Consider the following 123089-nt stretch of genomic DNA (forward strand, 5'->3'; position numbering starts at 1 on the left):
TTTTTGTAAGCCACTTTTATTGCTCTGTATAGCAGGGGGTGGGGACTGACTGGGTGTAGATTCTTCCAATTATTGGAAATTGGGAAGAAGGCATTGTTAGAGTATATTAGTTCTCATTGCATACGGCTGTGGCCGGATAGGCTGTGGCCATAGTTTAGCTGTGGCCCTGTATTGAAGTGGGCCGTTTTAAAGTGGGAAAACAGAGTCATAACTACAAGCGTTATACCTGCGTTGATTCATCTGACCCCTCCTCTATCCTTGTCTCCAACAGGTAAATTCAACTTTGTCACAGGCATACGTGCAGACTATCTCTCTCTGCTGTAACATCCACATGCTTTTGAACTCTATTGGGTACATTTGCAAGCAAGTGTCTTCACTGCAGAACATTGCATCCCTTGTGTGTGGGATTGTCTTATAGGTAAATTCAACCAAATATCTGATCTGTGTAAATAACAACAGTACCTTGCCTGTGTGTAGTGAGGCATGTATTTTTTATTCTAAAAGAGATATAGTATCCTGGAATGCCAGAACTGTTTTTGTAAGCCACTTTTATTGCTCTGTATAGCAGGGGGTGGGGACTGACTGGGTGTAGATTCTTCCAATTATTGGAAATTGGGAAGAAGGCATTGTTAGAGTATATTAGTTCTCATTGCATACGGCTGTGGCCGGATAGGCTGTGGCCATAGTTTAGCTGTGGCCCTGTATTGAAGTGGGCCGTTTTAAAGTGGGAAAACAGAGTCATAACTACAAGCGTTATACCTGCGTTGATTCATCTGACCCCTCCTCTATCCTTGTCTCCAACAGGTAAATTCAACTTTGTCACAGGCATACGTGCAGACTATCTCTCTCTGCTGTAACATCCACATGCTTTTGAACTCTATTGGGTACATTTGCAAGCAAGTGTCTTCACTGCAGAACATTGCATCCCTTGTGTGTGGGATTGTCTTATAGGTAAATTCAACCAAATATCTGATCTGTGTAAATAACAACAGTACCTTGCCTGTGTGTAGTGAGGCATGTATTTTTTATTCTAAAAGAGATATAGTATCCTGGAATGCCAGAACTGTTTTTGTAAGCCACTTTTATTGCTCTGTATAGCAGGGGGTGGGGACTGACTGGGTGTAGATTCTTCCAATTATTGGAAATTGGGAAGAAGGCATTGTTAGAGTATATTAGTTCTCATTGCATACGGCTGTGGCCGGATAGGCTGTGGCCATAGTTTAGCTGTGGCCCTGTATTGAAGTGGGCCGTTTTAAAGTGGGAAAACAGAGTCATAACTACAAGCGTTATACCTGCGTTGATTCATCTGACCCCTCCTCTATCCTTGTCTCCAACAGGTAAATTCAACTTTGTCACAGGCATACGTGCAGACTATCTCTCTCTGCTGTAACATCCACATGCTTTTGGACTCTATTGGGTACATTTGCAAGCAAGTGTCTTCACTGCAGAACATTGCATCCCTTGTGTGTGGGATTGTCTTATAGGTAAATTCAACCAAATATCTGATCTGTGTAAATAACAACAGTACCTTGCCTGTGTGTAGTGAGGCATGTATTTTTTATTCTAAAAGAGATATAGTATCCTGGAATGCCAGAACTGTTTTTGTAAGCCACTTTTATTGCTCTGTATAGCAGGGGGTGGGGACTGACTGGGTGTAGATTCTTCCAATTATTGGAAATTGGGAAGAAGGCATTGTTAGAGTATATTAGTTCTCATTGCATACGGCTGTGGCCATAGTTTAGCTGTGGCCCTGTATTGAAGTGGGCCGTTTTAAAGTGGGAAAACAGAGTCATAACTACAAGCGTTATACCTGCGTTGATTCATCTGACCCCTCCTCTATCCTTGTCTCCAACAGGTAAATTCAACTTTGTCACAGGCATACGTGCAGACTATCTCTCTCTGCTGTAACATCCACATGCTTTTGAACTCTATTGGGTACATTTGCAAGCAAGTGTCTTCACTGCAGAACATTGCATCCCTTGTGTGTGGGATTGTCTTATAGGTAAATTCAACCAAATATCTGATCTGTGTAAATAACAACAGTACCTTGCCTGTGTGTAGTGAGGCATGTATTTTTTATTCTAAAAGAGATATAGTATCCTGGAATGCCAGAACTGTTTTTGTAAGCCACTTTTATTGCTCTGTATAGCAGGGGGTGGGGACTGACTGGGTGTAGATTCTTCCAATTATTGGAAATTGGGAAGAAGGCATTGTTAGAGTATATTAGTTCTCATTGCATACGGCTGTGGCCGGATAGGCTGTGGCCATAGTTTAGCTGTGGCCCTGTATTGAAGTGGGCCGTTTTAAAGTGGGAAAACAGAGTCATAACTACAAGCGTTATACCTGCGTTGATTCATCTGACCCCTCCTCTATCCTTGTCTCCAACAGGTAAATTCAACTTTGTCACAGGCATACGTGCAGACTATCTCTCTCTGCTGTAACATCCACATGCTTTTGAACTCTTTTGGGTACATTTGCAAGCAAGTGTCTTCACTGCAGAACATTGCATCCCTTGTGTGTGGGATTGTCTTATAGGTAAATTCAACCAAATATCTGATCTGTGTAAATAACAACAGTACCTTGCCTGTGTGTAGTGAGGCATGTATTTTTTATTCTAAAAGAGATATAGTATCCTGGAATGCCAGAACTGTTTTTGTAAGCCACTTTTATTGCTCTGTATAGCAGGGGGTGGGGACTGACTGGGTGTAGATTCTTCCAATTATTGGAAATTGGGAAGAAGGCATTGTTAGAGTATATTAGTTCTCATTGCATACGGCTGTGGCCGGATAGGCTGTGGCCATAGTTTAGCTGTGGCCCTGTATTGAAGTGGGCCGTTTTAAAGTGGGAAAACAGAGTCATAACTACAAGCGTTATACCTGCGTTGATTCATCTGACCCCTCCTCTATCCTTGTCTCCAACAGGTAAATTCAACTTTGTCACAGGCATACGTGCAGACTATCTCTCTCTGCTGTAACATCCACATGCTTTTGAACTCTATTGGGTACATTTGCAAGCAAGTGTCTTCACTGCAGAACATTGCATCCCTTGTGTGTGGGATTGTCTTATAGGTAAATTCAACCAAATATCTGATCTGTGTAAATAACAACAGTACCTTGCCTGTGTGTAGTGAGGCATGTATTTTTTATTCTAAAAGAGATATAGTATCCTGGAATGCCAGAACTGTTTTTGTAAGCCACTTTTATTGCTCTGTATAGCAGGGGGTGGGGACTGACTGGATGTAGATTCTTCCAATTATTGGAAATTGGGAAGAAGGCATTGTTAGAGTATATTAGTTCTCATTGCATACGGCTGTGGCCGGATAGGCTGTGGCCATAGTTTAGCTGTGGCCCTGTATTGAAGTGGGCCGTTTTAAAGTGGGAAAACAGGGTCATAACTACAAGCGTTATACCTGCGTTGCACCGAAGGAAAACTGAAGGCAAACTACTACAAATCAACAAAAACACACATGGACTGCATTGATACCTCAAGAGTATGTAATTCATCTCCAATATGCTCTCTTTATTTCTGTGTTATGCAAACTCTTGTATGATTTGAAAAGTTCTGATTTAATGAATTGTTTGAAATTGTTATTACTTGTTTGGTGAAGTTGTTCAGTGAAGCATAGTTTAGTGTTGCATTCTGCCTGATGTCTACTCAAACACAGTGCAAATTATCTCCTTTGACCATTTGGCCATTAGTGTTCAGGTGTAGCCTGACCTGAACAGACTCACTATATTCTTAGAATTAGTGACCTGCAGCTTTTCTGAACAGTAAAAAAATAAAAACAGACATTGAACAACATCATCAAACAGGTAATTTCAACTTTAGATTTCGATTTTGTACTGTATGAACATGGCTAGGAATAACAGATGCACAGGCAAAATGTTTAAAACTATGTGTGCAAATGCTAGAAGCCTAGGAGACAAAATTCCTGATCTAATAGCAATAATGACAAGGGATGACCTAGACATTGTGGCTATCACAGAGACATGGTGGAATGAGAACCATGGCTGGGACGTAGCTATACCAGGATACAATTTATTTAGGAAGGACAGAATGGGAAGAATCGGAGGAGGGGTAGCAATGTATGTAAAGAAAAACATAAATGCTACTTTAATACAAAATATTGAAGAAAAAACTGAGGCCCTTTGGGTGACCATAGAAATGGGGGAGAAGGACATTATTCGTACTGGGGTCATCTATAGGCCACCAGGCCAGGGGCAGGATTTGGACAGGAGCCTATTGCTTGATGTCACTAAAATGGCTTTAAAGGGAGAAGTCATAATCATGGGAGACTTTAATCTACCTGATGTGAATTGGGAGGAGTCTTTTGCAAGATCATCTACAAGTGGCAAATTTCTAAATTCCCTACAGGGAGCCTCTCTCAAGCAATTGGTGAGGGAGCCTACTCGCAAAGACTCAATATTAGATTTAATACTCACAAATGGTGACAGGATATCAGACATATACAGTATGTGGGTGAGAACCTGGGATCTAGTGATCATCAAGCAGTATGGTTTAGTATCAAGTCAGGGTCCAACTCCAGTCACACAAAAACTAAGGTGTTGGATTTTAGGAAGGCTGACTTTGCAAAAATGGGGAGATGTTTAAGCGACTCATTAGCGGATTGGACGAACTTGAAAGGAGTGCAGGAGAGGTGGAGAAAATTGAAAAGTGCAATACTAAAGGCAACGGACCTTTGTATCAAAAGGGTTAAGAAAAGTACCAGGAAAAGGAAGCCAGTGTGGTTTACAAAAGAGGTATCAACTAGTGTAAAAGCAAAAAAGATGGCCTTTAGGACATACAAGCAGACTCAAAATAATAATGACAAAGAAGTGTATCTTGCCAGACGCAAAGAGGCTAAGAAAGTGATCAGGCGTGCCAAGGCACAAGCTGAGGAGAAAATGGCTCAGTCGGTAGATAAAGGAAACAAAACTTTTTTTAAGTATATAAATGAAAGGAGAAAATCAAATGGAGGAATAATAAGACTGCGGACAGACACTGAGAATTTGGTGGAGGGAGACAAGGCAATTGCAGATCAGCTAAATAATTACTTTTGCTCTGTATTCACTATAGAAGGAGAAGGGAAGGGACCACAGTTAAGTTGCAAGGACATTTATAAAAACAAGGTAGATGGAGGTACATTTACTAGGGAGAAAGTCCTAACAGAACTTTCAAGACTGAAAGTGGATAAATCAATGGGGCCAGACGGAGTGCATCCAAGGATACTAAAAGATGTGTTGGTAGCGCCATTAACAGATTTATTCAACCAGTCACTAGATACAGGTGCAGTTCCAGAGGACTGGAGAAAAGCAAATGTAGTTCCACTGCACAAAAGCGGAAGCAAAGAAGAAGCAAGTAACTACAGACCAGTGAGCCTTACATCAGTAGTAGGGAAAATAATGGAAACACTATTAAAAGAAAGAATAGTGGAATATCTTAAATTAAACAACTTACAGGATCCAAAACAGCATGGTTTTACTGCAGGGAGATCATGCCAAACAAGTCTCATTGACTTTTTTGACTCCGTGACCAAAATACTAGATGAAGGGGGGGCTGTAGATGTGGCATATCTAGACTTTAGTAAGGCATTTGACACTGTCCCACATCGCAGGCTGCTAAATAAACTTGAAAGTGTGGGATTGGATTATAAAACAATTAAATGGATAAGAACCTGGTTGCAGGATAGGAAACAGACAGTTGTCGTAAATGGAGTGCATTCTATGGAGGGACATGTTACCAGTGGAGTACCCCAGGGATCTGTACTTGGACCAGTGCTCTTTAATATCTTTGTCAGTGACATTGCAAATGGTATTGAAGGGAAAGTATGCCTTTTTGCAGATGATACAAAGATATGCAACAGAGTAGACACACCAGGAGGGGTAAATCAAATGACTGATGATCTAAGTAAACTTGAGAATTGGTCAAGAGAATGGCAACTACAGTTTAATGCTAAAAAATGCAAAATTATGCACTTGGGACTCAAAAACCCAAAGGCTCAATATAGTATCAAGGGTACTATAATGGAAACTACTGAGGAGGAAAGAGATCTAGGAGTCACTATTTCAAGTGACTTAAAGGCAGGGAGGCAATGTAACAAAGCAATGAGGAAGGCTAGTCAGATGCTTGGTTGCATAGGGAGAGGAATCAGTAGCAGAAAAAAAGACGTAATAATGCCACTTTATAGGTCATTGGTACGACCTCATCTGGAATACTGTGTCCAGTTCTGGAGGCCATATCTTCAGAAGGATATAAATACATTGGAGAGTGTACAAAGAAGGGCAACTAAAATGGTTCATGGCCTACATCACAAAACTTACCTGGATAGACTAAAAGATCTTAACATGTATAGTTTGGAGCAGAGAAGGGAAAGGGGGGACATGATAGAAATCTTCAAATATATCAAGGGTTTTAACATAGTACAGGTGGGAAATTTTCTTCAAAGGAAAACAAGTAATAAAACACGAGGACATGCACTGAAACTGGAGGGAGGTAGGTTCAGGGGAAATGTTAGAAAGAATTACTTCACAGAAAGGGTAGTGGATAAGTGGAATAGCCTCCCATCAGAGGTGGTAGAGGCTAAGACAGTAGAACAATTTAAACATGCTTGGGATAGGCATATGAATATCCTTACAAAGAAATAAGGATTAAAAAGGGTTGAGTTTACCTGAAGGGTAAAAAAGGGGCAGACTAGATGGGCCAAATGGTTCTTATCTGCCGTCAAATTCTATGTTTCTATGTTTATGTTTCTATGTCCCCTGTCGCCATGTTTATTTTCACTGGCTATCGAATCTCTGGTTTGTGCAATAAGAGCACATCCAGAAATGATTGGGTTTGGAGTTGGGCAGATCAACGATACGGTCGGCTGATATTTTTATCGGACTATATAAAATCTGCTCCCTGTGTACATCTGATTAAAACACATGGTACTGTAGCTATTCCAGTTTTGAAGTGAATGTAAACAAATCCAGTATTCTAGCTTTGAAGAGACAGGAGGAATCCACTCCTCGAGAGACATTACTAGTTAAATGGACCGAGTCAATTAAATATCTCGGTATATGGATTTCAAGAGATCCATTTGAATTTGTCCAGTTCAATGTACAGCCGTTGTTGGACGATCTCCTTGTAAAATTCAAAGCTTGGAGCAGATTATTACTTACAGTTACAGGGAGGGTCAATTTGATAAAAAAAGATTGTATTGCCCAAATTTCTGTATGTCTTACAGCAGTCACGGTTGTACTTGCCAGCATCCCTCTTTAACAAAATGTTAATCTCTTCATTTATTTGGAACAATAAAAGGGTTACAATCCAGAAAAATACACTAATGAGGAAAAACGGACAGGGTGGGATTGCCCTTCCTAATTTTAGATTGTATTATATAGCGGGTCAGTTAATGCACTTAAGAGACTGGGTAGCAGATGATACTGATAACAACCTCGTTAGGATGCTAGTAGATCAAGGGGATTTCAATTGTACATTAACTCAGTAGTTGTTGAAGGGTAGGCTATCCAAAGGTCACCAACCATTGGTAGGACATGCTGGGAAAATATGGCGAGAGGCCAGTAATATAATGAAATTCTCTGATATAGAAATTGATCACCCTATGGCAGACTATAAGTGTTTTAAAGAACTGAAAGAACTTCAGCTGAAAAAGTTATGGGGCAATATGGTATTAAATCCATAAATCAGTTATATGGTCCTGGGGGGCTGAAGTCTTTCGTGCAGTTGGCCGACAAATTTATACTCCCTAGATCATGTTTTTTCAGATTTTTGCAGCTGAGGTGTGCTCTTATGGCCCAATTTAAAAACGCAGCACCTAGCTTTTCGATATCCCCTATAAAAAAAGTCCTACAGGGAGAGGGGAAAAGAAAGGGGTTTCAAGGCTATATAATCTGTTGCTGGATGCAAAGAGTGAGGATGGGTTGAGTGAGCTTAGCTCAAAATGGTCTGAAGACATGGGCCATATGACAGCTGATGAATGGGGTATGGCCATGGCCTCAATACAGATGGCAACCAATTCAATAAAAGTACAACAGGTGCAACTGTATATTCTGCATAGGTCCTACCTCTCTACAATGAGGTTGGTGAAAATGGGGGTTAGAACATCACTGTGTCCCAAATGTAAAAGTAAGCAGCTAATGTGGGAATGGCACCTAATGTGGGATGTGTAACCCTGATAGCATTTTTGGACAAGGTAAAACAAGTTCTGATTAGTACAGAAATACCTAGTGGTCTGTTAAATTCTAAATGCTGTGTTTTAAATATCTGTCCAGGGGAGACAATAGACAAATATGATAAAATATAAATATCTAGTCTTTGTGCACTGGCTAAGTTGCAGCCTGGATACCTTTGGTTAACTTCACGGTTTTACACGAGAAATATATTAAATTGTGTAGGAAAAAATGAGAGGTACATTAAGATTTGGCACAGATGGCACAACTCCAGTTATATTCCAGCAGGTTTTTTCATTAATTAGATACAATAGGGCAGTAAGTAAAAATGATTGGCATAAGTCGTAAAACACAGTAAATTTTGGAAATAATAAAATTAAGGGTAAGGTAATAAAATAAATGTTTTTTTTGTATTAATGCTCCCACTCATTTTCCTCCCACTCATTTTCCATTGGACCACCGGACCAGACATCAAACTCTGCATTTTGGAGCTTGTAGCGTCCGGTCCGGGGGGTGTCCTGTCCGGGGGGGGGGGGGGGGGGCTGCCTGTGACACCTGTCACCAGGTAGAGGAGGAGGGGTAGAATAAAGACTCCCTGTATGGTCTGGGCATGTAGCAAAAACCAGACGGTCCGGACCACACGGGGAGGCTGTAATGTCCCCTCTCCCATGTCCCTGGTGATAGCTATCACAGGGATCACCCCCCCGGACATGACACCCCCCGAACAGGACACCAACCCGGACGGACCCTACAAGCTCCGGACGGCAGATTTTGATGTCCTGTCCGGCGGTCCGGAGTTTAGTCCGGGTCCGGTTTGCCTGGGTTATTAACACAAGAGATTGATTAATAAAATGGAGAACATAGGATTGGGTAAAAATATATGCAGATGGGTAGGGAATTGGCTATGTAATAGAGAACAAAGAGTGGTTGTGAATGGTGCCGTATCAGATATGATACCGGTACTAAGTGGAGTGCCCCAGGGTTCGGTTTTGGGGCCCATTTTGTTTAACATTTTTATTAACGATATTGGGATAGGGTTACTCAGCAATGTATCCATCTTTGCGGACGATACAAAACTTAGCAAAGTCATCAAATCACCAGAAGATGTCACCATGCTTCAAAATGATCTTGCAATTCTAGATGAGTGGGCAAAAAAATGGAAGATGAGGTTCAATGTAGATAAATGTAAGGTTATGCACCTTGGGAGACACAACCAGTGAGCAAGTTACAACCTTAGCGGAGAGGAACTGGGTAATTCCATACTTGAAAAGGATCTAGGAGTCCAAATAGACAGCAATCTAGGATGTAGTGCCCATTGTAATGTAGCTACAAAAAAGGCCAACAAAATTCTGGCATGTATTAAGAGGGGAATGGAAACTAGGGACTCAAGGGTAATTATGCCACTATATAAAGCATTGGTGAGACCTCACCTAGAGTACGGAGTACAGTTCTGGGCCCCACACTATAAAAAGGACATCATAGAATTAGAAAAAGTCCAAATTTAAGCTACGGGGAGAGATTAAGCAATTTGAGACTATTTACATTAGAAAAGAGACGTTTAAGGGGGGACATGCTCAACATGTACAAGTATATCAAGGGCCAATATAAGGAACTGTCACACACCCTATTTTCTACTAGAAAGGAATCTAGGACGCGAGGGCATGAGTATAGATTAGAAGAAAAAAGATTTCATTCAGCTAGTAGAAAGAATTTCTTTACGGTCAGAACAGTCAAACTCTGCAACTCCATTTCCAGAGAGGTGGTAACGGCTGGCTCATTAAATGCGTTCAAGGCAAAGTTGGACAAACATTTACTGGAGAAAAACATCCATGGGTACAAATAAGAAATATAATTTGTCTGTAAAATACCAGAACCTACCAAATCAGCAATGGATATCTATACCAGGTTGAACTAGATGGACGCAAGTCTTTTTTCAGCCTTACCTACTATGTAACTATGTAACCTGGGTTTGCCTGGGTTACTAACCTGGGTTTGCCCGCTGTGCCTGGGTTACTAACTTCATGCATTTAACTATTCCCTTATATGATGGGGATATCATTCATGGAGTGCAGGGCAGAAAAATATTAATTTCATTGCCAGAATCCAGTGCAGCAGGACCCAACGCAGCAACAGAAAACAAAATGTATGTAGTTAGTAACCCAGGCACAGCAGGAGGATGTTCCACAAATGTCCCAGCGCTACAATGAATTCCAGCTCCAGAACTGGTAGTCAGAAACCACGAGGATCCCACACTGGATTAGGTCCTTGAGAGAGGCAAGGCACGCTAAACGCGTTTCTGATACAACTATCCTTCGTCAGTAGCTGCTATCTCCAAGGACCTAATCCAGTATGGGATCCTCGTGGTTTCTGACTACCAGTTCCAGAGCTGGAATTCATTATACCGCTGGGACATTTGTGGAACATCCTCCCGCTGTGCCTGGGTTACTAACTACATGCTTTTTAACTACAAACTTTTGTAAGTGTAAACCTTTATTAAAGTGTCATATTTTTAATGGTATGCACTATTGGTTGTTTTTTATTCTCTCCACATATCAATCAATGGAGGAGAAATATCCTTGACCACTTGACTTGAGAACCGATTACTTATCTGGACTTGGTTTTGGTGACATTTTATATTTTTTGTATTTTTATAATTTCATTTTGGGAACCCTGGAAGCGCTGGACATTGTGTGTATCTATTTGCTATATTAATATCCCTGCAACTAATCTGTGGCCTCTTCTCCTTTCTTTCATTAGAAAAAAAATGTGATGATATGAGTTTTAGGAGTTTAGAGGAAGAGGATTCTGTGGGGTTATCAACTGAACTCACCTAAGATAATGGAGGGAATGTTTAAAAAGAGAAAGTGAGTGAGCCAGGGAGGAAAAAGATCAATATATTTGGTGGGAATGCCAGGGGGTGCTAAATTACAGCTTATTGAAGATGAACAGATTGGAACAGGCATATGGCATGGACCTCAAATGTGGAGATTGAAAGGGATGGTTCTGGGGGTTTGGGTTGATAGGAGTAACCAAAGGACAGAAGGATGTCAACACCTCCACCTTGTCCAGTCCCAGGCCACGGGGTGTGTGTGAATGTGAGGCCCTCAGCAGAGAGAGCAGTGGAAGAACTGGTTCTAGAAGGGTAAATACTGTATAGGTTTCTGAAATGGGACTGAGATTTAGGGTGAGATGTACTAAGCTTGAAAAGTGATAAAATGGAGAGTGATAAGCTACCAATAATATCCTATCATTTTTCAAACATAGCCTCTGACATGGCAGATAGGAGCGGATTGGCTGGTGATTTATCATTCTCAATTTTATCACTTTTCAAGCTTAGTACATCTGGCACTTAGGGAGTTGGAGATGAAGAGGTCCTGAGTGGGGACCAATTTGTTACAGACAGATCTGGCATCACAGAGGCATCGACGAGAAGGAGATCATTTTTGGGACATATGTGAATGATGTTATCAGGGTTGCTGTAGTGTTGAGGTGAGATTGACTTGGAGGGCAAGGATGATGAGAGGTTGAGAGAGTAGTTATGTGTGGGTGGTTGAGCTAGGAAGGGAAACTGCAGGAGATGGGCAAGGAAAGAGTTCAGTGAGAGGTGGATAGTTGTGAGGTGGAATGACAAGGAGTACAGGGAGTGAGCAGGGCTTGGTGGTGGGGTAGTAGGACCATTGTTGGGCAGAGTGGAGGAGGTATAGGAGACTAAAAAATATGCACTTCAAAATAATATGCAATAATATTCACAGCTAGACTTTGGTCACAGCCTTTGTAATGATATTTAAATGCAGATACAAAAATGCAGATACAATGCATGTACTTAATTTAAGTCTACCTAACCAATTCCCACATCCTACAATGGACAGTAACAAAAGTGGCTTACAAAAACAACCATGGCTTCCCAAGAAACCATGTATCATTAACAATTAAAAGCAGTTCCTCTCTTAATTTAGGCAAGAGTAGATTTGCTAGATAACTTGAAAGGCGCTGTTTGTCAATAGCAGATTTCTAATCTAAAGCAGAATGTAGAATTACCTACTCTATGCAATTAAAATAAATCAATCCAGCATACGAGGTGGAATAATCTAAAGTTTAGTTTAGTATGCAATTAAACTAAGTCAATCTGAATGTGTGGGGCATATTATGAGAACCCCTTTTGGCTAAGATCAAGTGTAGTATCTGTTCTTATCAGTGGGTAAGGACTGGCCTCTGGCAGAGAATAGAGAAAGGCTGGACTGAGTAGCTGCTCTGATGGGCGGAGGGTGTGGGACCCCTCTTTTTTGCCTGGGAGTGGTGAAAAGTCTGGCTGAGTACCTTCACCTCTGCCTTTGGTAGGAGGTGTTGTTTCTGTAAATCCACTGGTAAGAGGGGGGGGAGAAACACTGGGCCTAGTAGTTTGGCTCTCTTGACGGGGTTCGTAGCCCCCGAAGGATGAGACAGCGAAAAGCTAAGTCTAGTATCCATTTCCAAGGAGCGGAGAAAGGCTGGGACTGAGTAGATGGCTCCTGTTCCAGAGGTTCGTAGCCTCTGATGGGGAGACCGCGAAAGGCCCATCTTAGTACCTTAACCTTGGGATCGGAGAAACACTGAGACTGAGTAGATTGCTCTTCCGAGGGGGTCGCAGCCCCTAAGGGAGTCAGTCGAAAAGCCCAGTGAAGTACCCATTCCCATGCCAGGGGCTGGAAAGTGCCCTACGATGGGAGCAGAGAAACACTTGGTCGGCCGCTGATCGGTCGGTTGCCTAGGGCCCGAGGCTGCACTGTGCCCCCGGGGAAACTCGGGGGTGCTGAACCTGCACGGGTGGGGGTAGGACAATTTTTCACACCCCCACCCCGGCCTTCTGGCTGGGGTCCTCTTTATTATTTATTTCTTTTCCTCTCTTCACGTTCGTGCACTTTTACACGTTTTCTGTTTTCTGTAGTGTGTCACTTTTTTTGGGTTGTGTGGTTGACCCTTTCGGGCCTTCCATTTCCCCAACGTGCCGAAGCTCTCGCCTTTTGGGGAGAGCTTTGGTCCCCCGAGGCGCAAGGCGGAGGGAAGTCGACTGTGGGTCTCTCCAAACCTTTGGGTGTGGAGGACCCACCGTCCTAACCCTTCCGGGAGTTGAGGAATGAGGGTCTCTCTAAGCTTCGGCGAAGAGGACCCACCGTTCCCTATTTTCCCCTCTTCGGCCTTATGGTTGAGAGGGGTTAGGGGAAAAACGGGGCCTGTCTCCTTCGGGAGATGGCCCAATTCGATCACACGGCCCCCTTTGCACTTGTTTAGGCACAGCACTGGTGGTAGGGAGCACACCTCGGGCTCCTGAGTTTTTTCAAACTCATATTATGAGAACCCCATTTTTATGGACAACATGAGTTGATAAAAAAAAAAAAAACCTGGGAGGTGGCATTTACCAATAGTTACACTCTTACATATTGGAGATATACATTTGTTCAAGTAAGTTCTTTTACTAAATTAGGTACTTGTGTATTATCACGGCGCCCCCGATTTCCATCGCAGGGCATTGTACAACCACAAAATCACGTCCCATCGCATCGCATGCCATATGATTGCATGCGATGCGATGAGACGCGATTATACCCGATTTTTAATTGTACAGGCACCCAGACCCGATTTTACATTGTACACCCACCCTGATGGGTAATGACAATGTTAAATGCCCCCTCCATTGTTAACGCCACCCCACTATCAACGCCAACTTGAAGCGTGGCGAGCGCTGCGAGCCCTCGAGGGGCGGCGGTAGCGTCCTCCGACCTTTTCATACCCCCACTATTCACGTCGGCGTGGAGTTGATTTTATAAAGTGTGGCGAGCGCAGCGAGCCACCGAGCCCGAAGCATGGCGAGCGCAGCGATCCCCGCGAGGGGACGGGTAATACTTGTAAAGTAATGCGCGTCCCCTCGCGGGGCACGCTGCGCTCCCCACGCTTCAGGCTCGGTGGCTCGCTGCGCTCGCCACACTATATAAAACTGACTCCACGCCGACGTGGATAGTGGGGGTATGAAAAGGTCGGAGGACGGGTACAGCCGCCCCTCGCGGGCTCGCTGCGCACGCCACGCTTCGGGTTGGCGTTGAAAGTGGGGTGTCGTTAACAATGGGGGGGGGGGGCATTTAACATAATCATTACCCATAGGGTGGGGATACAATTAAAAACCCGGTCTGGGTGGGCATTTAACATTGAAATCGACGCAATATTAAAATTGTACACTCATCCCGGGAAAAGCCTCAAATCGGGTCCATCGCATACCTTAATTAGTGGTATGCGATGCGACGCGACGGGCGCCGTGATAATACACTAGTACCCTAAATTACTACCGTATAATTACTAATTAATAAGATGCCTTTCTTCTTTTCTGCCACTAGAGGGAGTAATTTCCCCATCAGTAGAAGCTATCAAGCACTATTGAAGACTGAGAGACAGTGCTAGTGTCTGCAATGGGATATGCTGTGCCATGATTGGCTTCCTTTTCTTAAAAACTTGTATATAAACTGTGGACCTGTCTACCAACAGTGATATTTTCCCATCCTTCTTATTATAGACCCTGGTACACTTACTGCTGCTTTCTGCTAAGTATGTACACTGCTATCTGGGTTATAACCTGATTTGCTTTGTTTATATCCATGATTATCTCTCTCATTGCTGTACCCATGTTTTGAATTTATTACTATTGTTTTTTATTAACTAGCTGAAGTACCTGGTATTGCCAAAGTTTAAATCTTCTAGTTATTTTATATTGACAAGGTGTATGCTAGTGGAATCAAATTAAAGAGTTTACTTCTACTTGATAAACCAATAACATACAATCCTGTAATGCAAACAGAAAGAAAAGAAAAATATAAAGTAAATAGGGGCTATAGACTAAGGTATTCCTCTGTGGTCTATTGGAGGTAAGTCACCTGTCGAGCAAAAAACCTATGTGGTAACTGGCTGATAAATGTTATATTCAGTGATTAAAGTGGTCCCGGTGTGGTGGTGGAACCCAGTTCTCCCGCCTAGCTCACTGAGGCAGGGGGGCGGGCTTATCACCAGAAACAGAGCCACAGGAGGGGCTACTTCAGCGAACTCTTACCATTGGAAGATTTAGAGACATATAACATGGACTAGACATAACACAGACTCAGCACATAAGGATAACATGTGAGGGGAGGGTAAATTGTATAGTCTGTAGATTGATCACCTGGATCATTCTTCTCCACTTCTTCAGACCCTGGTCGAGCAGCTAGTATTCCGACTCGGAACATATTTAGTAATTTTATTATATGAGAGGCATGTGTCATCTCCAGAGACAGTTACCACTAGTGTCACTCAGTGTAACAAGGGTGTGTGTCAATAGAGTTATCTTTATCTAATCAATGGCTAGGGTATATACTATTGGTTGCAGTGTTGTGTACAGTATGTTGACATAATGTGATGCTAGAGGGACACTGTGGTTTTTTGTTGTGAGTCTAAAGAATTATTAAAGGGTTCCCATTTTCATAGATATTTTTGGGGAGTAAGGTGAGAGTTGTGTTGTACTAATCTTTTGTCAAATAATACTAATTGAATCAGTACTTTGAATGTACTTCTTGTAGATATGGGGAATGCAAAATTTACATAGTCTTTGTGTATCCCTGAAAAAGATCGGTACTTATGTAATATCTGGGCTCCCGTTTTTCTTATGAGACCGTGTCCCCTCGCGAGGCTCGCTGCGCTCGCCACGCTTCGGGCACGGTGGCTCGCTGCGCTCGCCACACTATATAAAATCAACTCCATGCGTAGTTGGATAATAGGGGTATGAAAAAATGGGGTGCATTTACCATGGGAGCCCAGATAATACATAAGTACCAAAAGATCTTTGTGAGTGTATGTCCCCGGGATACCTTTTATCCGAGAATCACCTAGTTGGGAGGGCTTGGAGAAGGGTGAAATAGGTATCAGAAGTTTTGCATTCTTATGTATGTACTGTGTCAAAGTAGAAGAGTAGAGGATATGGTTGTTTTGCGGTGAGTATAGCTGAAATCAATGGGTTGGTATAGTGTCTGGTTTGTAGAAACATGAAAAAATGAGTTCTGGGTATGTCATATCTAGTTTGTAGACTGGTGAAGGTAAAAATAGTGCTGCCCGGGTCGAACAATTTTGTGGCTAAATCGAGTCCTTTACGTTTCCAATCTGCCTAAGCAGGATTTGATAATGATGGTGGAAAGCTAGGGTTTCCCCAGATAGGTAGGAAGGGGAATATGTTAGGAGTCCTATTCAGTTTCTTATTAACTTGCATCCATGCATCATACGTGGGGTGGAATAGGATATGGTTTAGTAGGGGTGCAGGGATTCCTTTGAGTTGTGTGTGTAAGAGTGCACTGGGAGAGAATTGATGAAATATAGATTTGTCCAGAGTAGAATCGGTGTACAAAGAGTGATCACCTAGCCAATCTGCAATATATCTGAAGTGTATCTACCAAGCGTAAGCCTGAAATTAAGGGATTCCCAGGCCACCCTTGTAGCTAGGGTGCTGTAATTTGGATAGGGCCATTCTAGGTCTGTTCCCATTCCATAAGAATCGGGACATGAGCCTGTTTAAAAACAAAAGGTCTTATTTCAATATATTGCAGGGCAATAGGTAATTTGGTCCAGCAGTCGAGTTGGGTTTTTATTTTTGTTAACCCCTTCCCGACATTTGACGTACATTTACGTCATGGTCGGGATGTACTTCCCGACACATGGCATAAATGTACGTCATGCCATTTAACTGTCACCGCGTCTATAGACGCGGTGACAGAGGGACGATGTCTGCTGTCCCTGACAGCAGACATCTTCCCTCATTGCCCAGGGGGGGCAGCGATGCCCCCGCCCATCGGCGATCGCTGTGATTGGCTGTTCAATGTAAACAGCCAATTACATCGTTTTCTGTGTACCGGCGAATAACGTTCGCCGGTGACACAGGGATCGGTGGTGATTGGTGCTGTTAAGTACAGCACCAATCACCACCGGGTGTAATGGTGTCACTGGTGGTCATCCCACCTCACCCCACCTGCCCCCAAAGGCTGTGATTGGTCCGTCGGACCGACGGACCAATCACAGCCATTACACCTCAAATAAGATAACGCAGACAGCCCTGCAGCCGCCATTCCGGTCAAGAACAGCGTGCAGAGCGGTCTCCGTGCCCATCTGTGCCCTATACTGACCTGATCAGCGTTGGTGGCATCCGTGCTGCCAGCTACTGGTTGCTTCCTGGTTGCTCTTGCTTCCTGTCTGCTTGTGCTGCTGCTGCAGCGTCATTGTGTCAGAGATATAGATATTGTGTGATATAATTTTGTATCTGCTGCCCCCTGCTGCCCCCCTTTTGTGCTGATCAGTATAAACTAACTGATCAGCACCTTTTTTGGGGTGCAGGTTTTTTTTTTTTTTATATATACCCTGTCAGGTTGCACCCACAGTTGTGTGCCTGCTGCCCCTCACTGCTAATCAGTGTTGCATCACTGATCAGCAGTTTTTTTTTTTGGAGAGTGCTGTGGGGTGTTTTTTTTATTGTTTTTACACCCACGGTGCTTTTGTGGGTGTCCTGTGGCCGCTGAACGCTGATCAGTGACGTACATCACTGATCAGCATTTTTGGCACAGGGTTGATCTATTTTTTTTTTTTTTATAAAATTTCTGTTGCCTTTGACTCATCAGCAGTTATTTTTAATTTTTTTTTTTTTTGGAGAGTGCTGTGGGTTTTTTTTTTTTAATTGTTTTTACACCCACGGTGCTTTTGTGGGTGTCCTGTGGCCGCTGAGCGCTGATCAGTGACGTACATCACTGATCAGCATTTTTGGCACAGGGTTGATCTAATTTTTTTTTTTTTTATCAAATTTCTGTTGCCTTTGACTCATCAGCAGTTATTTTTAATTTTTTTTTTTTGGAGAGTGCTGTGGGTTTTTTTTTTTAATTGTTTTTACACCCACGGTGCTTTTGTGGGTGTCCTGTGGCCGCTGAGCGCTGATCAGTGACGTACATCACTGATCAGCATTTTTGGCACAGGGTTGATCTAATTTTTTTTTTTTTTATCAAATTTCTGTTGCCTTTGACTCATCAGCAGTTATTTTTAATTTTTTTTTTTTGGAGAGTGCTGTGGGTTTTTTTTTTTAATTGTTTTTACACCCACGGTGCTTTTGTGGGTGTCCTGGGCCCGCTGAGCGCTGATCAGTGACGGACGTTACTGACCAACATCTGTGCTCAATTTTTGGCGCAGGAGCTTTTTTTTTTTCTTTTAACTTACACGTGTTAAAGCACTACATACACACTACATACCCCCCGTGTTGAAATAAAGTTTGTACCCCCCCCTACACTATACACGTGTTGAAACACTACACTTAAAAATAATAAAAATGTCCCAATCATCGCAAAGACTGTTTTCAGCGGAGGAGGCATATGCCCTTCTTGCCTCTGACACTGACACAGACAGTGAAGTAAGCGATGAATTGGCATTTGTCTTAAGCTCCTCTTCCTCCTCTAGTGATGAGGGACCCCCTCAAAGACACCCCCGTAGAGCAGCTGAGACCCCCCCCCCAATGATTGATCTCGTATGGACCCCACCAACAGACAATTTTGAGCCCCAGGTTCCTGAGTTTTTGGCCAACCCAGGAATCCAATTTGATAGTACAGGCCTCAAAGAAATTGACTTTTTCAAAGTCTTATTCTCTGATGATTTTATAAATTTAATGGTGGACCAAAGTAATTTATATGCCCAGCAGTTTATTGCCCAAAACCCCACGTCATCATTTGCTAGGTGGACCCCTGTAGATGCAGTAGAGATGATGACGTTTTGGGGTCTGGTGTTACATATGGGCATAGTTAAAAAGCCAGAAATTAGGCAATATTGGAGTACAGATGTTCTCAACAGCACCCCACTTCATCGTATGGCCATGACCCGGACTCGTTTTGAGACGATCCTTAAATTTTTGCATTACAACGATAATGCACAGTGCCCACCCAGAGATGATCCCACCTTTGACCGGCTATTCAAAGTCAGGCCGGTCATTGATCATTTCAGCGCCAAATTTGCTGAGATGTACATCCCCCAAAAATTCATTTGTGTAGACGAGTCACTTATACATTTTAAAGGAAGGGTTAAATTCCGCCAGTACCTTCCCAATAAGAGGGCAAGGTATGGCATAAAAATGTATAAGCTGTGCGAAAGTACCTCAGGGTACACCCACAGGTTTAGGGTATATGAAGGGAAGGACACAAGAATTGAACCGCCAGAATGCACCCCCTCCCTCGTAGGTGTTAGTGGAAAGATTGTCTGGGATTTAGTGCACCCCTTCCTGGATAAGGGTTATCACCTCTATGTGGATAACTTTTACACCAGCATCCCCCTGTTTAAGGCCCTTGGTTCAAGAGGTACAGCAGCTTGCGGTACTGTGCGTAAGAACCAAAGAGGCCTCCCAAAAACGCACATTGCCCAAGTAATGAGAAGGGGTGAAAGCAGGGGAATATGCACCGAAAATATGTTGTTGGTCAAATATAAGGACAAGAGGGATGTCCTTATACTGACAACAATTCATGGAGACAGTACCACCTCCATCCCTGTACGAGGTACCAGTACCCACACCTCAAAACCTATTTGTATCCTTGATTACAATAAGTACATGGGCGGAGTGGATCTTTCAGATCAGGTACTGAAGCCGTACAGTGCCCTGCGGAAAACAAAAATATGGTATAAGAAGCTGTATATCATCCAGATGGCACTGTATAACGCTTACGTACTATTCCGTTCTACCAGCCAGACGGGGACATTTATGCACTTTCAAGAGGAAGTCATAAAGGGCCTAATATTTGGGAACCAGCAGGCAGAGGGACTCAGTACTTCTAGTACTGGCCCCAGTACTTCTAGTACTGGCCCCCGTATTGTATCAGGGCAGCATTTTTCTAACGAAATCCCCTCCACTGGAAAAAAGGGCAGGACACAAAAAAGGTGCAAAGTTTGCTATAAAAAGGGAATACGAAAGCAAACTATTTTCCACTGTGAAACTTGCCCCGACAAACCCGGCCTATGTATGAAGGAGTGCTTTAAAATATACCACACATCTATGGATTATTAGGTTCATCATTTCACCGTGCTTCGGGGGTCTTGCTAATGCGACATAGCACCCACCATTCATTCCACCAGAATGTGTGCTGCAAAATCCAAATATCACTCCTTCCCTTCTGAGTCCTGCCATGCACCCAAATGGTATTTTTTGGTCACATATGAGGCATTGCCGTACTCGGGAAAAATTGGGGCACAGATTTTGGGGTACTTTGTCTCCTTCATTCCTTGTGAAAATGAAAAATTTTGAGTCAGAACTGCATTTTTGTGTAAAAAATTTATTTTTTCATTTTCACAGCCCAATTGTACCAAAATTGGTGAAACCCCTGGGGGTTTGAAATGTACACTATACCCCTAGATGAATTCCCTGAGGGGTGTAGTTTGCAAAATGGGGTCACTTGTGGGGGGGGTTCCACTGTATTGGTGCTTCGGGGGTCTTGCTAATGCGACATAGCACCCACCATTCATTCCACCAGAATCTGTGCTGCAAAATCCAAATATCACTCCTTCCCTTCTGAGTCCTGCCATTTTTTGGTCACATTTGAGGCATTGCCGTACTCGGGAGAAATTGGGGCACAGATTTTGGGGTGCTTTGTCTCCTTCATTCCTTGTGAAAATGAAAAATTTTGAGCCAGAACTGCATTTTTGTGTAAAAAAATGTAATTTTTCATTTTCACAGCCCAGTTGTACCAAAATTGGTGAAACCCCTGGGGGTTTGAAATGTACACTATACCCCTAGATGAATTCCCTGAGGGGTGTAGTTTGCAAAATGGGGTCACTTGTGGGGGGGTTCCACTGTATTGGTGCTTCGGGGGTCTTGCTAATGCGATATAGCACCCACCATTCATTCCACCAGAATCTGTGCTGCAAAATCCAAATATCACTCCTTCCCTTCTGAGTCCTGCCATGCACCCAAATGGTATTTTTTGGTCACATATGAGGCATTGCCGTACTCGGGAGAAATTGGGGCACAGATTTTGGGGTGCTTTGTCTCCTTCATTCCTTGTGAAAATGAAAAATTTTGAGCCAGAACTCCATTTTTGTGTAAAAAAATGTAATTTTTCATTTTCACAGCCCAGTTGTACCAAAATTGGTGAAACCCCTGGGGGTTTGAAATGTACACTATACCCCTAGATGAATTCCCTGAGGGGTGTAGTTTGCAAAATGGGGTCACTTGTGGGGGGGTTCCACTGTATTGGTGCTTCGGGGGTCTTGCTAATGCGACATAGCACCCACCATTCATTCCACCAGAATCTGTGCAGCAAAATCCAAATATCACTCCTTCCCTTCTGAGTCCTGCCATGCACCCAAATGGTATTTTTTGGTCACATATGAGGCATTGCCGTACTCGGGAGAAATTGGGGCACAGATTTTGGGGTGCTTTGTCTCCTTCATTCCTTGTGAAAATGAAAAATTTTGAGCCAGAACTGCATTTTTGTGTAAAAAAATGTAATTTTTCATTTTCACAGCCCAGTTGTACCAAAATTGGTGAAACCCCTGGGGGTTTGAAATGTACACTATACCCCTAGATGAATTCCCTGAGGGGTGTAGTTTGCAAAATGGGGTCACTTGTGGGGGGGTTCCACTGTATTGGTGCTTCGGGGGTCTTGCTAATGCGACATAGCACCCACCATTCATTCCACCAGAATCTGTGCTGCAAAATCCAAATATCACTCCTTCCCTTCTGAGTCCTGCCATGCACCCAAATGGTATTTTTTGGTCACATATGAGGCATTGCCGTACTCGGGAGAAATTGGGGCACAGATTTTGGGGTGCTTTGTCTCCTTCATTCCTTGTGAAAATGAAAAATTTTGAGCCAGAACTGCATTTTTGTGTAAAAAAATGTAATTTTTCATTTTCACAGCCCAGTTGTACCAAAATTGGTGAAACCCCTGGGGGTTTGAAATGAACACTATACCCCTAGATGAATTCCCTGAGGGGTGTAGTTTGCAAAATGGGGTCACTTGTGGGGGGTTCCACTGTATTGGTGCTTCGGGGGTCTTGCTAATGCGACATAGCACCCACCATTCATTCCACCAGAATCTGTGCTGCAAAATCCAAATATCACTCCTTCCCTTCTGAGTCCTGCCATGCACCCAAATGGTATTTGTTGGTCACATATGAGGCATTGCCGTACTCGGGAGAAATTGGGGCACAGATTTTGGGGTGCTTTGTCTCCTTCATTCCTTGTGAAAATGAAAAATTTTGAGCCAGAACTGCATTTTTGTGTAAAAAAATGTAATTTTTCATTTTCACAGCCCAGTTGTACCAAAATTGGTGAAACCCCTGGGGGTTTGAAATGTACACTATACCCCTAGATGAATTCCCTGAGGGGTGTAGTTTGCAAAATGGGGTCACTTGTGGGGGGGTTCCACTGTATTGGTGCTTCGGTGGTCTTGCTAATGCGACATAGCACCCACCATTCATTCCACCAGAATCTGTGCTGCAAAATCCAAATATCACTCCTTCCCTTCTGAGTCCTGCCATGCACCCAAATGGTATTTTTTGGTCACATATGAGGCATTGCCGTACTCGGGAGAAATTGGGGCACGGATTTTGGGGTGCTTTGTCTCCTTCATTCCTTGTGAAAATGAAAAATTTTGAGCCAGAACTGCATTTTTGTGTAAAAAATGTAATTTTTCATTTTCACAGCCCAGTTGTACCAAAATTGGTGAAACCCCTGGGGGTTTGAAATGTACACTATACCCCTAGATGAATTCCCTGAGGGGTGTAGTTTGCAAAATGGGGTCACTTGTGGGGTGGTTCCTAACTTTTAGCATCTTATGGTGCCTAGAAACCTACATGGTGCCTAAAAAATAATCTCATAAAAAGGAGGCTCCAAAATCAAGTAGGTGCTCCTTCTATTATGAAGCCTGTGGTTTGGTCAACGTGCACACTAGGGCCACATATAGGATATTTATGAAAACAAAAGAATTGGGGGAATCAATTTTTAGTCACATTTCTCTAGTAAAATCTACTGTGTTCCTTAGAAAAATGTATTAAAATTGAAAATCTGCAAAAAAAAATTGAAATTTTGAAATTTCACCTACACTTTGTTTTAATTCCTGTGAAACACCTAAAGGGTTAACAAACTTCCAAAATGCTGATTTGAATACTGTGAGGGGTGCAGTTTTTGAAATGGCATCATTTATGGGGGTGTCTCACATACAAGTCCCTCAAAGTCACATCAGAACTGAACTGGTCCCTAAAAAAATCAGTGTTTGAAATTTTCTTGAAAATTTGAGAATTTGCTATTCATATTTTAAGCCTCCTAGTGTCCAAAAAAATTTAAATAAGGTTGAAATAATGATGGAAACATAAAGTATACATATGGTCTATGTTAGTTATTAACTATTTTGAGTGGTATGATTATTTGTCTCACAAGCAGAAAATTTAACATTTTGCAAATTGCTAAATTTTCAATTTTTTTACGACATTTTGGTATTTTTCACAAAAAAACACAGACTGTATCGACCAAAATTTACCACTAACTTGAAGTACAATGTGTCACGAGAAAACAATCTCAAAATCACTGGGATAAGTAAAAGCAAAAAAAAGTTATCCCCACTTAAGTGATACATGTCAGATTTGAAAAAAAGGGCTCTGTCAGGAAGGCAAAAACAGGCTGCGTCGGTAAGGGGTTAAAAGCGGGGTAAAGTTTGTTTTATTGATGAGTCGGGGGTTAGACGTTATGAGGACTCCTAGGTATTTGATGTGAGTGTCTTGTATGTGAAATTAGTTAATTGTGGGGTGAGAGGTTAGGGATGACAGGATAGGGGTAATGGGTAGAATTAATGACATTAATTAATGATTACTGACATTTATTTTATAGCCTGAAAATGAACTGAGGGATTGGATAACTTCCATTATAACAGGTATAGACATCAGGGGGTTTGTGACAAATAGTATCATGTCATCAGCAAAAAGGGCGAGTTTTAGTTCAGTAGTGTTGATTGAAATACCTGATTCTGGGTTTGTCCTGAGGGCTATTGGGAGAGGTTCAAGGGCTATAGCAAATAGAAGGGGGGATAAGGGACATCCCTGTCTAGTGCCTCTCTGAATGGGGAAGGAGGGTAGACAGGAATCCATTACATGCTATTTGGGAGGTAGGCGTCGTGTAAATGGATTGTATACAATTTATAAATGTTTGTGGTATGCCAAATCTACTCATTGTTTGAAATAAATGGGGCCTTTTCTGTGTCGATTGCTAGCAGTAGAGCCTGTGTATCTGAAATTTTATCTAGAGGGAAGGATTGGGTTGCTGCTAGGATTTTTCTGGCATTATGGACCGAATGTCTACCTGAAATAAAGCCTGTCTGGTCATGATGTATGATGGATGGTAAAATGGGGATGAGTCTGTCAGCTCATATTTTTTGGTCAGGATTTTATAGCCATTATTGAGGAGGGATGTGGCTCTATAGGATCCAAGATTGGTCAAGTCCCTACCTGGTTTGGGTAGAACTTTAATTATTACATTATTAAAGTAAGGTGGGAGAGAACCGTTTACTAATATAGAGTTAAAAACAGACCCTAGGATCGGACCTATTCTATCAGGGAACATACGATAAAAATTGCTCACAAACCCATCTGGGTCAGGATCCTTAGCATATTTTAGGGTTTTTATCACCCGAGTACCTCTTCCAATGTTATGGGGGATATAAGGAAGTGCACTAGGTCTTCAGGGACAGTGGGATATGGGAGGGAATCCGATTGTCTATCGGACAGGTCAGGGGTGGCCAACCGGTCAGATGTAAAGAGCCGAAAAATATCTGTAGTCAAGCTAAAGAGCTAACAACATGCGCACACCGTGGCATGGTCGATTTGGAAGTAGGCCAAGCCCCATTTTTGTGTCTATGACCAGCCAAACCTTTCGTTTTTGTATCCTGACGAAAGGTGCTCCAATAAATGCACCTGAAACGATGATAATTCATATGCTGCTGTGACAGTGTGCTTATTATAAAAAAACGCAGGGGAGTGCCACCCATTCTGCCAGGAGCCGCATTAACTCCTTGGATGGTATGCCCGGGAATTTTCAGGGCTCAGCTGTGCTGCCGCAGCGGGCTGTCCCGGAAAATTTCTGGGCATACCACTAATCTAGAATAGGTGCGCGCCAGAGGTGTCCAGGTGTGCACCACTAGCGCAGCACCTGTAGAGCCCCCCTACTTCGCACACCCCCGGTCTCCCCCCATCACCTTTGCTCCGGCGTACGCCAGAGCACCCCTGACTCGGCCAGCATGCTGCCAGCTTCCACTCATTTTACAGCAGCAGTGACGTCGGCGGCAGGCTCAGGTATATTTGGTGCGGCTCGGGGGGACTATAAAGCGCTTAGGCACCCAAGTCCTCCTGAGCCGCACCAAACATCCCCCAAGATGCTGCCGATGTCACTGCTGAATGTGACAGGCGGATAAGGCAGAGGGGCCAGCGGTGGCAGGAAAGCTCCAGCGTACAAATGCCGGAGCGGAGATGAGTGTGTGGGGGGGACAGGGGGGCTTCCAACGTCCCACTCAAGGGGTTAATGTATGAGAGGGGAGTGGCTCTATAGCTTTAGGTTGGCCACCCCTGGGATAGGTGTATGTAGGAGTATTGTTAGTGCTGTGGGGGGGGGGGGGGTCGTATTAATGTCTAAACTAGGGGCAGCATAAATGGAAGTATAAAAGTCTGTCATGACTTGTGTGATTGGTGAATTAGAGGTAGTAAGGGAACCGTCAGCTTTGGTTAGGGGGTGAATGAGCATAAAGGACCTGTCAGAGCGAAGAATAGTAGAAAGGAGTTTTCCTGTTTTATATGGAAGATATGGAAACGGTAGTTAGAAATTAATTGTAGCTTGCCTGTCGAAGCCTGAAGAGAGTCGTCAAATAAGATTTTCGCATGTTGTATGCAGTTTTATTCGTCACCGTAGGGTTTTTGGTGTATTTGGTGAAAACATCAGTGAGGGAAGACTGTAAAGAGATGTAATCTTGAGATATGCATCTTTTGAGACATTTTCCATAAGTCATGATTGAACCCCTCAGGAATGCTTTGGCCGACATCCAATAGTTCGATGGATTAGTGGCAAGATGTTCTGAGTTATGTGTGTGAAATTCTTCCCAGGCTGTAGTAAGGTTGGGAAGGGAATCTCCATGATTTATAATTTGATCTCTCTTTGGATGTTACAAACGTGCAATGTATAAGAGCATGATCTGAGATGAATATAGGTGGTATCTGGGAGTCTTGCATTTCTGGGAAAATGGAGGAAGAGACCAATATGTAGTCGATACATGACTGGGTATGGTGGGCTGCAGATAAACAGGTATACTCGCGATGTGTCGGGTGTGTTGCTCTCCATGGCCCTTATTCTGGTCGGTGCGGACATATCCGCGTGCGTTCGGCCCGCCGATGTTTTGTGTCTGCGCATGTGCAGAGGCGTCTCTGCGCATGTGCGAGCGGGGCGTACGGCCAAATCCCGCATGATATGTGAACACTCCGAACAGGGGGTGGAGAGGGGTGTGAAGGGCTATTCGGGCTCATTACCATATGCATACGCCCCACGTTTCATGGGCGTTCCCATGCAAACGCTGGGCGTACGTATGGTAATGCGGCCGTGACGCACGTGTAGGGGCGGACATATGACATCGCCGGATGTCAGCTGCCCGCCCAGATCCCTGCTTTTGCACGGAAAAATGTCCGTGTGGTCTGAGGTTGCGGGAGCTGGTGGAGCACTCGGTCCTGCATTCGATGGTCTGCGACCATCGAATGATGGGGGAGGTTCCCTTAGATGGAGGAGGCGTATTCCGTGTAAAACACACGTGCGGTCCGTTCGGCCAGCTTCTTACCGCGTACGGACGGAGTTGGCGTTCCGTATGGAAGGCGGGGTTTCGCACGCACGGTCCTGGCCGCATAATCGGATCCGGCCGCACCGATCAGAATAAGGGCCCATGTATCTATTAGGTTAAGGGATTTTGTTAAATACGGTATACCAATTCTAGGAGGCTGTCTAGGGGTTGCTGGCGAGGATGACCTATCAAGAATCGGAAGTGATGTTAAATTAAAATCACCGCACAGTATTATGTTTGTATCTATCTTTGGTGGGAGGATTTTGATCCATTTATGGTATGCATTAGGAGCATAAACCGAGCATATGGCATATATGTTGTTAGCGATAATGGCTGTAATTACTAGGTATCTACCCTCTGGATCTGCTAATGAATGTGTTACGGTTATTGGGAGTGATTTCTAGCAGAGAATAATTACCCCTCTTGATTTACTATTATAGGGGGCGGAGGCCAAAACCGTCCACTTTTACGTTACATTTGTAATTTAACTATTTCGGGGGGGGGGGGGTAGATGAGATTCCTGTATGCACACAATGTCGAGGGACTGCCTCTGGAGATATAACAGTACCTTACGGCGTTTTGTCGGTGAATGAAATCTGATAGAATGTTTGTTAGATACCTTTATCTTGCCTAGGCATCTTCCATGAGGCAGATTTAATTAGAGCGCTGAGTTAGGGGTAAAGTGGTGAGTGCTGTTGAAAATTAAGATGATGTCGTCCAAAGATATTCAAGCTCAACTTATAAACAGAAGGTTGAGTTGGTGGTATGGGGTACTGTATGAGATAGGTTTACACTTGATTCTCAGGTGGGTCGGAGATATCTGTGTTAGTGGCGGAATGTCTTTCTCGTAAGAAGGCTGAGGCATCTTCAGGCAGGAGAAATTGAAATGTGTGTCAGCCAGAAATATGCGGAGACATGCAGGATACATGAGGGCGAATATTTGGCCCTCTGCCACTAGTCGGGAGCAAACAGAGGAAAAGGATCTCTGCTGTTTTGAGAGTTCAAATGAAAGTCCTGAAAGATCCTTATCCTTTTTCCCTCCCATTGAAGCTCATGCTGTTTGCGAGAGTCCTTACAGATGGCAATTTTATGTAAATAATTCATGCATAGAAATCAAACTGCTCTGGGTCTGACATCCAGGGCCGGTGCAAGGCTTCTCAGCACCCTAGGCAAAACTTCAACCTACTCCCCCCCCCCCGGGAAGGTGGCCAATTGCCCTGCTTTTCCTGGAGGCCCTCTGCACCCACAACAGAGTACAAGGAGGAGGGGGCAGCAATGTAGGAAGTATGACTCAAGGGAAAGTATAGGGGTGAGGTCTTAGAAGTTCCACAGTTGCCACCTGCATTAAATACTAGAAGGATCCTTATAGACATAATATAGTATGCTTTTTCATGGGTTTACTCTTGCTGGCTCATTGGTTTAAAGAGGTAGAAGCTCTCCAAAGCATATGGTATGGAAAAATGGGGTGCAACAGAGAATCTGACCACAACATGTAATATAAACAATAAGATTCACAGAACTCAACCATCTGCAGTTCCTGAGGTATGTGACTTGAATAAATGAAAAGTGTGCCTGCTCTGCACTCATCTAATTATGTCTGTACCAGATCCCAGATCCCTGCCTGCCCAGATCCCTGCTTTTGCACGGAAAAATGTCCGTGTGGTCTGAGGTTGCGGGAGCTGGTGGAGCACTCGGTCCTGCATTCGATGGTCTGCGACCATCGAATGATGGGGGAGGTTCCCTTAGATGGAGGAGGCGTATTCCGTGTAAAACACACGTGCGGTCCGTTCGGCCAGCTTCTTACCGCGTACGGACGGAGTTGGCGTTCCGTATGGAAGGCGGGGTTTCGCACGCACGGTCCTGGCCGCATAATCGGATCCGGCCGCACCGATCAGAATAAGGGCCCATGTATCTATTAGGTTAAGGGATTTTGTTAAATACGGTATACCAATTTTAGGAGGCTGTCTAGGGGTTGCTGGCGAGGATGACCTATCAAGAATCGGAAGTGATGTTAAATTAAAATCACCGCACAGTATTATGTTTGTATTTATCTTTGGTGGGAGGATTTTGATCCATTTATGGTATGCATTAGGAGCATAAACCGAGCATATGGCATATATGTTGTTAGCGATAATGGCTGTAATTACTAGGTATCTACCCTCTGGATCTGCTAATGAATGTGTTACGGTTATTGGGAGTGATTTCTAGCAGAGAATAATTACCCCTCTTGATTTACTATTATAGGGGGCGGAGGCCAAAACCGTCCACTTTTACGTTACATTTGTAATTTAACTATTTCGGGGGGGGGGGGGGGGTAGATGAGATTCCTGTATGCACACAATGTCGAGGGACTGCCTCTGGAGATATAACAGTACCTTACGGCGTTTTGTCGGTGAATGAAATCTGATAGAATGTTTGTTAGATACCTTTATCTTGCCTAGGCATCTTCCATGAGGCAGATTTAATTAGAGCGCTGAGTTAGGGGTAAAGTGGTGAGTGCTGTTGAAAATTAAGATGATGTCGTCCAAAGATATTCAAGCTCAACTTATAAACAGAAGGTTGAGTTGGTGGTATGGGGTACTGTATGAGATAGGTTTACACTTGATTCTCAGGTGGGTCGGAGATATCTGTGTTAGTGGCGGAATGTCTTTCTCGTAAGAAGGCTGAGGCATCTTCAGGCAGGAGAAATTGAAATGTGTGTCAGCCAGAAATATGCGGAGACATGCAGGATACATGAGGGCGAATATTTGGCCCTCTGCCACTAGTCGGGAGCAAACAGAGGAAAAGGATCTCTGCTGTTTTGAGAGTTCAAATGAAAGTCCTGAAAGATCCTTATCCTTTTTCCCTCCCATTGAAGCTCATGCTGTTTGCGAGAGTCCTTACAGATGGCAATTTTATGTAAATAATTCATGCATAGAAATCAAACTGCTCTGGGTCTGACATCCAGGGCCGGTGCAAGGCTTCTCAGCACCCTAGGCAAAACTTCAACCTACTCCCCTCCCCCCCCCCCCCCGGGAAGGTGGCCAATTGCCCTGCTTTTCCTGGAGGCCCTCTGCACCCACAACAGAGTACAAGGAGGAGGGGGCAGCAATGTAGGAAGTATGACTCAAGGGAAAGTATAGGGGTGAGGTCTTAGAAGTTCCACAGTTGCCACCTGCATTAAATACTAGAAGGATCCTTATAGACATAATATAGTATGCTTTTTCATGGGTTTACTCTTGCTGGCTCATTGGTTTAAAGAGGTAGAAGCTCTCCAAAGCATATGGTATGGAAAAATGGGGTGCAACAGAGAATCTGACCACAACATGTAATATAAACAATAAGATTCACAGAACTCAACCATCTGCAGTTCCTGAGGTATGTGACTTGAATAAATGAAAAGTGTGCCTGCTCTGCACTCATCTAATTATGTCTGTATTAGTAACATATACCCCTTTCACATTGGGGCAATAACACTGGCTATTGCCTTGTTGTTGTTGGGTGTACCTGGTCAAGGTGCAGTGTGAAGGCAACAAACCTTATTATCCGGGTTGACCAAGCCAGCAATTCGACTCACATTATAAGATGGGTTTAACTTGGGTAGCCCTGTGTATAGAGAGTGACTCAGCCATACGATATGAAAGCGGTAATAGAAACACACAAAAAAAGAAATTGGCAGATAAGAAACACTTGGCCCCTTTTTGTCCTTTTTTTTTATCATTTAGGCAATATCAACCCTTTTTGAACCATGATTAGGTTACTGTACTAAAGAACTGCAGCTATGAATTGTGTTCTGATCTCTAATACTTATAGAATGCTTTTAAACCCCAATGTTGTGTAAACTATTAAAACAGAAAGTCACAAATGTCAAGATTGCATAATGTTTAATTGGTTATCCATTATAGATTATTATTCATAGGAAGAAATAGAAGATGAAGAAATGTAATTTTATATTAGTAGAATCAGAATCACTTTGTCGGTTTCCATTCAGCTGGTTCATCTAACATCCTTTTGAATATGATGTGAGATCTTTTTGGTCACAATTCTTTTCCCATTCAGGCCTTTGGAAAGGGAAAGAAAACATAAATGACATCAGACAATAACCCAAACAGATTAGCCCAGGTTACACCTCGGGTACTACATTTCTCTCCTCAGCTTCCACAGGGCTCAGAAAGTGTTGTCTTACACCTTGTGGAAAACTTTTTAATATTAAGGATTAACGTGCAGTAGAGCCACTAGTAGGAAATAAATGATGAGTTTGTATTCCCATATTCTTTTTTACATAAATAAAATATAATTTGGAGCCAGCATAGCTCAGTCAGTCAGGTCTAGATTTTGGTGAAAACAGACAGGGTTTTGGTGCCACTGAAGTAGTGTGACAGATTTTCCCTTACAACGCTGATGTATCCAGGGGATGCGGTCATTTGGTCTACAGCATGATGGTAGACAGTCATTAGGTCGACACCATTAGGTCCACATGGCAGGGCGGAAACTAGGGTTTCCGGCGCCCGGGCCAAGGCAGTCATTTGGTGCCCCCCCTTCCCCTGACCGGGGGGGACCAAATGCCCGCCTTGGTCCTGGCACCGGAGACCCCCCCCCCTCCACGCTGACAAGTTACATAACTCCTGTGTGCAGCCAGCGGGGATCGGGGGACAGGCAGCGGGGTTCCAGGGACTGGTGTAGCCGCTGTAGCAGCAGCTTGACTCCGTCTGTCTCTACTCTCTCCTACTAGCGGGGCGGCGGGAAGCGCTGGTGATGACTTTGAAAAGACTTGCCGGACGCTGATTGGCTGAATTCAGCCAATCAGCGTCCGGCAAGTCTTTTCAAAGTCATCATCAGCGCTTCCCGCCGCCCCGCTAGTAGGAGAGAGTGAAGACAGACGGAGTCAAGCTGCCGCTACAGCGGCTACCCGGAACCCCGCTGCCGGTGACCGGACCTCCGCTGGCTGTCCTCGGACCTGACAGCGCCCCCCTCCAGCGCCCAGTGCACGTGACCCCCCAGCCCCCCCCCCCCCCTAGTTAAGGCCCTGCACATGGGAAAAGGTCAACATGGGTCTAGGTCAGTTAGGCTACAATAGTAGGTTTGAGTTATGATGTAGTGGGGAGCTTATGGTTAGGCACTCTGAGGAGTGTTTGGAGTAGGGACATCGGAATGCTGAAGGATCCTAGCTATAACCCGGAAGTCACAGTCACATGACCAGTCACATGACCAATGAGACCAGGAAACTGCATTGGAGCTGCTGCAGCTCTCAAGACCAGATACCATTTGACCACCGGGGATGATATGTTGGCATTCTAATATGTTAACATTTCATTGCTGTTTACATTAGGAATGTGGACATGGTCATAACCAACATTATTTCCATGTCAGCTTTCTTATGTCGACATGATAAATGTCAACATTATGGTATATCATACCACACCCCATGGGGGGAGAGCTACTGAGTGTTGTTTTTGACACTTTGTAATACATATAGTACACGTACCAAGCCTTTAGTCCTTGGAGTTTGTAGATTTTCATAGCACATTGTATATCATCGTTTAGGTTTAAGTCTTGTAAGTCTAGAGGAAAGAGACAAATATAATACTGTATATTTCCTCTATATGTTCATACTTAGCATAACTTAACTGCTACAACTGAAAATGTGATTATTGAGAAATCATTCTTAATAGGATATCATAGTTTAGATGCTTTTATTAAAATAACATAAAACATTAACTTATAGAAGGTAATTTATATATAATGTCCCTGGTTTTTAATCTAGCAAATAAATATCCAAAAGATTCAAATAAAGAAAGAATGTCAATAACATGTATGCAATATTATACTTGTATGTATATTACATGTGTGCTATGATATAGTAAGAACTGTGTGGGTTATTCTGATTCACTTGGAAAGGCACAATCACTCTCTAATGGACAAAACCATATGCACTGCAGGTGGGGCTGATGTAACATGTGCAGAGAGAGTTAGATTTGGGTGTGGGGGGGGGGGGGTGTGCTTCAAACTGATATCATTATTGCAGTGTAAGAATAAAGCAGCCAGTATTTACCCTGCACAGAAACAATAAAACACCCAAATTTAACTCTCTCTGCACATGTTACATCAGCCCCACCTGCAGTGCATATGGTTTTGTCCATTAGAGAGTGATTGTGCCTTTCCGAGTGAATCAGTATAACCCCCTGTAGGAGGGATGTGGCACAAATGAACACCTTGAGGCATAGATAATAGCCTGTGCAGTGGCAGAACTTGTGAGTTGGCCCAGGTGCAAAAATATAATTTGGGCCCCCCTCCTCCACCCCAACCCAAGTTCACAGTTCACAATATGCCACACAGCAGTAGGAGACAGTAGTGGGCCCCTTAGTTCAATGCACCAGCTGCACCAATGGTAGTCCTGCCTCTGAGCCTGTGAGTTGTAGACTGTGCTGGAATTCCTCACAAGCATGCCCTTATTTTTAAAGCAGAAATCATTTAAATGGTAATACCAAGTTTTTCATTTTAAAGGTTTGCCTCTTTAAAAATACAGACAGACTTCCTAGAATTCCCACACAGGATATTACATATGTGTTTGATAGTCCTTAAACTATATTTTCCAACTATATAACTTACTTAAATATGCCCTTATTTTTTAAATTGAGTGCATGTTTTTTTATCAACTTATGGACTGATGTAGTGTTGGATACAACTTGCAATTAAAAGGTATGATTACAATTCCAATTTCCTGTACTGCACATTAGGCCTGCTGCTGAGTCCCGTGCTGCTTCCTATGTGGCACCATTAGGTTTGAGAATATTTTAGTAATAGAATGGCAATGCACTCACATGGCTCTGAGTAGGCCACAACTTTGACATCACAAAGAACTATCATGACCACTACTTCAAGACTGTTCTCTTTTGTGCATCAACTACATTGCCATCCAGTTGACACCTAGAAACACCTATTTCACAATTAGACCTTGATTTACTAAAGCATTTGAAGAAAACAAAAAGTGGTGGAGTTGCCCATAGCAACCAATCAGAGTTTAACTGTCATTTATTATTGCATACTATTAAATGATAGGGAAAATTTGATTTGTTGATATGGGCAACACTTGTTATTTTTAGAAGCTTTAGTAAAACTTCTATAATGTACCCCTTTTAGAGCCACAGCTGAGGTCAGAATTACCAGGGGGTACTTACTTTGAGGTGTTTATGACCACCAGAGTGATTGCCACAGTGCCTGCACAGTTTGCTAAGGTTCTCTAAATGTTGCTACAAAAGGAACTTTGTGGCCGATTCTGGACCACTCATAGTGATCAGAATTCGGCCCCTGCCCCTATGGTCAGCCACCTGCCCCATCTTTGTCCCGAAACTCACAAATAAAAGTCAGTTCCCACTGACTTTTATTTTCAAAGCCAAGAAATCATTCGATGGTTGCCGACCATTGTATAATTTCTCCTACAGCAGAGGCATGCAAGGGGATGTGTCTTAATGAGGGGAATCAGCGGTGGCGGTGGGGGGAGGGGTTCGGACAGCATCTCAGATCTTTGCAGCTTACCGGGCAAACCTGAATCAGGCCCTTTATGCATCAGGCCATTTATATTCAGGATGGAGCCAAAATAAGACAATAGTACATGCAAATGAATTACTTTGGGAAATGTGTCTTGTCCGTGATAGTAGCTAATGCTAAAGTTACAGTTGCACAAATACAAGAGAGAGCATTATCTTTGTAAAGTGGCCTATTAAAAATATAACTTTTACTACTGATATAATAATTTTTTTTAGAATTTTTTTAATAATGTATATTATAGATGAACACAAATTACTTGTGTGTAATAAAGAAAGAAATGTGAAAACTGGTGTCCTGCTGGGTATTTCTTAATGCTTCATCCTGGAATTGGAAAATATATGTAATTATCACCACTACACCAATACGTAAATGGCGTAAATCTCACAATCCAATGGACTTCCTCACATATACTGTAAGACTATCTATCAGTCCTATAGTATTGCCTTGGATACTGCCAAACAAACATATTTCTAAACTCTCATCTCATCTCTGCTCAAGCGTCTAACCCAGTGGTTCCCAAACTGTGCGCCGTGGCTCCCTGGGGTGCCTTGGGACACATGCAGGGGTGCCCTGGGTTGGTAGTCCAGGACCAACTCAAATTATTAATGGTTAATTATTTATAAGCAAAACCAGTGCTGGTGGCTGCCAATCATAAAATGTGTACAAACAGAAGCAATTCCTGCCCTTTTCCACATAACTGACCCTAAGAATCGCATATAAATCCAATCTAATTAAAATAAATTTGGCCTAGGGGTGCCGCGAAAAAAATTCTTATACTCTAGGGTTCCGTGATTAAAAAAAGATTGGGAACCCCTGGTCTAACCCCAAACATCTCTTTAATACATTTAAATTACATCTCCAACTTCCCTCGCCCATGCCACCAGCAGGGCTCAGTCTTAGGTCCTCTGTTTATATCAATCTATACAACATTTCTTGGTAAACTAATCAGCTCTTTTGTATTTCAATATCATCTGTACGCAGATGATACTCAAATCTACAAATCCTCCCTAGACATGTCTCCATCTGTATTGATCCATGTCACTGAATCCTTTCTTCGGTTTCATCTTGAATGTCATCTTGCTACTTCAAACAGAATATTTCAAAAACAGATTTAATTATTTTTCCACTGACTAGTAGTAGTTACCAACCTGATTTCTCTATCACTGTTGACAATATGACAATCACTCCTGCACCACAAGCTCACTGCCTAGGTGTCGGCTCTGAACTTTCTTTTGTTTCCCACATTCAATCTGTCTCAAAATCATGCTACATGCATGCAAAATGCCCTTATCTTACACAAGACACTGCTAAACCTATTATACATGCACTTATCATCTCCCACATTGATTATTGTAACAGTCTCCTTTCTAGTCTTCCCCAATACAGAGTCTTCATTGCAATCCATCATGAATGTAAATGCAATGCCTGACAGAAGTTTGTCAAAGCTACTTTGTCAGTCCCTTCATTGGTTAATACTTTTACTTACACACAGAGCCATAAACCAAACTACATTAACGTACTTCTCTTCTCTTATATCAAAATATCTACCAATTCGACCTCTTTGCTCTGCACAAGATCTACTTCTCTCATTCAAAATCATCATCTTCTCCCATTCATGATTGCAGGACTTTCTTTGGGCCGCACCCACACTGTGCAATATCCTCCCACATACAATACGGCTCCTCCAGTTTCCAATCCTTAAAGCGTTCCCTGAAAACTCACCTTTTTAGGCAAGCTTATCAAATTTCAAAAGCAGCCACATAACCTTCATAAACCTCTCTTATCCAATCACATCCGCACTCTACAGTCTACACATATCCTCTTTCACTTTTCTTTTCCCACTTATCATTCTCCAGATCCCTGGCCAAGATTGCTGGGTCACCATATCATACAACCCACCAAGAGTCTTTGCATTCTGGTGGACTTTATGCAATAGAGAACACATATCCTTGTGTATCAATGTCTATTTCCCTATAGATTGTAAGCTTGAGAGCAGGGCCTTCTCAATAAATATTTTGGACTGACATAGCATCACGCCAATCATTTGCAGAGATAATGTTTACACTCGCTTTCGAGCGGCACTAAACTACTTTAGACACCATGCACACTTTTAGCTATGTATCATTGTTTCAATTAAGCATTTACAACACTACATACATATACAGAAAGTGTTAGCTGACATGTCATTTCATGTGTATAGCAGCTTTTTATTATGGATTTAACCAATTATTTGTACTTTCTGACAAGTTTTTAAAAATTTTCAGTGCATGACAAAATGGTTGATTGTTATTTGCTCTTCCCCATTACCAGCTTTTTATTCCTACCAGCAAATGATCTGCCAGATTACTGTACAGTGTATGCCCAGCTTTACAATATTATTAATCATGATTGACTGTTTTGTTGTTCATCCTGATTATAGTGTTGCAGAAAATGTTGGTATTTTAGAAATATTATGGATCTACTGCTACTACTGCTACTGCTACTGCTACTACTATATAATAATACTAATAATAATAATAACATCCCCAGTTACTTATGACACACTTCCAGTTTTGCTAAGCTAATATTGCATGCTAAAATGTAAGCTTCAATGGGTGCCCTGGTGGTAGTGGACCTGTGATCCGGAATTGGAACTGAGGATACTGAGAGATATATATACGTACGTGTGCATGGTAGATCACAAAGGTTCTTGCTTCCACATTTTCCTCCTTGACACCATTCCCCATCACTGATCTGGAAGATGCCATGATGCCCAGGAGTGTTCTGCTGAAAAATGTTGAACCCACTGGTATGATCAGCTATGCACATAACTGCAGGGAGAATAGAAAACATATCCACATATTGTTACAGTAAATTAGCTTTTTGATAATACATGTGAGCAAACAGGAGATGTTACATAGTAATATATACAGATGGCAGGCAGTGGGGATGTTGTCGACCAGAATACCGATGCTGGCATCCTCAAGGAGGAAATCCCTACAGGGGTCCAGAAAGTAGTTTTACCTCCCCCTTATCCTGCAAACACTAACCCTTCCCCTCCAACTGCCTAACCCTAACTCTCCTTGCTCTTTTCTAGGGTGTGGTATGATTCACCGACAGTCGGGATCCCGACAGTCATTATCCCGGCGTCGGGATCCCGACTGCCTGGTCTCAGACAGCGTGGCCAGCGCAACAAAGCCCCTTGCGGGCTCGCTGCGCTCGCCAAGCTGCGGGCACGGTGGCGAGCTACGCTCGCCACCTATTCTATTCTCACTCTATGGGGGTCGTGGACCCCCACGAGGGAAAATAGCCGACGGCCGTCGGGAACCCGGCCGTCTGTGTTTTAACAGTCGGGATCCCGACGTCGGGTTAATGACTGTCGGGATCCTGACTGTCGGGACCCCGTCCGGCAGCATTTTTCTAACCCTAACCTTCATACCGTGTATGGGCATTGTATGGGAATATTGTACCATGTATGGGCAGTGTCTATCCTTAAACTCCTTGCAGCCTAACCTAATCAAAGCCCCCAGCCCCCCACACCAAACACTAATCCGCCTTGCATCTTACAATCAGATGCAAGCTGTCAAGATTCCTGCTTTGGCTTACTTATCGGTGTTGGGATCCCGGCAGCAGCCTTCTGACTGTAAGTTGGGGTGCTAGTGTCGGTATACTGACTACCGGCATCCCATATGCTGGAATATGGAGATATCAGGGTGGTAACTGTTGTTGTGGATGCGGGACCATTTGTCTACATCAAGAAGATAGACAGCCATTAGGTTGACACCATTAGTTCGACAACTCAATAGGTCGACATGCTATTAGGTCGACATGCCATAAGGTCGACATGTCATTAGGTCGACATGCCATTAGGTCGACAGTGTCTAAGTTGACAGTCAAAAGGTCGACATGGTTTTTGCACTGTTTTTTTTGCCCAAATGTCGACACATCAACATGGACACAGTTTGAAGTGAACCGCAGCCCCTCGCATCACTCGCTTCGCTCGCGATGCTTCGGGCACGGTGCCTCGCTGCGCTCGGCACACTATTATAATCTAACTCCACGCCCTAGTGGATGGTAGGGCATGAAATACTGCCTGTCTGCACATGTCGGCTCAAAAAAACTGTGAAAAAAACCATGTCGACCTTTTGACTGTCGACCTAGACACTGTCGACCTAATGGCAGTGTCGACTTAATGGCATGTTGACCTAATGACATGTCGACCTAATGGTATGTCGACCTAATGGTATGTTGACCTAAAAGCATGTCGACCTATTGAGTTGTCGAACTAATGGTGTGGACCTAATGGCTGTCTATCTTCTTGTTGTCGACAAATAGTCCGGATACTGTTCTTGGATGGTGGGAATATAAGCAATTCCGTTTTGGAAATATTGAGTTTGAGGTGGCGAGAAGACATTCAGGATGAGATGGCAGAGAGACATTCAGAGACTCAGCCCATAATCAATGGTGACAACTCTGGGGTGATAGATAGATTTGAGTATCATCCGCATACAAGTTATACTGAAATCCGAAAGAGCTGATTAGTTTGCCAAGAGATGAGGTATAGATTTAGAAAATCAGAGGACCTAACACTCAGCCTTTTTGAAAAAAAAAAAAAAAATGGAAGATGAGGTTCAATGTAGATAAATGTAAGGTTATGCACCTTGGGAGACACAACCAGTGTGCAAGTTACAACCTTAGCGGAGAGGAACTGGGTAATTCCATACTTGAAAAGGATCTAGGAGTCCAAATAGACAGCAAACTAGGATGTAGTGCCCATTGTAATGTAGCTACAAAAAAGGCCAACAAAATTCTGGCATGTATTAAGAGGGGAATGGAAACTAGGGACTCAAGGGTAATTATGCCACTATATAAAGCATTGGTGAGACCTCACCTAGAGTACGGAGTACAGTTCTGGGCCCCACACTATAAAAAGGACATCATAGAATTAGAAAAAGTCCAAAGGCGAGCAACAAAGCTTATTAGGGGAATGGAGAATTTAAGCTATGGGGAGAGATTAAGCAATTTGGGACTATTTACATTAGAAAAGAGACGTTTAAGGGGGGACATGCTCAACATGTACAAATATATCAAGGGCCAATATAAGGAACTGTCACACACCCTCTTTTCTACTAGAAAGGAATCTAGGACGCGAGGGCATGAGTATAGATTAGAAGAAAAAAGATTTAATTCAGCTAGTAGAAAGAATTTATTTACGGTCAGAACAGTCAAACTCTGGAACTCTCTTCCCAGAGAGGTGGTAACGGCTGGCTCATTAAATGCGTTCAAGGCAAAGTTGGACAAACATTTACTGGAGAAAAACATCCATGGGTACAAATAAGAAATATAATTTGTCTGTAAAATACCAGAACCTACCAAATCAGCAATGGATATCTATACCAGGTTGAACTAGATGGACGCAAATCTTTTTTCAGCCTTACCTACTATGTAACTATGTAACTATGTAACTCTGACTGACAGAGGTAGTGAAGAGGAGGTAGAGGCAGACAAGCAAACACTGAAATAATTATCAGATAGGTAAGCTAAGAACCAGCAAAGGGCTGTATCATTAAGACCTAGGGAGTGTGGTATTTGTTTGAGAAGAGTGTGATCAATAGTGTCAAATGCAGTAGAAAAATCTAGAATAATGAGTAGTGAGTAATGGCCTTTAGACCAGATCATTCACCACTTTCGTCAGTGCTGTCTCAGTGGAGTGTTGGGAACGAAAGCCTGACTGAAGTGTCTCTAAAATGTTGTGGCTTGGAGATGCATGGTAGCTGATAGATAGGACAGTAGTTAGAGAGAAAGTTAGGGTCAGAATTGTGCTTTTTTCAGAATGGGAGAAATCACTGCCTGTTTGAACAGAGAAGGAAAGTACCAGTAGCAAGAGAGAGAGATTACAGATTTTAGTTAAGGTTGGGATAAGCACAGGAGATAGATGTTTAGGGACAGATTTATTAAGCTTGGAGAAGAAATAAACTGGAGATAAAGCGGAGAAAAGGTAAAAGGAGATAAAGCACCAGTCAATCAACTCCCAACTGTCTTTTTCAAACACAGCTGATTGGCTGGTGCTTTATCTCCTTTTACCTTTTATCCGCAGTGGGTTCGCGGTCAACGTTTCGGTCTATGTCTAGACCTTTGTCAAGACCCCCTCTCCTGCCCTCTCCAGTATATATATATATATATATATATATATATATATATATATATATTACAATTACAACACTCACAGGATGCAGGGAGATATATTGCTGTGTGCCCTCCAAAGGTGCACCCGCAGGACCCAGGACACCAATGTCCTAAAATACTTGCGCGGTGAAGCGGCACTCCAATCATAAAAAAAAATACTAAAAGCCAAAACTTGGTAGACAACATTTCAGCACCTTTTATGTGGTCACCTAAGTTTACCGCACCATATACCCCTTATACAAATCATGCAACACAATAGTAACCCCCTTATAATGTACTTGCCTCTTACATATTATGCCACATGGAATGAGCCAAAACTCACACCGACTGAGCCAAAATTAACACTATGGCACATGGATTGAGTCAAAAATTCACATTATGTCACACAGATTATGGAAATATTCACATTTTGCCCCATGGATTGAGCCAATATACACACTATACAAAACGGATTGAGCAAAAATTCACAATATGCTTCATAAACAGGGGTATTGCACGCCAAAGGTGCGCATTAAAAATTGACACCATTACATGTTAAGCCACACACCTTAATGTCCATTATATATTATGCCAAACACCATAATGCCTATTAAAAATTATGCTACATAAGTGCTGCTTACCTACATGTTCATTGCCAGGGGTTCCATGCTAATTGCCAGGGGTTCCATGCTCGTTGCCATGTGGGATTACATGCTCATTGCCAAGGGGGAATAGATGCTCGCGGCAACTGGGGGTGGCCGCCGCCGGGCAGAGGTGACAGCCATTGACAGCTGGGTAGATAGCAGGGAGCTGCCCGGCTGTATTCAGAGCACTGTAGGTCCTGGCTACTTGAAATAATACCCCTTTTACACCAGAAAATGCAGGGACTTACCCAGGAATATGGTCCCAGGATCATGCAGGGACATTAAATGGGCTGGTCCCTTTTACACCAGCCTAGTTCCTGCATTTTCTGGTGTGAGGGGGAGAGAAAACCACCCCTCACTCCCTTTAACCAGCCAGCTATACCTTCGGAACCAACTGACCCATTTACATGAGACCAGTATGATATTGAAGAACTTTTGAGTGGGCTTCAAATGATTTTGCTCCCGTGAAACTGGGCCATTTGGTTCCAGAGAAAACTGCCCTCAAACAACATGAACAGCCATGAAATTACATTTCAGAAATGGAAAAAAAAGGTTGACCCGCAATATTTCTGGAAGCAAATAACCCATATAGACCAGCCTGGTATCAGATTGAGGGCCCAGCAATTTAGGTTTGACTGACATCAACGTCGAGCTCCTGTGATGCCGGAGGGGGAACTGGCAGCCATTAGAACTGGGTGGGGGTCAGAATTAGCGGGTCCCATGTTATCCTATGGGAAAAATGTTCCAGTTTTGCCTGGCAGTATCTCCGGTTCCCGGGGGGCTAGCAACACGGGGCTGGGCTCATTGGAAAGCTCCAGCCCTCAGCTACAAAATGGGTCTATTTGGAAAGTGAGCCTGGAGCTGTAGCTCCATCAGGCCCATTTTTAATCCGGCCCTGGCTGTTGTTGCAGAGAGGTAGAGAGTTGTGGAAAATTAATAGCATCAGTATTTCTGCGGGTTATAGTAGGCTTGCATGATTTCAATGTCAGTCAGCTTGGGGTAATGAAAGAGAGTGAGAGGGTAATGAGATTGTGATCAGAGAGAGGGAAGCGAGTGTTAGTAAAATCAGAGATTGAGCACAGCCTGGTAAAAACAAGGTCAAGGCAGTTGCCTTCCTCATGAGTAGACCACTGGAAGAGGCCGAGAGAGGAGGTTAAAGAGAGGAGTTTGAAAGCATGTGGAGATTGTGAACTGTCAATAATGATATTGAAGTCACCCAGAATTATGAAATGGGGAGTTAGGCAAATAAATCTGCCAGATATTGAGGTTTGGGAAGCCCAGGTGGGCAATAGATATCAGCAACATGCAGAGAGAAAGGAAAAACAATCATAAAAGAGTGAACTTCAAATAATGTGAATGTGAGTGAAGGAACTGGTGGTAGAACTGTGTCTGTGAAGGATTGGGACAGTAATATACCTACCCCACCTCCTTTACAGTTACCAGGCCTGGAGGTGTGAGTGAAGTGAGCCAGGTTGAAGTTGTGAGAGATGAAGAGGTCATGGATGTATGTTAATTTGTTGCAAACAGAACGTGCATTCAATAGGGCACATTTAAGTTGCTTGGTGGGTGGTGGGAGGCATGTGATATTTATGAGGTTAGCTGAATTTCTATAAGGCTTGGAACCAGTTAAATCTGAGTGGGACAGGTGGTTAGGGCCTGGGTTTGGAGATATGTCACCAGCTTATAAGATTATAATAATGGGACATTGTAGAAAGAACACAATATTAAAGATGCATAAAAATGTGCGCATAATAAAAATAAGTTATTGAAAGACAATTAGATAAAAAATGCAGGTAGATGATGTACTTACATTTTGGCAGAAGGTCATTGTCGATCTTATTGTTTTTGAGGGATGTGTACAGAACACAACGATCTATTGTGCACTGACCCGCTGCCCAGCTGCTAGCAGCCACGGATGCGAGTATAAGCAGAATAATGATCTTCATCTTGAGGTGTTGTGAGGGTAACGTTTGCACTGCTCATATTTATAGCCCAAAGATGTGTCATCATGGAACACTCACTGTGCCAACACCTAACATAACAATAGATGTAAACCCCTCAGGCAAATATTAGCACTGTATTGTTACATTGTTTTGTTTAAAAAAAAAACTGTCATTCCTCTGCTCCATGAAACATAAGGTCATCTTTCCTATTTCCCTCCCTCTTTTGCAGACAGTGGAGGAAACTTTAACCAAACCAGCACAAAGAGCCAGTCAACATGGAGCTCATCAGGATCTACAATGTGATTGACTTATGGGTTTCCTAGTGACGAGCCCCATCCTTCACATAATGGAGGTCAATGTGATCAAATAAACACTTCCACATATCCAATGATTCCATTTTTTGGGGGGAGGGTGGGGGGGGGGGGGTTAACACTTGGGTTGTCTACATGAAATGAAGAGGATGCAATTTACCCTGTAATAGGTAATTGTTTTTTATTTTGACAGGTGAAGACATGAAGGACATGGGGGTTGTAGATAATAATAATGTGTGAGTGTATGTATGTGAGTGTCATTGTACATGTATGCTTTATTACATGTGTGCTTACTACAACATACCTGCTAACTTTGATCCCTCCGGAGGAGGAGGAGGGACACACATATGCAAATCTTTGGGGGGCATGGTGTGGCCTATACTCGTGAGCTGCTGGGCATGCCCCCAGCCCCTACGGCTGCAGGAATAGTGTCTATTCAGGGTGACAGAGGGGGACTCCCAACTGCCCCCCCCCCCCCGCCGCGGGACACTGCCGGCCGTGGGAGGGACGTGGGAACGTCCCAAAATACCAGGAGGTTCCCGCGGTAAGCGGGACAGTTGGGAGGTATGCTACAATGTGTGCAAACTGTGTTTATTGTAATATTTATTTTACAGGGGGGCTACAGGAACCAACGGGCCCTTTAATGTCCCCACATGCTGGTACTTGTGGATCTCTAAGTACCAGCATATGTGTAATGCTTGCTGGGACCTGTAATTTCACCTGAAAAAGACAATATTAGTTCTATTTTGTTACACTTAGAAGCTATGAACTCGGCACCCACTGGCCATGTGTGCTGGGCATAACCCCAGGCTTCAGCTCTGGCCTTAGGTGAAACCCCAGGAATCCCGAGACAGGGATGACTAGTTAGAAGGGTAATAATAAACCCACCATGACCAATATAAACTTATACCCTGGCTGTGGCATTACTTCCCTGGCTAGTGGCGTCCAGTGATGGTTTAAAAAACACCGGAGATCCTTACATTTCTATTTCTCTTGTATTTTTGGAACAAGGACCAGACCGAGAGCCCAGTGCTGGATGTTTAAAGTCCTCATGCACCTCCCCCCCCCCCCCGGTATTTTTAGAACCAGGACTGGTTATGCCTATGGGAGGGGGTTTCCTAATATTAACTATTTCAAAATGTTTACACTAGGGATGCCAATCCCGGGCCACTTCTTCAATCCCGAGATTCTGGATTGAAAAACTGTCAATCCCAGGATTCCCAGAATTCTGGGATTGTCCTCCTGATATGCCCAATGATGAATAAATTACCTCTAGCCATAGGTGGAGGAGGTGAGGTGATTCGGCAGGCCGGAGAGGAGGCAGGTAACTCGGTGTCCGGAGAGACGCAGTGGCGTGGTGGAGGAGGTAAGGTAACTCGGTGTCCGGACAGACGCAGTGGCGTGGTGGAGGAGGAGGGTAACTCGTGTCTGGGCAGATGTGGTGGAGGAGGTGAGGTGACTCGGTGGGCTTGGGAGGAGGCGGATAACTCGGTTCCCGGGTAGACGCGGTGGTGTGGTGGGGGAGGTGAGGTAACTCAGCGGGCTCGGGAGGAGACGGGTACCTCGGCATCTGGGCAGACGCAGTGGCATGGGAAACAGTGTGTGGCTGCGCAGTGTGATGTGATCTTTAACATCATGCTGCGCAGCCACATAACAGAGTGATGTTAGAGGTCACACTGCCGCGTCTGCCAGGACTCCAAGTTACCAGCCTCCTCTCCGGCCCGCTCAGTGCTACATGGTAGAAGGGGATCAAATGCGCATGCGCATTTCGATCTCGTAATCCCAGGATTGGAGCCTCCAATCCCGGGTTTCAAATCCCGGCCAAAAATGCCCTAAATCCCGGGATCCCGCCGATCCCGGTATTGGCATCCCTAGTTTACACAGAGAAGCACTGCACAGACCTCACTGATTTGTGCATGTTTCTTAAAACACAATGCTGATAGGGACGTTAATTTGCAAAGTGCGTATTGACCGATTTTGCTCAAATCAATGATGTGTTTGCAGAAACAATTCTAGATAGATTCATGTGGTACACTGATGTCTATGGAAAATCAGCCTGACTTTGGCCAATGGTGTATTTGGTCATAATCCCTTGTCGAGCCATGTTTTGTACGTCTATTTGATCTACACGCCCGTGTTTGGTGAGTAGTAAATTTCTGAAATTGCAAATACCAACTCAGGCAAACATGGGGATTTGTAAATTTACACCACAGTGTACAATTTATTACATTTCTATGCTGCATATAGATAGGTAATGCAGGCGTTAATTGTGCAATAAAAAATAGTGCAGGGGTTAATTGTATGATAAATAGATTTGGACTATCATGAATTTATTGTGTCAGTAATAATATAATTACACTGCTCAAAAAAATAAAGGGAACAACACAATGTAACTCCAAGTCAATCACACTTCTGTGAAATCAAACTGTCCACTAAGGACAGTTTGACAATCAATTTCACATGCTGTTGTGCAAATGGAATAGACATGTGCTCGCCAGCGCTAGCCTGACTGCCATTAGGTACTGAGATGAGATCCTCAGACCCCTTGTGGGACCATATACTGGTACAATTGGCCCTGGGTTCCTCCTAATGCAAGACAATGCTAGACCTCATGTGGCTGGAGTGTGTCAGCAGTTCCTGCAAGAGGAAAGCATATATACTATGGACTGGCCCGCCCGTTCCCCAGACCTGAATCCAACTGAGCACATCTGGGACATCATGTCTCGCTCTATCCACCAATGCCACATTGCACCACAGACTGTCCAGGAGTTGGCGGATGCTTTAGTTCAGGTCTGGGAGGAGATTCCTCAGGAGACCATCTGCCACCTCATCAGGAGCATGCCCAGGCAATGTAGGGAGGTCATACAGGCACATGGAGGCCACACACACTACTGAGCCTCATTTTGACTTGTTTTAAGGACATTACATCAAAGCTGGATCAGCCTGTAGTGTGTTTTTCCACTTTAATTTTGAGTGTGACTCCAAATCCAGACCTCCATGGGTTGATAAATTTGATTTCCATTGATAATTGTTGTTTGATTTTGTTGTCAGCACATTCAACTATGTAAAGAACAAAGTATTTAATAAGAATATTTCATTCAGATCTAGGATGTGTTATGTTAGTGTTCCCTTTATTTGAGCAGTGTATTTTTAGAAAATCCCTTTTTAGATTCTGCTTCTTAGTACGTATAATTTCAGAATGCCAGTCCTGTCTCCTAAGGCACGTGCAGTGGAAGCTCCTACTGCAAAATAAATGGGACAGACCCTTTCTTACTGCTGGGGAGAAGAAGGACACGTTGCATGAATGAGGTAATTATTGGAGTGAGAAGTGAGCTTGTACATAATGCATGGGTGTGTGTGGGAGGGGGGGGGGGGGGGCATGACTACGTGGAGAGCAGTATAGGGGGCTAATACCTCCTTTACTTTGAGAGAAAAATCCTGGTTATTGCCAGAGTAAATTGTTCTGATCTCTGTGTGAAAGGGTTTGCCCGGGTCCAAGTTGTCAACCCTCAACCTTGGTCATTTCCAGGGTTACTCTCTGTTGAAATCAGGTTGCCTGCAGTGTGAAAGCTGCAATTAAGGATTTTTTTGACCCAGGTTGGAGCTCGCCTCAAGGGAGTGACTAGAGTGACATGCATGGCAGACATGGGTTCATTGTGAAAGAGGTTAACCTAGGAATAACCTGCGACCTAGTAGTTGTGTGAGTGGGGTATAGGACCTAAGACCCAGGTCCAACCTGTGTTCAGGAACCTGTGAAAAAGCAAGGTTGATGCCCTGTATACAGCTGTATTGTCTCATACCTGAAATCATGTACACCTACAGATTAGCGCACATTTTTATCTAATGTACTTATTTCTATCTCATAGGGGGCCAGATTCTCTAAGCTTCAAAAGTGATAAAATGGAGAGTGATAAACAACCAGCCAATCAGTTCTTACCTGCCATGTCACAGACTGTGTTTGAAAAATGTCAGACAGGAGCTGATTGGCTGGCTGTTTATCACTCTCCATTTTATCACTTTTGAAACTTAGAGAATCTGGGCCAGGATGACATAAGTGTAGGGAGCTGCATGGCAAAAATGGCCAATGTACATTTTGCTAGAAGCTATACTGTATATAGGCTTTTAACATGATCACAGTTGGTGCGGCTATTTAAAAACGGAGTGATCCACTCAATCTAGGGGTGATGTATCAAGCAGTGAAACGTATGGAAAACTTGCCCATAGCAACAAATCAACATCCACCTATCATTTTGTAAAGTGTATATGATATCTGCTGCAACAAACCTAAATGGTTGCTATGGGCAACGTCTCCATTATTTACAAAACTTGATACATCAGTTCTTTTATTTTTTAGGATTTTATTCTCGCTATAATGATATTTAGGATATTATACTCACTTATTCATTAATTCATCAATTAATTAATTAATGAATGAATGTATCTGAAAGAATTGGTTCTAGCAACAACCCTGCCGGAACGGCAACGGCACAATTTTTCAGAATTCCGCACATGCACGGTAGAGTCTGAATGGTCAGACTCTACTGTGCTGAGCACCAGAGCGGTGCATTGGCGGCTGGGAGAGAGGAGGGGGCCTGAATGGAGGAGGCTGCAAGTGGGTCTCCTCCTCTCCTAAAGTGCCTATGTATTATTATATATATTTGCTACATATTAGCAGATTCATATTTGCATATTTTAAATTGTCTATATGTGGTTACTGCAATTAGTCTAAGTTCTCCATGGTCTCCTATTTGTCTAGTACAGTTGTATTAGTTATTGCCTACCCATACAAAAAGTAACAGCTGTTTCTCTGCTTATGAAACATTTCTTCAATAGTATATGGACACATTTCATTTGCACAGATTAAAGCTGAAAAATCAATTGTTAATTGTTTATTGTTTCTATTCAATAAAAAGATGACCAGTTCACCTTTCCCAATGTTCTTACCTTAGGCTATAGTACTACCTTCAAAGGTTTGTACAGTATATACAGAACAAGTCATTCTTTTGGGAACAGATAATTCCAACTCAGAGGAGCACACCACAATCACTCCAAACAATTGGACAGAGCGATAAAGGATACAAAGAAATAATTCAAAAACATATATTGTTCTATAGATATATCTAGATTAGAGAATAAAAAAATATTTAATTAGGCTTAATTTACCACTGATTTTCTTATAACCCTTTGAGTCCCAACATCTCTGTGAGAGATGTTTCAAAATATCCGCTAAAAATGCCAGCGTTGCTCACATTTGTTATGTAAATACAAATAAAAATGTTTTGTAAAAAAGATTTTATTTCCTATATAAGGTAAACATTAAAGGTTATTATGATGAATAGAAATGTTTGCTTGGCAACTTTCACATCTAATTTGACAAATTCACTTGGCACTCGAAGGGTTAAATAATTTATAAGGCAGCTAAAGCACATTACAGAATTCTGTATGTGCCTTATCGATTTACCTGTTAGAAAGCTTAAGACTTGTATAAGTAAATTAAAACACTGGTTAACCTTTATTTTTTTTTTTTTTACTTCAATAATTTTTATTGAAAAATTTTAACATTATGAAAAACGGGGAGTTACAGAAAGGAAAAAGGAGGTGGTGGTAAGGTCAGTCAAAAAAAGTCTTAACATAGAATGACATGACATAAGAGGGATAGGGATAGGACTTTATTAATAAGGTCGGTACTTGAGTATTATCACGGGGCCTAGTTTCCTTACGTACGGTACCGTATTGAAATCGCATCGAATGTCACATTATAGTGGAATGCGATGCGTGCGATGCGATTTCAGTACTGCTCCTGTTCCCGCTCCCTGTCATTCCTGCCCCCTGACAGATCCTCTCAGAATCATTCTGAAGTGATTTTCTGACAGGAATGGAAGCATCCCCCAGAGCTGCTGGTGAAGTATCATAAGTAATGCAAATGGCTGTATCTATGAGCATGTTCAGCTTACCTCAGATGGAGGAGGAGGTTATCCACTTCTTCCAGCAGCATGATCTCCTTCCGCTGACGCAGAATTGCGCTAATGGGCACATTATGCGGCTGTCAGTGAAGTAGTGTATGTGGCGGTGCCATCTGAAAGCATGCCGTCTCAAAGTGAGCCTCAGAGCGGCCACTTGGTTTCAAGGGTGCCGCTTATCCTTTGTCATCTTGGTGTGCTTCATATATTCCTGGGCCCAGGAGCCCACATTCATCGACTACTGTGAGCGGCAGCTGGAGATATCAAAGAAGATAGTGGTCCTGTATAACAGATGGATGCGGGAGGCTTGCACCATGGACCTCATGGCGCAGCCACAGCGGCGTATTAGCGGTCCAGGGCACATCGTGGAGGTCGATGAGAGCTTTTTTGTCAAGCGTAAGAGCAATGTCGGCCGTACGTTACCACAGCAGTGGATTTTGGGGGGAATTTGTCGTCAAACTGGACAGTCTTTCCTCACCATGGTGCCTAGACGTGATGCCACCACTTTGATGGCGGCTATAAATGAAAATATTGAGCCCGGCACTACTATTTTTTCAGACTGCTGGTGGGTGTTGCAAGTGGCTGGTTATCAGCATGCCCAAGTAAACCACAGATTTATTTTTATTGACCCAGACACAGGGGTTCATACTCAGAATGTGAAGCGTCTTTGGGGTGCATGCAAATGGTGCAATAAGCGCCAAAGAGGCACAGCACGCCACCATCTCCAGTCATATTTACAAGAGTTTATGTGGCAAAAAACTTTGGGTGGTGATAACCCTTTTGAACGCATCCTTAGAGCATTTACGCTCCTTCCTAAAGCTGATTGACTGCTGTTTGACATATTTTCTTTCATTATTTTTCTTCATTAATGTTGTGATTCTTTGTTATTGTTATCATTATTATTGTAATTAATGTGATTAATTCATTATGCTTTTTCATTCAAATTTATTAAGTAAATTACAGTTATTTGTTAACACATGTCATCATTACTGTGTTAGATGTATGATATTGCAGGTGTGAATGTGTTCCTAAAACACCACCACTATCCACGCCACCTCGAAGCGTGGCGAGCGGCGGTAGAACGCATCCTCCGACCATGCCACCCCGAAGCGTAGCGAGCGGCGGCGGAATGCGTCCTCCGACCTTTTCATACCCCCACTATCCACGTCGGCGGGGAGTTGACTTTATTTTCAAGCCCGAAACGTGGCGAGCGCAGCGAGCCCCACGAGGGGACGCATTTTACTTTACATGTATTACGCGTCACCTCGTGGGGCTCGCTGCGCTCGCCACACTTTATAAAATCAACTATACGCCAACGTGGATAGTGGGGGTATGAAAAGGTCAGAGGACGCATTCCGACGTCCCTCGCGGGGCTCTCTGCGCTTGCCACGCTTTGGGGGTGGCGTGCATAGTGTTGGTGATGCAAAACAATGGCATAGCTGATTAAAATAGTAAGCACCCATCACATGTCATAGCATCAGTGCTTCTACAATTAAATATCGGATCGCATCCACTGTATGGTGCCATGTGATCCCATGCGATATTTAATTGTATAAGTACTCTTGTGCACTAAATATGCACATCGGATCATATCTCATAGCATGGGTGCTTATACAATGAAATATTGCATTGCATCGGATAGCACCCTGTCTATGGTGCCATCCTATCCCATGCGATATTTCATTGTATAAGCACTTCTGTGCACTTAATATGGACATTGCATCGCATTGCATCGCACGGCACCATACATACTGTGCGATCCGATGCAATGCGGTTTTAGTACGAAGAATAGCCCTGTACGATGTAAGTACCATAAGGTCAAAAATTCCTTTCCAAAATTATGTTATATTTGGGCAGGACCAAAAGACGTGAAACTGATGGCCGACCTCCCCTGCTTACAGAATTTCAAACAGGAAGGCCAGATCATATCGCCAAATAGGTTGTTGGTACTGCGGAGGTGATGGAGAGGCTATTCCACCAGTGGCTAAGTTGATAATATTGTAGTCTATCTGTGTTGGGTAGGGAAAAGCGCTTCTGTAAATCTGAGAATGAGCTAAAGACATGGCCATTCAACAAGTCGCCCAGCAAATTAATCCCTCTTTTGATCCATTCATTTGGATTTCAATTGGGAATAATACAAGCTACAGTATGTAGGGATATTAGAGGTAAGTTATTCAAATTGTTAGTGAGGGTGTGGATCAGTCTGTCTCAAATAGCCAGTGAAGCATGAGTAGATGGGTGTAGGTTTAAGGTTTTGTGGCGTAGGTTAGGGGGTAGCCAGAATAAGTCCCTCAAGGGAAACCTAGGGAAAGCCATCTCCTCTAGACACGTCCACTTCCTAACTACAGTTTGGGTGAAGAGATGTTTAAGTTGAGCCAGGAGAGAAACTTCTTGGTATAGTTGGTTATCCTTTATAACATTAAAAATAAGTCAACACAATTTTCTGGCAGCCACAGAAGAGGCCAGAAGATGCCGGAATCAAAACAGAAGATGCCATCACCCAGTGCCGGATTTAGGGCTTAGGCACAACATTTTTTGGCATCCCCCCCATTTGCCATAAATACATACAACAGGTGCACACACACATATCCATACGCACAATACATACAGCAAACATACACAACAAATACCCCCGCCACGCACAGACAGACATAGTATACATACACTAAAGTACACATGGTCTGACCACATTATTGACGCAAAGTACTGCACCACTTACTTGTAAATTAACTATTTAGACTATAGTTCTAATTTAATTTGGACGATAGCCTTTATACAGTACTAATGTAAAAAAAAAAGGTTTTCTTGTGCTTTCTTTTTTCATGGCTGATTGTTCTCCTCTTCCTCGTGTGTCTATTAGGTCCCCCCCCATAACTTGTGTCGATTACTGTGTGTCCCTCTCATATGTTTTGCTCTCTTCACCCATGTTTTTCTCTTCCCTATCCCGCTGCCTCTGCTCCTCATTCATTCCCCTCTCCACGGGTCTTCTTTCTACAATCAGTGCAGCCTGAGCAGACCTAGCACTGAAATAGTCAGGAGGAAAGACACAGAGGCGCCAGGCTCTTCCAGAACTGTGTCAATGGCATCTCTTCTCTTCTGGAGCGGAATCCATTTTAAGCCCCAAGAAGCACATACTAAGCCCCCGCCAGCATGGTTCCTTAGCTGCAGATGGCCCCCACCTCAGACATGCATATCCCTGGAGCCTCCCTCATCTGCTGCAGGTACACACACTGCCGGAGAGAACGGTATGCAGACTGGGCTGAGCACAGGGATGGGGGGTTCCTGGCTCTACTCACCCTAAGACGGGCAGGATAGAAGTTGCTGTGCTTGTCCTGCAGCAGCTGCTGTCATAGCCTGGACGGGGGGCAGGCAGCTTGCTGGGGAGTGGCTGCGTGTGATGTGCAGGGGGTTACAGAGGCTGGTGATCTGCTGTGCTGGTGAAGGGGGGTAGAGACAGCTGTGCACCCCCTCTCTCAACTGCTGCAAGCATGCAATCGGGAAGCACGGTATGTGGAGGGTGAGACTCATTTCCCAGGGGATGGGGGGGTAGGGGGAGAAGCCATTGGTGTGCGGAGCAGGGGAGAGGGGGTGCTGTTGGGACCCATAGACCATGATAATATAGGGTAGGGATTGGCTGTCCGGTTGGCCTGCTCTGATTGGCTGGAGGCCGGCAACACATTTTAAATACAGCTTGCACGCTCTGTCTCCATGGCTGCCTGGCACCTTCCTAAATGTGGCACCTTAACTCAGCAGCATACCCAGTGTAATGGTCAGACCGCCTGCCGCCGGTGCCGTTCTTAGGCCCGTGACAAATTCGACCCTGCCGTCACCTCCTGGACGAAGAAAAGAATAGGTGCCGCCACTGGCCAGGATGGGCCAGTGGCCATAGAAGGCTCTGAGATAGCTGCAGTGGAGGAAATCAAAATAGCTAATAAAGCACCACACTGCAGGTTCTCCTACTCTCTTCCTAGACCACCAGGGAATGGGCAATAGGCCACATAGTCAAGCCCTTTTTTGCCTTTGGGTATGTACTTGGGCTCTGTCAGCCCATGCGGTATTAGTCAAGTACTCCATTCCCGTGGATGTTAGTTTGTCCTTCTAGGCCCATGGCCCATTTCAGCCAAGCATTATGCTTGTGGGCCCAGTGTAGCCAGGCATTAGGCCCATGGGCATCAGAACCGGGCCCTCCAGGTCTGTGGACGTTATAGTCTGGCCCATCAGGCTCAAGGCCCCATTGGCCAGGCATTAGACCCGTGGCCACTTCAAGGCATTAGGCTTGGGCTGATTCGGAGATCACAGGAAAAGGAATGATCTGGGCGCTATGCCCAGGGCACTCATTGGGTCCAGATAGGCAGGCCCACAGACCTGATCACTAATTAGTAATCAGGAGCACTAGGCTCAGGTATGAAAAAGTTTCCCTTGGGTGGTTGGGGTTAAGAGGTGAACAGGCAGTGCAGCTGTCATCTCTCTCATCCCGAGTAGGATTAGTGGGAACATCCAAGGGGATTTATGAGCTGGCCAGCTCTAGCCAGGTAGTTAGGGATCTAAAGAGACAGCACAATTCCTATTATTGTACTGTGGTGTTATTGTAAATGTTGTTTTCCATGCAGGGCAGAGTGTGTTTTAATATGTTAATTTATTGTCTCTATGGGCCAGATGTACTAAGCTTCAAAAGTGATAAAATGGCGAGTGTTAAACAGCCAGCCAATCAGCTCCTACCTGCCATGTCACACACTGTGTTTAAAAAATGTCAGGCAGGAGATGATTGGTTGGTTGTTTACCACTCTCCATTTTATCACTTTTGAAGCTTAGTGCATCTGGCCCTATGCCTTTTAACTGAAATTTAACAACTCCTTGATTAGTAGTGGCTTACACCACCTGTGTGGTGAACGGTTCAATTCCAAACTGGGTCACAGTTCTAAGCGGTGTACCTCAGGGTTCGGTGTTGGGAACAAGAATCTTTAACATATTTAGTAATAATCCTGTGGATGGTTTAGCATTAATGGGGCAGATGTATTATAGCGGCGCTTATCGCGCAGCTATAATACTTCCTGCTTCGTCTTAGCGAGGCGAAGCAGGAAGGGACATCGACAAGATGTATTAACATCTTGTCTGCCGAAGCGGGGGAGCGCTAAATCCCCCCTCCGGCGATGTCCCCTCCTGGAGATAGCGCATCAGTTTACACTGATGTGCTGTCTCCTGTCCCCCGGCCGGCTCGACTGGGCATGCCAAAACCGGCATCGTGCGGAATGGTCAGTGACAGCGACAGCGCCCCTGTCCTTTACTGCATCCCAGCTACTTCATACATGGGGGAGAAGCGGTATCAGTGCACATAACGTGTGCTGATACCCCTTATCCCCATAACGAATGTTCATACATCTGCCCCAATGTTTCAGATTTTGCAAATGACACCACACTGTGTAAGGTTATACAATCCGACCAGGATGTCACCACTTTACAGAGGGACTTATACAAACTGGGACTTATACAAAAAAATTATTTTTTTAATTAGTCTTATTGTGGTCACATTCTCTCATGCACCCTGTTTTAACCTATAGTGCATAGCTTATGTTAACCCGTTCCCTAGATGATTAGTGACAGGTATGTTGGTAACTGCTCACCTATAAAAGCACAGTCTGCTGTGAGCTTTAGACCAGGTAGCATGCCTGGAATCAAGCATTGATGTGATGGCTATGTGTGTTGTGGCCATTTTGAGTGATAGTGTTGGGACCTGCGGAGGGGTGGGGTCCCGTGAAGGGGGCTGCAGGCTTGGATGCATTGATCAATTCATGAACCAAATCTCCACTATTTATTTTCAGTTAACTTAGTATATGTATATATATATATATATATATATATATATATATATATATATATATATATATTAGCGATGTGCACCGGCCACTTTTCGTGTTTTGGGGTCTGATTACCTTCAGGTTTTGGGTTCTAATGGGTTTTGCCAAAACACCCCCTAAACGTTTTGTGTTTGAATTTTTGGGTTTTGGGTTCTGATTTTTTTTATCACTTTTTGAAGCTTGATACATCTGGCCCGCTGTATGAATTGTGTGCTGGTCTGCAATGTGTATGCCATTCTTTTATATACCCAGTGTTGTGTAAACTCTTAAATAACAGCAAGTCACAAATATTATTGGTGTGCAAAGTTTAATAGGTCATATCATCCACAGAAGGACATTGAATATGAAGATGACAGCAGGTTTGGTTATATATAGACAAGAAATACAATTTTATATAGGTAGAATCTGAATCTTTTTGTCAGTTTTCACTCAGTGGGTTCAGCTAACATCCTTGTAAATATGGTTTGAGATCTTTGTCCGCACAGTTGTTTACCCAATCAGGCCTTTGGGGAAGAGAAAGAAAAAAAAAATAGATAAGACAATTATCTATACAAATTAGCTCAATGGTGACATTTAGGTTACGCCTCAGCTACTGTAGTGTATACTATACATTTTAGGGATTACTGTGCAGTAGAGACACTGTTAGGAGAAATTTTGAAGCAAAAAGATAGCATAAGGACCACAGGCACTCTCGCTGCTCATATATTGCAAGTATAGTCAGAAAACTGAGGGAGAGACAAGTACATTTACAGAGGAGAAAGTCCTCACAGAACTCTCAAAACTGAAAGTGGATAAATCAATGGGGCCAGATGGGATACATCCAAGGATACTAAAAGAGCTTAAAGGGGAGCTGGTAAAACCAATAACAGAATTATTCAACCAGTCACTAGCTACTGGAGTAATCCCAGAGGACTGGAAAACAGCGAATGTAGTCCCACTGCACAAAAGTGGAAGCAAGGAAGAGGTAAGCAACTATCGACCAGTGAGCCTTACATCAGTAGTAGGGAAATTGATGGAAACACTCTTAAAACAAAGAGTTGTAGAATATCTCAAAACCAGCAATTTACAGGATCCAAAATAGCATGGGTTTACTGGGGGAAGATCATGTCAAACAAATCTTATTGACTTTTTTGACTGGGTGACTAAAGTAATAGATCAAGGTGGGTCTGTAGATGTAGCTTATCTAGACTTTAGTAAAGCTTTTGACACTGTCCCACATCGCAGACTGTTAAATAAACTTGAAAGCTTGGGATTGGATTCTAAGATAGTTGAATGGATAAGAGCGTGGTTGCAGGACAGAAAACAGAGAGTTGTAGTAAACGGAGTACAGTCAAAGGAGGGAAAGGTTACAAGTGGAGTACCCCAGGGATCTGTACTTGGACCGGTGCTTTTTAATATCTTTATTGGTGATATTGCAAATGGAATTGAGGGTAAAATGTGCCTTTTTGCAGATGACACAAAGGTATGCAACAGGGTAGACACACCCGGTGGGGTAAAACAAATGATTGAGGATCTAGGCAGATTAGAGAAATGGTCAAGAGAATGGCAACTACAGTTTAATGCCAAAAAATGCAAAATCATGCACTTAGGTCTCAGAAATCCAAAGACTCAATATAGTATAAATGGCACTATAATGGAAACTACTGAGGAAGAGAGGGATCTATGTGTCACTATTTCAGGGGACTTAAAAGCAGGTAGGCAATGTAACAAAGCAATGAAGAAGGCAAGTCAGATGCTTGGTTGCATAGGGAGAGGTATCAGCAGTAGAAAGAAAGAAGTAATAATGCCACTGTATAGGTCATTGGTACGACCTCACCTAGAGTATTGTGTTCAGTTCTGGAGGCCATATCTCCAGAAGGATATAAATACATTAGAGACTGTACAAAGAAGAGCAACTAAAATGGTGCATGGCCTACATCACAAAACGTACCAGGAAAGACTAAAAGATCTTAATATGTATACTTTAGAGCAGAGAAGGGAAAGGGGGGACATGATAGAAACTTTCATATATATAAAGGGCTTTAACAAGGTACAGGTGGGAGACATTCTTCACAGGAAGAGGAGCAACAGAACACGAGGGAGGACATGCACTGAAACTAGAGGGAGGAAGATTCAGGGGAAATGTGAGGAAGAATTTTTTCACAGAAAGAGTAGTAGATAAGTGGAATAGCCTCCCAACAGAGGTGGTAGACGCAAATACAGTAGTACAATTTCAACATGCTTGGGATAAGCATATTGATATCCTTACAAAAAAATAAGGATCAAATATGGTTTGAGGTAACATGTTTAAAAAAAGGGGCAGACTAGATGGGCCAAGTGGTTCTTATCTGCCGTCAAATTCTATATTACATTTATTTATAATAACATCAAACAAGACACAAAAGGACAACATGTAAAATATCCAAAGTACTGTTACTAGAGTCAGTAATAATTGAGGGATTCAGGGATGTCTCTAACTCAGGCCTGATGATGGAGCCACAGGTCATCAGGCCTGGGTTAGGGACATCCCTTATTACTGACTCTAGTAACAGTACTTTGGATATTTTACATGTTGTCCTTTTTTGTCTTGTTTAATGTTTATTTTTTATAAATAAATTGTTTTTAATATATGTGAGCAGCGAGAGCGCCTGTTGTCCTTACACTATCTTTTTACTTCAAAATTTCTCTTTGGCATAAGGGACAGCAAGTAAGGTACTGGGGCGGCTCAGCCAAATGGAGGAAAGGTGTCTGAAAACACATTATTATTATGTTTTGACTAATTTACTTTCATTGCTGTTGAATAGCAGGTCTCCAGAGCAGCCCTGATACTGACATACTGTATGTCCTCTAATATCTATACTTGTTAATCTTTTGATTTAATTAGAAGAGAACAAATCAGTGTACCTATAATGCCGACTTGTTATGTCTAGTATAATCAATTAATTTTGTTTATTTCAAATTGTGATTGAATATAAGTAATGAGAAAAGAGTTCACACCTTTAGCAACATGGTACAACTGTATTACTGTAATTGACAATGTGTTGCTGCAAATAATTATTACAATTCCCAAAAGGGCCCATGAGCTCTGATAATGCACTGAAGTTCTCATTTCTACCATATTCTTGATCTTGGATATACTAATATTATTTAGGAATATAATTTGTATACTTCTCTCTTAATAAACAGTAAATGCTAAATGCTTCAAAAAGATGACAAATTCACGGCCGTTCTCGGCAAAACGGGCCAAACAGATTTTAAAGTAGGGCCCATTCTGTCGATCTGCCTCTTCAAAGCTGTCGGGAAAGACCACATTGAATAGGCGCCTGCCGTTATTTCCCCTGTTGAAAATAGCGGGGATTGAATACCCCCTGGTTGTTTACCCTGTCATAAAAGCCATCAGAAATTAAGACCAAACAAAAAACAAATGACAAACAAAAAGTTAATTTACCCCTAAGACCAATAAATGCATACAAGCCAAATATCATTTTAATTACTGTTTAAAACTATCAATTGTATATTTTCGTGCCATATCTGGCTTAGCAAGTTCTGCAATCTCAAACTCTTTTATGAAATGCAGGATGAAATACAGGGCTGAGGGACTGAAGGGGTCTGAGAACCCATTTTAATATACATTTCAAAGCCAGATTCTGCAAAATTATGTGGCCTACACATGAGGTGACTGTTCTGAGTGATCTGAGTGATACTAGAATGCTCAGATCGCTCATCAAGGTCACTTAGCACACACTACTGCACAGCGATGTGTCAGCGATGTGTCAGCGATGTGTGCTGAGTAATCTATCTGGGACAGTGTTCTCCAGTGAGAACACTAGACCTGACTGGTGATCTGAATAGGTTTATCCTACATGCAGGATCTTAATCGCCTGGAAAAACACACCATAGCCCCTACACACAGAGATCTAGGGTCATTTTCTAAGCGATCTAGTCACATCACTTAGAAAATGGGCTGAAATTGCCCTGGGTGTAGGCCCCATTATGCATCATGCACATTCATCTATCTGGTAAACTCTAGAGTTACCATACTGACCATCCCACTGTAATGGTTATTGTAAGATGGAAAGAATAATACATTAGAGGAGAGTCTATCTCTACTAGACAAATTCTTGTTTAACCCTTTCAGGTCTAATGTCTAGTCAGGCTCAACAGCCCTAGCACTAATAGCAGATGGTGAGCCACTTTAAAATAAGAATATTAACATAGTTCAACATTGAATATAGACCAATTTTGAATTAAAAAAAATTACAATTAATTGAAACACTTAAACCAGACTGTTTGAATTGCAAAAAAAAATTAGCACTGTAAAGGGTTAAACACTATGTAAAACAATATACATATATAACACATACCAAGCCTTGAATCCTCTATCTTGGTAAATTTTCATAGCACATTGTATATCATCTTTTAGATTTAAATCCTGTAGGTCTAGAGAAAATAGAAAGAAATCTGATAAATTTCCTCCTCCAAAAAAAATGGTTCTCTTCCATGCATACAGTTAAGACATATAAAGAAACACCCATTTCACATTTGGCTAGAAACAGTCAAAATAAACACCATAAACATACAGGAAGATATATATATATATATATGTTCACTATAGCGCATGTACAGTCTGCAAAGTCACTAGATGCTGCAACTTAGAATAAGGCCCTTTTTTATGCAGCTTTTAGAGCCAGATACATCTCAAGATGTATCCAGCTCTGCAAAGATAGCATATCCACTAGTTTTATGCCAGAAGGAAACATTACCATATACTTCAAGTTGAAGCCAAGAGATAGCATTAGTATATGCAATTGGATTTCCCCAGGAGATGTGGCTTGTCAGTGGTAATAATACATTTAAAGGGGTTGAGTATGGGAGAAAGGCACTTAGAATGCAGGCAGTCACAATAGGCCAAATCTAGTAGCCTCCAGGATGGCCATGCATGATGCCGATTGAACTCAAAAGTTTTTTTTTAAAAGGGGCAGTCATTTACAAGTCTGAGAGGCTATTACATTTGGAAGCTGACATTTAACTGCACCCCAACACCAAGAATATCAGCACTTGGTGCCAGATACACCATACCTCCCAACTTTCTGAACATTAGAATAGGGTCACTCGCGCGGCTTCACCGCACGAGCGTCCGAAAAGGTGGCAAATTAGGGCGCGGTTTATGCAAATTAGGCTGCGCCCCCATTTTTGACCGCGACCGTTTTTGACCGCATGCGCACAGCGTCTATTCTGTGAGATTAGGGGGGACTCCCAACTGCCCCCCGCAGCGGGACACTGCCGGCCGTGGGATGGACGCGGGAACGTCCCCAAAAATCGGGACGTTCCCACGTTCAGCGGGACAGTTAGGAGGTATGGATACACTAAGCTGCAAAAGTGATAAAATGGATAGTGATAAACAGCAAGCCAATCAGCTCCTACCTGCCATGTCACAGACTGTGTTTGAAAAATGTCAGGCAGGAGCTGATTGGTTGGTTGTTTATCACTCTCCATTATATCACTTTTTGAAGCTTAGTGCATCTGGCCCTTGGTGAGTAAGTCAACAAACCCTTTCCCAACCCTAACCGTATACGTCCCTTCATGCAGCATAAAACGAAACAATCCCTACTTCACTCTTAACCCTAACCCTACCAGCCCACTTACACACCCCCGGCAGCCTAACTGTAAAACTTCCTAGTATATGTATGTTTAAGGTGATGACTGTCTGGATTCTGTCCATCCATCAGGATGACCCCTACATCCCATCTAAAGTTACAGTACCCAATGTGTATAAAATATAGTACTTTAATGAAGTACAGTACTGTACACATTACAGAGCCTGTACCAAGACAATGTTAATAATAAATTATACAGTATGTTTGTATTTACACAATAAATGCAGATGCAAATACAAAATAAAAATGTGAATTAAGTTCAATTAATAACAGGAATGCACTGCATTCCACTTTATAAACTGAAATCTGCTTTCATTCTGATCCCCAATTGCATATATCAATAAAGAATGCAAGACGTTTACAGCAGTCACAACCGGTGGGACCAAAGCCTATGTAGCCAATCAGAAGTGGCTGCCTTTTGTAAAGTCATCATTGAATATTGTGTACCAGGGATCAAGAACTCCCAAATTATACCTCATGACAAGAACATATGCATCTTCATTGTTCTCTACATGAGCCACTCTTGTACCCTTATTTTACTGGGCCACAGCTGGCACGCCCTCTCCATCTCTCATTCCAACTCCTTTCTTACTACAGTGGTTGTCCAATATTGGATCATCATCTTTAATATGTCAATCCCTTGTGGTAAATACAGTAGAGGCAGGTCACATTTTTCTAATATTAATGTTCTCGACAGTAACTCTACAGCTGACAGCAGGATATTACATTGAATGCAATCCTCTGTACAGGGCTGCATGGACCTCTATCGGATAGGACAGAATAAATGAAGTTCTCCAGTGTGGTGGTGGTGGTTACTATATTTTCTTTCCAGGGATAGTATAGAAATAATCATTTTCGAAGGGTGAAGGTGGCAAGCCCAGTTTTTATTGTTATCACACATAAGTTAAAACCAATGTGTGTGATTATGAAATATATATGATTTCTCCATCTGCTTTTCCTTACCACGTCCTCTCTCATTTTGTTTTTTATTTCCTACTATATTATAAATCAAGGTTGCCCATTTGTTTTCTCTGATTTTACAAATAATAATAATGACAATAATAATACCGTAATTCTTATTGTGCCAGATACTTATGACACACTCCAGTTTCTAATAAGCGAACGGGGCATACTTCAATAGATACATTTAAATAGCTGCCCTCTCTTCAATGGACCTGTCCCCTGGTTTTGAAACTGAGAATACTGAGATATATGCTTACGTGAACATGGTAGTTTGCAAAGGTTCTTGCTTTCACATTTATCGCTTTGACAATATTCCCCCTCGCTGATCTGGAAGATGCCGTGAAGCCCAACACTTTTTTGCTGAAGAATGTTAAACCCACTGGCATGATCAGCTAGGCACATAACTGCAGAGAGAGAGAGAGAGAGAGAGAGAGAGAGAGAACATCCACATATTGTTACATTGTGCAGCTGTTAGATTATACATGTGAGCAAAAGGAGATGTCACCTACTGTTGAATATTCACAATACAGAAATGACAAAATATTAAAGTTGCAGCCAAAACATTAAAAAAATGTTTGATAAACAATAAGATAAAGAAGCAAATTGGATATATACTTACAGTTTGCCACAAGGTCATCTGGCATATTACTATTCTTGAGTAATCTGAAGGCAACGCATCTATCTACTGAGCACTGACCCGCTGCCCAGCTGCTAGCAGCCACGGATGCTATTATAAGCAGAATAATGATTTTCATCTTGAGGTGTTGTAAGGGTAACACTTGCACTGCTCATATTTATAGCTCAAAGATGTGTCATCATGGAACACTCACTGTGCCAACACCTAACATAACAATGGATGTAAATCCCTCAGGCAAAATTAGCATTGTATTGTTACATTGTTTTGCTAAAATCAAAGAAAAGTTATAAAATGTATTTTTTTTGTCATTGTGAATTAAAATATAAAGGGTTAAAATATCAGTTTAGTCAAAGCCCCTACAAAAGGTATATTTATGCCAGGTTACGGACATTATGGGGGGGTCTTGAATTGGCCATTCAGTATTGAGACTTAGGTACAGTATTTTCACCCGTTTCTGAGTGCATTTTCGCCCATGCCCTCTTACCTTTTTTGGGGGGAGGGAAATCAGCATGGGCAAGAATGGCCCCAAAAGTGGACAAAAATACAAGGATAAGTGTCAAAATCGCAGATGCATGTGATTTTCCACCATGCTGGATTTTTGGATCAGTCAAAAAAATTGGCACAGGCATTGAATAGAAGCCAAACTTCCCGATCGCAGAGACCTGTGGTCAATATAAAGGTTGGGCGGGGGCAAACACAGCCTCCGCTGCTGTCTGCTGTACTGTGCAGACAGCAGCAAAGCCAGGAAGGAGGTGAATGGATGCCTCTGTGTGGCATCCATTCACCTCGGCGGCTAGGGGGTGCACAGAGGATGAGGGCAGCCCAGCAGCTTACCTTGGTGATGGGCTTGCCCCCAGCGCGGTGGTCCCAACTTGGCAATATGGCGGTCCTGGTGCATGGAGATTATGTAATCTCCAAGTGCTGCACCTTGCAACCGTGTGCAGTGTAAACGGTGCCGGCTCGGGAATATTCCAGGTTGGCACTGAGGTGTAAATGGGGAAAATCCCAATTCTGACCCAGATTGGAACCAAATACCGGGTGGGATCGAGGATTTTGGTGTAAAAGCGGTATCATTCAGGTTCCCCTTTCCTTGTTCAAGATTTCCTACCTGTTTGCCCACCATGATACTGAGGACACCTCCAATTGTCTGGGTGAGTGTCCACTTTCAGTGTTTGGGATTCTGGTAAATTGTGATCTTAATTTTTATTTTGATGCTCCTGTCACATTTAAATCTGAATCTCCTTTCTTATTGCAGAGAACATTGTGTGAATTTATTAATTTGCTTTTAAATTGCAGTCTTTCTGTAATGCTGTACTTCCAATACAATAATGATAGTCATAAGCAGTGTATTCATTTGTTTGTATTGCTACACCATACATGATATATTGCTGCCACCATTTAGTGTGACCCTAACCCTTCCTTCATGCAACATAACCTTAAACCCCACTTTTAAGTGCCTGGTCCTAACCGTCCCTCCTCACAGCCTAACCCCTCCCTCCCCCATCCCCACAGCTTGTACCTAGGACTGCAAGTCCCAAGAGGATCCTCCAATAAAATTCCAATTCATGGAGATTAGGATCCCCCTCTACCCAGAGGAGGCTCCACTCCAGAAACTCATTGCTCCCAATAAACCTACAGCAAGTGAGAATCTACACTATTGAGTGTTTGAGATTTGCTATTGGGGATTGGCAATACTTCTACAGGTCACTCTAGGTGCGGGACTTTGCACCCACCAATCCAACACCATTGTTAGAGACTGCTACAATTTCACGGTACCATTTATGCTGACCACATGTGTCATCAAATTTTATGTCATATTATGATGTTTTTATATTTATTAATATTATTATTTTAAATAATTAAATAAATAGCATTTATTTTACTATCCCATGGTATTTAATCTCTCCTCATAACAGTGCTGTATACCTCTGTTGTTTTTTCACCTACCATTTAGTGGGATTCCCCCACACCACAAAGCAGCTTGATTGACACACAACAGCGACTGTGTTCCCCTAGGGGAAATTTGCTATATCTAAATTCGCTGCTAATTCCCAAACCATACACCCCCCAACCCCCAGGCTAACACTAGCCCACCCTGCATACTTTAGATCTGGTTGGCAGTAGTCAGGATTCTGGCATCTGTATCCTAAGCAGTGTCAGGATTTTGTCATTGGGCTCCTGGCTGCTAGTTGGGATGTATTTGTCAGAATTCTCAAGGTTACAATTGAGCACTTTATATGAGGAGTCACCCAATAGCAGCTGCTTTAATTGTGGTAGCAGTCAATCCTCCCAAGAGCAACAATTATACTATGCAGATGTGGAGTACACATGAGCATAAAAAGCAGTTTTAATAAATATACACAATTTTAATAAAGCATTAAAATATATAAAAACATTTTTTTAAATGCCCTAAGCCTATAGAGAGTTAATTAGAAAAAATCTGCTGTTTATAGGGATTTTGACTGAGTATTTTGATTTTATGCCTTTTACCAAAACTCACTACCCTGAGAACTTATGTTATGAGGCCTAGCTTACTAAGCAATAGAAATGCATACTAAAGTAAAAGGTAAAATAAAGAAAAATTAGAAAAGGGAAACATTAGCAGCCAGATGTATCAAGCAAGTGATAAAGTTGAGAATCACAAACAACCAGCCAATCAGCTCCTAACTGCCATGCTACAGGCTGCATTTGAAAAATGTCAGGTAGGAGCTGATTGGCTTGTGGTTATCACCCTTTTTTTTACTTTTTGAAGCTTGATGCAGCTTCTAAATCACTTGCTGGCAGGGTTTCTTTGTTCTAACAGAGATTATGGGGAAGGGGGGTATTCAATCTCCGCTGCTATTTACAATGGGGGAAATAGCGGCAGCTGTCTATTCAATGCTGTCTTGCCTGACAGCATTGAAGAGGCAGATCGACAGAATGGTCCCGACTTTAACTGTTAAAGTAGGGCCCATTTTGTCAACGGACAAATCTCGACAATCCATCGCCGTTTACGCGGCCACCACATTGAATCCCGCCTGGCGATATGCGGTCGAGCAAAACAAAAACGGGCCAGGGTCACGGCTGTTGGGACAAATAGACAATTGTGACCCGGGATTGAATACCCCCAATAGGTACAGTATCAGTTTCTTTAATTTTTTAATGGCTATTATTCATTACTATATCAAATGCTATTTCACTGTCTGTGGCTTCAACTTATTTTAGATATTTTCTAGAAAATGCATATTTGTTATTTATATATACAGTATCAGCTATTTTGTTATCATTTTATGGTACTTGTGTATTTTGGCGGCGCCCATCACATCGCATACCATAACGCATGCGATGGTATGCGATGCGACGCGATATCGTGCCATAGTGTGCGATGGCATACAATTTTCAAATTGTATGCCATTGTACATGGCATACAATGCCATACGATGCGATGCGATTAAACATTGTATAAGCACCCTAATGGGTGCTTACAATGTTAAATGCACCCCCACGCCAACCCCCACTATAAACGTGAACCCGAAGCGTGGCGAGCGCAGCGAGCCCGCGAGGGGCGGCGGTACGCGTCCTACGACCTTTTCATACCCCCACTATCCACGTCGGCGTGGAGTTGAGAATAGAAAGTGTGGCGAGCGCAGCGAGCCACCGAGCCTGAAGCGTGGCGAGCGCAGCGAGCCCCGCGAGGGGACGCGGATACCTTCACAGGTATCCGCGTCCCCTGGCGGGCTTCACAGGTGTCCGCGTGGCGAGCCACGCGAGGGGACGCGTATACCTGTGAAGCCCGCCAGGGGACGCGTATACCTGTGAAGGTATCCGCGTCCCCTCGCGGGGCTTGCTGCGCTCGCCACACTTCGGGCTCGGTGGCTCGCTGCGCTCGCCACACTTTCTATACTCAACTCCATGCCGACGTGGATAGTGGGGGTATGAAAAGGTCGTAGGACGCGTACCGCCGCCCTTTGCGGGCTCGCTGCGCTCGCCACGCTTCGGGTTCACGTTTATAGTGGGGGGGTGGCGTGGGGGTGCATTTAACATTGTAAGCACCCATTAGGGTGCTCAAAAGCACCCTTTAGGGTGCTTATACGATTTTTCATCGCATAGGGGGTCAAAATCGAATCGCATCGCATGCCATCGGGTACATGGCATGCGATGCGTTCATCGAACGATGCTGAAATCGGGCGCCGCCAAAATACACAAGTACCCATTTTTTTAGCTGTCAAAATATCATGCCTTTTTCATCCAGTTATTATCTTTTGTGATGTCTATTAGTTGATTTGCATTTATGGCAATAATATAGTTTTACAAACTGTACTATTATAACTAGATTATTCTCATATTGTTCACATATGCTTTATGTATTCCTGCTTATATTGACTTCGTTCATTCAACACTGACTGAAGAAACAGAAAGGTGCTGTGAAATGCATCACAGTTGTGAGAATACAATTGTTCTTTTATGCTTTATTTTATACTTGATTTATAGTTAGTGATATGGTTTCATGCTATTATTAAATTGTAATTTTAATTCTTCCTGCCGTTGTGTAAAATAATGAAAATAATTTTGCTATTTTTAAACTTTATTATCCATGCCATTAATCTGGAAAATAAAACAATGTGGTTATTTGTTATCAATTTTTGTTGGGTCTTCCTTTATTTGTCAGTTGCTGGATAGCCATATGGTACACACCAGAAGTATTTGAGCCAGCTAATTTAGCTGATATTGTGCAACTTTATCAGACACGGGCCTATATATATAATGGACATTACACACATTTTCCAGGTTCCTTCCCCTATATTTTTGTTATGATACAAGGAATTGGAGTAAAAACTGGATATAGAAAAAAAAGGTCTTAACATTGTTTTAGGTCTTAACGGTCTAATTATTATTACCTCTCACCTATATATAACACTTTCAATGCATACTGTAGCTGATTCTTCTTACTAATGTAATATTTTTTAACTCTAACTCAGCTATTATTTTAGTGGTAGATGATTCCTCTAAATCACTGCTCACCACCAAACATTAACCCCTTCCTGACACAGCCAGTTTTTGCCTTCCTGACAGAGCCCTTTTTTTCAAATCTGACATGTATCACTTAAGTGGGGATAACTTTTTTTTGCTTTTACTTATCCCAGTGATTTTGAGATTGTTTTCTCGTGACACATTGTACTTCAAATTAGTGGTAAATTTGGGTCGATACAGTCTGTGTTTTTTTGTGAAAAATACCAAAATGTCGTAAAAAAATGGAAAATTTAGCAATTTGCAAAATGTTAAATTTTCTGCTTGTGAGACAAATAATCATACCACTCAAAATAGTTAATAACTAACATAGACCATATGTCTACTTTATGTTTCCATCATTATTTCAACTTCCTTTTAATTTTTTTGGACACTAGGAGGCTTACAATATGAATAGCAAATTCTCAAATTTTCAAGGAAATTTCAAACACTGATTTTTTTAGGGACCAGTTCAGTTCTGATGTGACTTTGAGGGACTTGTATGTGAGACACCCCCATAAATGATGCCATTTCAAAAACGGCACCCCTCACAGTATTCAAAACAGCATTTTGGAAGTTTGTTAACCCTTTAGGTGTTTCACAGGAATTAAAACAAAGTGTAGGTGAAATTTCAAAATTTCATTTTTTTTGCAGATTTGCAATTTTAATACATTTTTCTAAGGAACACAGTAGATTTTACTAGAGAAATGTGACTAAAAATTGATTCCCCCAATTCTTTTGTTTTCATAAATATCCTATATGTGGCCCTAGTGTGCACGTTGACCAAACCACAGGCTTCATAATAGAAGGAGCACCTACTTGATTTTGGAGCCTCCTTTTTATGAGATTATTTTTTAGGCACCATGTAGGTTTCTAGGCACCATAAGATGCTAAAATTTAGGAACCCCCCCACAAGTGACCCCATTTTGCAAACTACACCCCTCAGGGAATTCATCTAGGGGTATAGTGTACATTTCAAACCCCCAGGGGTTTCACCAATTGTGGTACAACTGGGCAGTGAAAATGAAAAATTACATTTTTTACACAAAAATGCACTTCTGGCTCAAAATTTTTCATTTTCACAAGGAATGAAGGAGAAAAAGCACCCCAAAATCTGTGCCCCAATTTCTCCCGAGTACGGCAATGTCTCACATGTGCCCAAAAAATACCATTTGGGTGCATGGCAGGACTCAGAAGGGAAGGAGTGATTTTTGGATTTTGCAGCACAGATTCTGGTGGAATGTTGGTGGGTGCTATGTCGCATTAGCAAGACCCCCAAAGTACCAATACAGTGGAAGCCCCCCACAAGTGACCCCATTTTGCAAAATACACCCCTCATGGAATTCATCTAGGGGTATAGTGTACATTTCAAACCCCCAGGGGTTTCACCAATTTTGATACAACTGGGCTGTGCAAATGAAAAATTACATTTTTTACACAAAAATGCAGTTCTGGCTCAAAATTTTTCATTTTCACAAGAAATGAAGGAGAAAAAGCACCCCAAAATCTGTGCCCCAATTTCTCCCGAGTACGGCAATGTCTCACATGTGACCAAAAAATACCATTTGGGTGCATGGCAGGACTCAGAAGGGAAGGAGTGATTTTTGGATTTTGCAGCACAGATTCTGGTGGAATGTTGGTGGGTGCTATGTCGCATTAGCAAGACCCCCCAAGCACCAATACAGTGGAACCCCCCCACAAGTGACCCCATTTTGCAAACTACACCCCTCAGGGAATTCATCTAGGGGTATAGTGTACATTTCAAACCCCCAGGGGTTTCACCAATTTTGATACACCTGGGCTGTGCAAATGAAAAATTACATTTTTTACACAAAAATGCAGTTCTGGCTCAAAATTTTTCATTTTCACAAGGAATGAAGGAGAAAAAGCACCCCAAAATCTGTGCCCAAATTTCTCCCGAGTACGGCAATGTCTCACATGTGACCAAAAAATACCATTTGGGTGCATGGCAGGACTCAGAAGGGAAGGAGTGATTTTTGGATTTTGCAGCTCAGATTCTGGTGGAATGTTGGTGGGTGCTATGTCACATTAGCAAGACCCCCGAAGCACCAATACAGTGGAACACCCCCACAAGTGACCCCATTTTGCAAACTACACCCCTCAGGGAATTCATCTAGGGGTATAGTGTACATTTCAAACCCCCAGGGGTTTCACCAATTTTGATACAACTGGGCAGTGAAAATGAAAAATTACATTTTTTTACACAAAAATGCAGTTCTGGCTCAAAAATTTTCATTTTCAGAAGGTATGAAGGGGAAAAAGCACCCCAAAATCTGTGCCCCAATTTCTCCCGAGTACGGCAATGCCTCATGTGTGACCAAAAAGTGGCAGGACTCAGAAGGGAAGGAGTGATATTTGGATTTTGCAGCACAGATTCTGGTGGAATGTTGGTGGGTGCTATGTCGCATTAGCAAGACCCCCAAAGCACCAATATAGTGGAACCCCCCCACAAGTGACCCCATTTTGCAAACTACACCCCTCAGGGAATTCATCTAGGGGTATAGTGTACATTTCAAACCCCCAGGGGTTTCACCAATTTTGATACAACTGGGCAGTGAAAATGAAAAATTACATTTTTTTACACAAAAGTGCAGTTATGGCTCAAAATTTTTCATTTTCAGAAGGTATGAAGGAGAAAAAGCACCCCAAAATCTGTGCCCCAATTTCTCCCGAGTATGGCAATGCCTCATATGTGACCAAAAAATACCAGTTGGGTGCATGGCAGGACTCAGAAGGGAAGGAGTGATTTTTGGATTTTGCAGCTCAGATTCTGGTGGAATGAATGGTGGGTGCTATGTGGCATTAGCAAGACCCCCGAAGCACGGTGAATGATGAACCTAATAATCCATAGATGTGTGGTATATTTTAAAACACTCCTTTATACATAGGCCGGGTTTGTCGGGGCAAGTTTCACAGTGGAAAATAGTTTCCTTTCTTATTCCCTTTTTATAGCAAACTTTGCACCTTTTTTGTGTCCTGCCCTTTCTTGCAGTGGAGGGGATTTCGTTCGGAAAATGCTGCCCTGGTACAATACGGGGGCCAGTACTAGAAGTACTGGGGCCCTCTGCCTGCTGGTTCCCAAATATTAGGCCCTTTATGACTTCCTCTTGAAAGTGCATAAATGTCCCCCTCTGGCTGGTAGAACGGAATAGCACGTAAGCGTTATACAGTGCCATCTGGATGATATACACGGCCAGCTTCTTGTACCAGATTTTTGTTTTCCGCAGGGCACTGTACGGCTTCAGTACCTGATCTGAAAGATCCACTCCGCCCATGTACCTATTGTAATCTAGGATACAATTAGGTTTTGAGGTGTGGGTACTGGTACCTCGTACAGGGATGGAGGTGGTACTGTCTCCATGAATTGTTGTCAGTATAAGGACATCCCTCTTGTCCTTATATTTGACCAACAACATATTTTCGGTGCATATTCCCCTGCTTTCACCCCTTCTCAGTAATTGGGCAATGTGCGTTTTTGGGAGGCCTCTTTGGTTCTTACGCACAGTACCGCAAGCTGCTGTACCTCTTGAACCAAGGGCCTTAAACAGGGGGATGCTAGTGTAAAAGTTATCCACATAGAGGTGATAACCTTTATCCAGGAAGGGGTGCACTAAATCCCAGACAATTTTTCCACTAACACCTACGAGGGAGGGGGGGCATTCTGGCGGTTCAATTCTTGAATCCTTCCCTTCATACACCCTAAACCTGTGGGTGTACCCTGAGGTGCTTTTACACAGCTTATACATTTTTATGCCATACCTTGCCCTCTTACTGGGAAGGTACTGGCGGAATTTAACCCTTCCTTTAAAATGTATAAGGGACTCGTCAATACAAATACATTTTTCAGGGATGTACATCTCTGCAAATTTGGCACTGAAATGATCAATGACCGGCCTGACTTTGAATAGCCGGTCAAAGGTGGGATCATCTCTGGGTGGGCACAGTGTATTATCGGTGTAATGTAAAAATTTAAGGATTATCTCAAAACGAGCCCGAGTCATGGCCATACGGTAAAATGGGGTGCTGTACAGAACATCTGTACTCCAATATTGCCTAATTTCTGGCTTTTTTACTATGCCCATATGTAACACCAGACCCCAAAACGTCATCATCTCTACTGCATCTACAGGGGTCCACCTAGCAAATGATGACGTGGGGTTTTGAGCAATAAACTGCTGGGCATATAAATTAGTTTGGTCCACCATTAAATTTATAAAATCATCAGAGAAAAATAATTTGAAAAAGTCAATTTCTCTGAGACCTGCTGAATCAAATTGGATTCCTGGGATGGCCAAAAACTCAGGAACCTGGGGCTCAAAATTGTCTGGTGGTGGGGTCCATACGGGATCAATCATTTGGGGGGGGGGTCTCAGCTGCTCTACGGGGGCGTCTTTGAGGGGGTCCCTCATCAGCAGAGGAGGAAGAGGAGCTTAAGGCGAATCCTTCAAATTCCCCACTTGCATCACTGGCTGTGTCAGAGTCAGAGGCAAGCATGGCATATGCCTCCTCCGCTGAATACATTCTTCTGGATGACTGGGATGACATTTGGGATGACATTTGGGATGCCATTTTTATTTTTGTGTTTCTGTAAGTGTAATGTTTCAACACGTGTATAGTGTAGGGGGGGTACAAACTTTATTTCAACACGGGGGGTATGTAGTGTGTAGTGTGTATGTAGTGCAGAAAAAAAAATACTTTATACAGGAATTTGATCCCAATATAAAAAAAAAAATATTGAAGGGGTTAAAAAAAAAAAAAAGGTCCTGCGCCAAAAATTGAGCACAGATGTTGGTCAGTAACGTCCGTCACTGAACAGCGCTCAAAGGCAACAGGACACCCACAAAAACAACGTGGGTGTAAAAACAAAAAAAAAACAATTTAAAAAAAACTGCAGAAAAAAAATGATATCAACCTGTGCCAAAAATGCTGTTCAGTGATTGTACGTCACTGATCAGCGGCCACAGGACACCCACAAAAGCAACGTGGGTGTAAAAACAATTTAAAAAAAATTTCCACAGCACTCTCCAAAAAAAAAAAACAATTTAAAAAAACTGCAGAAAAAAAAATGATATCAACCCTGTGCCAAAAATGCTGTTCAGTGATTGTACGTCACTGATCAGCGCTCAGCGGCCACAGGACACCCACACAAGCAACGTGGGTGTAAAAACAAAACCCCACTGCACTCTCCAAAAAAAAAAAAAACTGCAGATCAGTGATGCAGTGATGCACCACTGATTAGCAGTGAGGGGCAGCAGACACACAACCTGACAGGGTATATATATATAAAAAAAAAAACCTGGACCCCCAAAAAGTTGCTGATTAATTAATTAAAACTGACCAGCACAAAAGGGGGGGCAGCAGTCAGTTGCACAGGCAGCACAACCTTTGCTGCAACTGACAGGTATATATATAAAAAAAAACCTCTGCACCCCCAAAAAGTTGCTGATCACCTCAGATATAGTGATCAGCACAAAAGGGGGTGCAGCAGACACAAAATATAGCACTCTCTATCACTCTCTATCACTCTCTATCACTCTCTGTCACTATCTGTCCCTATCTCTCACGATCTGTGACTCTATGACCAGGGCCGGCGCTGCCCGCTCAGCAGCTCCTGCAAAGCAGGGAGGCGCCATGCTGAAAAGGCGCTGTGTCCCTCCCTGCTTTGCTAAAGCTGCCGCCACTCATAATAACTTGCGTGAGGCAGCCCCCTGCTGCTGCTGCTTGGAGGTGCGAACGGCAGCGGGGTCTGTGTGGGCGCCCACTGACAATCACAATCATCTGTGATTGACATTGATTGCCCAGCGCGCTGGCTAAAGCACGGGAGGCACCGACCGGCGGCCATGAGAGGCGAGTGGTATTATGTCAGAGCAGGGTTGCCGACCCTCCCGGAATTTGCGGGAGTCTCCCGAAAATCGGGTCCTTCCTCCCGGCCCCCGGAAGGGTGGGCAACCCTCCCGGAATCAGGGGGACCCCCACTGAGCCCCCCGATCGCGGCATTTATATGCCGCAATCCGCGGGTCTCAGGGGAGGGGGCGGAGCTAAAACGGCACAATCGTGACGTTTTAGCCCCGCCCCCTCCATGGATAACAGTTATTTCTGCTATTTCATGTAATGGGGGCGGGGCTTAATGACGTCACAGTTGAGCCCCGCCCCCAAAACTCGTAATGGAAGCTTCCTCTCCGGGCTTCTCCCGGAGAGGATTTTTTTAAAGTCGGCAACCCTGTGTCAGAGTCTCACGTAGACTGACATTAACATATGCCCGCGCCACTTGCCTGCAGCCTCCTGTTCACAATAGTACACACTGAGAGCCGGCTGTTGGATGGGTGGGCGCAGTCACCGCAGTGTAACTCCTGGAGGCAGGGGAGCCAGGAGTGCACACACAGAGGAGCCGGCATCAGTAAGATGAAAATAAACTACAGTTCCTAGCAGCCCTTGCTGCAGGAAGCTCAGGGCTGCTGGGACATTTAGTTTACTTTCAGTTTCTGCAGCCAGAGAGGGACCTAGTTACTCTTAGAGAAGCAGTCCGAAAAGGGGGCGGGGCTACACGGCACTGTACAGAGTCAGACTAGTGCCAGGCCCTCTAGCAGCATGGTGAGTGTGTGTTTGTGTACAGCTATATATACTGCATGTATTTATGTGTGTGTGTGTGTGTTTGTGTGTGTAACATATACTGCACTGCATGTATTTAGCTATGTGTGTAACTAATATACTGTGTGTGTGTGTGTGTGTGTGTGTGTGTGTGTGTGTGTGTGTGTGTGTGTGTAACATACTGCACTGCATGTATTTATCTATGTGTGTAATTAATATACTGTATTTATTTATGTTTGTGTAATTATTATACACTGTGTGCATGGGTGTGACTAAATACAGTAGGTGGGTGACTGTATACATGTGTATAGGTATGCATGTGTATGACAGCATGTGTATATACAGTATGTGTGACTGTATATGTATAAGTGTAGGTATGCATGTGTATGACCGCATGTGTATATAAAGTATGTGTGACTGTATATATGCATGTGTATAGGTGTGTGACTGTATATGTATAATTGTATGTATGCATGTGTATGACAGTATGGAGGTCATTCTAATTCATACGCCCTGTTGCGAATTCACGTATATTTCCTTATCGGATGTGCATGCCATATGTGGGAACTGATACGGCGACTTACATAGTCACCGGCACGTTTGTACAGAGCTGTGTGGGTGGGGGGCATGAGGCAGTAGGCACAGGTTGCGCCCATGGGAACGCCCAGCATTTCATGGGACCGCCCATGAAAATGCTGCGAGTTCCCATGGTAATTTGCCTGTGATGCAGGAGGGGGGGGGGGCAGGCAGCTGACATCAACGGATGTCAGCTGCCCACCCTTTTTCCATACAGGGGCGCCGCAAATCAGAGACTGATTTAGATTTGCGAGCGCTTGAGAAAATTTCTGTGATGTTTATTTTCATTTTATTTTTTTAAACAGCCGACCCGCATATCACCACTCACAGGATCCAGCCGACCCGCATATCACCACTCACAGGATCCAGCCGACCCGCATATCACCACTCACAGGATCCAGCCGACCCGCATATCACCGCTCACAGGATCCAGCCGACCCGCATGTCATCTCTTGGAGGAAGCCAGGACACACACAGTGAAGGTAATGTGGATCTGTATGTTGCTCCCTGCACACTGGTACCAATGCTCTCTCTCTTCTTTCCCTCTTTCTAACACTGACTCTCTCCCTCATATAGTTTTCCCTCACACCCCCTCTCCCCCCTCTCTTTCTCTATCTAACCCCCCTCTTGTTCTCTCTCTCTCTTGTTCTCTCCCTCTTTCACACACACCCACCTTCTCTCTCTTTCTTTTCTCCCTCTTTCTTAAGGTCCATTCACACCGGGCGAATATGCCCAGCGTGTATGGACAGCGATGATGTCAATCACTGCTGCGGGGAAAGCCGTTCAGTGCATACACACTGAGCGGCTTTCCCAGCGATGATGCGGGAGCGTGCAGCAGCACTCACTGCTCATCGCTGGGGCATACACACTGGGCGGCTTTGTGCTGAAAGTCGCTCAATCAGGCTGTTTTGAGCGACTTTCAGCTCAAAGTCGCCCAACATGTATGGACCTTTACACTCATTTTCCCCTCAACATATCTCTCTCTCTCTCTCTCCCCCCCCTCTTTATCACACTCAGTCCCCCTCTCTCTCATCCCTCTCTTCTCTCCCTCTCACTCAATTATATCTTCTCCCCCTCTCTCTCACTCACTCTCCCTCTCTCACAAATTTTCTCACCCCTCTCTCTTGCTTCCTGCTCTCTCACACTCTCTCCCCCCTTTCTCTCGCCTATCTCTCTTCTCCCTCTCTCACACCCACCCCCCTCTTTCTCTCTGTCTCTCTCTCCCCCTCTCATCCTCCCTCTTTCATCCCTCTTTACTCTCTCTAATCTCTCCTCCCACCACCCTCTCACACTCACTCTCTCCCTCCCCCTCTCTCTCTCACACTTACTCCCCTCTCTCAGCCCTCTACCCCGCTCTCACACTACCCCTACTCTCTGTACATAACTCCATCCTTTTCCCCCTCTCTCTCCACCCTCTCACCCCCCCCCTTCTCTCACTTCTCTCTCTTCCAGTCTCACTCATCTCTCTCTTTCCTTCTCACTCTCCCCCTTTTCTGTACTTCTCACTCCCCCCTCCATCACTGCATCCCGTCCTTATCCATCCCATGTCACCTTTTCTCTTTCCACCACTGCTTCTCCTCATCATACCTTAGAGGCCAATAAATTGTTGTAAGGCCATGGCCATTGTTTTGGGAGCACGCAAAATATATTGGGGGCACCAACATTTATCTTGCCTCCGGGCAACTGGTATGAACTTACGCCACTGGGCGGGCTGGTCTGTCCAATGCAATGGCTGGCTAACTAACCTGTTTGATGGGCTGGCTGGATATATATATATACATATAGAAAAAAAAGTCAGAATGTATTTAAAATATAATTTTCTTTATTCAGCATAAAATAGAAGACAGGTGGATTGAAACATGTATCGAGGTTGGCGGCTGAAATCACCGCAAGCATACAGCATGTGTCAATGGTGCACAGAACCTACTCGTTGGAAGCCGGTTTCACTCCGTACTCGAAGGCACTAATTTGCCAGTCACGACGCCAGGCCACGCCCCAAAAGCGTTTAGTCACACGGACTTCGTTGACACATGCTGTATGCTTGCGGTGATTTGAGCCGTCAACCTCAGTACGTGATTCAATCCATTGGTCTTCTGTTTGATGCTGAATAAAAAAACTTTATATTTTTAATACATTTACGCACGATGGAACACCCGTTCTGACTTTTTTCTAGATGTACCTTTGACCTGCTGGATTCAGGCACATTGGGAACAGAGCAGCTGGGCATCGAATCGGCCTAAGTGTTTTCAATGAGGAGGAATATACTCCAGTTGGACTGGGACTATTTCTGAAACACATGGGTTTCCCAAATAAATGGAAATAGAGACCTGCACACCAGAAACTTTGATGGTTAAATCAAACTTTTATCCAGCTGTGAAAAAGTTAATTTATTGTTTTATATTCACAAACACTTTATAAAAATTACCAAAATGCCATTGGGAAGGGGGGCAACAGCAAACTTTTTGGCAGGGGGGAGCAAAATTTATAGTTACGCCACTGGCTGCCGCCTACCTCAGTCAGCCCTCACTGTCACTGCATGCCGCCCGCAGCCTAGCTGTGAAAGGGCGCAAAATGTATGATTTGCAGGAGGGCGCCGGACACCCTAGCACCGGCCCTGTCTATGACACTGCTGCAGCAGCACACAGAAGTCACAAGATCCAGGAAGTATCCAGCTGCTGGCAGCATGCTACCAGCGGTGATCAGCGGTGATCAGGTAAGTTTCAGGCAAGGATCAGGTATGTATCACGACAGATTGGCACGGTGACCGCTCTGCACGCAATTCCAGACCGGAATGGCGTCTGCAGTGCAGTCACCGTTAGTTTAAATCACGCGCCTTGGCTGTGATTGGTCCGTGGGTCCCACGGACCAATCACAGCCTTGGGGGCAGGTGGGGTGAGGTGTCGTCGTCACCGATGACCCCCTCATGCCCCCTGACGCCCGGCGGTGATTGACACCTGTGTTACCGAGCGTCTGATTCGCCGGTAACACAGGAAAACGCTGTGAATGGCTGTTCACACTGAACAGCCAATCACAGCGATCGCCGACGGGGGGGGCGGCATCGCAGCCCCCCCTGGGCATGCAGGGACATGTCTGCTGTCAGGGACAGCAGACATCGTCCCTCTGTCCCCGCGTCTATAGACACGGGGACAGTTTATTGTCATGACGTATATATACGTCATGTGTCGGGAAGTACATCCCGGCCATGACGTATATATACGTCAAATGTCGGGAAGGGGTTAATATTGGGGATTATTTGACTTTTAATTCAAGATCTCCAGGGAAAAGGACCAAAACAACAGAAATCTAAATCAGTGAATAAGTGTATATTATAAAGAATTCTACATGTGTGTATACATATATATATATATATATACACACATACACACACACACACACAAGTTATATATATATATATATTACACATATATGTATACATATATATTACTTCTTTGCTTTGTTTGTGTTGTTGAATTTTACGTATGCGGTCACTCCAGTCTGATTTCTCCTTGGTCTCCATTCATCTACTATACTTGTATTAGTTATTACCTACCCATAAAGGAAATAACAACCAACAGTGTATCTGCTGATTAAATATATTTTGCATCGCTATATGGACACATTTAATTTCCACAGATCAAAGCTGAAAATCAATTGTTTATTGTTTTTATTCAATAAATAGATGACTAGTTCACCCTTGCCAATGTTCTTGCCTTAGGCTATACACCTACCATGACACGCTTGTGTATACAGAACATGTCATTATTTGACAATAGATAATCCAAACAAACAGGGGCATAACTAGAACTTTTTAGGCCCCTTTGCAAAATCTTGAAGCCCCCCCTCTCCCAGGAGAGAGTGAGGGGAATGGGAGACAAAAAGGGTGCCAGGAGGAGCGAGCTGCCCAGCAAGTGATAAAAACAGGGTCCACGAGGCAAGACCATACCCCTGTTCATGATGCCATGCCCTTTTTTGTACTTTAACTTTATAGCTTGGCATACTTTCCAGGAAGGAAATGCCTTTTCAGTTTTGGCAGTTGCAGAGGTGAGGCTGCGGCAGAGTACAAAATTCAAATAGGAGAATCACTCCTAAAATACCCTTAGAAGAGAAGACACAAAATGGGGTGATTTAGAACACTAATGGTGCCAATACACGCACCGATCCCGGCGGTGCGATGCTATGCGATGAGATGCGTGCTCCCGCGGCACCTCATCGCACAGTACAAAAAGTATGTGCTGCACATACTTTTTGTACTAGCTTTTTATCGCATCGCATCGCATGCACAACGCATGCACAAGGCATACGATGCAATGCGGTGTGTGCTAGTTAAGCACAGAACGCACGCCGGGATCGATGCGTCTGTGGGCACCTTAAGGATCATAGTAGAGTCCCAACAAAACCTTCAGGGGTAGATTTATTAAGCTCGGTGAAGTGATAAAGTGTTATCACCGGCCAATCAGCTCCTACTGTACCTGTCATTTTTCAAACCTAGCCGGTTACTTCACAGTTAAGACTTGATTGGCTGGTGATAAAAACCAAATACTTATCACATTACTGAGCTTAATAAATCTGCCCCTCAGTTCCATGTATTTTTCATCCCACAAGCGTACCAGATAAGCCAGCCATGTTGCATATATTGGAAAACTGACACATGAGTAGGAGTTAAATATATCCTATATATCCTGTATGAAAAGAGCAATGAGAAACACCCTGAGTGCGAAAGAGCCATCATGGGCAACCCTCTGATTTGCACTGCATAGGTTGCTACTGGCAGGGTCTGGAATCAATGAAGGTACAATCACCAGGAAAAGCACATACAATACAACCTGTAAGAAGGAAAAAAGAGACACAGTCTATATCGATTAGTAAATAAAGAACTCCCTCTGCTACCTTCTGAGGAAATAAAGATGGGGGTTTTTTTTACCTGCCCACCGAACCTTCTATGTTCGGGCTAGCAGCTGCACTTGTTTTTGTTTACGGGAGAAGTTTGTAGGGTTTGTGCTGCGCTCTGCCCTTACACTTGTTCTTAAGTGGATGTTCTCAGGCTGAGAATCTCAGCTGATTTGCACATAAACTAAATGGAATTCTTAACATAAACCTATAAAACTAATATGTCACACTGGAATCTATATTTGCTAAAATAATGGCATTTAATGATACAATTGCTTAAACAAATCTTACAAAGACAAGTATATATGAGGCATGCAAACAACAATTTAAAATACAGTCATTCCATTAATATAATGCATATGAGTTCAGTTTTAAAAAGGGATAAAATCTTTTTGCATATATGGTATGCCCAGGTTAGTTTTAATACTGTTGATGAGAATTGTCTCAATCAATTATGCTGGTGAACTTCGGTTCGTGTGAGTACCCCAATTTGTGGGGGAGTCTGGACTGAAGTGGGGTGATGGTTTCTGCCCAGACCTGCAGTTTCCCTGGTCCACACAAACGCCACTGACGCCAGGGGGATTGGCCGGGTGCAGCTAGCACCGGGCTTCCATGGGTTGCCTTCGGTCTGTTAGGGAGGCGAGTGAGACCCCAGCTGGACCGCTGATTGTCCCTCGCTGTGCCTTCCACTACGGACCATGCCGCACTCACCTTTCTCTCCCTGTGTCTCTCTCACTCGTTACATGGTCCAATCTTCTTGTCCTCTGATGTCTTGATTGACGGCGGCTCCTTACCGTTCTGTTCTTCCGGGAAATGTGACTGGCTTGATCGTTCAAATTTTCCAGAAAAGCGTACGGTTGCTGTATTGATGCTTGTGTTGGTGGGTTGGTATGATATAAGTGCACCAACACGTTTCGGCTTTCAGCCTTCTTCTAGGGAATTGTGTGTGGTAAAGAATGTCTCAGTTTAAATAGCCCTCCATTTTAGTGTTCCTTGGCTGTGAGTGGTTGTTTCAGGTCATTTTCTGATTGGTTATTCCAGTTGTCCATCAAAGCACTGTGGATTATTTCTCTCCGTCTGTCTTTGTGTTTGATATTGTCTGTTTCTTTTTTGTTGCAATTTTAGGTGCAGTTTTTGTTACAGTTTTTCTGAATTTAGTAGCTAGTGTCCATTGCTTATTATGAATTTCATATTTATAGTGTTTTACTTAGTTGAAGTACATGGCTTTTATCTTTTGTAATACACTGTTTCCAAAAACGTTCACATATCCATTAAATAAATGATTTTTAAAATATTTTTAAATAATGGATCATCCATCTGATTTGCACTGTATAGGCATAGGCGTGCGCAGCCCATTTTATTAGGGGGTGCAGCATTTAAGGGGTGCGTCTAACACGCCTACTGGGCGTATCTATCACACCTCCTGGTCGTGTCTATCACTACCTACTAGACATCAATACAAACTAAATAGGTGGTGACTTATTTATGTATATGAGCTTCAGAATAAATCCCCCCCACACACACACACACACTAGAAATAGGGACAGTGCGCACCGAAGGTGCTCGTCAAAAATTTACACCGTTATGTCCATTACACATTATGCCACACTCCATAATGCTCGTTACCAGCGGTTTCTGGCTCAATGCCTGTAGTTACATGCTACTTGTCAGGGGTTTTATTATCACTGACAAGGGGATTATATGCTCGTTGCCCAGGGGGAAGTTACATGCTCATTGCTGGGGTGGGGGATGTTACATGCTTATTGCTAGGGTGCACGATTACTTTTGTGTTTTTTTTTTATATATTTTATTTACTTTTTAAAATTAGCGAAAAAGGAAGAATTTGTTCTATTTTCAAAAGGGGAATACGGCAATATGGCATTTTGCCATTGGTTCATCTGACTCTGCCCATAGGCCCTCATTCTGGTTGACACACACAGCTGAGCAATGTGCAGCTTTGCGTGTCCTTTAAACGCCGCCCGCACAAATGCCCCCCGCTCACATAGGAATGGATGTTTAGCATAAACATCCATTCGCAGCCTTGCTGTGGGGACAAAATCATTCAATGGTTGCTGACCATCGAATGTTTTCGAAGGTGCTCGCAAATCTAAGACACCTCTCTGGTGTCTTTGATCTGTGGACTCCCTTTATGGGAAGATTGCGGGCAGCTGACATCCGGTGACGTCAGCTGCCCGCCCCCGGCACCCGAGCCATCACAAATTACCGTGGGAACATCCAGCATTTTCATGGGGACGCCCACGAAATGCTGGGTGTTCCCATGGGCGCAACCCCTCGCCGCCGCCCCACACCCGCACTTCCGTGCGCGAATGGGGCGAATAAGCAATTTGCCATGCCCGCTTGCAACAATCGGCTGCACATGTGCATAAATGTTTATGCGCATGCACAGTCGACAAACATCACTCACCGTTGCGAATTTGCAAGATGAGAATGAAACAGAATGAGGGCCATTGTTACACAAATATAGACCTACATACATAGTGTCGCAAACACACACACACACACAATATACATATATAGAAATATACAGTCATACATATATACAATATAAATACATAGTTACACAAAAGCACACACGTCTCATACATACAGTTACACACATACATAAGATACATTTATTCACACACATACAGTCAGATACTTGTACACACAATTATCACACACACATACATGAATAGAGTCACAGACACACAGACTATAAAGTGCCTCTTCCATTCTCACAATACACAGGGTAGATACTGTACACTCACTGTGTACAGTACAAGCCTCCGTTCTCCTCCTCTCCTCTCCCTCCATGCTGCTGGGGCCTGGGCTGCCTGGCAGTGTGTGTGTGACGTGGCAGTGTAGCCCCGCCCCCGATGTCACGCTGGGAAAGTGGAGACTCAGCAGGGGGCCGGGCAACGTATGTGCTGCTCAGCTGTGCTAGGTTGCACCAGGTCTAAGATGAAATGCCGGAGCTGGTCCGGCCGGGCCCCGTCGGGTGCACCACTGTCAGCAGCCGGCGGGCACCCCGTCTCACAGCATGGCCGTTTAAAGGTAAAAACGGCACTGCTGGTCATTAGAGGTGCTGGGGGTGCCAGCCATTAGGGGGTGCCTGGGCACCCCTGGCACCCCCCGTGCGCACGCCTATGTGTATAGGTTGCTACTGGCAGGGTCTTGAATCAATGGAGGTACAAGCACCAGGAAAAGCACATACAATACAACCTGTAAGAAGGAAAAAAGAGACACAGTCCATATCAATTAATAAATAAAGAACTCCCTCTGCTACCTTCTGAGGAAACCATTCAAATGTATTTAATGGAGAAATGCATCAAGCATCGGAGACTTTCTTATTGACCGATATATTGTTATCTCCTCCATTATTTACTACAGTGGTGTTCTCCCTCCATTGACACTGTGGGGGTAAAACACTTCTAGGGCTGATGCAGAAGCACAGAGTATTTAATCATATAGCATAACTCTGGAATGACTTGAATGATTTACACCAAACTTGGTACACATATCAATTACAATCTGTGAACAAACACTGTGGGGGTAACACACCCCTAGCAAGCCTAGGAGTGGGGCAACAGCACAGACTATATCAGGACATGCATGATATGTCATTGATGACAAGGCTGCATGTGACAGGGACAGTGACATCATACCTCCCAACTGTCCCATTTACTGTGGGAGCATCCCAGTTTTCAGGGACGTTCCCATGGCCCGCCCGGGGCCAGCAGTGTCCCATGGTTCGGGGGGGGGGGGGGGGGAGTTGGGAGTCCCTGTTGCCATGTGCACAGTGTCTATTCCCAACAGACAAAGGGGCAGCTGTGGCAAAAAAGGGGCGTGGCCTCGTCTGAGTTACACAATTTGAAGGACACGCTACTAAATTTTGGACACGCGGCGAAGGTCCCGCTGGACCACCAATGAAAGTTGGGAGGTATGTGATATGATGTGACGAGAAGAATGGATATAGCACAAACTCACACATTCAGAGTTATATAGTGGCAGTAGCAGGGTCCCCCAGCAGCACTGAGTATATCAGGAGATGCATAATGTGCTGCGCTCCAACGTAAATTCCAGGAACAACTGATGTTATTTATACGGTGTGTTTAATATTTAAATAGATTTTTGTAAACAAACATTCTTAAAATCCATGCAATACTGGGTGCGCTCCCATAGTGCAGTACTTTTTGTGTTATTTTGTAACAAACTTGGTGACAGGTAACTCTTTAAAGTCCTGGCTCGCATAAACACAATTTGCAGATGTTTTGGTACTTTCCCTTTAAATACTGGGTCCATTTTGATGAGGTACCAATATTTAATTGATGCCTTTCTAATGTCTTCATTTTTTATGTTATATTGTGTTATGAATGGACAAATAAAGTCTGTTTGGTTTCTATATTCTTTTTATCTTTATCCTTATATTCTAGAAGGTCTTGTCTATTTAGAAAAACAAAAAGGTGGAGGGTGGATTTGGCAAAACAAAAATATGGGGTTAACACACATCTCTAGTCCTAAGGTAGCATGTTAAAAATGGATGTTATGTTTGCTCTGCAATAGTAAAGAAAATATAATCAAATAAACAGTGGACGGTTGCCCCCTAGTGGTATAAATATATTAAAATAAACTTTACCAGATTACATTTTGATTAAAACAAATTTTAAATCAGCATGAATGAAATTAGTAAAGCAACCTGATGCAATTTGTAATTCATTAAATTCCAAGCACTTTTTATGTTGAAAGAATATGTGCAAAAATGTTGTAATGTATGTTCATAGATTAACTCATTAGTTGTGAAACATTTAGATTTTACATTAAACAAATAAATAATTTTAAAATAGGCTCATAAACAAAAAACTATTGAACTACTAGGCCTACATTATAATAATGTGTACTCAGTGAAAATTATGAAACAGAAGAGATACAATCTCTTGCTGCCTGGTGCTGTGATAACTTGTTACTTAATATCCGCAAAACGAAAGAGATCATTGTTGATTTCAGAAGGGAGAAAAGTAAACAGGTTGTTCCTATTCAGATAGATGGGATGGAGGTTGAAAGGGTTCCGTGTTTTAAATTTCTAGGCACATTAATTTCGGAGGCCCTTTCTTGGTCAACAAACACGAAGAGTTTAGTGAAGAAGGCCCATAAACGCCTTTTCTTTTTAAGGGTGTTAAAAAGACATCAGTTGTGAGCAAGTATTCTGATTAATTTTTTATTGCTGTGCTATAGAGAGTATTCTGACCAACTGTGTTACAGTATGGTATGGAAATTGCACAGTTGCAGAGCATAAGATGTTACAGAGGGTTGCTAAAACAGCCCAGTGGATTGTAGGGACCAAACTTCCAATGGCGGAAGCTATTCAGCGGAAACGCTGTAAGCGCTGTGCAAATAATATTGTAAAGGATTTGACTCACCCAGTGCAGGGTTTATTCACACTTTTGCCTTCTGGTAAGCGTTTTAGATGTTTTAAAAATAGGACAAGCAGACTGAGGAATAGTTTTTTTTCCTACAGCAGTTGTAGCTTTAAATTCTAGGTAGTGTAAGTGCTGACTGTATTAATGTTTTATGTACTGTGATTAAGTTTGTCATTGCCATACACTGAATTACAGAAGATGTTAAAACTTAATTTTGTTGCCCTATTGTGGGGTAATGACAATAAAGTGAATCTCATCTCATCTCTTTATGACTGCCATTATTTCAAAGGGCTGTATATAGTTTTGTTGTGCTTGATTACATTGTCTACCAGGAAACAGGATGAAGCAACCACAGTCTCAAAGTAGATTATGATGTTCATATGTATGGAATGTGAAAAAAGTGGTAAAGTTACCAAAATTGAAGTAAGTTGTGACCTTTTAGTTAAAGGACTTTGTTGTAGCTGCTTACAAGCAGATGCGAATTTTCCACAATGTAACCTAGGCACCGGCCTAGTACTTAGCAGGTCCAAAAGGGCCCCATAAAGATATCCTGGCCATTCAAAACATTCCCAGGTGAGCACTGTGCGACTACCTCATGACATCACATGGACCTGCCTGCACTCCCACAAGTGCCTTAAATGTCCTTTGACATCATAAGGACACACAAAATGGTTTCATCCACTGTATGTGGGCAGTCAGTTTACATGTGACACAGGTATAAGCCTTCTTCCAAAAGACCTAGAGCCTGAGTTCAAGTATGTGCGCAGGTTGAGTGTAATTGTCATATCTCTAACGGCCCTCTATACACCTTTGTGACTTTTCCGAGGTGAGATTGCACGTGATCCCTTTTGAACTGCTCAGGACCTTCCCAGGTGCCAGGATCGCATGCGGACCTTTTGCATGTGATATATCGCATGTGATCCCAGCAAGTGCTGCCAGAGGCTGTCCGATCCGACAAATCCTACGTGCACTCTGAGCTCATAGGTAGCCTCCTCATCTGTGCATACAGGTACCCACACACTATGCTTGTGCTAATTGCCCAGGATGTTTCCATTCAGGCTGAGCCATGTGATCCATCTCAGTTAGTATGTGATAAAGAGAACAGTTTAAATGATGCAGAATTCTGAGATAATGCTGAGATAGGAGGTGATGATACTGCACCACTGTGCAAGAATAAGACCCCTAAATCTCAACCTTGAACCATGTAGTTTCATAGCAGGTAGAGAGAACACTGAGGTAAGTGGTGAAGCAGTTGAGAATTGCAGTTAGGTAACATGTAATATCACAGAGCCTTATATGCAATTGTCATAATGATATTGTGGTAACCCCTCTTTTGTGGTTTCTGTAATTATTGTATCTTGTATGTTTTGTATTATTACAGTCTGATAAGTTGAGTACAGGGTCCTCATGAAGAAGTCAGTGATAAAACATATAAAGGCTCTTGGTAAAAACATTTACTGTATCAATTCATAACAAGTAGAAATTAGATTTTATAGAACATAATATTGTAATTGTCAGCTGAACTCTCTTCATATAAAGTATGTTAAATTGATGACCTAAACATTAAGGAGGTTCGTTTTGCAGCACACATTTGATGAAATAAGTGTACAAATATGTATTTCATAATGTTACATGCCTAAATGTGCACTTGCGCTTACAGCGCTCAACCAAAGTATCTGGTGTAAGGACGTATATACTTTATAAAAGAGGAAGAAGAACATGAGGATAGAGGCCCCTGTTCGTGAGAGCTTACATTTACAGGCAGACAGACAGGAGTGACACAGAAGGGTAGAAGTGACCATAAACAGAAGGTTAGGATAAGAGATGGCTGGTTTTAATGAAGTGGGTCTTGAGAGCATGTTTAAAGTTTTGAATGGAGAGTCTGATAGGGAGGGGTAGAAAATTCCAAAGATTAAGAGCACAAGTACAGAATCTTGGAGGTAGGAATAAAAAGAAGCAACCAGTTGGCAGGAGAGGCGGTGTGCATTTGTGGAGTGAAGAGAGTGAGTGGGAGTGTGAAAAGAGATTAGGTCAGATATGTAATTAGGAGAGGAATGAGGAGATTGAATTGAATTATCAAAGGGAAGGGGTGCCTGTGTAGTGCTTGTAAGAGAACATAATATTTTGGAGAGAGAGATGAACTGAGCAGCAGCATAGAGGATAGACTGGAGTGGAGAGAGACATTTGTTAGGAAGACCAGATAGGAGAAGATTGCAGTAGTCCAATCTGGATATGACCAGTGAGTGGATGAGGGTCTTTGTAGTATCCTGGGTGAGAATAGGTCTGATCCTGGAAATATTTTTGGGGTGAAAGCTGCAGGACTGTGGGCGGGATGTATTAAAATACATCGCCGCCCATCGCGGCCCCCCGCCGCGATGCCGCCGCATATGTACTAACATATGCGGCTCGCATCGCGATGCGGTGACGGAGGCCCCCCGCGATACCTGGAATGTGGTGTGCGGGGGGTCTCCGTCACCTCTCTGCCCCTTCTGCATCCCTCACGCCGGGGACAGCTATGCAAGCTGTCCCCGGCGCCTCTTCCTCCCCCCTGCAGCCGGAAGGACGTCCGGCTGCGTCACTAGGGGGAGGAAGGTGTTACCTTCCGGGTCCAGGAGGACCTGGACCAGGTAAGAGAGGGAGGGGGAGAGGGAGGGGGAGAGGGGGGTCGGCGGGTTTTTCGGCGGAGGCGTCGGGCGGCGAAAAGAAGCCCATAGGCTTCTATAGGGTATCGCCACCCAAAGGTGGCGATACCCTACACTGCGGTGACGTGGCGGTCGGGTAATAGTACATAGGAAAATGCGGTAAAACGGGGGTTTTACCGCATTTTCCCTTTAGTACATCTCGCCCTGTAAGAGGTGCTGAATGTGTGGTTTATAGAAGAGGGAGGAATCAAGAATAATGCCAAGGCAGTGCACATGGGGGCTATAGGAGACAGTTGTTTCATCAAAAGATAGTGAAATTGTGGGAGTTGAGGTTATGCGGGAGGGTGGGAGGATGATTAGACTTAAGGTGGCCATACACACGCAGATTTATCTACAGATCTGTCTGGTTGGAACATAAACCTGGCTATGAATGAGAGCAAATGACAGTTTATTTATTTATTTAATAACAGTTTCTTATATAGCGCAGCATATTCCGTTGCGCTTTACAATAGACAGCTGACCATTTGCTTGGAAATGCTGGAAAACTGACAAACGGTCACTCATTCATAACCAGATTTTTGTTCCAACCAGCCAGATCTGAAGATAAATCTTACTAGTGTATGGGCACCTTTAGACATGTTAGGTTGAAGAAAGCTATGGGACATCCAATAAATGATCACAGAGAGAAAGTTGGAAATGTCAGTGGAGGAAAGAGGTAGAGAAATCAGGAAAGGAGAGGTAGATTTGATTATTATCAGCATAGAGGTGATATTGGAAGTTGAATGAGCTCACCTAGAGAGGATACGTAGAGATAAAAGGAGAGGATCAAGAACAGTCTTGTGCGGCACCTACAGTTAGTCAAAGTGGGGGGAGGTGGAGTCATGAGAGGACATAGAGATGGAATGGTCAGAGAGGTACAAAGAAAGACAGGAGAGAGCCAAGAGAGAGAAGGTTTTGAGAAGGAAAGCGTGATCTACAGTGTCAAGAAGATTAAGCGGAAGAGAGTAGTGGCCCTTACTGTAGATTTGACAGCATAAATATCATTGCAGACTTTCACGAGAGTTGTTTCAGTGAAGTGTAGAGGAAGAAAGCCAGACTGAAATGGATCAAGCAAGGAAATAAGGAAATAAGGCAGTTGTAGACAATGCACTCAAAGAGTTTGGAGGTAAAAGGTAGGAAAGAGATGGGTCGGTAGTTGGAAAGAGTGTTAGGTCAATGGTAGATTTTTAGGTACTTGTTTCCTATCTGGGCGCCCGCTAAGTTAATTGCGCACCATGCTATTCTCCGTAGAGAAATCGGATCGCATCGCATCGTACACATACACGATATTGAACGATGCGATGCGATGCGATCCGATTCGATTCGATTTCCCATAGGAAACAATGTTAAATGGCTCAATTTAGCCAAATTATCATAGGAACAATAGTAAATGGGCCAAAAACACCCCTGAACATTGAAATGTCCCCCCAAAAGTAGTTGACGCCACCCCGCCATCAACGTGAACCCGAAGCGTGGCGAGCGCAGCGAGCCCGCGAGGGGCGGCGGTACGCGTCCTCCGACCTTTTCATGCCCTACTATCCACGTCGGCGTGGAGTGAGAATAGAATAGTGTGGCGAGCGCAGCGAGCCACCGAGCCCGAAGCGTGGCGAGCGCAGCGAGCCCCGCGAGGGGACGCGGATACCTTCACAGGTAAACGCGTCCCTTCGCGGGCTTCCCAGGTGTCCGCGTCGCCATGGACACCTGGGAAGCTCGCGAGGGGACGCGTATAACTGTGAAGGTATCCGCGTCCCCTCGCGGGGCTCGCTGCGCTCGCCACGCTTCGGGCTCGGTGGCTCGCTGCGCTCGCCACACTATTCTATTCTCACTCCACGCCCTAGTGGATAGTAGGGCATGAAAAGGTCGGAGGACGCGTACCGCCGCCCCTCGCGGGCTCGCTGCGCTCGCCACGCTTCGGGTTCACGTTGATGGCGGGGTGGCGTCAACTACTTTTGGGGGGACATTTCAATGTCCAGGGGTGTTTTTGGCCCATTTACTATTGTTCCTATGAGAATTTGGCTAAATTGAGCCATTTCACATTGTTTCCTATGGGAAATCGAATCGGATCGCATCGCATCGCATCGTTCAATATCATGTATGTGTACGATGCGATGCGATCCGATTTCATTACGGTGCCGTACGTAGAAAACCTGGGCGCCCAGATAGGAAACAAGTACCGATTTTTAAGAATAGAGGAGACAAGGGCATGCTTGAAGGCAGAGGGAACAGTGCCAGATAAAAGGAAGATATTGAGCAGGTGTGCAAGGTGGGAACAGGCAGAAGAAGAGTGGTAGCAGAGGAGGCAGAAGGGGATAGGGGGTAATTGGGATGTGTTTGGGGGAAATGACAAGATGGTTGCCATTACTTTATCTCCAGATATTGGTAAAATTGATAGGGGGGGGGTTGTAGACAATGCACTCAAAGAGTTTGGAGGCAAAAGATAGGAGAGAGATGGGTCAGTAGTTGGAAAGAGTGTTAGGATCAAGGGTAGATTTTTAAGAATAGAGGAGACAAGAGCATGCTTGAAGGCAGAGGGGACAGTGCCAGATGAGAGGGGGAAGATTAAGCAGTTGTGCAAGGTGGGAACAGGCAAAGAAGTGAGGTAGCAGAGGAGGTTGAAGGGGATAGGGGCTAATGGGGAGGTGATTGGGGAAAAGGAAAATATGGGTGCCATTAATTTATCTCCAGATACAGGGGAAAAGAAGCCAGAGTGTGTGAAATGGATGGGGGGAGGGAAGTTACTAAAAGTGGGAAGCAGGATAAAATATAAGTTGGTGGTTGATGATATCATATGAGTATCATAAGTGCTTACACTTGACACCAGAAGAAAGAGAAAAATGTATAAGAGGTTCAAGTAATAATTACAAAAATGTATTTAATTAATCGTGTTATAATAACATTCAGTCATGAGGATGAAATATAGGGGTTTATTCTAGTTCATTCTTTCTGACAAAATCCTTCTTAGATGGACAAAACCATGTGCACTGCAGGGGGGCAGATGTAACATGTGCAGAGAGAATTAGATTTGGGTGAGTTATTTTGTTTCTGTGCAGGGAAAATACTGACTGCATGATTTTACACTGCAATATAGATCTCACCTTGAAGAAAAACCCCACCCAAATCTAATTCTCTCTGCACAAGTTACATCTGCCCCCCTGCAGTGCACATGGTTTTGTCCATCTAAGAAGGACTTTGTCAGAAAGAATGAACTAGAATAACCCCCCAGTTTGGTGGTGTAATTAAAGAGAAATACATTTTTTTCTTACTATCATACATTATGTAAAAATACGAGGCACAAATAATAATTTATTACAAAAAAATATTTAATTAATCATGTTATTTACAATTGACCAATACAAAATTGAGATTCTATACAATCAATGCCCAAGAAACCATGTGGGCTTTGTTTTTAAATATGTGAAAAATGACAATAAAAAAGATGTTCTTTCTCACCAATATGAAATTACAGATCCTAAATAATCTGGGTTCAGGATATAATTTAGTGTGCAAGAAGATAGATAAATGTCACAATGGCCCTTATTCTGGTCGGTGCGGAAATATCCGCGTGCGTTCGGGCCGCCGATGTTTTGTGTCTGCGCATGTGCAGAGGCGTCTCTGCGCATGTGCGAGCGGGGCGTACGGCCAAATCCCGCATGATATGTGAACACTCCGAACAGGGGGTGGAGAGGGGCGTGGAGGGCTATTTGGGCTCATTACCATATGCATACGCCCCGCGTTTCATGGGCGTTCCCATGCAAACGCTGGGCGTACGTATGGTAATGCGGCTGTGACGCATGTGTAGGGGGCGGACATATGACATCGCCGGATGTCAGCTGCCCGCCCAGATCGCTGCTTTTGCACGGAAAAATGTCCGTGTGGTCTGAGGTTGCGGGAGCTGGTGGAGCACTCGGTCCTGCATTCGATGGTCTGCGACCATCGAATGATGGGGGAGGTTCCCTTAGATGGAGGAGGCGTATTCCGTGTAAAATACACTTGCGGTCCGTTCGGCCAGATTCTTACCGCGTACGGACGGAGTTGGCGATCCGTATGGAAGGCGGGGTTTCGCACGCACGGTCCTGGCCGCATATTCGGATCCGGCCGCACCGATCAGAATAAGGGCCAATGTGTGGTGGTACCTGGTGTTTCACTTCCTTTAATTTAACATAAAGCTTAAATAAATTAACTGACATTTCATATTCATCAAATTTTATCACCAACATTATTCAAGTATGGTGGCTAGCCAATGGTGGCTAACCACTAAACAACATATTATGAGGAGAAGATATGGGGAAAAAGGCATTTAAGCCACATGGCTACCAACAAATGGTAATCACAAACCTTGCAGCCTTAAAGGAAAAGAATACTAAAAAGTCACCATGTATTGCAACCTTGGAGTTTAACATTTTCAGGCTTACTTCAGTCATCTATCTCTCATATTGTAAGACGATTAGTGCTTTGTAAAACATCTCAACCTATTCTTGAAGAAATGTAATCCAAGTTTCATTTTCACTTGTTCTGCAGTATTTTGTCTAAAAGAATTATACTTTTTGGCTTCTTCCGTTAGTTTTGCATCATATTGTTTTTCCTGGTGTCCAATAGAAACATGACTACAAGATCCAATTCTCAGATGGCCCAAAGCATCTATGAAAAATTCTGCAAAGTAAAGCAATTTTAATACAAGAATAGATTATAACTTTTTTTCATGTACAACACACACAATTATGATTGTAAATATTTCGATAGATGTTACGGAAACAATGGCCCTTATTCAGGTCTGATTGCAGTACAAATTTGTTCTCAAAATGGGCAAAACCATGTGCACTGCAGGTGGGGCAGATGTGACATGTATAGAGAGAGTAAGATTTCAAACAGAGAAGAAAATTAAATCCCAAGGCGCAAACGCCTTTCTTCAGCCGGATCCACAAATACAGGGTCACCACTCAACCCCTTATTCGGAAAGCTTGTTTGGAGAATTGGACCAGAGGCGAAGAAAGGTCTGTGTACACAATTATCCGGTGTTCCTCAAGAAGACGGGATATGTAAAATAAATAAATTAAAAAAAGGAGTGTGTGAGAACAACTTCTATTCAACTCACAGGGTGTAAATGGGAATCTGGGGTTGGGTCACTAGAGGCGTACCCTCACTCACACTGGAACAAAGAGGATGGTGCACATAAAGGTTTCTTTATATGGGTTCAACACGGATGTATTTCCAAGCGAATTAAGCTGCATACCGTACTCACAAGTAAGTATACCACTATAAGCACATCTGGGTATCTTTATGAAAGGGGACTCCTGTTATGGAGGACAATGGCTCCCATGTACGGATACAAGCCTTGAAAAAGACAGGTTATCCTGTTGAAACGCGTTGGCAGGAAAGGAGCGCACTTGCTGTTCTTTGTACTGGGATACTGCTTGCTGACAGTGACGGTCTGGGGTATAAGGCCAATACCCCAGCCACAAGGTACCGGACCTCTTTTAACATCTTTGCAGATCCCAGTTTTATGTATTCTCTTGCTTGAATAAATGTATAGACACTGAAAGTGTTTTCCTTTGTCTGCTTGTATCCGTACATGGGAGCCATTGTCCTCCATGACAGGAGTCCCCTTCCATAAAGATACCCAGATGTGCTTATAGTGGTATACTTACTTGTGAGTACGGTACGCAGCTTAATTCGCTTGGAAATACACCCGTGGTGAACCCGTATAAAGAAACCTTTATGTGCACCATCCTCTTTGTTCCAGTGTGAGTGAGGGTACGCCTCTAGTGACCCAACCCCAGATTCCCATTTACACCCTGTGGGTTGAATAGAAGTTGTTCTCACACACTCCTTTTTTTTTATTTTTTTTATTTTACATATCCCGTCTTCTTGAGAAACACTGGATAATTGTGTACACAGACCTTTCATCGCCCCTGGTCCAATTCTCCAAACAAGAGAGTTAGATTTGTTTGAGTTTTTATGTTTCTGTGCAGGGTAAATACTGGCTGCATTATTTTTACACAGCAATTTAGATTTCAGTTTCAACACACCCCACCCAAATTTAACTCTCTCTGCACATGTTACATCTGCCCCACCTGCAGTGCACATAGTTTTGCCCATTTTGAGAACAAATTTGAGAGAACAAAAGAGAGCCAATATCTCATTATGAAATTATATTTTTTCCCGACATCACTCAAGATTGTACCTACCATTAATTAAATGTTTTAAAATACAATAATTAAATGGAAATGAAAAAGACAGATGCTGAATTTTACACTAAAAAATGCTACTCAAAAAAAGGGACCTACTTATGCCGATATGTTAAGGCCTTCGCAACACAACATGTGTGCAGATCTGAGCCAGTATAATTTTCTTTGTTAGTGATTATACAGTGTTATTCAGTCCTGATCGCTGGCTGCTAATTTGAAGCCCTGCGATCAGGTAATCCCGCCCTGTGCAAGCCTGCAAATTGATGTGCACGACTCGATTGCGAAAATTACTATACTATTTTAACAATTATAGCCCCTGATTCACTGGCACAAGCAGCCTGAGTAAGGGCAAGGCCCAAATGTAATAGCCTGAAAGGTAGTTGCAATGGCGAGATTTTGGAGAAGCATGCTAGATTTAAAGTGGTATCATATTAAAGGGCAAAACATGGTGTAAAGTGGATTGTCTTTTAGAACTAGTTGGCTTTCTGATTCTGCCTTCACTCTGATACTGTATAACACAAGCGATTGCTCCAGCAGATTTAGCTGAACTGATAAGCACAATTAGGGAGGCCAATCCCGGGGCATTTTTTCAATCCCGGGATTCGGGATTGAAAAATGCTCAATCCCGGGATCCCGGGAATCCCGGGATTGGCCTCCGTAATAAAAAAAAAATGACCCGCCCCCCCCCAAATATCAATATAAATGCCCTCTTATTCGCCCCACCTGCCCACCCGCCACTCTTCCCCATCCCCCTGCCCTGCACTGTCACTTACAGAGGTATGGTGACAGGCAGCAGCAGGAGCGATGTCCGTCCGTCCATCCATGCAGCGGCCGGGCGGGCGGCTGAGCGACAGTGCTTGTGCTGAAGTGCACTGACAGGCATGACGGCGGACGGGCTTCGCAGCGTGGCGTGATGTCAGGGGTCATGCTGCGCAGCATGTGCGCCGTCATGACACTGACAGCAGAGCGGACCAATCAGCCAACGGGGGGTATGCAGCAGACAGCCGGGCAGCATCTGAGCCATTCTAAAGTGCTCAGCGCTGCCCGGCTTTGGAAAAAAAAGTACATTTAGCACTGGGATACTAATCCCGAAATCCCGGGATTGAAAGCTTCAATCCCGGGATTCAAATCCCGCCGATTTTAGGCCTAAATCCCGGGATCCCGCCGATCCCGATCCCGGGATTGGCCTCCCTAAGCACAATCACTGTCACTATGTAATATTGGCATACTTGCCTACTTTTGATAACTCTTTTCAGGGAGACTATAGTTGGTAGCAGAATTTTGCGCAGAGCCCCATTGAGGGTGTGTGTCATGCTCCACCCAGAGGGGCGTGTCTAGGGCCATATATGGATTGTGAAAAAGATTGTGAACATGGCATCCAGAAATATGGGTGTGTACTTGCTACATATGAGGGATCTTTTAAAATGACTTGTATCCAAATGTAGTTGAGCCCCAAAGCAGTTAGTAAGACCTACTATACTTGCTATAGAGAAGTCACTGACACGTGTCAGGGATTGTTCATCTACAGTATTGTGTTTTATACGTGGTTCCATATAAATGGCCACAAGACATGCATTTAGCCATAGGGATCATTGTGCTGGTAAAGGGTGCTGATGAGTCAATGTAAATGTATCTATCTCTCATTCATTTTTTTCGCCAAAAAATGTAACAGCTACATAAAGTGGGTTAGGTGAAATGAGGGAGATTGCTAGACTAATCAGGGAGAGAGGGAGATTGCTGCTATGTCAGGGAGTCTCCTGCAGAATGCAGGGAGGGTAGGCAACTATGAATTGATGAAGAGGATTATTCATTCACCATCCCCCAGTGGTGCTTCTTTGCATTGCCAGAGATGAGGTGAATAACACAAATTTATCATTTAAAAAGCATGTGACTATTAATGTCATGAGGGACTTTAGTAAACACACAGGGTGAAATTTAATAGGATGAGAGATTCATAAATTGGAAGATTTGGTAAGAAATCTCCAGTTTTTTTAAAGCGGCAATCATTTACACTTCAAAATCAATCTGGTGTTGCAGCGTAAATGATTACCGCTTTACAAAAACCTGGAGATTTCTTAGCAAATGTCTCAATTTATGAATCTCTCATCCTATTAAATTTCCCCTACAATCTTACTCAGATGTAAAAATGCCTACCGAAACACATATCTACAGAATATGCAAAGATGATACTTACCACTATGTGCCACTCGGTCTAATTTTGGGTCAAATCCAACACTTAGAATTCTGTTTGTGTGAGCCAGAAAGAAGTTGACTACTCCGCCAGTGACAACACAGTTAGGAAAGCCTGGAAGTGCACTGTAGCTGCCTCCTCTCCAATGTAAACAGTCCCCTTCTTCCCCACCTTCCTCCAAAATGAGCTTGAAGCTGAAATGGTTACCTGCCACACTGCCCCCTACCTAAATTAAAAAAAAAGCAGCCATCATTTTAATGCATTATTGGTTACAGAATTGAAGTTACTGTCAAAACACACCCTTCAGTCTGCTATAGTCCATGTACTAAATGATGCTTAAGCTCCATACACACGGAGCGATTGGTCGTTCAGCAACCAAATTGCTGAGTGTCCAGTTCTCATTAGCGACTAGCGGAAAGCAGGCAGGCAGCTGACATCGTCTGATGTCGGCTTCCCACCCCGCGCACCCGCATCATGGCCACATTAGCATGGGAACACCTATGTTATAAAACATAGAAACAGATGTACTAAATTAACACAGAGGCTAACATTTTCCATATAGTTGTGAAATACTAGGCAACGTAGTTTGAATTAAACATGGGTTAGGCTTAATACTTCTCCCAGTCAATCGTGGAGGGACTGAGTGAGAGGCAGTGGGAGGTATTACAATGTCATAATCAATTATTCCATTTTAGTAAACACCATATAGTACCTCCCAACATTGTGACGCCGCTGGTCTGGACGCATGCACTGTTTTTTTTATCACTATGGGGGCATGGCTAGACACTGTGCTTGCACACAGAATCTCTTCCCTGCTGGCAGCAGCAGACTAGAGGGACATCCAACTGCCCCCCTCCCCCCACCGTGGGAAGCTCCCAGCTGTGGGCGGGACATTCCTGCAACAATCGGGACAGTTGGGACTTATGGTAAACACTGTTTGGAAGAATTGTTGTTAGTTGGCTGTTTTATGTGCCAGGCAAATCTTAAACCAATATGGCCACTGCAATAAGGGAATAGGGTATATATAGACAGATTCTCACCAGATCCAGATCAGTATTCTCTAGAACATCCAACAGTTTTTCAATTTTAGTGTCTTTGGTAAAGAGGAAGTCATCATCGACCCAGAGAAAATATTTTGTGGTTACCTGTGACACAGCAAGATTTCGGCCTGCAAACCAGCCCTAAACAATGATAAAGGAATTAAAGTAATGTACAGAAATGTCATGGCACAGTAATGTTTCTTCTTCTTCCTGCCCTTCTGCTTCCCTTCCAGACAGAAAAAAATGCCAGAAGTACTAATATCCAGATAGGGCGGGGCTTAAAAGATAAACACTGCCTAGAAAGACAGTCTATAGGTCAACACAAGATTGTCAACTGTGTCAAAAAGTCAACAGTGTAGAAAAATTGACAGTTAGATCATTGGCTTGTACTCTAAACCTACTGTAAAGATTGTGTCAGATTTAAATATGTCTTATTCTGTATGTACAAACCTACCTTTGCATATGGCATAATGTATTGTTCTACATTTGGCTCCCCAATTTTCTCAGGTTCTTGATTGTCATCAGCCACAATGACCTTCATTTCTGGATAATACAGACGTATACTTTTTAGTAACTTCCGCAGTTTGTCATAGCGCAGAAAAGTCTTAGTGGTGATTGTAACCATAGAGCTAATTTTTCTATCTGCAAAGAGAATACCATAATTAAAAGAGACTTATTACTGAATGGTGAATAAACTGATATTTTATTCTGTATATGCATTAAGAATAATGATAACATTTCAATATAATCGAACAGAAAGTTAAACAAAATGAATCAATACATTTTATCAGTGGGACCAATTTAGAAAATCATGTGTTTGGAAAGTTTAGTATCACGATTATTTGCCAAGCCCTGAGTTTAGGATATATGCTTGCTACAGCACTCGCAATTTTGGAAATGGGAACTGCAGTCTTCCAATTTATCAAGCTTGGGAAAGCAAGCTCTTCCGGAGCTTGACACATTTGACAAATGGATTGATGTTTCCCATTGTTGCCTAGAAGCTGCTTTTGCAGGCAGGGGTGGATTTAGAAAAAATCAGCCTGAAAAATTTCTGGAAGCAGCCCTCATGGAGGCGAAAACTGTGGAGGAGGTGGGGTATTTTGAAGGGCAGGATCCCTATTCGCCAGCATATGGGAACACCCAGCGTTTCATGGGCATTCCCATGAGATCGCTGGGCATTCTCATGCTTATGCGGCATGACGGACAGACGGGGGGCAGCCAGCTGACATCACCGGATGTAAGCTGCCCGCCCACTTCCCCCGAACATGCACACATATGTAAGTATGCTCAGAGCAACCTTACATATGCATGCACCTTCCATAGCTTTTGATGGTCGGCGACCCTCGGAAGATGTGGTTGGATCTCCCTGGCCTGCGAATGGATGTTACTGTATAACATCCATTCGCAGGGCCTGCATGCGAATCGTGCTTGCGAATGGGTGGTGCCAGACAATTGGTGGACTTGCAAGGCTGTATGTACTCAATTCATGTATGCTATCATTGGGGAAGATGTGTTAAGCCTTAACAAGAGATAAATGCAAGGGTGATATGGAGAGATAAACGTCCAGCCAATCAGCTCCTTACTGACTTTTTTCAAACACAGCCTGTAACATGGCAGTTGGGGTGTGATTGGCTGGACGTTTATCTCTCTTTATCACCCTTGCATTTATCTCTTGTTAAGGCTTAATACATCTGCCCCATTGTGAGTAATCCTTAGGCATATCCCTGAACTAGTGAAGAGTGGCCCTAACTTTCTAGTGAAGTGGGAAGGATGAGGGCATTGCATATCCTTATGGAGGGGGCAGGGCTGAGATACACGATATGTGCATCATTTCACACACACACACCCTCCCCCTATTCTGCTGATCTGCAAATTACTGCATTTTAGGAGCAGGGTCTAGTGATGTTCTGCCAGACCCCAACCAGTTTCAGACTGAAGTATGAAGGGGTTTACACAGAGAGAGAGAGAGAGAGAGGGTGCAAATGCGATCATTACATTACAATATAATATATAATATATAATAAGAGATGGTTGGTATATCATTGGCCAGTGATATTGGCCTGCCCACCAATCGTCCAGGTCACCTCTTGTCGTGCAGGTCCCTAACACTATGGGGTCACCACCTGGGACGCAGGGAACCCCGCAACATGATCCAGCTAAGGACCCCCCCAGGGCATCACAATAAAGAATAGTGATAGTAAAGTGGTAAAATTATAAGTATGAAGGTCCCTACTATATGTTTGGAGGAAGAGAGTGTGAAAAAAAGAGTGCATACATAAATAATAAACAAACATGATATAAAAAGTGACTGTGTATTTAAGTTGTGATGCCCTGAGACAGTCCAGCCAGAGCAGCCTGGGGGCCCCACGCCCAGGTGCCAACCCCAAATTTTCTCACACTATATTCAAATAAATAGGACTTAAAGTATGAAGGGCCCACCTAGGAATGCAGTGATAAGGGCCCATGTTTAGGGGTGTGGCCATCTGCTACAGATTTGACTAACCATTAGAGAGTAAATAACATGGTAAATTATAGTAAATACTGCTATTGCATGCACTATAATGTACCTGATTAATATATGTATAAGGTTTGTGCCAGCACACATAGGGATACATTTACTAAAGTTAGATTTAAGACAGGAATTCAGTGTAAATGTTAAAATGATTGGAGATGTCTCCTAAGAAAATATAGTAATCAGACAATCTACTATAGCAAATTCGGCATTATAAAGTGTGCGTCATAAATAAGGTAAATTTTGCATGTATATTCGACACATGCTTTTTAAGTCACACTGAATTTGTGATCCTGTAAGCATGACCCATTTTATTCCAACAAATGTTGCAGTGGATTTAGAGTTATATTTATTCTGTTTTACTTTACCTGGTCCGGGGTCATGCAAACGGACAACGCGTGGTTGTTGGATTGAAACTGGGATCTTAGCTAAATGTTTGCCCATAGAAAACATCACTGTAATAAAAAAAAAATACATAAAAAAATACAACAATCTTAAAAGCTGCATATTAAATTAATAAGCCTTTAATGGGCCAATACACATGAATACAATCCAAAAATAAATAAATAAAATTTATATGCCAAAAATATGTGACTCTACAGGCCGTAAAACAGCACTACATGGCATATAGGTCTGCACGCACTAAGCCTAATTGCCATGTCTTTCCAAGGCTTAGTACATTGACCTATACTTAACTATTGGATTATAGTCCTGATAATTATAATTATCAATGTTTATTGCAGCACTAAAGCTGGCCATACATCCACAGATTGATTTGTCCGATCTGACTGGTTGGAACAAAAACCAGAGAGGGCAGACTAAAAGTCAGCAGCTATGGTCCTGTTATACAGGGGTAGCAGCCTGTAGGGTCCAGTTTTTATACAGGGGAGCAGCCGGTGGATTCCTGTTATTATACAGGTGGAGGAGCCTGTGGTGTCCTCTTATTGTTTTTTTTTTTGTTAATACATATTTTTAAAATGGAAAAACTTCCATTTAATGATGTGCTGTTACTTATGGGCCAGTGCTCTGGACTTGCCCCCCGGTCTAAATGTTGCCAGCTAGCCCCTGATCCTTGTCTACTGCTATCTATTTGTGGTAAATGTATAGCATTGTATCCTAATTGGAGCTCCTCCTACTTAACAATGTGCCCATACCTCCTGAATGTCCCAATTACAGCAGTACAGTCCTGCTAATTATAGACTGTATTGCTGTCCCTTCCATGGGTTGGTGTCCTGTGGGCAAAGCAGCTAGAAATCGCTGAATAGATGCCGTGCACAGGCCCAGCAACATTGGGGGTCAAAGGGGACAGCTACCCAGGGCCCAATGATCTGAAGGGGACCCAAAGCCCTCCGTTCAGTCGCTCAGCGCTCCCCCCACCTCAGCTGCCCAGCATCCTCTGCTGCCCAGCCATTTCGCTCCCCCGCAGTCTCAGCAGTTGCTGACAGGCCACTAGCCCGGGCAAACAATTGTTTTCTTTTCTTTTAATACTGTTGTGTCAGTCTGTAGTGCTGCCGTCCATAGACCCGCACCCTCATGACTGTTTTCGCGCAGGCCGGTGGTGAGCAGGTGGAGCCAAAATTGTCATGTAATCTTATCATGTTCTCCCCGCCCCCTCACCACCAACCTGTGAATTGTGTTTTTTTAAAGCTATGGGTGAGAGGCTTCAAGATGAAAAAGGCCTCTGCCCAGACTAGCATCAAGGATAGCTGCTGTGGCATCCTACCTCAGTCAGTGTACATGTGTGCACTACATGTATGTGTGTATGGATGTCTTTGTTCTATATACTGTATGTGTTCTAAGTGTGTGTGTGTGTGTGTGTGTATGTATATATGCATGTTTGTGTATATATGTACAGTATGTATTCTATGTGTGTGTTTGTGTTGTTTGTGTATATGTATGTTATGTGTGTTTATCTATGTGTGCACCATAGTTTCAGGCCCGGCGACGGGGGAGATTTTAAGGGGACATCTACGTCAGGCACTGATGATCTGAGGAGCCCAAAGCCAACCCCTCCCCACCCACTGCTGCTCAGCCACCTGGTCCCCAGCCTTGCCACTGCCAGATACCTGGAGCCCAAAGCCCCAGGGATACATAAGAGGACTATTTTTGGAATATATACTGTACATGATTTCATTTTTGCAGTTCACTGATTAAATCAGTACAATCAAGAGCAAGGGAAATGTGCTTGCTGTTTATTGATTATATATTTAAATTCATATTTAATATTTAGTAATATCTTACCAATATCCAAGCTATCAATATTATAGACCGTGCTGGTGTAAGAAATGGAACTGAGAATTTGATTTAACACATTAAGGTTACTGGTAGATATAGTCAAACTATTTTCTCCTCTTCCATAAGCCTGCCACCCAGGTACCGCACTCATATCTACTGTAAAGTCCATGGTTCCCAGAGATGCTTGAAGTGTCACCTGCAACAAAAGAAAGAACAAATGGCCATGAGATAATAATGTAAACTCCAGACCATGGCTTTACCGCTGTACTCATAAGCCCCGAAGGTGTGGAGAAGAAGCCCAGGGCTGACCAGTGTGAAGATGGCCGTGGGTCACTCTGGGTAATGTCTGTTATGTCACCACGTCTGAGCAGGACTGAGCAGCTCCAGCACCCCCCTTTGGTAACCTCCCCCCCCAGGCTGCCACCAGCGTTACCACCACACCCAAGCACCCCCACGAGGCCGGGTCATTAGCTTTACCCCCCCCCCCGGGCTTCCAACAGTGTTACCACCCCCCACCCAAATCCAGAAGCTGGGTCGCTAGCGTTTACATACAGACATACCCCCCCCCCCCCTTCAGCATTTCTCCCAGCCTGGATTTAGTTACCAATACACCCCTGGTTGTACCATAGGTTAAAACAATGTCAACCATCTTCCCAAGTCAAGTCACAGTATGTTACCATGGTCCCCAGATTCAATGTGTATGCTTTCATGCCCACTATATATATATATATTTATATATATGTAAGTGGGGGTTGACCCTAAATTGCGCTTCCAATATTAAAAAGCAGCTACCTCTACAGAATCTCCCCTGTTAGCGGGAGACAAAAATAGAAACCAAGAAAATAGAGTGTAGAGGGCGCTAGTGTATATACCACCACCTTAAGTGATCAGCTTAGGCAAATAGTAATACTTAGGCAAATATTGATACAATGTTTTACAATTTAAGATAATATTTATTAAAAATCTTGAACAGACATTCGTTTGTTTTTAATTCTTTGGATGGAAAACCACATAGACAGAAACCCGACGTGTTTCGTCTCCAAAGAGACTTCCTCAGGGGTACACAGGATAAGCGGTATGTCGGTCTAAAAACAATAGCTGAACCTTTATAAAATTCGGTATCTCTATAGAGATCCGGTATCAATAAACCTTATGTCTAGCATTGTCCCAGAAGCATTTAAATCTACTCTAGTGATCCCCATACCCAAGAAAACAAAAATAGAAAGTTTGAATGATTATCGCCCAATAGCGTTGACTCCCCTTATCATGAAGTGTTTTGAGAGTTTAATATTGACACGCATGAAGAGTTTTTTGCCGATAGGGTTTGATAATAATCAATTCGCCTATAAATCAAAGAGATCCACAGAGGATGCTTTGTTGTCGGTAATTCATTCTTCGCTATTCCATCTAGACAAATCCCATGCCTATGTTAGGTTGTTGTTCATAGATTATAGCTCGGCGTTCAATACAATTCTCCCAAACATTCTGATTAATAAACTTCATAGACTGGGGTTTTCAGCGGCACTATGCAACTGGATTTTAGATTTCCTGATTGATAGATCCCAACAAATAAAAATTGGCGAATATATATCTTCCCCTATTCAAATTAGTACAGGTACGCCACAAGGGTGCGTCTTAAGTCCACTTTTTTTCTCTCTTTTCACTTACGACTGTTATCCGCAGGCGGATACTAATTTTATTATAAAATTTGCAGACGATACTACTGTGGTAGGCCTTATTAATGACGGAGACGAGAGTGCCTATAGAGAGGAAGTTGATGTTTTGGTTAGGTGGAGTACTGAAAATAATTTACTATTAAACCTGACTAAGACAAAATAAATTATTATTAGGTAGGAAGACGGAATTGATGCCTCTCCAGATCAAAAATTTGGTAGTAGAGAGGGTTACAGATTTTAAACTATTAGGGGTAACTATCTCTCAAAACCTTACTTGGTCTGCCATTACTGACGTGATGGTTAAGAAGGTTCACCAACGTCTTTTTTTTTTGAGGAAGCTCAAAGTGGCTGGGTTTTCTCAATTAAATCTGATTAGGTTCTATAGAGGAGTTATTGAAAGTACTATCTCATACTGCATTGTGGTATGGTTTGGTAACAGCACAAAAAAAGACCTGATTAAACTAGATAGGGTGATCCATTCTGCCGCAGCTATTATAGGCTGCGAGCTGCCCTCTACTGAAGAGATCTTTGTTAAGAACTGCCGGCGCAAAAGAGATAGTATTATGCTTGATCCCCACCATCCTTATTACCATATGTTCTCATTTTTACCATCAATGAAAAGGTTAAGGCTTCCTAAGCTACGAACTACACGTATGAGAAACAGTTTCTTTCCTTTAGCAATTATTGATTTTAACCAAGATCGTTAATTGTTGTCTTTCTATGTTTCGTACTGTAATTTCGTTGTTGTTCAATTTTTTTATTGCGATGACAATGACAATAAAACTGTTATATTATATTATATGTTATATATTATAATAAAGGTGCTTGAAAAAAGGGAAAGGATTTGGTACCAGAGTCCCAGTGGCTCAAGTATATCCTCCAACACCTTTTTAGAAGTATATATATATGTGTGTGTGTGTAACCATATCCCCCATATCCTGGTGTGTATGTCTCCATGCCCCCTCTAGTCCCCAATATAAATGTATTTTAGTCCCCATGTGCTCCCAGACCCCAGTATGAATGTCAACGATCTCCAATTAGTTACATGGTTGGAAAGACAATCTTAAGTTATATGGCCAGCTTTATTTGGATGTACTGGTTGTACAAGATTACACATGAAGGGTCAGGATCAGTTTGATACTTTACCGTGTATTTTTGAAGAGGTACATCAATTTTCAGACCTAAAACATTAACAATAATACATAATTACAAATATAAATTAAATTATTCACCCTTGATAAATGACTAGGGGTAGATGTATTAAGCCTGGTGAAGTGGTAAAGTGGTGATAGAGTGGAATGTGATAACACACCAGAAAATTAGATCCTAAAGGTGCCCACACACTAGAAAGATCTGTGATCTTAAGATGTGCACATAAATTAGCCTTCAAATATTTTGTCTGTCCTGGACAAAAGATTTCAGGCAAGCACTCATCTTTACTGAAGATTTTTCTTAAAATCCCATGTGCGTTCCTATGGATCTTTTGTTAAATCTTCTGATCTTTCATGCAGCATGTAAGATCAGAAGATTTAGCAAAAGATCCACGGGAGCGCATCTGACTGATATCAGTTGATTTTCGGCTGATTATCAGTAAACATCGGATGATATATCGGGCGATTTAGCGGAAATCAGCTAATCTGTAAAAAAATCATTGTAGTGTGTGGGTACCTTAACTGTAAGGTTACAGGCTGGGTTTGAAAAAATTAGCTGACATTATCACCTACTTTATCACTTCACCCTGTCTAATACATTTGCCCCATAGTTCTTTATTCTCAGTAATTGTTACATTTAGGTACACTATGGAGCTCATGTAGTGGTGGACACAAATACACAATTTATTTTTCTCCTTTAAAAAGACTAGTCCAAATGGAAATGTTAACTGAGTTATTACATGACATATATAACTACAGGACTAGTGATTTAAGGAATATCAGCTTGATGGTGTAAATCAATACACAATGAAGCCAATCACAAACAGCAACAGAAGATTGTATTTTACTTGTTTAAGTTGTCCTCAGTATTGCAGCATGCCTTTTAAAGAAGTATCAGGCTGTATGTTCACATGCGAGTGGGGGCATCAACCTGCCTTCCTTCGGTGAGCAGCTGACGTCACCGCATATCAGATGCCCGCCCTATTCACAGCGTAGGGTGGCGCTAATCTAAGGCACCAGAAAGTGACAGATTAGCGAGCGCTTCAAAAATTATTCGATGGTCATCGACCAAGGAATGATTTCGGGCGCCCACGCAAGGCATATTATATTGTATTCACAATGGGGCAGATGTATTAAGCCTGGTGAAAATATAAACTGGAGATAAAGTGGAGATAAAGTGGAAGGAGATAACGCACCAGCCAATCAACTCCCAACTGTCATATTTTAAACACAGCTGATTGGCTGGTGCGTTATCTCCTTCCACTTTATCTCCAGTTTATCTCTTTGCCAGGCTTAATACATCTGCCCCAATGTACGCAGCTTTACAGTTCTTTGTAAAGTGAGCACAAAGCTAAAATCTAAATTACTCTGTATACATGTTTTACAAAACTGCATATTTTGCACAATTTAATTTGTCAACCTCTAAATGATCCCCTTATAGTATACAGTACAGTATGTGCGCATTTTAATATTGAGTTCTCTTACCTGGCAGCAGGACTGTACTAAGTGGCATCACTTGCACTCCATACATAGGATAGCTTAATGGGGAGTTTGGAGGTGCTATTAAAACATTCTGCCTTTGCTCCCTGAAGAAAATATACAGAGGTACAGATTATACTGACAGGATAACAATCTGAGATAAACGTCTCTATAGTTAAACTGGTAAACTACTGTATGATAGACATAAAAATAACTATTAGGCTGGGTACACACAACATTTCCGATTGCACACACTAACCAATCAGCTGTGCAATGTATCGGTGCAGATGTTACAATTTGATAGGACTTTAAATTTGCCTGGCTAGCTTTGATGTCAGACAGTCCGTGCAGCCAGTGTACAGGTGGTTGGTGGGTCATCCGCACACAGACTGAAATCTGTAAGAAATGTTGATTGTGCTCCTACCTTCTTTTAAGAGAGGCCCTGTTGCAACCACTACCCATACCCAGAGAAAAGGCTGCCAATGAATGCTAGCCAGATTCAGGCACCTGCACAGTAGAGCTGGCAGGTGCCCAAAACAGTGCATGCACAAGTCTCTGGCTTCTATGGACTGCATTGGCAGCAGCCCATGGAAGCAGTCTAGGGCCACGGCGGACAATGAAACGGAGTGGTATCTTACAGGAAGGCAGCTTTCTGCTAATCATAGCCTGGACTGGAAGTCCCAGTGGGAGGAAAAGGGGATTTTTGTAAGAATTTACAGTTTGAATCCCTTTCTCTGAGTCCATCCTGGTGACACAGCTCAACCATGGGATGTAGGAGGGTCCGCAGGAGCAAGGCATCTATGCTAACTTCTTTGGAGAGGCAGGCTTCTCCCTTCTTCATCCCAGAATGTCTCAGTTCAACTTCTAAAGCACACTAGGACACATTACTCAGTACAACACCTGAACATATTAATATGCACAAACAAATAATAACCATACAGTGGCGTAACAAAAACCTTTGCTCTTCCCCGCCGGGACAATTTTGCCGCCCCCCCTGGGACAATTTCGCCGCCGCCCCCTGTTAAAAGAAAAGTCCCCCGGGAGCTGGTAGAGGGGTCCATACGGCGCGGGGGTACCTGTGGTCAGGGAGAGCCTGGAGGTCCCTGCGGCGCTGAGTATGATGATGCCCGGGTCCCTGAAATGAAGTGGAAATAACGCGCTATCTCCGCCGCCCGGCGGCGCGGGAAGCGCTTCTAACTTTGAAAACACTGACCACACACTGATGACTGAGATTCAGCCAATCAGCATGCGCCCAGTGTTTTCAAAGTCAGAAGCACTTCCCGCGCTGCCGCACAGCGGTAGCACGTTGTTTCCACTTCACTGCGGAGACCCGGGCATCGTCATACTCAGCGCCGCAGGGACCTCCAGGCTCTCCCTGACCACAGGTACCCGCACGCAGCACGGACCCCCCTGCCAGCTCCCCGCTGCACCCACAAGCAGTGGGGAGCTGGCGGAGAAACAATAGGGCCTGCAGACCCCGGCGCCTCCCCGCCTCAGGTGGCAGCCATGCACAACTGTTCTGCTGTAGCCCCATGATGCATAGCGCAAGAGGAAGCAACTGACCTGGTGGTATGGGCATTTATCCATGAAGGAATAGGTCTACCTACCTTAGTGTAGGCAAAGGCAATTACTGACCGTAACCATCTGGCAATGGTCTGCTTACAAGCAGGCCATCCTCTCTTATGTACGTCATAATACCAAAAGCAAATCAGTTTTGCGAATATCCTTTACTCTTTCAACGTCTATGCGCAAAACGTGAACAAGGTCCAGTTTCTTTAACTTTTCCCTATTTCTGGCCACCTCAAGAGGGCAAAACACGGGGAGCACAATCTCCTGGTTTAAATTAAAACTTGACACTACCTTAGGTAGAAACTTAGGCACTGTACGAAGCACAGCCCTGTCCTCATGGAAAATCAGAAATGGAGACTTGCAAGACAAGGCTCCCAATTCCGACACTCGCCTAGCCGAAGCTATAGCCAACAAAAATGTAAGTTTCCAAGAAAAAAAATTTAAGATCAGCCGACCTTGAAGGCTCAAAAGGAGGTTTTTGTAACACTGACAAAACCAAAGACAGGTCCCAAGGCGCCACCGGCTGCCTATATGGGGGTTTAAGCTGCATGACTCCCTGTAAAAAAGTCTGTACTTCGGATAACAGGGCTACCCTTTTCTGAAAGAAAACTGTACCTTTAAAGACTGCAGGCTAAGCCCTGCTGAAAATCCATCTTGGAGAAATTCTAACAGTCTAGAGACCTTGAACCTACAGTTGTGTACCTTCTGACGTTCACACCACCTGATATAGATTTTTCAGACACGATGGTAATTTGAAGCTAAAACAGGTCTGGATAGCCGCTTCTGGAAAACCCTTCTTCCTTAGTAGGGAGGTTTCAAAAGCCAGGCCGTCAAATTTAGACGAGCTAGGTCCAGGTGTAGAAACGGTCCTTGTCTGAGCAGTTCCAGTCAAAGAGGAAGACACCAAGGGGGAAATTTACTAAGATGTGTATTCTAATTCACATGTGATGTTGCTATGGGCAACCAATCAGAAGCTACTTCTTATTTAATTAGCACCCTCTAGAAGATAGTAGACAGGATCTGATTGGTTGCCCATAGCAACATCACATGTGAAGTAGAATACACATCTTAGTAAATTTCCCCCCAAGAGTCCATCGACAACCTCAGTATATCTGAATATCACGACCTCCTGGGCCAGTCCAGTGCAATCAGAATTACTTGTACCTCCTGCGTCCTCACTCTCTTCAGGACCCGTGGACTCATAGGGAATGGAGGGAACATGTAGGCTAGGTTGAAACGCCACGGAACTGTTATGGTATCCACTGCCGACACGGTCGGATCCCTGGTTCGAGAGCAGAACCTGAGAACCTGACAGTTGCTCCTGGACGCCATCAAGTCTATCTCTGGGAGCCCCCAGAGAGTCACTATCTCTTGAAAGACTTCCCGATAAAGTGCCCTGCCCTGCTGAGGAAATCCGCTTCTACATTCTGGATCCTCTAAATGAACACAGCCAACAGAGCAGGAATGTTCACCTCTGCCCACCTGAAGATCCTGCATTGCCATCATGCTGCGACTCCCGCCCTGATGATTCAGGGCATTGACTGACTGTGTGCATACAGGTGATCCCTTCAAGAGATCCTCTGCCTGCAACAGGGTATTTCAAACCACCCGGAGCTCCAAGATATTGATCGGCAATTTGGATACTTCCTTGGACCACAGACCCTGCAACCTCAGGTACAGAACTACCACCCCCCAGCCCCTGAGACTGGCATCTGTCGTGACAACCAGCCAATCCCACGAGCGGAGGGAACACCCCAGATGCAGAGACTCCAGATCCATCCACCAGATCAAGGACTCCCTTGTCTCCTGAGACAGCGACAGCCGTTCCTGCTTCATGGTATTTGAATTTCCTGACCAATATGAGAGAATGTTCCACTGAAATGTTCTTGAGTGAAACCTTGCAAACTGCAGTGTTTTGAAGCTTGCGACCATCTTGCCTAGCAGTTTCACTCCCTGCCAAACTGTTGGATTTGGAGACTGCAGGATCAACAGAACCAGGTGACGAATGTGCACTGCTCTGGACTCTGGAAGAAACACACAATGTAGGTGTGTGTCCAAAATCACCCCCGGAAACTGAAGTCTCTGTGTTGGAGTTAAATGAGACTTTGGGAGATTTAACAACCACCCATGGTCCTGGAAGAACCGTGTCGCAATGTCCAGATGTTTCTGTAACTTCTCCGCCGACTCTGCCTTGAACAGGAGGTCTTCCAAGTACAGATTAATTACTATCCATTTTAGCCTGAGGGCCGCTGCCATGACAGCCATCACCTTTGTGAAGACCCTCGTCGCTAGCCAAAAGGAAGAGCCTGGAACTGTAATTTGAGTCTCTCCTATCATGAAACGCAGTAAAGACTGATGTTCCATGCAGATAGGCACATGCAGATAAGCATCTTGGATGTCCATTTATGCTAGAAATCCCCCCCCCCCCCCCCCCGATTCCATGCTTAACAGCACAGATCGAAGAGACTCCATGCAAAAAATGGTCTACCCATAGATGCAGATTTAAAGTCTTCAAATTTAGAATGGGTCTGAAGGACCCGTCTGGTTTGGGGACCAAGAAGAGAATGGAATAAAATCCTTTCTTTCTTTCTTCCTGAGGTACTGGGACCACCACTCCCTTCTCGAGAAGAGATGTTGCTGCCTCCTACGGTAAGGGTGTTGGGAGAAACCTCTTTAGGGAAGACCCCCTGGGATGTATTCTGTAACCCTGTGAAATGATGGAAAGAACCCAAGGGTCCGTGGTGGATATGTTCCAGTGGTCCCGAAACTGCAGGAGGCAACCCCCCACTCTGAACCCAGAACAGGGAGTCTCCGCCCCATCATGTGGAGGACTTATTCTCACTTTTGGAAGGGTGCTTTTTAGCGAAGGCCCCGAAACAGGATCTGGGTGCCCTTCCATTACTGGCTGGAAACTTTTCTCTTCCTGCCTGTCCTCTGTTAGACACATCCCCTCGAAAGGAGGAATGAAAGGATGGCTTAAAAGCTCCAAACTTGGACAAAATGTTTTGACATGGTTGGAAGGAAGGTGCTCTTTTCCCCCGTGGCCTGCTCTATAATGAAAGCAGTTCTCCCTTAAAGGCCAAGGCCTCAAGAGATTTCAGCCAATGCAAACGCCTCAGAGTCAGGCTGAAGTTGATTACCTAAAGCTTCAGCCCATTTAATCATAGCCTTGGATACCCACGCAGAGGCAATAATAGGGCATAGGGTAAATTCCACTCATCCAAACACTGCCTTAAGGTATCCTTCAATTTTCTTGTCCACCGGGTCTTTAAATGCAGCACCCCCCTGAACAGGTAAAGCCGTGGATTTAGACAACCTGGCTACAGGCACATCCACTAAAGGGATTTTCTACCATAATTGTACATGTTCCTCTGGCATACATGTTAGCAAACCTTTTAGGCATGACAAGCCTCTTGTCAGGAGTTTTCCATGCTTCCCCCAGTAACTAAGGCCCTTATTCTGATTGGTGCGGTAATATCCGCGTGCGTTCGTGCCGCCGATGTTTTGTGTCTGCGCATGTGCAGAGGCGTCTCTGCGCATGTGCGAGCGGGGCGTACGGCCAAATTCCGCATGAAATGTGAAAACTCCGAACAGGGGGTGGAGAGGGGCGTGAAGGGCTATTTGGGCTCATTACCATATGCATACGCCCCACGTTTCATGGGCGTTCCCATGCAAACGCTGGGCGTACGTATGGTAATGCGGCCGTGACGCACGTGTAGGGGGCGGACATATGACATCGCCGGATGTCAGCTGCCCGCCCAGATCCCTGCTTTTGCACGGAAAAATGTTTGTGTGGTCTGAGGTTGCGGGAGCTGGTGGAGCACTCGGTCCTGCATTCGATGGTCTGCGACCATTGAATGATGGGGGAGGTTCCCTGAGATGGAGGAGGCGTATTCCGTGAAAAATACACGTGCGGTCCGTTCGGCCAGCTTCTTACCGCGTACGGACGGAGTTGGCGATCCGTATGGAAGGCGGGGTTTCGCACGCACGGTCCTGGCCGCATAATCGGATCCGGCCGCACAGATCAGAATAAGGGCCTAAATCACGCCCTCATCCGAGGGAAACGTCACAGAATCTCTGCATATTTTCTTAAAAACACAAGGAGCAGGTCCTTATCCTCTTCTGAAAGATTTAAAAGATTTAAAGTCTGCTTAACTGCCAGGAACAGAAGATTCAACCTCTTCCTTCTGGTCCCAAAAGACATCCTCTGTGCACACACCCTCCTCATCAGGGTGCCGCTATAACACTTCCTGCTTCGCCTCAGTAGCGAGGGGAAGCAGGAAGGGAGAGAGACAAGATCTACTAAGATCTTGCCGCCGAAGCGGGGGAGCACTAACTCCCCCTTCCGGCGATGCCTCCTCCAGCTGACAGTGCATCAGTTAACACTGACGCGCTGTCGGCTTCTCCCCAGCCAGCTGGACTGCGCATGCGCGGGATCTCGCTATTCACGCGAGATCCCCAGCGCAGCTCAGAGCCAGCAGCAAGGACAGCGCTGTCCCTGCTGTAGGCATAGGGCATCGCCGTCTGCAGCTGTTGAAGTCGATAGCTGCAGGCGGCGGAACGGTCAGCGTTCATAAATTGGGCAGGAGGCAGGCGCGCAGCACGAAATATCGTAGCTGCGCTATGCCTCCTGCCCCACAGCGCCGCATGATAGACACCCGCTCGGCGGGTGTCATAGATCAGGGGAAGCGCTATCCCCTGCCATAAGGCACAGGGATAGTGCAGATTCCCCTGATCGCCTAATAATAAATCTACCCCTCAGTAACCTATATGGAGTGTAAGAATAGAGAGAACATCTCGGTTAACCAAGTACTGTATACTACCAGGGTGTGGTAGCTATATTATAACTTAGCCAAAATTATTTCTACAGACACAAGATGGGTCATTCTGTAACACACTAGGATAGTGGTTCACAAACTTTTTTTTTAAATGACGGCACCCTAGAGCATCAAAATGTATTAAAGGCACACCTAGGTCAAACATTTCTTATCGAGCAATCCAGAAACAAAGATTATCTTAAGTAGATTGTGTTTATAGGTTATTCTTAGGGTCAGTTATTATGTAAGAGACAGAGTGTGCTTCTATCTGTCCCCAAATGGTACGATTGGAAGCCCCAGCACTGGTTTTGCTCTTACATTGACCGGGTTGGGATCATTTGGTCTATTGCATTATGGTCGAAAGTCATTAGGTCGAATCCATTAGGTCGACATGCTAAAAGGTCGACATGACTCTAGGTCGACATGGGAAAAGGTCGACATGATTCTAGGTCGAAAGGTCATTAGTTCGACAGGTCATTAGTTCGACAAGGTCATTAGTTCGACATTGTCTATGTCGACATTCACAAGGTCGACATGGGGTTTTTCACTGTTTTTTTACCTGAATGTCAACACAGTCGACATGGACACAGTTTAAAGTGCACTGCAACCCCTCGCATCACTCGCTGCGCTCGCTATGCGTCGGGCACGGTGCCTCGCTACGCTCGGCACACTATTTTATTCTCCCACCACGCCCTAGTGGATGGTAGGGCATGAAATACCGCCTGTCGGCACATGTTGGCTCAAAAAACAGTGAAAAACTCCATGTCGACCTTGTGAATGTCGACATAGACAATGTCGAACTAATGACCTTGTCGAACTAATGACCTGTCGAACTAATGACCTTTCGAACTAGAATCATGTCGACCTTTTCCCATGTCGACCTAGAGTCATGTCGACCTTTTAGCATGTCGACCTAATAGATTCGACCTAATGACTGTCGACCATAATGCAGTAGACCAAATGACCGCATCCCCATTGACCATAATACTGTATTTTAAATTGGTCCTTGACCACCAACCCTTCCCCCCTGAGTGCCACAGCATACAGTCTGGGAACCACTGCATTAGGAGAAACTAATTATCTAACTTGGGGTTCTGTTAATAGACCTAGAAAATATGAACTATGTGGAGCCCTGAGGATTGAGTTTGAGAATCTGTGCATCAGTTAACATTCTCCATCTTTACATTAGCTTATTGTGATATTCCATTTAATGTGTAACATATGTTGTTATAGGAGCTATAAATGGGTATATAAGAATAATAATTGGATAAAAATAGAAAGTTATGTTAATAAACTACAACTGTCAGTGGCGTAACTATAAATTTTGCTCCCCCCTGCCAAAAAACTTTCTGGCGCCCCCCCCCCCCCCCCCAAATAGTGCACCTACCCTATATGCGACTTACCTTAGGACCCCCTTTCACAATATGACGCAATGTGTAACGGCACATCTCACGTATGTGTGTGTGTGTGTGTGTATATATATATATATATATATATATATATATATATATATATATATATATATATATATATATATATATATATACACACAACATGTGTGTGTGTAAATTGTGCTTACCTGCCATAATTCTTGTTTCTGTTGGTCACTTTTAATGGCAGCCACCAGCCATGGATGGGGGAGGCGCAGGCACACATGAGGATGAGGAGGTAGCAGATGTACAGATGAGGAAGGACGAGTGGGGAGAGGGGTGCCTAGAGGGACAAATGTAGATTGTGGCAGAGGTAAAGAAAGGAAAGAGGCATTGATATACAGATTGAGCCCCTGCCATCCTTGGCCGGGGCCCGCCAGACCCTCCCCGCTGGCGAGCGCTGGCGGCAGGGGCTACACTTAACTGGGACGCGCGTGCGTCTCACACGCGCGCACGTCCCAGTCTCTCAGCGGGGACGCTGCATGTCCCTGCCCCTCTCCGCTTCAGGGAGATGGGCAGGGTTAGGGGGGACGCTCGGGGTGGGGGGTTTGAGGGCGACGGGGGCGGGGACCGGAGGCAGGCTCCGTTGCCCATCTGTAGAAAGTACCAAAGACCTTACAAAATATATTGAAAGTCTTGCATGCTCATCAACTTCTCATCCATGCACACACCCTGCCTATTCAATTTTCCTTCACGGCCCACTACTACATTTTTCATTTAATTTCCCTATTCCCACATTTTTCTTCACATGTCTCCCCTGCCCATCACAATTATCCTCAATTGCCCCCACCATTCAAATTTTTCTTCACATGCCCCCTTCTCATGATATTTGTGTTACCTGTCCATATTTCTTAATAACATTCCCCCCCTCCCACCATTCACATTTTTCATCATAATGTTAGCACATTTCCTCCTTGACAATCATTTGTCATCAGAATTTTATGACATTCCATTTCCCACCCCTCTTAGCCATTATACCTACAATATCTTATTTACTCCTTACATGATGCACACCCTGCACACAAGTCCCCCCCCCCCCCCTTTATTCCCACTACATACCTCAGTTTCTGCTGTGTCTACTCTTTACTAACTGTAGCTGCTGTGTAAACATATGTATGACTGCAGCTTCAGCTTCCATTACTGCTAGTAGTGCAAATGGTCTGAGGGGAGAGCAGGGGCATTCACACACATAGCACACATTCACACACACAGCACACATTCACACACACACACATAGCACACATTCACACACATAGCATACATTCACACACACACATAGCACACATTCACACACACACACACATAGCATACATTCACACACATAGCACACATTCACACACACACACATAGCATACATTCACACACATAGCATACATTCACACACATAGCATACATTCACACACACATAGCATACATTCACACACACACACATACATAGCATACTCACACCATGTACAGACACCAACATAACATAGACACACACACACACATCAGATACACACACACACACACACACACACACACACACACAAGCACAGCATAACTTCAAACACATAGCATACACACAAAAAAGATACACAGCATGTACAGAAAACACACATAGCAAACATACACACAGAATACATAAACACAGCATGTACACAGTCACATACACACATAGAATACATACACACATGCATACAAGCACACACACAGCATATACACACAAACATACCACCTCCGAGTCCTCCCCCACTCCCTCAAACTTCAGCAAAGTGTACCACTACCTACAGTAGTACTGTACCTACTCAGCTGCCTGCTGGCCACAAGATTCCAGGGCAGGCCTTCTCTCGTACAGGACAGTCACAGGACACGCTGGAGGCTGGAGCTTAGAGGATCTGCAGTGCACACTAGCTCCCTCTATCTGCAGCCAGCGGCAGCCTGTCTCTATGACACTCGGAGCTTAGCTGCCGTCAGAGGGGAGAGAGAGTTCCTGCTGCCGGCGCCGCTGACTGACAGCGCGTCCCGACCCAGTCCCTGCACTGCACCGTGGGGTATGAGGGTGCAGGCGCCCCCGCTGCCCACGCTCCCCCAAGCGGCCGCGGGGGTTGCCTCACGCTAGTTACGCCAGTGACAACTGTATAAAATATACACATTTTACATTACTCAGCATCACAAATCATAAAATACATTTGGAGAGATATTAATGTTGTAACTCACTAATTGAACCATATTTGTGAAATTGATTTTAGTCCTAAAGGGTTAAACGATCCCCCTCCTTGTCAATCTCCCTTACCTCCTCATGAAATGTTCATACTCCTTCTTACGCCTGTCCACGGCAGACTGCACATCACTTGCATCCCAGTAATCCTTAAGATTATATATCTGTACCCCATTTCCCATAGACTGGCACGTGCACATTTTCTTCTGGGACATAAGTGAGAAACTGGAATACAGTACAAATAGATATATAATAATGCTCAATGATTTTGCTGTGTTAAGCAAAAGAATGATCAGTTTTTATTTAAAATAGTAAAACATTTGCACATAATGATGTATGAATTACTAAATGAACTTTAAAGAATACAAAACAAATCTGTTGTTGGTGATTAAATACTTTAGCAAGCCACTTAATTGATGATGGGGTTATTTAGTAAGGATCTCAAAGTAAAATCTTTTTCTAATAGGCAAAACCATGTTGCACTGCCAGTAGGGCAAATGTAACCTGCAGAGAGATTATCTTCTGATATGTGCAAGATGTTAAACCCACAGAATCCAGATGCTAAGTCAGCAGTTTACCATATGGTCAACACAAGCAAAAGATCAACACAAGTAAAAGGTCAATATGGCTATGGGAAACACATGTTGACATGAGTTTTTTTGGGATTTTTTAAAAAAGTTTTCATCATTTTACCATCCATGTGGACTCCAAATAGGAATGGTAGCATGGTGAGTGGGCGCGGTACACTAATGGAGTGTCCACATTCTGAGATGTCAACATTGACACCAAATAATCCTGAAAAACTCATCTCATTGAGTAGGATGCGATCACAAATGCAGAACAGTAAACACCTCTGACCGATTGAGAGGAAAGTTCATTTGTGGGGGCGTTTCTGGAAATGGGGGGGATGCTGACCTGCCACTGCAAGACTGACTTACTCAGGATGCCGTAGTAGAGGGACACCGCGACCGATGCAATCGCAATTCAATGCGATCTCTGATGCAGGTCTGGGTTTGTACCTCTTCCTACATTTGCATCGCTTACGGATTGCAAATGATAAGCTGCTGCGATCCTTACTGAATTAGGCTCATTGTTACCAGTGACATCTCTATCAGTGCCGAATTTCCCATTAGGCACGTGAGGCACGTGCCTAGGGGCGGCACATGTCTTGGATGCATGTGATAGTACTGTCAGCCTGAAATGTACCAGTAACTGCAAAATATCCACTGCACTGTACCATATTCCATCTCGAATAGAGTGTAAATGAATAGGACATGCAGATACTGCCCCTGTAAGTTGTCCTACTTAGTAAATATGTATACAAAATAAGAGAAAATGTTACAGTTGTTGGCTTTTTTATTATAATATTAAATTGGCAATCATTAAATGAGGGCTTATAACTAATCAATACAAATAATACAATTAGGCAGGGGGGCAGCCATTAATGTTGTGCCTACGGGCGCCCTTACCCCTAAATCCGCCCCTGATCTCTTTTGTGCATGCGCAAATCACTAGAATAATGCCCACAGGGCCACCATCAGGGGGGTACTATGGGAACAGCTGTCCCAGGCCCGGACACTCTGAAATAGAGGGAAGGGCCCGGGCAGCTCATTCCCTCCACCAGTACCAGTCCCCCTCCTGTACCTTCCCAATCCTAAGCAGTCTCCCAGCACCCGCTATGCGTTAACCGCCATCCGTCGCATCCGTATGCTGCTGTCTGTGGCTCACAGATGACAGCCTGAACCAGGTATTCTCCCTCCCCGCTGAACTCCCCCTCTCCTCTGCACTCTCCAGTGTGCAATGCGCTGCACGCCACATGCTAGAAGAGTCAAGAGAGAGGAGCAGTTGAAATTAAAGTAGTTCCAAGTTTAATGCACATAGCTATAAACATATATTATATATTCTGTCTGCATCAAAGTGGCGGCATGCTTGATTGTTCTTTTCTTTTTTTTCGGGGGGGGGGGGGGGGGGGGTCTGTCTATTTTGTCAGTCCCCGACCCCACAATTTCTAGTAGCAGCCCTGAATGCCCATGGTGTTTTCCCAGTGATTTATGTTTCCAGCACCAGCTGTTGCTGTTGGACTCAGGAGGTGTAAGAAATGGGCATATTTATAATGGGTGCAGGCAGGGTGTACTGTGCATACTGGCCCTTACACCCATTCACAAAATTTTCCTCTACTGTATGTACTGTAGGTGCCGCAGATATTATTAGAATCATGGGGCAGAGAAGATGATTCTGGAGATCTGTGCATGTATGTAATACAAAAATCTCCCAGAAAACGTCACCTGCACCACTCTCAAAGATTGGCACAAGAGCAGTAGACTCTACCCTTTCTCTACCCTTTCTCTACCCTTTCTTAAAATAGAACTCAAACACAGTGGTGGTTTTTACCTATGGGCTGCAAGACTACAGCCCCTCCAAGTAAAATCTGCCACTGTGCTATGCTGTTTGTGCTGCGCTAGGACACAAAACAGCATTGCCAAGGTAGTTTTAGCAGATTTCTGCTCGCACTACTCCTGGGGTGCAAGCTAAAATCTACTAGTCAGAACTTAGCTGCCCGCTGATTTGAATAGCCCCAAAGAGCTCTGTCACCACGCTATTCATATTGTGCTGAATTAAAGCAACCCAAAAGAGGATGAGAGAGGTGGTGTAGAAGAGAAGACAGGGATTAGGGTAGTAGAGGGGGAGTTGTAGAGGAGGGGTAGAGTAGGAATGGGGGGTGTAGAGATAGAGAGGGGGGGTTGTAAAGAAGAAAAGGGGGTGTAGAGATGGAGAGGGGGTTGTAAAGAAGGAAAGAGGGTGTAGAGGAGGAGAGAGGGTTTGTAGAGGATGAGAGGGGGTTGTATAGGAGGGGTGTAAAGGAGGAGTTGGAGGTGAGAGGAAGAGTGGGGGGTTGTAGAGGAGGAGAGACGATTGTATAGGAGATTGGGTTGTAGAGGAGAGGGGGTGGAAGTTTTGTGACAGCCATTACTTTGCACATCCTATCCCCCCCTTCTCCCTCTGTCAAAGTGGTGTGTGTGTGTGTGTGCACCTCCGGCTGTGCTCCTTTCCAGCACGGGCCTCCTCCAATCCATGCGCCAGGCTTTCTCCTTGTGAATCCCGGCCCCGGGCCTCCTCCCCGCAAACACTGGCGCAGAGTCTGCTTCTCTTTTAATATTCATTTTTATTAGTGTATCAAAAATTACATATAAGAAATATACATACAAACATAAACAGCAGTGTTACATATATTTTTTTTCCTTATACCGTCCTTGTGCTGTCTTTTCTTTTTATTATTACGTGTCCTTTTCTCAAGGGGTGGAAGGTCTTAGTATGTATTTATTGGTGTTTTTCAAATCTTGGTGTTCCGCTTATTACAATTAATATTAGAATTATTTTATCTATTTGCTTCCTATATCCAGTTTTTATTAAAAGGGTTCTGTTCCTAATTGGAGGGTCTCTGTGTTGTACCATAAAGTTGTTCTTATTCCTTGTCTTATGGAGTCTTTTATTGCCGGAGTTAGTAGTTTTACATGTGGTAACCATATAGAGAATAATTTGTTTATCTTAGTTTCTTTATTTAGTGACCTGTCTAACCAATCCATTTGAAACGAATGCGAGATATGGGGTTCTAGTAATTTCATGTTTAGGGTGTTAATTGAAATCCATTGAGATAATATGGTTTTATGCGCTGCGGCACATATCTTTGCCAACAGTATTTTCTGTCCTCTAGGTAAATCTCTTGCTATTGCCTGAGGTTGTATATCCCATAAAGCCCATTTTGGTGTTAAATAGATTTGTATGTTATATCTAGTTATTATGAATCTATTAATTTCCTGCCAGAATTTGTTAACTTCTGGACATTGCCACATGCAGTGCATTATGTCTGCCTCTGGTTCTTTACACTTAAAGCATGTTGAGTCAGGCGCTATTCCCATCCGCCATCTGCGTTCAGGGGTGTAGTATGCTCGGTGCAGTAGCTTATACTGCATCTCTGTATATGTGGTAGATATCAGGATATTATTTAATCGTACAAAGGCCGTTAATAGCATTTGTGGTGATGTACCGGGGAGCTCCACTGTCCACTTTATTAATCCTGTATTTGCTCCTTCTAGAGCTATTTTTTTAAAAGATATGGGTATATTACTGATGTTTTATTTGCTCTGTTGTTTATCTTTCTTATAATAGTATCCAAACTTTCCTCCTTATCTGAATTTTTCATTTTAGCTAGAACGTTTGTAGCATACTGTAACTTCTCAGTTGAAAATATAAGGTACTTATGTATTATCTGGCTCCCATGTTAAATGCATTTTTTCATACCCCTACTATCCAACTACGCATGGAGTTGATTTTATATAGTGTGGCGAGCGCACCGAGCCACCGTGCCCGAAGCGTGGCGAGCGCAGCGAGCCCCACGAGGGGACGTGGTCTCATAAGAAAAACGGGAGCCCAGATATGACATAAGTACCAAATATACAAACATTGGTATTAAAGTATTTGCATATTTTTCACATAATGTTTGATAAGGCCCTATATCTATACATCTTGCAGCCATGATATGATACAAAAGACATGGTCCCGCTCTATTATAACTTCTGGCAAGTCTAGCGTCCTGTAATATCGGTATGTCCATTGATATGTTGTAAAGTAAGGGTTGAAATATAGTGTTATATGTGGACATTCCCAGTCTAGAGCGTGCTAATCGCCAAGCTGTACAGGTTGACATTAGTAACAGGTTATCAGACACTCTTGACAGATATTTTGATGGTCTCATATATAACTAGCCTGTTCGAGGTATGTCAGGGCAGACGGCTTGTTCTAAAGGTGTCCACACACGCACCGATCCCGGCGGTGCGATGCTATACGATGGGCTGCGCGCTCCCGTGGCACCTCATCGCACAGTACAAAAAATATGTGCTGCACATACTTTTTGTACTAGCTTTTTCTAGCATAGCATCGCATCGCATGCACTTCGTATGCACAAGGCATACGATGCGATGCTATGTGTGCTAGTTAAGCCCACAACGCACGCCGGGATCGGTGCGTGTGTGGGCACCTTTAGTCTAAGTTGACATAGTTTTCAGTTGAGTGGATCCAGTCTACTGCATATCTGATATTTGCTGCTAGTGTATAACTCTTAATACACGGGAAGTTTAGTCCACCTAATGATACTTGTTGGCTTAGCTTGAACATTGAAATTCAAGCATTTTTCCCCTCCCATATAAATTTACTGATGGATTTATTTAATCTGTATATCAGAATCTCTCATCAACCCTGGTAATATTTGTATGACATATACTGTAGCAGGCGAGGAAAGGAAATCATCATGTATCTAATTTCAGCAGTTTCCTATTACTGACTAGTTTAGGATGATAGCTGACTTTCCCTTCTAGGGCTTTGTATCTATCTACAAACACATTTCACAGTATCATTGTTTCATTGTTTGTACATTTAAATATGATTAGCAACATTGTAGCCAGCTGGGAAAGTCAGCTATTGAAACTGCTGAAATTGGATACATAGCATACCACCATAAATTAACACTTACTTGGCCGAGTTAAATACAGGCAAAATCATAAATGTCTATCAGACGGTAATAATCATATTATATCAGATATAGCGCTATACAGTCAATAGATTAGTGGAATTAAAACCACCATTTGACAACAGAATTTTTTGAACAACTGATTATTATCTCAAGACCCATTACGACTGATATAATTATTAATACCGGATAGCAGAATTTTTGAATACCTAAATTGCTAAACTAATATCAGCATATATTAGTAGGTCAGTGAGAGAGAGTGAAACTGCAATATAGGAAGCAGAGCCCCATGGTACATTTACATGCACTATTAAAAAACCCCACCAGATGGCAATAACTATCCAGATATATAGCAGATAAAGGAGGCGAGGATACCGGTACAAAATAACTGTCTGGCACAATCACTCCAAGTATCTGATAAAACAAATAGAAGGTGGTCCAAGCGTGTTATCAATAGATACAACTGTATAGAGATATTAAAATCATTAACAAGTGCTAAATTGGGGAAAAGCTTCTAAAATACACCTCTAGCAGTACCAGCAGCTCTGTGAGAGGGAGCTAAAACTCAATAAAATCTATTGGAGATAAAGGAAAGCATAGGAGAGTGATCATATCAGATATATGCAGATATCAATAAATCACCTCTGTGTAACCCAATAAGAATATGCATGTAACCCTGTGACAAATATCTACCAGATATAAGTGATGATCTAAAATGCTGACATATTAAAACACAGGAAAAATCTCATCTCAAGTGGAGACAAAAAAAAACCATAAAAAAGGAATACCGAATAAATCCATCTCGATTGGCGATACAATCTATGAGAAGTATTACAAAATAAAGTCACAGTATCACTTGTAACCAGCCTGAAGGTGGCCATACACATGCAGATTTATCTTCAGATCTGGCTGGTTGGAACAAAAACATGGTTATGCATGAGAGCAAATGACAGTTGACCATTTGCTTCGAAATGTTGGAAAACTGCCAAACTGTCACTCACCCATAACCATGTTTTTGTTCCAACCAGTCAGATCTGAAGATAAATCTTACTAGTGTATGGGCACCTTAAGGGAAACTCTTTTAATGCCTATAAACACTACTTTCTTTCTTTTGTGCACCTGCACGTCACAATATATGTTGTTTGTATGTATGTCAAATTTTTAACCCCTTAAAATTTCACAAGCCACAGAAGGAGATCACCCTGTAAAATTCTATATGTTAAAAAATCTGCACAGGATTGTTTTCTCTCTTCTTTTTAGTTCAAGATAA

At 43.5% G+C, this 123089-nt stretch overlaps 2 protein-coding genes and 2 long non-coding RNA genes across 7 annotated transcripts; 1 reads left to right on the forward strand and 3 right to left on the reverse strand.

Moving 5' to 3' along the window:
* Nucleotides 1–826: 826 nt before the first annotated feature.
* On the forward strand, nucleotides 827–43689 carry LOC146008241 (uncharacterized). The gene is made up of 7 exons (XR_014444485.1): nucleotides 827–951; nucleotides 1338–1484; nucleotides 1856–2002; nucleotides 2389–2535; nucleotides 2922–3068; nucleotides 14537–14744; nucleotides 43522–43689. It is a non-coding gene; the product is annotated as an uncharacterized LOC146008241 (long non-coding RNA).
* LOC146008238 (uncharacterized) lies at nucleotides 30989–37337 on the reverse strand. The gene is made up of 3 exons (XR_014444484.1): nucleotides 37225–37337; nucleotides 32499–32574; nucleotides 30989–31074 (listed from the first exon to the last, which is right to left on the reverse strand). It is a non-coding gene; the product is annotated as an uncharacterized LOC146008238 (long non-coding RNA).
* Nucleotides 43690–55724: 12035 nt separating the features above from the next.
* LOC146007091 (lysozyme C, milk isozyme-like) lies at nucleotides 55725–63623 on the reverse strand. The gene is made up of 4 exons (XM_083145473.1): nucleotides 62637–63623; nucleotides 62275–62421; nucleotides 59762–59837; nucleotides 55725–55921 (listed from the first exon to the last, which is right to left on the reverse strand). The coding sequence occupies exons 1-4, from the start codon at nucleotides 62770–62772 to the stop codon at nucleotides 55861–55863; spliced, it is 420 nt and encodes a 139-aa protein (XP_083001599.1). The 5' UTR covers nucleotides 62773–63623; the 3' UTR covers nucleotides 55725–55860.
* A 27539-nt stretch (nucleotides 63624–91162) lies between these two features.
* On the reverse strand, nucleotides 91163–116450 carry B4GALNT2 (beta-1,4-N-acetyl-galactosaminyltransferase 2 (SID blood group)). Of its 4 annotated transcripts, none has more exons than XM_083147320.1 (10): nucleotides 115879–115986; nucleotides 114245–114378; nucleotides 106286–106386; nucleotides 104796–104830; nucleotides 101980–102169; nucleotides 100107–100193; nucleotides 97681–97868; nucleotides 97227–97367; nucleotides 96190–96412; nucleotides 91163–92460 (listed from the first exon to the last, which is right to left on the reverse strand). In XM_083147320.1, the coding sequence occupies exons 2-10, from the start codon at nucleotides 114319–114321 to the stop codon at nucleotides 92255–92257; spliced, it is 1248 nt and encodes a 415-aa protein (XP_083003446.1). In that variant the 5' UTR covers nucleotides 114322–114378; nucleotides 115879–115986; the 3' UTR covers nucleotides 91163–92254. The 4 variants fall into 4 exon arrangements, with proteins under 4 accessions (XP_083003446.1, XP_083003445.1, XP_083003447.1 ...); XM_083147319.1 differs by having other exon boundaries at nucleotides 115883–115967; XM_083147321.1 differs by having other exon boundaries at nucleotides 115866–115950.
* Between the last annotated feature and the right edge of the window lie 6639 nt (nucleotides 116451–123089).

The sequence above is a fragment of the Crinia signifera genome, chromosome 6, assembly GCF_055691185.1.
Source record: "Crinia signifera chromosome 6, ASM5569118v1, whole genome shotgun sequence".
Lineage (NCBI taxonomy): Eukaryota > Metazoa > Chordata > Amphibia > Anura > Myobatrachidae > Crinia > Crinia signifera.

What these genes read in the sequence shown, in the direction of transcription:
- LOC146007091 (XM_083145473.1), bottom strand. Translation starts at nt 62,772, where the DNA reads ATGAAAATCATTATTCTGCTTATAATAGCATCCGTGGCTGCTAGCAGC. An exon ending in TTGCAAACTACCATGTTCAC is followed by an intron (nt 59,838 to 62,274) that starts GTAAGCATATAT and finishes TATTTTCTCTAG; the next exon opens with ACCTACAGGATTTAAATCTA. An exon ending in GATAGAGGATTCAAGGCTTG is followed by an intron (nt 55,922 to 59,761) that starts GTATGTGTTATA and finishes TCTTCCCCAAAG; the next exon opens with GCCTGATTGGGTAAACAACT.
- B4GALNT2 (XM_083147320.1), bottom strand. Translation starts at nt 114,321, where the DNA reads ATGTGTGCCTGCGCCTCCCCCATCCATGGCTGGTGGCTGCCATTAAAA. An exon ending in AGAAACAAGAATTATGGCAG is followed by an intron (nt 106,387 to 114,244) that starts GTAAGCACAATT and finishes TATTTTCTTCAG; the next exon opens with GGAGCAAAGGCAGAATGTTT. An exon ending in AGACCGAGTGGCACATAGTG is followed by an intron (nt 92,461 to 96,189) that starts GTAAGTATCATC and finishes TTTACTTTGCAG; the next exon opens with AATTTTTCATAGATGCTTTG.